Source organism: Gossypium raimondii, chromosome 10 (assembly GCF_025698545.1).
Source record: "Gossypium raimondii isolate GPD5lz chromosome 10, ASM2569854v1, whole genome shotgun sequence".
In the NCBI taxonomy this organism is placed as follows: domain Eukaryota; kingdom Viridiplantae; phylum Streptophyta; class Magnoliopsida; order Malvales; family Malvaceae; genus Gossypium; species Gossypium raimondii.
Window position 1 is genome coordinate 20,159,855 of NC_068574.1, and position 117,981 is coordinate 20,277,835.

The 117,981-nt window shown below is 33.1% G+C and overlaps 15 protein-coding genes and 2 long non-coding RNA genes across 22 annotated transcripts in view; 10 read left to right on the plus strand and 7 right to left on the minus strand.

Moving 5' to 3' along the window:
* Nucleotides 1-4,526, minus strand: part of LOC105776520 (uncharacterized) — a 10,023-nt gene extending 5,497 nt beyond the window's left edge. The window contains exons 1-7 of one of the 2 annotated variants that reach the window (XM_052622865.1): nucleotides 4,280-4,526; nucleotides 3,473-3,542; nucleotides 3,173-3,332; nucleotides 2,694-2,775; nucleotides 1,625-1,841; nucleotides 754-868; nucleotides 407-471 (exon numbers count right to left, since the gene is read on the minus strand). In XM_052622865.1, the coding sequence (XP_052478825.1) occupies nucleotides 450-471; nucleotides 754-868; nucleotides 1,625-1,841; nucleotides 2,694-2,775; nucleotides 3,173-3,332; nucleotides 3,473-3,542; nucleotides 4,280-4,372 (759 nt within the window). In that variant the 5' untranslated portion in view covers nucleotides 4,373-4,526 and the 3' untranslated portion in view covers nucleotides 407-449. The remainder of the gene's footprint in view (nucleotides 1-406; nucleotides 472-753; nucleotides 869-1,624; nucleotides 1,842-2,693; nucleotides 2,776-3,172; nucleotides 3,333-3,472; nucleotides 3,543-4,279) is intronic. The other variant, XM_012599209.2, reaches the window with a different exon arrangement.
* A 1,199-nt stretch (nucleotides 4,527-5,725) lies between these two features.
* On the plus strand, nucleotides 5,726-6,972 carry LOC105776521 (geranylgeranyl pyrophosphate synthase, chloroplastic). Its single transcript, XM_052622396.1, has 2 exons — nucleotides 5,726-5,743; nucleotides 6,073-6,972. The coding sequence occupies exons 1-2, from the start codon at nucleotides 5,726-5,728 to the stop codon at nucleotides 6,742-6,744; spliced, it is 690 nt and encodes a 229-aa protein (XP_052478356.1). The 3' UTR covers nucleotides 6,745-6,972.
* Nucleotides 6,973-10,448: 3,476 nt separating this feature from the next.
* LOC105774975 (uncharacterized) lies at nucleotides 10,449-11,532 on the minus strand. Its single transcript, XM_012597531.2, has 2 exons — nucleotides 11,196-11,532; nucleotides 10,449-10,885 (listed from the first exon to the last, which is right to left on the minus strand). The coding sequence occupies exons 1-2, from the start codon at nucleotides 11,411-11,413 to the stop codon at nucleotides 10,729-10,731; spliced, it is 375 nt and encodes a 124-aa protein (XP_012452985.1). The 5' UTR covers nucleotides 11,414-11,532; the 3' UTR covers nucleotides 10,449-10,728.
* A 6,437-nt stretch (nucleotides 11,533-17,969) lies between these two features.
* Nucleotides 17,970-23,259, plus strand: LOC105777254 (T-complex protein 1 subunit alpha). The gene is made up of 17 exons (XM_012600406.2): nucleotides 17,970-18,214; nucleotides 18,322-18,386; nucleotides 18,582-18,671; nucleotides 18,774-18,860; nucleotides 18,981-19,040; nucleotides 19,142-19,192; nucleotides 19,359-19,454; nucleotides 19,785-19,850; nucleotides 19,978-20,195; nucleotides 20,390-20,486; nucleotides 20,575-20,661; nucleotides 21,547-21,681; nucleotides 21,936-22,040; nucleotides 22,328-22,456; nucleotides 22,576-22,679; nucleotides 22,793-22,883; nucleotides 22,976-23,259. The coding sequence occupies exons 1-17, from the start codon at nucleotides 18,142-18,144 to the stop codon at nucleotides 23,057-23,059; spliced, it is 1,638 nt and encodes a 545-aa protein (XP_012455860.1). The 5' UTR covers nucleotides 17,970-18,141; the 3' UTR covers nucleotides 23,060-23,259.
* Nucleotides 23,260-25,631: 2,372 nt separating this feature from the next.
* On the plus strand, nucleotides 25,632-28,304 carry LOC105777728 (putative disease resistance protein RGA3). Its single transcript, XM_012601121.2, has one exon. It carries the CDS (start codon nucleotides 25,632-25,634, stop codon nucleotides 28,302-28,304), a length of 2,673 nt encoding a protein of 890 aa, XP_012456575.2.
* Nucleotides 28,305-41,043: 12,739 nt separating this feature from the next.
* On the plus strand, nucleotides 41,044-42,745 carry LOC128033902 (putative disease resistance protein RGA1). Its single transcript, XM_052622397.1, has 2 exons — nucleotides 41,044-41,638; nucleotides 42,354-42,745. The coding sequence occupies exons 1-2, from the start codon at nucleotides 41,044-41,046 to the stop codon at nucleotides 42,743-42,745; spliced, it is 987 nt and encodes a 328-aa protein (XP_052478357.1).
* A 3,603-nt stretch (nucleotides 42,746-46,348) lies between these two features.
* LOC128033903 (uncharacterized mitochondrial protein AtMg00810-like) lies at nucleotides 46,349-49,165 on the plus strand. The gene is made up of 4 exons (XM_052622398.1): nucleotides 46,349-46,626; nucleotides 47,993-48,135; nucleotides 48,262-48,383; nucleotides 48,962-49,165. Exons 1-4 carry the CDS (start codon nucleotides 46,349-46,351, stop codon nucleotides 49,163-49,165), a joined length of 747 nt encoding a protein of 248 aa, XP_052478358.1.
* Nucleotides 49,166-54,259: 5,094 nt separating this feature from the next.
* Nucleotides 54,260-55,338, minus strand: LOC128033657 (uncharacterized). Its single transcript, XR_008189645.1, has 2 exons — nucleotides 55,172-55,338; nucleotides 54,260-54,982 (listed from the first exon to the last, which is right to left on the minus strand). It is a non-coding gene; the product is annotated as an uncharacterized LOC128033657 (long non-coding RNA).
* A 2,543-nt stretch (nucleotides 55,339-57,881) lies between these two features.
* On the plus strand, nucleotides 57,882-63,623 carry LOC105777370 (uncharacterized). The gene is made up of 16 exons (XM_012600618.2): nucleotides 57,882-58,131; nucleotides 58,220-58,264; nucleotides 58,349-58,389; nucleotides 58,482-58,563; nucleotides 58,721-58,765; nucleotides 58,906-58,962; nucleotides 59,110-59,169; nucleotides 59,251-59,378; nucleotides 59,668-59,926; nucleotides 60,283-60,349; nucleotides 60,874-60,944; nucleotides 61,019-61,108; nucleotides 61,856-61,964; nucleotides 62,494-62,585; nucleotides 63,062-63,167; nucleotides 63,283-63,623. The coding sequence occupies exons 1-16, from the start codon at nucleotides 58,006-58,008 to the stop codon at nucleotides 63,405-63,407; spliced, it is 1,503 nt and encodes a 500-aa protein (XP_012456072.1). The 5' UTR covers nucleotides 57,882-58,005; the 3' UTR covers nucleotides 63,408-63,623.
* A 203-nt stretch (nucleotides 63,624-63,826) lies between these two features.
* LOC105777371 (uncharacterized) lies at nucleotides 63,827-64,712 on the minus strand. The gene is made up of 2 exons (XM_012600619.2): nucleotides 64,492-64,712; nucleotides 63,827-64,166 (listed from the first exon to the last, which is right to left on the minus strand). Exons 1-2 carry the CDS (start codon nucleotides 64,647-64,649, stop codon nucleotides 63,926-63,928), a joined length of 399 nt encoding a protein of 132 aa, XP_012456073.1. The 5' UTR covers nucleotides 64,650-64,712; the 3' UTR covers nucleotides 63,827-63,925.
* Nucleotides 64,713-66,650: 1,938 nt separating this feature from the next.
* Nucleotides 66,651-69,318, minus strand: LOC105777702 (60S ribosomal protein L5). The gene is made up of 9 exons (XM_012601085.2): nucleotides 69,171-69,318; nucleotides 68,784-68,853; nucleotides 68,580-68,671; nucleotides 68,171-68,297; nucleotides 68,013-68,092; nucleotides 67,797-67,913; nucleotides 67,442-67,576; nucleotides 67,165-67,334; nucleotides 66,651-67,066 (listed from the first exon to the last, which is right to left on the minus strand). Exons 1-9 carry the CDS (start codon nucleotides 69,171-69,173, stop codon nucleotides 66,964-66,966), a joined length of 897 nt encoding a protein of 298 aa, XP_012456539.1. The 5' UTR covers nucleotides 69,174-69,318; the 3' UTR covers nucleotides 66,651-66,963.
* A 9,383-nt stretch (nucleotides 69,319-78,701) lies between these two features.
* Nucleotides 78,702-82,109, plus strand: LOC105777812 (uncharacterized). Its single transcript, XM_012601294.2, has 2 exons — nucleotides 78,702-79,247; nucleotides 81,548-82,109. Exons 1-2 carry the CDS (start codon nucleotides 78,853-78,855, stop codon nucleotides 81,801-81,803), a joined length of 651 nt encoding a protein of 216 aa, XP_012456748.1. The 5' UTR covers nucleotides 78,702-78,852; the 3' UTR covers nucleotides 81,804-82,109.
* A 995-nt stretch (nucleotides 82,110-83,104) lies between these two features.
* On the plus strand, nucleotides 83,105-89,695 carry LOC105776360 (calcium sensing receptor, chloroplastic). Of its 5 annotated transcripts, XM_012598969.2 has the most exons (15): nucleotides 83,149-83,166; nucleotides 83,306-83,502; nucleotides 83,609-83,711; nucleotides 84,188-85,060; nucleotides 85,379-85,479; nucleotides 85,576-85,690; nucleotides 85,911-85,988; nucleotides 86,153-86,245; nucleotides 86,442-86,525; nucleotides 87,111-87,209; nucleotides 87,750-87,812; nucleotides 88,029-88,059; nucleotides 88,290-88,336; nucleotides 88,950-89,008; nucleotides 89,182-89,695. In XM_012598969.2, the coding sequence occupies exons 3-15, from the start codon at nucleotides 83,664-83,666 to the stop codon at nucleotides 89,396-89,398; spliced, it is 1,908 nt and encodes a 635-aa protein (XP_012454423.1). In that variant the 5' UTR covers nucleotides 83,149-83,166; nucleotides 83,306-83,502; nucleotides 83,609-83,663; the 3' UTR covers nucleotides 89,399-89,695. The 5 variants fall into 5 exon arrangements, with proteins under 5 accessions (XP_012454425.1, XP_012454424.1, XP_012454423.1 ...); XM_012598971.2 differs by lacking the exon at nucleotides 83,306-83,502 and having other exon boundaries at nucleotides 83,105-83,166; XM_012598970.2 differs by lacking the exon at nucleotides 83,306-83,502 and having other exon boundaries at nucleotides 83,109-83,166; nucleotides 83,606-83,711.
* A 794-nt stretch (nucleotides 89,696-90,489) lies between these two features.
* Nucleotides 90,490-94,068, minus strand: LOC105776359 (stromal 70 kDa heat shock-related protein, chloroplastic). Its single transcript, XM_012598966.2, has 8 exons — nucleotides 93,291-94,068; nucleotides 92,818-93,070; nucleotides 92,625-92,704; nucleotides 92,388-92,530; nucleotides 92,197-92,295; nucleotides 91,857-92,046; nucleotides 91,296-91,694; nucleotides 90,490-91,143 (listed from the first exon to the last, which is right to left on the minus strand). Exons 1-8 carry the CDS (start codon nucleotides 93,843-93,845, stop codon nucleotides 90,742-90,744), a joined length of 2,121 nt encoding a protein of 706 aa, XP_012454420.1. The 5' UTR covers nucleotides 93,846-94,068; the 3' UTR covers nucleotides 90,490-90,741.
* A 1,547-nt stretch (nucleotides 94,069-95,615) lies between these two features.
* On the minus strand, nucleotides 95,616-96,532 carry LOC105778375 (uncharacterized). The gene is made up of 3 exons (XR_008189668.1): nucleotides 96,131-96,532; nucleotides 95,880-95,975; nucleotides 95,616-95,786 (listed from the first exon to the last, which is right to left on the minus strand). It is a non-coding gene; the product is annotated as an uncharacterized LOC105778375 (long non-coding RNA).
* An 8,336-nt stretch (nucleotides 96,533-104,868) lies between these two features.
* Nucleotides 104,869-107,784, plus strand: LOC105776916 (uncharacterized). The gene is made up of 2 exons (XM_012599872.2): nucleotides 104,869-104,987; nucleotides 106,500-107,784. Exon 2 carries the CDS (start codon nucleotides 106,558-106,560, stop codon nucleotides 107,584-107,586), a length of 1,029 nt encoding a protein of 342 aa, XP_012455326.1. The 5' UTR covers nucleotides 104,869-104,987; nucleotides 106,500-106,557; the 3' UTR covers nucleotides 107,587-107,784.
* Nucleotides 107,785-108,225: 441 nt separating this feature from the next.
* Nucleotides 108,226-108,972, plus strand: LOC105776917 (hypothetical protein). The gene has a single exon (XM_012599873.2). The coding sequence runs from the start codon at nucleotides 108,317-108,319 to the stop codon at nucleotides 108,875-108,877; it is 561 nt and encodes a 186-aa protein (XP_012455327.1). The 5' UTR covers nucleotides 108,226-108,316; the 3' UTR covers nucleotides 108,878-108,972.
* The last annotated feature ends 9,009 nt before the right edge of the window (nucleotides 108,973-117,981 follow it).

Consider the following 117,981-nt stretch of genomic DNA (forward strand, 5'->3'; position numbering starts at 1 on the left):
AAAAAATTAGGATCGAATGAATCCTAAAGCCCCGATGCCATGAAAAAACTCAGAGGAAAAATTCAGTTCAATTTCTACTGCTTTAGTTTACAGATTTATAAAAGAGAAATAATCATTTTAAAGGAAATAAATCCTAATTCCTAAGAATCAGTAATTGATATCCTAATTTCCTAAGAATCATGGCGAGATTAGTTTCTATTTACAAGAGAACTAATAGTAATAAGGTAAGATTTTATCCTTAATTATAGGGATTCCAACATATTAAGATAGAATTAGGAGGACAAAACAACCAGGTAATAGCATCCTATGACAATCACAAAAGAGGTATTATGTCCAAATATTCATGATTGATAGAATAAACTTGCATGCCTGTTTATTAGAGCAAAGAACAAAATGACCATCTCACCTTATCTGGTTTCCCCATCCATTTCACTTCACCACCAAGCTTCTCATATTTGGCTGCCAAGGTACCTAACGCATAAACCAAAATGAAATTAAATAACCCCAACCACAAAAATCCAAGGGCATAGAGGGATTGCAGGAGCAGAGAATCCATATAACTGCTGTTTTTTCATTAAAAATTTGAAGATAGAAAAGGTACTTATCATGACTTCAGAGGAAAAAGTATATTATTTAAAAAAAAAAAAATGTAGCATCAATCATCTAAATAAGTGGCAAGATTCAAAATTTTAACTGACAAGAATCACCATAAATGAAGTTGGTGTAAGGTTTCTTTAAGAAATCAAATCTTACAACTCTTTGGATTTTTTGGCATCCAAGATAAGTTTGACTTCTTTCATGTTCTCCATAGACTGAAGGAATAAGCAAATTGTTGAAAGATCACAGAAAAACCTTTGTCTAGAGGAAACTGCAAAACCTTGACAAAATAAGTCTTAAACAAACCTTAGCGCTGCCTTTGAGAGTAAAATCAATAAAGCTCTCAACTTAAGTTAATTATTTCAAGATGATAAATCAAGTAACATTCCTGGAATATGAGAGTGTGCAAAAATGCACATCCTCATTGTAAGATGAAGTGCATTGCAAGAAAAATAAAACCATATTTCTGTCTCTTTTAATTATAAAATACATTTTTGTTCAGAAAAACTTCATCTAAACGTGAAAGAGGAAAGCCATTTGCAAGCTTACGGGAATAAATGTCAGAATACTGGTAGGAATCACAAAAAATGAATTCAAGAAACCGACCAAACAGATTTAAAACCGTAAATATTCCTAAGTATATGAAATTTAAAAAGAAAAAAGAAGCTTAAGTGAAATTAACACGTATAAAATTGATAAGCATTTAATAGGTGTCAACACTCTGAAGGCAATATAACTAGGGAGATCAGAAGAACAACTGAAATGACATAAACAGAAATAGAATGACCCGCATTGCACAACTAAAAAGGAGATGGCTTTGAAATGCTAATACAAATAAAACGTATTTAACAGTAGAAGATGATGGCAATTGTCTGCTTCTCAGTTATTGATGTATTGTTTCTGGTTCCAGTAGAGTAACTGTAAATGTAAATGTGGTTTAAAATTACTGCTATTGTTTTTTGAGTGAAAAATTATTGTTATTGTTATTCAACCCATTGTTGCTGTTACGTAAATCTTTACCGCTTACCAGGCATAATACTCAAAGCTCTAGCTTCAACAGTCACAAAGTCCGGATTAGCTACCACCATTGGAATCTTTTTAGCTGCACAATGCTCTAATATTTTCTCAAGACCGTCAAGACTCATAGGACGTACCAAACCTGAAGGAAGCCCCAAGGCTTCGGTGCCATGGGCTAAGATAAAATCAGCTTCTTCAGCATTCTCAATAACTTGTAAGCCCAAACCCTACAAGAATAAATTGATATTTTACGACATTTTAAATCAATCAAGCTGGCTAGTCATGAAGTCTGAGTACAACTGGTAAAGCAATGGAGAGGATAAAAGTATTTGTAATTGGCACACCAACGGATGGACGGTGTTTAAATCCTCTTTGAAAGCCAATGGCTGAAGTTGTAGTTTTTCAACAAAAGTCATTCAGTACATGGGGACATGTTTTGATAGTAAACAGGCTCTTAGTAAAGGAATTATTTGAGTTTTGGTGCTAATTAATTTTATTAGGGCCTTTATGCGGACATCATTTAAATTCTTCAACCATAAATCCTAAACTTTGTAACTGGAATCTTCTCTGACCACAATCCTTAAGCAGGTAAACTTTCTAATCTTCTTAAATCAGTTAGTAGCACAAAAAGCATTCATTTCATTCTAAAGTTGAAATGGTTTACACATCTCGTAAAGTCTCTTTCATATTAAACTGTCCATGGCTATTGTCAAGCAAACACAAAATTATGGCTTGATTATATTAGAAGCTAGTCACAGAAAAGGTAGCAATAGAACAAATGTGTACTTCTAGTGGACCACAGCAGCTATATAGTATTTGTATTCAATTTGATGATATGCATATGATGATTACAAACTATCCAGAAGTCAGAAGGTAGACTTTTAGTTTACAAGGCATCTTGGATGTTTATTAGATAGTAATACAGCATAAATTAGGAATATGTGGTTTTAATGCTACAACCTTCGAATGAGAAAGAGGAGAGAGACTACATGAGATTTCTTAAACTGGGGATGCTATTTGAGTAAAGCAATAAATAGGAAGGAAGAATAATTAAGAAACACTCAAAACAGTTTGCATACCTCAAGAGATATAGCACCCCTGTCACTCCAGGTCATATGAATGCAAGACCTTCCGAGAGCAGCAAACCAAGCATTGTCCCTCCTGAATGTGATAAATACTGACAGGTAAACTCTCAAGATGTATGTCACAGGCTTCCAGAATAAGAAGTTAAAAATCAAAGCAGTATATAACACTGCAGCTGCAATTGCATAATATAAGCATAAGAAGGTGCATCTGGAAAATCCATAAGACAAATTATTTTGATTTTAAGGTTAAAAAAGGTTGCCTAGTTTCTTTTCTTTTTCTTTTTTAAATGAAATTCTGTAAAACAGGAAATCTTTATTCATATTAGAACATTGCATGGAACTCAACAGGTAGATGAATTTTGCAGTACCACAAATTTGGTCCAACTAATCTAATGCACAATGATTTTTTTTAAAATGTGTTATAGATGTTGGGGATTTCTCCATACGTAAGAATAAGATAAATAGGGGCAAACCTTTGCAAGTACTGATGTGTTAATTCTCCGCTAGTGATGGCTCCCACAAAGAGAGAAGGATCAAAGCCTAGGTTCTTCAATTTCTCTATTGTTGTTGATGCACGTCTTGAAGAATTACTTATGATCACCATCTTGGCACCAGTTGTTGCCAGCTTTTCCACTGTCAGCCATAAGGATTGTATCTTTTAGGGAAAAAGGATCGATAAAGCACTAACATGCATCTCACCTAACATGTGAAAATTTTAGTATATCAGCAAAGAAAAATCTAACCACAATGCTAAATCTCAAATGAAAACATACATGTTGAAATCGCGCCTGGGTAAGGTTGCTTGCCATCATGAAGGACACCAAATTGATCCAAGAACCAAGCCTATGAATGACCACCAAGTTAACCAAAAGCAACGAATCTTAACAGTATGTATTAGTACTAGCAAATACACTCAAGGTTGGCGTAACTACCTACATTTATGTATTACATAAGTTAATTTTAGAAGCCTGTTGTGTCAACCTAGCTATGTGAAATTTTAGAATCCCATCAGCAGTTCCTGGTCAATAAATCTTATACTATGCGAGCAACTACTCTCAAGGGAGATTAAGTAAGAGTTATTCATGAATCAAATATTTCTATCTGTGAAGCATTTCTATGAAGGTCTGCGCGTATTTACAATACGGATCACGTTCCTTAAAAGAAATCATCCAAATTAAGTGATTGCTTGACATTCAAACCGGATAGTTACGTTTGGTTCAAAGCAAAGCATAAATTTACAATCGAAATTTAAACTTTTAACCTTGCAAATTCTTGCAAAACCAATTTTTGATTTCATCTCCAAAGAGATTTTTTTTTTGCTTTCCATTTCCAAAAGAAAAGGCAAATAGCATTTGAGTTGCATTGAAATTTGAAAGAAAAGCCTAAAGCAAAATGAGGAATTAAATTATTCAGAAGTTACTGTCAATGCTAAAAACCTATATGAAAACACTTCAATTGTCCAAATTACAACTAAAATTAATACTTTGATTAGCTAAACGCGACTTCGATCAACAAGAACTTAAAATACAGATTTGGGAGGGAAAAGAGAAAAACTTGGAAATTAACTACCATTTGAGTACCTTGAAACGACGCGTTTCGGCAAGGTGTTGAAGGCCATTGAAGGTCTGAAACATAGGTTCAACGGAAGGAGCAACAGAGCATTTCGCCATCATCTTCCTCTTGTTTCTTTCTTTTGTTTTCGATTTTTTTTACTCGTTTGCCCTACGGCTTGCACTCGGAGGTGAATAAATTTCGATCTTTTATCAATTCTTTTAGAGGCTGATTTTTCCTCAAACTATATATTTTTTGCATTTTGTTGCTTAACCTTTTTCTTTTACTCGTTTTCTCTACTTAACTAATTTTCTTTTCTGTTTTTTCATTTTGGTACGTACAAATTCCTTCATTGTAAATTTTAGGTTAAAATCTGTTTTTAGTCCCTGTACTAAAAAGAGTTTAAAATTAAGTTCTCCAACTATTTTGATATAAAAATCTTAGTTGAATCATTAAAATTGTAAGTAGTTTCCATCAAAACTTGTTAATCGTCATGTTGATTAAGCTGCCCGCATGTGACATGGCATATGCTTGATAAAAGATAAATATGTTGAGTTGATACATTTTAACAAAAACCACCAATGACAATAATAATTGGATTAGGATTTTTAAATTAAAAAAGTTAGAGGATTGATTTTTTAACTTTTGAAATATAAGGGAAAAATGTTAATCTCTATAGAAGTACAAAGACTAAGGGGCAGTTTGGTTGGGGGGAATAGGAATGCATTCCCCCTATTATGCGGGCCCACCACCAAACGGGCATTCGGTTGATTGTAATGCTATTACGGGCCGAATCAGTTCCGTCCCTATTACGCCCATTGGCTGTAATAGGCTTCCCCATATTCAGCGCCGATTAGGGATTCCTTACCGTTTCTTATTTTCTATTACATATTCTGCCCTCATCGATTTCTGCTTCTTCTTCCATCGATATTGCAAAGGTAATTTTTGCTTCTTCTTCCATCGATTTCTGCTTCTTCTTCTTTTAACAACGAAAAATGCTCGCACTCTTTCCTTATTTTTCTTTTCTTTTATTTTCCGTAAAATCGATTTCGTTTTTATTTTCTCCATTTTCTAACTCTTCAGCTTTGAGTGACAGGTCGTTACCATCATTATTTTAGCAGGTCGCACTCTTTCCCTGTTTATTTTACAGGTTAGTTTTGCTTTTGCTCAAATCTGGAATATTTGTTTTTTGTTCTCCTAATTTTGATTCCTTTCTTATGACTTTCATTCGGCTTTTCTTTGACTGATTCTATTGCATGTTCGATTGAACAGATGAAATTTTTTTCAATGTGGTTCTATTACTTGTTTATTCTATTGCATGTTTGATTGATTTTGTTGATAAGGCACTTTGGTTTCCTTTTATTCTTTTATGAAACTGATACTTTTGTTGTCAATTAAAACTTTTTGACAAAGTTTGTGTTGCTAAGTTAAGGCTATTTATAAGGTAGCTAGGAAAGAGCTAACTCTTACGGCTGATGCCTGTTGGTCTTCAAGTAGAATAAAGATGGTTTTTGTTAGATTCTATGTTGCTCAGATTGTTCATTTTGTTAGAAGCATTTGTATCCGACAAATATCAGGATATGGGTATGGGGATATAATCCTTCAATGACTATTCAAATACATGGAAAAACTTTAGGGGAAATGGGCATACTCCTGTCGAAATATACCCAATCTGACTCTCACACACGAATCCAAGTAACATAGGTTGAATGAGTTAAGAAATTGGTAGAGATTGTAGGTTGAGGCTTCAGGTAATGTAGAATTTCAATTCAGCTATGATTGTTTGTTTTCCAAATAAGGGAAAATGACACTTGAAGCTTAGCTGATTACACTGGTTGGGTCTTTAATCCACGATGATCTTCCTTGCATGGACAACGATGATCTTCGGAGAGGGAAACCAACTAATCACAAAGTTTTTTGTGAGGATATCGCTTTCTTAGCTGGGGATGCTCTTTTAGCTTTTGCTTTTGAACATGTAGCTATTTCTACAGTTGGTGTTAAACCTGGTAGGATTGTAAGGGCAATTGGAGAATTAGCTAAATCTATTAGGGCTGAAGGGTTGGTGGCTGGTCCAGTTGTGGATATAAATAGTGAGGGACTAACAGATGTGGGGTTGGATCATTTAGAATTCATTCATGTTCATAAAACTGCTGCTTTGCTTGAAGCTGTTGTGGTTTTAGGGGCAATTCTTGGAGGTGGATGTGATGAAGATGTGGAAAGGTTGAGGAAATTTGCAATGTATATTGGGCTTTTGTTTCAGGTTGTGGATGACATTCTTGATGTGACAAAATCATCTAAGGAATTAGGGAAGACTGCAGGAAAAGATTTGTTGGCTGATAAAGTCACTTATCCAAAGTTGATTGGAATAGAGAAGTCAAAAGAGTTCGCAGAGAAATTGAGAAGTGATTCGTTGGAGTTGCTCCAAGGATTTGATTCTGAGAAAGCTGCCCCTTTGATTGCTTTGGCTAATTGCATAGCTTACAGGCAAAACTAACTCTTTTGTTTTTGTTGTTGTATAATTCTTATTCTTGTTGGTTGACGAAAAGGCCTTGATTTGATGCTTCTTGTTATGTTTGATACAAAAGGCTTTATGAAAGAAGTAGGAGAAATAGTTCTAATGTTGGATGTATTCTTCTACAAGGATGATAATGATAGAATATCATTTTTCTCTTTGTTGCTGTAATTTATATTATATAAAATTCCCATTAAATTGGGATTTAATTGTTAGTTCTTCCGCAATTGTTGGTCTTATGAGTTCTTACATGTATGGTGATCTCTATAAAGAATAGTTGTTGGAATTGGGTGTTTGAATTTGGAAAATTTTCATTACTGTCCACGGCTTATGTATGGTACTGCAGATTTTAGTTTATCAAGGGACAGATTAGGCATATTTTGTGACAAATTGCCTGCTGTAACACTGCCTCTGCTGATCATTGCCCATTTATTTGTAGGATACTATCAAGTTAACAAATGCATCTTGATTGATGCAGTTCAATGAAATGAAAATTTTCTGGACAAAGGTTGTACTGCTCTAATGTTATATTCAAATTACTTATTGGATATATTTTTGATCATGTTAGTATGTTGACACGAATTAAAAAAATAAGCATGTGTTAAAGCCACAAACTACAATAATATTTTGTATTGGTTCACCTTTCTTCCAATATAAGGTATTGTGTTGAGAAAGTGAAATGCATGCTTTTATATGTATTTCATCTATAACCCTAATAAAATCTTATAAACATATAAATAATATGATTAAAATCAATAATAAATTTATACAAAATTATATATAAATTATGTAAAAATTACCTTAAATTGAGGCTAATATTTTGTATCATGTCGAATATGATTTGGTACTTCCTCATATTGACCTTTAGCAAGTTTGATCATGTCTATTCCCGTTTGAGGAAATATATGCAACATATTAGTAAAAATCTGACTAACAATTTTGCCATACAGTTGAAATCGCGCTCTTGCATTCCAATTTGACTCTCTATTTCCAATTATATACAAGGCTAATGCTAACTTCTCCATTGTAGATACCTTCTCATGCTTTAAGACATAATTTATTGGGTAAACTACAAAAATAGTCACTTTTGTTTGTCTCAGATTATATTTTAATCACTTATGTTTGAAATGTTACGTTTTAGTCACTTACGTTATTATTTTGTTACGAAGTAGTCATTCTACCGTTAAGCTCCGTTACCTCCCTAACGACTGTCCTATGTGGCAGTCCAAATGGGTTTTAAATGCTAATTTGGATGTCGTACGTGACAGTCCAAATTAAATTTATTTAATTAAAAACTTATTTTCATCCCAGCAACTGAACATCCAAGTTGGCATTTAAAACTCATTTGGACTGCCATGTAGTACTGCCATTAGGGAGGTAACGGAGTTTAACAGTAGAGTGACCACTTCGTAACAAAACGATAATGTAAGTGACTAAAACGTAACATTTCAAACATAAGTGACTAAAATGTAATATGGGGCAAACAAAAGTGACTACTTTTGTAGTTTACCCTAATTTATTTGTAAGTAATGTAATATACAGTAAAATGTATTTTTTTGGCTTCTTAAAACTATTCATGCAACGACTATCATGCCTATTTAATACTGCATCCACCCATTTTTTATATGTATAATTTGAATCCATACAAGGTTGCTTAGTGAAACAAGTTTCATGATGTACCAATAAACTAGTCACTTCATTCTCTTCCAATTCATGATAATTATTTTCCTTGGCTTGTGTAATAATTGTGGCTATTCTTTGTTAATCTTTTCGTTTAGTTCTATATCATCATAATCAATATAAAACACTTGTACATATTGTTAAATCATCCATAAACAAATAAAAGAAGTATATTTTATGGCATTTCATACCAATGAAATAAAAATACTTCAATACAACATTATATTATATCATCATACATAAGAACTATCATACGGTAGAATTACGCATTAAGTTTAAAATAAAAATATAGAAACACATTAAGTATCATACAGTAATTTAGTAAATAAAAATCCAAAATACTGTAACAAACTTTTCAAAAACATAATGAGCATAACTATATCACATTAATAACCCTAAGGACCTTGTGATGAAGGTGGTGGTTGAGAATGTTGAAAATCATATGAAGATGTTGCTAGCAATGATGAAAAGTGTGCATTACCAATTTGTTCTTCATACTCACATTGAAGCCACCAAGTTCTAAGGCCTGGATCTAAATTTAAAAGCATCTCTCGTTTCACTAGGACTTGAAATATTTTGGTGACAAAAAAATATAGAATTGTCTTTTTTGGAATTTCATCTTCCAAAACATGCAATGCATCTATTTCATTTAAAATTTAAAACAGTGTATTGAGAATGAATAAAAATAGTTTCATTCACAAACTTCTTTTGAGTAGTTATACTCTCACATAACTTTTCAATTTGAGTAGTTAATATCTTTCCTATTGATCTTCTAATTGAATTTTGATTTTTTTATTATCATTATCTTGTACAATCCCGAGCACTCGTTTGCCTCGATTAGAAGTATCAAGAGAAGGTTTTATAGCTACCTCAAGATTATGAATGTCCTCATTTTCGATATCAATTTATTTGAATCATTAGATCCATTGATGGGTGTAGCATCTCCCATAAAAGCTCCACCTAGAAGAATACCAAACAAAGGTGATCATATATATTCTCCAATAGCCACTATGTTACCAAACATTTGCCATATTAACTCATTTGATCATGATTTAATTCCTTTCTTGTTAAATCCTCTGGAATCAAAGGTTTCATACATAATATGTCACCAGACATTTCCTACCGTGTAAATTATTTATTTCAATGAATCCAACACGTTAAATCTTAATATAGGTAATACTAACCTGTATTTTTTTTTACCTTCCATTTTTTGGTAGCATCAATACTCTTCTTAAATGGACACTATCCTAGACGAGTAAACTGTTGAAGCAACTCATTCCGTGATCTCCATTCTCTTTTTAATGTATCTCACTTATTTTTCAATTGTGGTTTTTCATAATTTTTGTGTGTCCTTAGTTATAATAATAATAAAAAACAATAGCATTTTCCCATCCTTTTGAGTTTAGATAAGTTGTTGATCTATTACAGACATTAAAATCTTTTACGCAAAGTTCACAAAATGTCAAAGTGAGCTCGCCATTCAAAATAGCTTTCGATGTTAAAACACTATGTCACTCCACATAATTTATTATATTCACCATCTATTAAATTAATTTCAAATAACAAAACTAAAATGAAAAATATATAAATAAAATATTCAATTCCTAGAAAATTTTGTCCATAAAAAATATACTCACTGACCACCCATTGGAGGTTTCGGTGTAGTTTGGATGCACAGTGTGTTTACCTCAATTGAGATTAGAAGCAATGGTGGGGTGCGTGCTTAGATTTAAACGCAACTGTAGCAGTGAAGTGAGAAAAGAAAATGACTATTAAGAACAATAGATTAGAAATGATATATAATAGAAGTTTTTTAAATTATTTTACTTTTATAAAATATCAATAAAATATTAAAATGTATCTTTTGATATTTTATTTATTGTCCTATCAATTATAATATTTGTATTTATTTAAATGATAGTTATAATATTAAAACACCTCAATTGTTATTTACTTATTATCCTATAAATTATAATAATTATTAATTTATTATATAATATAAGTAATTATCCAACCTAATCTAAAGATAAATTGATTGGGCTTTTCAACTTTAGACATTAAAATAGAAAGGAAACGTTAAAAAAATAGAAAGGGCCATGGGTAATGTACAGCCCAAATTTTGCCCGGCCCAATACCCAAACTTAATTACAGAGCCCAATTACAAACCCGAATTAGATGGCCCAAATCAGAAAATTTTAACAGCCCACTAATTAAACCCAACAACCCACAAGCCCAATACCTAAAATACCCAAACCCAATTCAACCCAATGACCTAGCCCAATACCCCTAACCCAACCAAATCCAACACAACCCAAATGGCCCAAAGCAAAAAAGGTCTGGAAACCCTAGCCCTAGGTGCACCGCACCTAGGGTCTTCTGACCCTTGCCCTGCCACCGTCGTCTCTGACCAACGCCGCACCTTTGCCCACCTGCTCTGACCGCCCTGCAAAATGAAAATACAACACACAACAAAGCAGACAAACAACAAAAAAGAAACAAGTTGTAAAGCAAAAACAGAAACAGATAGGGCCTTGTATTTTCGGCTATAAAGTCATTTTTGAACAGATTGTAAAAAGGGGGGACAGATAGTCGAATAAAAAAAAAAAATATCAGTCAAAAATCAGAAGGTTTACTCCCATTTTAATTTTTGTTTCATTATTATTCAGTTTTTCTATTCTATTTTTCATATCTTCACACACGAAAATAAAGCAAAAAAAAAAAGAAAAAAAAAAGGAAAGGGGAGAAGGACCTACTGGAGTCGATCCGCGTATTTGTCGTCGGAGGCTTCTTCTCCGGTGCCAAAATCGGACGTTGAGAACGTGGACGGCCTTTTTCCTTTGTTTTTTGGTTGTTTTGAAGCTGGACTTGAATTCAGGGGGTTGAGATCTATAAAAGGGAACTTTTGTACCTTCGCCAGCCACCGTGCGCGGCGACGCCGACGCCGGCTATTGTCGACCGGCACAGCAGCCATCGGTGGGAGCTAGGCCGGAGAAGAGAAAGGGGGTGAGATAGAGAGAAATGGGGTGAGATAGAGAGAGAGGGGGTTCAGCCTTTTTTTTTCAAATGAAGGGAAGAATGATATATTTTAAAAAAAATTCAGCCTTTATAAGCCTTGCGAAACGACGCCGTTTAGGGCTGATCCAATAGCCCTAAAACGGCACCGTTTTAGTCATTTTGCCCTTTTACCCGCGTGTCAACCCGACCCGGAGAGCAAATCCGCGTGTTTATTTGCTAATGAGATATTTGCTTGTGCGGTCCTTCCGCTTTTGTGACGTGTCGCAATTTGGTCCTTTCTTTTTTTCTTTTATTTTAATTTGGCCGCATAATTTTAATTATGTTTCATTTTAGTCCCGCACAGAGTGATGCGTTTTGGGGGGCGGGATATTTACTATTTCAGTACCCCCGTTTCATTCGTGTAGTGTAATTCGGTCTTTTGCCTTATTTTTATTTCGATTTCTCCCTTGGGATTGTGTTTTATTTTCAATTTAGTCCTGTTATTGTTATTGTTATTTTCATTATTATTATTATTATTATTATTATTATTATTATTATTATTATCATTACTAGTATTATTATTAGTTTTATTGCTATTTTTAACATTATTATTAGAATTATTATTAATGTCATTACTATTAATATTATTATTACCATTATTATATACATATATTTTTACTTATTTTTCTTATTTTTTTCATGTTTATTTACTTATGATTATTATATTAGTTATTTTGTATTTTTGTATTTTTTTGTTGTTGTTTATCTATCTAAATATATTTATTTTTAGGAAGTTATTTTACTTATTAAATATTCCTCCAGTCTTTAAATTTTAGATTTTTAATTATTATTATTGTTATCATTATCATTTTAAAAAAATATGATTCTTACATTGTTTTATACCATATTAATTTAAATTTAGATCTTTAGTTTTAAATTGTTAATATGTTATATTTATTATTTGTATTTTAATTTCAACTTGTTTATTTTACTTCATTTTTGTTTCTTCATATCATTGTAATGCTTTAGTATTTCCTTTGTTATGCATACTAGTAACGTAATTTATTTTCGTCTTTTACTTCCATCATGCTTTATTTGCTCGAAAAATTATATTTAATATGGTTTAAGTTTTGAGAATTATTTTCAATATTCGGTATTTGGGATTTTCGAGAGGATTGAGTCCTAATGTATTTGGTTCTAATTTTCTTTGTTGAATCAAAATAATCGAGAATATTCTTTAATCAAAATACATAAATAAAGAACTCATTCTCGGGAATTCGATACGTTATGTCCTAATGCATTGGATATGACATGTTTTCTCGAGATGAGGATTTTTCTAAAAAATAATAAAAGACAACATTCAATGTTTGGAATTTTGAGAAATTGGGCCCTAATGTATTGGACTTCAATTTTTTCATCTGACTTAAACAATTAAATATCCTTCTAAATTTTATTGCACGAGTTTTTTTAAAAGGACAAGCTCATTTTTGAGGATGTGAAATATCATGTCCTAACTCATTGGGTGTGACATTTTCTCTCTCTAAAATGAGAGGGTCTTAGCGGGTAATTTGATTTTCAACATTTCAATAAAGAATTGTATTTTAAATCTCTTTAAAGTTTTCAATCTTCGGCACTAAGACATTAATTAATCAACTAGGTACCAATTTTGGGCGTTACGAGGGTGCTAATCCTTCCTTGTACGTAACCGACTTCCGAACCCGTTTTTTCTGAATTTCGTGGACCAAAATCGTTGTTTTAATAAAATCAAATTGTTTATTAAAAACAATCACTTTTCAAGGTGACCCGATCACACCTTATCAAAAAGGATTGGTGGCGACTCCCATTTTTGTTTTCATTTTCAAAATCCAAGTCAACCCCGTTTTATAAAAAAATGGTGTAACAGGTAATATAAAAAATAAAGGGTTGCGTTGAGTGTACTGAAACAAAAACCATCAATAGAGGTGTAGCACAGTGAGAATCAATCCATTGGGCAACTAGAGGTATTATCCAAATACCTCATCAGTGAGACTAAACTCAAAAAGTGGTTTAAATACATTGAAATGAAGCTAACTGGTCATCCAATGAAGCCTTCATCTCCAGCAAAAAAATATCAATGTGTTCGATCAATCTTATATCACTGGTTGGATCCAAACAACACATTAAATACTATTTGAATAAAAAATTACATAAAAAGTCGTGGAACACATTCGAGTTTGCATCCGAAGGGGACCTTAATCATTATTTTGGAATAAGTTTACCTGAATACCACCCTAGCCTAAACAAGATCAACCTCAAACTGTAAAACAAATAAGAACACATGTGACTATACTAAAAAATATATATTCTTCAAAAAACTCAAACCAATTTATGTTGATTTAGAAACTAAATATGTTTTTAAAAAAAACAAATTAAAAGTTGACCGATCAACAATCAGTTAATGTTGATCATTCAATGATCAACATTGGTTAACGATCAATTAATAGTAAGGCTTCATCAACAATTAATAGCCACATCACCAATGACATTGAAAAGTCAATGTTGATAACAATCTATCAACATTGGTTAATGATCGGTTAATAGTAACACTTCATCAGCAATTGATAACCGGATCATCAATGACATAGAAAAGGCAAACAAGTGGCACACTCTTATTAGTTGGGTATATGCCATATATCTTTTAACACGATTAACTTTCAAAGTAAAATTCAGGTTGTTAGAGCACGTTTGGTTCGCTGTAATGGAATAGAGCTGTAATGGAATAGAGGCGTAATAGTAATTTAATTGTTTGGTTGAATGGAATGGAATGGAGGCGTAATAGTATTATTGTGTTTGGTTGAATGGAATAATGTTGTAATAGCATAAGGAAAAAAACTAAAATGACTAGAATACCCTTAGCAGAATTTTTTTTAGGTAGATGATTATTACTAATTTAGATTAAATTTTAATAAGATTATTAATATAAATAATAAATAATTTAATCATATTTTAACATAATTATTATTAAATATATTTTAATAATAATATATAATTTAATAAAATTCTTAATATTAAATATTCTTATATGAATTTACTAAAATCATAATATATAATACTATAAAATATAATTTAAAATGATTATTATTAAATATAATTTAATAAAAATATATAATTTAATAAAATTCTTAATATTAAATATTCTTATATGAATTTACTAAAATCATAATATATAATACTATAAAATATAATTTAAAATAATTATTATTAAATATAATTTAATAAAATATATAATTTAATAAAATTCTTAATATTAAATATTCTTATATGAATTTACTAAAATCATAATATATAATATTATAAAATATAATTTAAAATAATAATTATTAAATATAATTTAATAAAATGTATAATTTAATAAAATTCTTAATATTAAATATTCTTATATGAATTTACTAAAATCATAATATATAATGCTATAAAATATAATTCAAAATAATTATTATTAAATATAGTTTAATAAAATTCAATATAATTATTCTTATATGAATTTACTAAAATCATAATATATAATACTATAAAAATAATATATAATCTACTTTATTATTTTTAAACTGCAATACATATTTAATGTGCTAAAATATCATTAGTGAAACAAATAATTTAATTATTCTACAATAAAAAAATATTAGCAATAATAAATAACTTGAGAATTAACTCAAACTCATTTTGTCCCTAGAAGCACCTTAGGCCTCGATAATACAATCACACATGGCATGCCTAGTCTATTAACCAAAACCTTATGTAGAAATAGACTATCACTGTGAGGTGAACAAATTTTGAAAATAGTCTACACTAAGAAACAACGCGTTATAGAAAAATTTTTTTCCAAGCACTTAAAGGTAGGACTTGAATTTTCTACAACCCCACCCCAACCAGGTTAAAGATTTTTTTTCATTAACAATACTTAAAACAGAATTTAAATTTTTATAATTTTATACTCTTTTTTATTTTTGTTTTGTAGAAATAGATTTCTTTATGGATTTAAGATATCCACATATGACTTGTTTTCTAGGACCATACAAGGAGAATGATATCGTTTACTTAATTTTCATCAAGTATGAAAAAAATAAATTTTAATCGTGCACATTTTTCATTGCGCTTTATGATTGAATAAACATTTGAAGTGTAGATAAAAAACGACCAATATTAAGAGATATTATAAATTATTCAATCGAGAAGTAAGTTTAAATTGTTAATGTAACAATAGTTTTGCATAACTACATTTAGAAGCATGCGAATCAAGTGATAAATATTTCAAGATTTTGAAAATATGCTTCACATGTCAACTTCTAAAAATTATTTTAATCGAGGTGAACTGAAATTTTCTAATAATGAAGGTGAAATTAACATTGCAATGTTAAGAGAAATCATTGTTGCTAGTCTAATGAATTCGCCTTTTAAAAAAACTTTGTATCTTAATCTAATTCTCAATATTAATGAAACTTTATATATTTTATTAAGTATTGTGACTAGTTTAATTCCCAATATTAATAAACATAGAGGAAAAATATAGTTGGCTAATAAATGCGGCATAAAATTTATTTCCATGTTAAAATTGAATTGTTTTATATTTTTCATTTAGTAAAAATAATATAAAATGAAATTAATTTTTTAAAATATTTATATAGACATATAAATTATAATATCAAAATTTTATTTGGTAAATATTATTGATAAATATAAGATAATGATTAATAGATTTGCATTAATGTAAATAGCTATTTAAATAAAAATAAATATTTTTTGAAATAAAAAAAATATTTTATGTAATTTTTAATAAAAAAATTTTAATTTGACCTATTTTAACAATTTCATAAAAATAAAATAATCCCATCAGCCATTCGAAAGGGTCCTAAAAAATTTGAACTTGTTACAAATTTAAGTATTTTAACATCCCGATACAAACAAGCCAAGGCGAAACCATTGACTTTAGGGTCTACTGGATCTATCTAGCTACACTTTAAGAGTGTATATTCTTGTATCGACACCGATTAAAAAAATTTATCTGGACTCAACTTTACCCGTCTTAATACTTATTTGTCGGGGCATGTTACATCATCATTATTATCATCGAAAGATCATGATCTCCAAACAATTGATGCACTTTTTATATTTAAAAATCAGATTTTACAGCATCTAATTTTATTTTTAAAATTTAAATAGTTGCTAGCTATAATGCGGACTAGATTATTGATAATTATGACAAAATTAGATTCTAACATAATTTTTCATTAGGTAAAATATATGGTGTTTCTAAATAAAATAATTATACAAAATAGAAAATTTTGTTTTTGACGAAAGTGAATCTTCAATTGTCAGAAACCTTGGTCTTTGTGTAGGTCCACTATCGCCATGTAACGCATTTTCCCCTTCTCCAGTGTCATCTCCGTCTGAGCCCATTCCACCTACAACTTCCGATAGGAAGTCTATTGCAGAATTAGCTTTCCTTCCATATCGCATCAAGTTCTTTTGTTTTTCTTCCGGAACCAATATAAGAATTCCAATTATATATCATCCATGTTTTCACCATTGGAAGAAATATGATCACTGCACTATTCCCGTATCATAAAGCTTAGCTTCTCCTTTACTTGCTCTATTACGTTGAACCTCTGTTTTGCTAGTGCTTTTGATACTGTTTTGAGGTTTTAGAAATGTCCCAAATCTCCTAGAAATTTGTTGTTAAAAGTTGCTTTTGTTTTGATAGGTATTCTTCTACGGTTATTATTATTATTATTATCATCAGACAACACTTTCCTAATCCTAACTTAAGCCATAGGGCATAGACAATTCGTTCAAAGTATCTGTCCTTTTTCACTTACAGACTTGTTTGAGTCATGCTTTTAGATTGCTTTCTTAACGAGAATGATGAAAGTAAGAAAAAATATTTATTATTAATGTGAATGTGAATGTGAATGTGAATATCAATATTTATTATTAGTATTATTTTTTCGGAACCTTGTATTCCTATAGTGCATATATATGATTTGATAATCTACTATTTTGAAAAAAATATCTTTTAGCAATTTATAATTTTTATAATTATTTGTTATAAATTTTAGATTTTAATATATATATATATATTATTTCTAGAAATTATTTTAAATTTTGATAATTTTTCGAGATTTTGATATTTACACTCATTTTGATATTTACACTAATTTACTGTCAAGATTTTCAATTTTTCGAGTCGAAAATATTTAACTTAGCTCAAATTCAAAAATTATTACTTATCTTAATTAATTAAAAAATAAAAAAATTAAATAACTTCATTCTATTATCTCAAAATTAAAAAGAAGTTGTTGCAAGAAAGTAAAATTTGAACTTAGGAGGGGGGGCCTTAGGTAAGGAAAAGAATTTCGAGCTACGGGCTTTCTCTAAGGCTAATGCTTTGGACATTGGGCCTTGAAAAAGAGAGCTTAGGTAATTATATAGGGTCGTTAAAACACGACGCCGTTTAACAACATTTAACAATATCAAAACATAGTAGTAGAAAGTGTAGAACCCTAACGATTTGAACATTCTCGACTCACTCTTCCCACTTCTTCGAAGTCTTTCTACTGCTGCAAATCCCTGTCTTCCCCTACTTCACCTTCTCCCCTCAGATCCCGATCTAGGGTTTCGCCGCCAATTCTTTTTTCGCATTTCGATCGCTCTTTTTTCTTACCTTAAATGGCGATTGCAGCCCAAGCTCCAGATATTCTCGGCGAGCGTCAATCTGGTCAGGATGTTCGCACTCAAAACGGTATCTTCTCTCACTCACTCACTCCCTTCTATTTCCCCTTCCGCGCGTCATTTATTTACAAATGTTTATTTTCTTTTCGTTTTCTCATTTGGGGGGCTTTTCAACAGTGATGGCGTGTCAAGCAGTTGCCAACATTGTTAAATCCTCACTCGGCCCGGTTGGACTCGACAAGGTATCTCCGCTAGTTTCTATTTAAATGCCGAATGAAATCTCGCTTGCTTTCGCTTTGGTTTTTTATTCATTTGCTGTTTTTAGAACAATTATTTTTAGAAATGAAGTAGTTATAGTTTTAATTTTAGTTGCGAGGTGGTGCTAGTGATGTTGCATTTTCTTTAATGTTTTATTTTTTTTTGTTTGATTATTTCAGATGCTTGTTGATGACATTGGTGATGTAACGATTACTAATGATGGTGCTACGATCCTGAAGATGTTGGAAGTAGAGCATCCAGCTGCCAAGGTCGACAAATAGCTGGATTTTGCATGTTACTGATAAGACTTTTACTGTTGGCTAGCTACATCACCTGCTGTAATATATTTGAAATCTCCTTTGTGCTGGCAGGTACTTGTAGAGTTGGCTGAGCTTCAAGATCGAGAAGTTGGTGATGGAACAACCTCTGTTGTTATTGTGGCTGCAGAATTTCTTAAGGTAACTGCATCTGTTCCTCTACAGTATTTGATCCATGCATAGAACAGTCATTTTAGACAGAGTTTTCTTCTTAAGAATCTTACTTACTTGATAATATGTGATTTACTTGCAATTTGACAGAGAGCAAACGATCTGGTTAGGAATAAAATTCACCCAACATCTATAATTAGCGGCTTCAGAGTGAGTAACTTTATCTGTCTAGCAGAGTCACGGTTTTTTGGTTTATAATATATCCATGTAGTAGAATCTGAAGATGTTTTTGGATTCTTTTGTTTGTGCAGCTAGCAATGAGGGAAGCATGCAAATATGTTGAAGAAAAGTTGGCAGTGAAAGTAAGCATCTTATTGAGCACCGTTTGAAAAGTGATTGAATATGACCTTATATATTGTAAAGTATGAAGTTTTTAAAAATTGATTGAATTTTATTCAGTAGATATTTATTATTGCAATGTTATATAGCTTTGGTTCCTTTTATTCATCCTATGTTTTTCTTTACTAGGTTGAGAAGCTTGGGAAAGATTCTCTAGTAAACTGTGCTAAGACGAGTATGTCCTCAAAGCTCATAGCTGGTGACAGTGACTTCTTCGCTAATTTGGTATGATTATTGCCCCAGTTAAGTAATTAGATTTTTCAACTCTCCGCAATCTGGCAACTGGTTTAATCAATATATCTACCCTTTCTTTTTCCTTGCCTACTTAATCATTTTCATAAACATTTCAAACATATATCTGTAACTTTCATTCCCCTTCCCACAGCAAGGTTTTCTGGTTTCAGCAGTAATGATTCTATATTTTCAATTTTTGCTATATCTTATTTTCTTGTTGTAGTCATCAAATGTTTTCATTCCTATCTTTTATGAGATGCAAGGGATCAAACCTGTGTAAGGATGTCTGTTTAGCTCGTATATTGATTTTGTTATATATAGGTTGTAGAAGCAGTTTTGGCAGTAAAGATGACCAATGCACGAGGAGAAGTCAGATACCCAATCAAGGTAGGTATTTTAAAACATTTCATATTAAGGTCCTTGTTTGAGCTCATGCTGTGAGAGATTGTACATTGTCTTTAATTGGACCTTCATTTAGTTGTTTTACGTCATTAATTACTTTTTCTTATTTCAGGGAATTAATGTTTTAAAAGCACACGGAAAAAGTGCCAGAGATAGCTACCTGCTGAATGGGTATGCTTTGAACACTGGCCGTGCTGCACAAGGAATGCCCTTAAAAGTTTCCCCTGCCAAGATTGCTTGTCTTGATTTTAATCTGCAGAAGACAAAAATGCAGTTAGGAGTCCAAGTCTTGGTCACCGATCCTAGGGAGCTGGAGAAAATTCGTCAAAGGTGATGAGTCATAAAGCTGTTAACTTGTTTGCAGAGTCATGTTTGCAGCTTCCCTTGGTATTTTATTATTTTTATTTTTCTGGTCTGAAATATGTAGAAGTTCATCAGATTATCTAGAACATGCCTAGGGTAAATATTAAAGCAGACATTCATATACATTAAATGTGGCACTGATGACATCTATATCTCAACAGAGAAGCTGATATGACAAAAGAACGTATTGAGAAACTTCTGAAAGCTGGAGCAAATGTTGTTCTGACTACAAAAGGGATAGATGACATGGCACTCAAGGCAAGTTTCCTTTTTTTTTTGTTTTTATCCAACTGCTTACTTTCTATTCTTTTTCATTTTCTTCCTAAAATCTTTATTGCTTCATCAGTATTTTGTGGAGGCGGGAGCTATTGCTGTGAGACGTGTCCGAAAAGAGGATATGCGCCATGTTGCTAAGGCAACTGGCGCAACCATGGTACATTCCGACTCAGCTTAGAAATGATAATTATGTCATAACCATATAAGTTTGCATGCTTTGTGCTAAGGTATAACTCATATTCATGTTCTTTCCAGTGCTGAATTGATTGATGGTTATGATTAATAATCAATCCCTTTTCTATGAAGCACCACTGTTATAAGGGCACGAGGCATGCTCTACGTGCTACCCTTAGGCGCAAAGCACAAAAAAAAATGCTAGCTGAGTGATATGCAATATGTATATGTGCACTTTTCTATGTTTTTATATGTATAGCATAAGATATATAATAAACTCTAAAGTCTGATCTATATCTACAAAACATGCAAAATTTTTATAGGTCAATATGCATGATTTTCTTATGGTCTCTGTCTGCTGTTGAATGCTCAAATATTGAGAAGTACAAAGTTTAATTCTATCCCTTTCTTATTAGTAAAGGAGAACTAATGAAAAATTCAAAAATAAAATTAATTAAAGAGAACATCAATTAGGTGGGCCTTTTTATGCCTATTGCCTTACAAAGACATGGCTAGACACGCCAGGGATGCGCCTGATAAATGGGCCTTGACCAAACGGGTCTGAGTTGCTTTTGTTGTCTGGTGCTAAGGCGCTAGGCAGAGGTGTGCCTAGGTGCACTCCTTGACAATGCTGTGAAGGACTGTATTCTTCCAAAACTTAGTTGTGTTAATTTGATCTAATTGGAAATTACTTTTCTCAGGGCTGCATCACTTGGGCTGCATCACTTGTAACTTGACTTAGTTGTTTATCTTTTTCAAATTTATTGAGAAAATAACTTTTTGATTATATTTCTCTTTAACTCGTAATAGTTGAAATAGTCTACTAAGAGCTTTTCTTTTATAATGTTCTTCATTGATGGATATGTAGGTTTCGACATTTGCTGATATGGAGGGTGAAGAAACTTTTGATTCATCACTTCTTGGATTTGCTGATGAAGTTGTAGAGGAACGTATTGCTGATGATGACGTGGTTATGATTAAAGGGACCAAGAGCACAAGTGCGGTATGTTATTAGCTATCAAACTTAGGAACCTAATTCCTTTTATTCTGGCTGCAGTTCAATATCATTCTGGTATCTATGTCTTTTCTCCTTTTATATTTTTTGTTATGTTACTGGTATTGTTGCAACCATGTTAAGCAAACATATAAGTTTTGAAGTAATGTGCGAGTTTAGTATTCATAGTCACATGTTGTCTATATGCCTTTTGATTTCCAATAACTGCATGACTTGACACTTCTCTTTTCATCATTTCCAAGGTTTCCATGATCCTCAGGGGAGCAAATGACTATATGCTTGATGAAATGGAAAGAGCTCTACATGATGCTTTATCTATTGTGAAAAGGACTCTTGAATCCAACACGGTAAAACTTATTCCCACTAACAAATGATTATTTATTAGTTGCAAGATCCAACACTTACATTACTGAGAGAATTGTTCACTTGAGCTTAGCCTGTTGTATTTTAAATTGTTAAAATCTGGACATTCCAGCGATAGCATCTTTACTGCAATGTGGGTATTTTTCACTTGCTTTGAATGCTTAGTTAAAAAGAGTCTAGTGGTGTCTGTTTTTTCATTTCAGTATTCCTCTAAGTTCAAATCAATAGGCATAAAGTGGTAGGTGACTATTTATGCTTCCTGCAATATTAGGTAGTAGCAGGTGGAGGTGCAGTTGAAGCTGCTTTATCAGTGTATTTGGAGTATCTTGCCACGACTTTAGGATCACGTGAGCAGTTGGCAATTGCAGAGTTTGCAGAAGCTCTTTTAATTATACCGAAGGTAAATTTAGTATTGGCTAGGGTGCAAGTTATGCGAATTGATATCCTTTTATTGGCTCATCTCACTTACTGCTTTATATGAGAAGTAAATAGTTACGCAATAAAATTGATCATGCACAGGTGCTTGCAGTCAATGCTGCCAAGGATGCCACTGAATTAGTTGCGAAACTTCGGGCTTACCACCACACTGCTCAAACCAAGGCTGATAAAAAACATTTTTCAAAGTAAAACACAGACCATATTATGATAAAAAAAATTAATTTCGATAAAAGAAAGTACTATAGATAATTGAGAGTTGTGGCACTGAATTCTGATGTTCAATCTTGTCAAATTGCAGCATGGGTTTGGACCTTTTGAATGGAACCGTTCGTAACAACTTAGAAGCTGGAGTCATTGAGCCTGCAATGAGCAAAGTGAAGATTATTCAGGTAATTGGAGTAATCTGGCTGTTTTTATTTTTGGTTTACATTATCCAACAGCGAGGTGCTAATATGGTTCCTAAAACGCTCTGTTTTACCAGTTTGCAACTGAAGCAGCCATAACAATTCTTCGAATTGATGATATGATCAAGCTTATGAAAGATGAAAGTCAGAACGAAGAGTAGGGGAGATGGGACTTCCGTTCATGAGGATGATGGTTGTAGGTTAATACAAAGGAAGGACTGGGATGTGGTTTTAAGAACATTGAAGCAGGTTCATGTTTTTTTTTTTTTTGTTGCTATATATCGTTTTGTTGGGCTTAAAACGAATATAATGTTTGTTTTGTTCAGCGATTAATAGACCAGCGTTCCGTTTTTTTGTTGTATGCTTGTGGCACTGCATTGAGTAGTGTTCTTTTTTGGCGAGGGGGATTCAAGTATTTTCCCATCAAGTTTCAATACACAGAGGAACCTTCCATTATTAATGTTATGATAGAGATTAAAATTTTATGCGCACCAACACGTTTATTGTTAAATTTAATAATCATGTAAATGAAACTTCTACTTGGGTTTTTAATTAAGCTTTTATCATTTTAAGGAAACAAAGAAAACATGGTAGAAGACTCGATTTGTTTGGCTCGCCAAGAATTGAGTTGGGTTTTAGACAAACCATTTTGTAATCTGGTTTAAATTAATTTTTATTAATTGTTTAAATTTAATGGTTTAAGGGTAAAAAAAAAGTTTAGTAAAAAATAAATATGCAATTAAGTCTTTTAAGAAAAAAGTTCATTCTATTGATTCTAAAAATATCAATTAGATCATTTTGTCATCGATAGTTGATGGACTTTACAATATTCCAGTAAAAGGATTATAAAATTATACAATATATATAAGTACAAAACTATAAACATTTTAAAAAATTACAAAAAAGAAAAATGTGAAAAAGGGTACCATGAAAGAATTCAAAATTACAAAAGCTTGTAAAAGTCATCATAGAATTCAAAATGAATACAGTGCCATGCAGTCTTCTTAGTAGAGAGAGGTGAGAGAAAGATAAAAAGAAAGAAAAGGAAAGCGAAAATATAAAGTATATATATAAGGAATATAATTCTTAATATTTTTATAAATTATAACTTTTAGTAAATTTTAATAATTTTTATTAAAAAATTGTATAGTATTGCATTCATCTTAAATGGATCTGGTCTAGGTAAATGGTTGTCCAGATTTATTTTAGATGTATATATTTATTTTATTAAATTTAAAAGATTTTTTATAAGTTTTTATTTTTTGTTGATGTGGCATGCGGGTTAGCATACATAATTTTAAGTTTATTTTGCTAATATGACATGCCATGTCAATATTATTTAACATGTCAGAATGCCACATCAACGTCAGGAAAATTAATAGTTAAACCGGTTAATTGACGATTTCTGTTAATGGAGTTCTAGTTGAATTTTTGGGAGTTAATAACAATCCAGTAAGATGAATTTTTTTCCTTTGTAAGGGTTTAATTGCAATTTTATTCTTTTACTAAAGGCCAAAAGTAATGGTAATATCAAATAAATTTTTAAATAGGATGAGTTCTAAAGTCAACTAGAATCCATGATCCGAAGTTTTTACCGATAGCTCTTTCTATAGTCTGCGTTATGAGCTTTCTTTTTATTTCAGCCAGATCCATGGCCATAGCACTAGTCTTTATCCCCATTAAAATATCACAAAAACTTAGGTAAAAATGTGAAATAGTAGAAGCACTAACAAAATAAAATAAAATGGAAGCAGGTAGGCCATAGGCTGATTGACATTATACATGACCTGACCTCAGCCGTATCTGTATTCGTTCAACTGATCTCCAAGCTTTTTCTCCCGTTCTTGATTGCCGATTCACAAATGGCGGAAGCTGTCATCACTGCAGCCGTAGAAGTGGCTCTATCAAAGGCCATCTCCCTCCTTGAAGACCAAATCAACCTTGCATGGGATTTCAAGGACAAGCTGAGGAAGCTTCGTTCTTTACTAGTTCTCACTCGAGCTTTCTTGCAAGATGCAGAGAGGAGGCAAGTTGATGAGGCTGTCAAAGTCTGGTTGGAGCAGCTTAGGGATATCGCTTATGAGGCGGATGATGTATTGGATGAGCTTGCTTGCGAACATGTCCGCCGGAAGGTGGACAACCAAATGAGTAAAAAGGTTAGGGATTTCCTTTCCCCCTCCAAAAATCACCTGGCATTTTCTCTAAAGATGGCTAAAAAGGTTGAGAATATTAGCCTTTCATTGGATGAGATTACTGATCGGGCCTCCAAATTTGGGCTCCAACAAAGACTTCAAAATACGACGGCTCCAGTATTTAGTGGAGTAGGAGGCACCAACTCCTTCCTTGACTCATCACGAGTTGTTGGAAGGGAAGCTGATGTCTTAAAAGTAGTTGATCTCTTGATTAGCTCAGCCACTCACCAAAGATTGTCAATAGTATCCATTGTAGGCATGGCAGGCTTGGGTAAAACTACTTTAGCAAAGTCAGTGTGCAATAATGGGACAATAAAGAACCATTTTAAGAAAATAATATGGGTTTGTGTAGCAGAGAACTTTGATGTCCGGAGGATTTTGTTGGAGATGTTAGAATCTCTAACTAGAAAACCCTGTGAGATTAAGAACGGGGATGTTGTACTTCGAGAAATTCAAAAGGAATTGAAAGAAAAGACTCCTCGATGATGTGTGGGATGAGGATATTAAAAACTGGTTGGACTTAAAGGGCAGTTTGCTGGGCATGAATGGAAGTAAACAAAGTTGCATTCTGGTCACAAGTCGTAGTGAAAATGTTGCATTAGTAAGGGAATCACCTCCTTATCATAGGCATCATCTTAAGATGATGATAGATGAAGAGTGCTGGTCCATAATCAGAGAAAGAGCATTTGGAAACTCTTCAATATCTCCAGAATTGGAAGTTATTGGAAGGGATATTGCTTGTAAATGTGGAGGTGTGCCACTGGTGGCAACTGTTATAGGAGGGACGATGTGCAACAAATGGGATAAAGATGAGTGGGTCTCCTTCAGGGATAGTTCTATTTGGGGTTCTTTGGAAAAGAATGAAGGTATTGTTCGTGTTCTGAAATTAAGTTTTGATCGCTTGCCTTCCTTGTATTTAAAGCAATGTTTTGCCTATTGTTCCATTTTTCCTAAAGATTTTAGGATACAAAGGGAGGAATTGATTCAGCTTTGGATGGCTGAAGGCTTTCTTCAACGATCCAAAGGAAGTTCGCAACTGGCCTTTGAGGATATTGGTAGTGAGTACTTCAATGACCTGTTATCAAATTCCTTATTGCAAGATGTGGAGAAGGATCTGTACGGACGTATCATAAGTTGTAAGATGCATGATTTAGTTCATGATCTTGCCCAGTCCATTTCTGATATCAAACAACAAAATGTGTTTGATGATGTGAAATTGTGGCGCTCTTTGTTCTTGAATTCTAGCTTCACCTTCATTGGAAAAGACTTCAAAGGCTTGCGGGTTCTTAAATTTGGTGGTGCTGATATTGTATCATTGCCAGATGCAATTGGCAAGCTAAAGCATTTGAGATACTTTGATATCTCAAGAACTCGCATACCTAGACTACCTAAGTCCTTTACTCAGCTCTACCTTCTGGAGACGTTAAGATTATTGAGCTGCGAAATGCTCAAAAAACTTCCTGAAGGAATGAAAAATTTAGTTAACTTGAGGCATTTATATATCAGTCATGGACGTCATGTTCCTATTGGGATAGGATGTCTAATTAGTCTTCAGACTTTGCCAGTATTTCATGTGGGTACAGAAAGGGGAACTGGAATTGGAGAATTGGGTTTTTTAGTTGAATTAGGAGGAGAATTGGTGATAGAGGGTCTTGAGAATGTTATAGACAAAGAAGAAGCTAGGGGAGCAAAAATGTGGGAGAAGAAGAAATTACACAAGTTGCAGTACCAGTACCGATGGGACAACCGGAGGGAAGGGTACTGTAATCATGATGAGGAAGTATTGGAAGGGTTGGAACCTCACTCAAACTTAGAAAGCTTAAGTATTGAGAGGTATAAGGGGGAGTACTATCCATCATGGCTGTTAGGGAACTTTTGTGGTGAGCCAAATACTTGTTTTCAACTCGTGAATATGGTTGAGTTGAGACTATTAGATTGTGAGAATGTGAATAATCTTCCAAGTCTCGGACAATATCCCAGTCTTAAATTTCTTGAAATAGGAGGTTTATACCGTGTGAGGTGCATAGGAAATGAATTTTATATGAACGGTTGTGATAAGAATAAGCCAATCATCTTATTTCCAGCATTGCAAAATTTCGTCCTAAGGAATATGCCTGAAGTAGAAGAATGGTTAGAAGTGGAGCCAACGATTCCTGTGTTTCCTTCGCTACTAGTGTTGGAAATTGTAGATTGTTACAATCTGAGCAGTATTCCAAGAATGAGTAGATTTTCTTCTCTCGAGACCATCATTATTCAAAACTGCGAGGAGTTAAGTTGGAGAGACAATGAACTGTTTCCCTCTAGTCTTAAAGAATTAAGAATAACAGACTGTTGGAACTTACGGTTCATTCCAAGTGTAGAGGGTGGTATCTCTGGAGAGGGATTGCTCGCCTCCACATGTCTAACAGATGTGGACATAAGTGAATGTCCTAATTTGAGGTCTGCTCCTTTCAATGGCCAATCTCAATCTCTCTTGAGTCTTCGATTACGCAACTGTGAAGAATTACTGGAGATAGGGGGGGGATTATCTGCAAGCACAAGATTGGAAACGTTAGAGATTGCAAATTGTCCTATTATGATTTCAATTCCCAGCTTAGATGGTTTCTCTTCTCTTTTAGAATTAGAGCTGAATAAATGTGAAGCATTAACAAGTCTACCATCTGGATTGTCAACTTGTACTTCTCTTTGGCGTTTGTTCATCTACAACTGCAATAATCTGGAGTCAATTCCAGAGGATGTAGGACAATTGCGTTGTTTGGAGGAATTGCGTATTTGTGATTGCCAAAGCATGAAAAGGCTCCCAGAAGAAAGCCTTGGGTGCCTCACAAGTTTGAAGAGATTGGAATTGGGTCCCTTCTCAGAAGAGCTAGAGGAATTCCCAGGTCTAGGTTCCATCCACCACCTCCACTCTTCCCTTAAAGAATTGACATTGTGGGGATGGGATAAAGCATGCACTTTGCCAAATCAACTTCAACATCTCACAGCACTTGAGCGATTATTGATTAATGACTTCAATGGACTGAAAGTTTTGCCGGAGTGGTTGGGAAATCTCTCCTCCCTTCGAGAGTTAAGTTTTGACCGTTGTAACAATTTGGAGCATGAGCCATCCAAGGAAGCCTTGCAACGCCTCTCCAATTTGCAATTGTTTCGTATACCCGATTTTCCAAGCAATGTAGGGGTGCTGACCAATTTTGCAGTTTCAGGGGGAAGGTAAAATTGTAATATAACTAGTTTATAAGGAAACACTTCTAAGATATTCCGAGCATGGAGATTGCTAATTGTAATATAATTAGTTTATCACTGTTAACTATGAATACTCTTTCCATCTCATATTTTTTAAGATTAAAGAAGACAATGCTTATTGGTGAATCAATTTAATAGCACGAATCTGGAACATTCTCTGCTAACAATCGTCTCTACTTCATAATAGATGTCTTTTGACTCAAGTTTGTGTAAAGAAATCTGAAGAAAAGTTTGTAAAAGTCTCCTCATCTATTGTTTTGAGCTGATATATATAGTAGTTGTGTAGTATGAACTAAGTAACGAGTTAAATATAATTGTAAGGACACAAACACCTCTGCGTTATTTTGGGTCGCGTTGAACTGGTGTTGTGACACCTTATAGCTTGTGTCATGACATTGAACACCAAATGCTCCCCCTCTCGGTTAGAAATTGGGTGTCGCGACGTTGGTGGCTGTTTTTTCTCCGAATGTTGTGGCAATTCACTGACTCATCGGCCAAGAATATTGTCCTGCATACTCAATCAACTTGTTAGTTTTTTCTTAAACTTAGGTCGACCTAACAGATCATAAAACAATATAGAAATAAACATAAAAAACCTAAAATTACTTAAAGCCACGCGAAGTAAGTAAAAGAGCTTAATTTGTGACACTAAATAAAGTTTAGAGTAACGGTATTGCCTCTTCAATAGAAAAATGTATGGTGGTATAAAATTCCTAAAACTTTTTGAATAGCAACCAGTCTCTTCTTTTCCCATTCTTTTATATTTCAAAATATTCTTTTGGCTGAAGCTATATTTTCTACAACGTTTTCAAAAAGCAGCAATCAATGTAGACTTATCTCTGGAACAGCGGATTTGGTCATACGCAATTAATCAAAGCTGGTGAGTTACTCAAATTGTGTCCTGCTTTTTCTTTATCACAAATACATTAATTATACGTTCCTTCCTTTATTCATGGTTGCATGATATAGTGGGAAGGAACTGAGATGCATCATTCCCTATGATTCGGCAATTGGAATCTTACCTGCATATTGGCAAAAGATTCAGAAGCTAATCTCTTTTGTACCTTAGAGATAATGAAATGAGAAGGATACTATATGCACAAGTGTCCTCAGTTGACTGAAAATATACCTTAAAAAAATCTACTTCATTCACTTCGATATCTATTTTCTTCCATAGACAAAAATGTTTTGCAATCTTTTATGCAGCTGCAGTGTTTAAAACCATTCAAAGTGCAGGCACTATTTTCTACCAGGAAATGCTGCAGAGTGCAGTAGCCAAACTAGGCAGGCTCGTTCTTGATATTTTTCGGCCCTAAGTGAAATAATAAATTTTGAACCCCTTTCTACCCTGGGTTTTGGACGGCCGTACTTCTAGACGACCCCCAGGGTCGGGCCTGCAACTAGGTGATATCACATTGCTCATACGCCACAGATCGTCCAAATTGAATCAGTTACATATGTGATAAAGTGAGTTCTTATGAATCTTTTATACATATGAAACTTCTCATAAATTTTGATTATGGATAATTTTCTTAGAGTTTCAAAACCGTCTTTTCCGGTAACACTAAGGGCACGTTTGGTTCGCTGTATTGGATTAGAGGTGTAATGGAATAGAGGTGTAATAGCAAATCAACTGTTTGGTTGAATGTAATGGAATAGAGGCGTAATAGTAATCTTGTGTTTGGTTGAATGGAATAGAGGTATAATAGCATAATGGAAAAAACTAAAATGACTAGAATACCCTTAGCATAAATTTGTTTTGGTAAATGATTATTGTTATTGTTATTTAAATTTTAATAAGATTATTATTATCAATAATAAATAATTTAATCATATTTAAACATAATTATTATTAAATATATTTTAATTAAAATATATAATTTAAAAATTCTTAATACTTAGCAGAAATTTGTTTTGGTAAATTATTATTGTTATTGTTATTTAAATTTTAATAAGATTATTAATATCAATAATAAATAATTTAATCGTATTTAAACATAATTATTATTAAATATATTATAATTAAAATATATAATTTAATAAAATTCTTAATAATTAATATTCTTATATGAATTTACTCAAATCATAATATATGATCTTGTAAAATATAAATTAACATAATTATTGTTAAATATATTATAATTAAAATATATAATTTAATAAAATTCTTAATAATTAATATTCTTATATGAATTTACTCAAATCATAATATATGATACTGTAAAATATAAATTAACATAATTATTATTAAATATATTATAATTAAAATATATAATTTAATAAAATTCTTAATAATTAATATTCTTATATGAATTTACTCAAATCATAATATATGATACTATAAATGAAAATTTGAAACAATTAATATTAAATATATTTTAATTAAAATATATGATTTAATAAAATTTAAAATAATTGTAACTAATAAATTATATTTTATGAATTTGTATAATTTAAAATAATAATTATTACATATAATTTAATAAATAATATTAAATTTCATAAAATTCTTGATAATAAATTTTCTTATATGAATTTATACAATTTAAAATAATTAATATTAAATATAATTTAATAGTGATATATAATTTCATAAAATTCTTAATAATAAAATGTTCTTATATGAATTTACTAAAATCAATATATAACTTGAGAATTATATTCGCATAAAAATAATTAACTTATATTAAGAAAAGGTTAGATGAAAATGAAATTGTACATCATAATCCATATGTTATATAGTTTTACAACATCAAAAGTTTGAACATTGATATTTAATGGTGAGAAAGAAATCTTGACCCATTCCAATCGGACAATGAAGGCAAACTAAAGAAAACGATCATTTGAGTTGGATGATCGGAATTTTACTCAAAGCATCATACCACCGATCGTCGGTTAAACCTTCAATTGACCATAAGGTGAATATAAATTTGAAGCTTTCTCTTCCATCTTTGATGTTCTTCGACTTCATTTGAACTACCACCCGGAGGCAATACTCCTCATCGATTTGATCGCCAACGGCTGGATTTTTCCCCAACAAAGTGGCGGCCTCATCAAATGAAGAATACACATTATCACGAGCATCGATTTCTTCTTTCTCTTGTTTGAAGATGAGGAACCCCTTGGTCTCTATCTCCTCGCGGATCCGCACGAAACATCCATGTCGTCTAAAGAGACGTCACAGCAGATCATAGAATGTGTTTCTCTTCATTCATATCTGTAGTACGTTCATCCTCAGATGTATTTCTTCAAGAACATCAAGAATTGTTTGAGCGTCTTTCCCAGTCGCCGATCTCTTGCGTATATGGCGAAGAAGTGGTTGTAGTAAGGAAAGAACGATGTCCGAACCGAGAGGCTTCTTTGTGACTCTAAAAAAATGAGGAAATCATATTAGTTATAAGTTTTATAAAAAACAAATAAATACTTGAAATACATTTTACCTTTACATAGGATTCTAAAGCGCATCTTCAAACAACAACGAGTGCCTATGCTCATCCCAACCAAAACCGCTATTGTTTTGGCCATTAAGTATGTCGTAGACGACTGACCATTCCCTTTTTAGGCACCTAATCCGAGATTCAATATTTGGCTTCGCCTTCAACATTGCTCTTGGTAAGGCCTTTTCTAGCATTTTTTCTAGCTCGTTCAAATAACCGGCCTTGAACCCGGTATCAGCATTAAATGTTCCTACATTGTGCAAATCCACCATGTAAGAAACCAAGGCTGCATCTTCTTCTGGAATCCATTTTCTTTTGCTTCCTCGAGAAGCTTGAGAAGAAGCATGTGATTGTGGAACACCTGACATAATTATCTTAAGAAAAAAAACAAATTAACATTATTTATTGTTTTTAATATCATGAATCAAAAGGTGAACAGTTTATAATATTATATCGTTAGTTCAATATCATGAATCAAAAGCTCAATACTAAATTTAATGAAATAACACATGCTGAATGAAAAGATAATTAAATTATAATTCAACAAAGTTTAGTACAATACAAAATTTTATTCAAACACCACCAAAGTTTCATAAACTAGATACATAAAATAACATCAACAAATTAATTGTAACTCAATTTGTCCCTAAACCTAACTAATTTCTAGATGCTTGCCATTCATCGAACATTTGGTTGGCTAGTTCCATCCTCCAAGTAGCCCAAGCATCCGATGGATGAATATTTGTGATATTCGGTTCATCGTCATCCACCACATTAGTAGGTAATCCTTCTCCCACCTCCGCTTCAATGGGATCAATACTCATATGGGTTCGAATAAAATTATGGAGCAAACAACATGCAATAATAATTCTATTGTGCACCCTTACAGGATAAAACGATGGACTCCTAAGTATTCCCCATCTAAGTTTTAATAAGCCAAAGCATCTTTCAATGACATTACGTGCTGAGGCATGTTTCATATTAAAAAACTCTTGCGGAGAACTTGACTGATAACCCTGACGCCACTCGTTCAGATGATATCGCTGTCCTCTAAATGGTGCAAGAAGTGTATCCAGCATCAACTAGATAATAACAACCTATAAAATAAATTTTTTAATAAATGATTAATTCAACACACAAAGTTTGATCTTAATGAATAATTCAAATTCCTCTAACTATACACTTTACCATGAGGAACTTTTAGTCCATGTCTTCTACTAATGGCATCTCAAGCACCCGTCCATCAAGAATCGAACCTTCCCAACCAGAAGAACATAAACAAACTGCATCTCAGGTGTACAAACACCTAGCATATTTGTTGCTATGTCACCTTTTCGGGTTCGATATCTAGGTTTATCAACTGTTGGCACCCTAATCTTGATGTCGGTTCCATCAAGAGCACCTAAGCAATTCTATATCACATGATATAAAACCTTGAGTTAGAATACTAATTTAAATCTAAGTCAACTAAATGTTGTACAAGCTATATATAAAACTCAGTCTAATACCTTAAACCATTTCCACCTTGTGTCAGAAGAATCGACTGTAATTGGCTCCGGCTTTTTAAATAAGACATCTTGTAAGCGTATGACAGCATTTAAAACACTATGAAATGCTCTGCTAACAGTTTCCCCGGACCTTCTAAAGTGCTGCTTGATAACTCGATTTTTCAGGTGATGGGAGATGATATGTAAAAACATTGCTACTTGCTCATCAACAAGCATGAACCTTGACGACTTCAATCCCCCTATCGATTCTAACATCTCACATAGTTTAAAAAAGGCAGTTCTATTCATCCTAACTTGTTCAATACAAGTCTCGTCACTAGCATATACAAGCCTCTTCACATAATTCCGTTTTGCATAAAAATCTAAGGTATAGGACCTAATCCTTGGTCTATAAGTCTGTAGGCTAAGGCTGACACCCATTCTAAATAAGAACCGAATCGCAATTCTACAGATTTCCAAACATATTGTTAATGCAAGACCAATTCTTTTACGCCTCACACTTTGTGCAATTAAAGGCAGACGAGCCATTACTGCAACATATTAAAATTAGAACACACTATCAATGAATTGAAGTTGCAATTACACATTATCAAATAAAAATAAACAATACAAATTTAGAACACACGAAGCAAAAAATTATCTACTAAATGATATCGTTGCAACAAAGTTAGAGATTTTGGTTGGCCAAATTTTTTTTAACAAAAAAAATCCTAAAAGGATTAAATTGTATTACTAAATAATTAGAATGTTTAATACTGCAATAAATCTATTTTATTCAAGGGAAGCTAGATCCTCGCTTGCCCTCCCTTATATTAACTATAGTAATTAAGGTATCAAAACTTGTTTATTTTGTAAAGCAACAAATTTTGTGGTATGATTGAGAAAATATTTTGTTAAGCAACAAGGTTTGGGTTTATTTTAGTACTTTATTTAATAATAATGTTAATTGAAAAATCATACATACGACTCCATTTTATGATTTCACATTATTGACCACTTTGAAAACAAATTTATATATAATTTTCCTTATTTTAATTATTAAAAAGGGTTCAATAAATATGAATTTGGAGACCCAAGTTTAATTAGATTTTCTTCACATGGTAGGTTCAAATGTGAAAATATTTTCTAAGCAACATTATTTATTTTTATAAGAATGGGGATTTGCTTTAATAATCTTCTTTCTCTTGTTTTAAAACTTTTATAACATTTTAAATTTTAATTTCTTTATTAAAATATTAAATTTCTTGATTTTTAATAAAATATTAAAGTCCTTATTTTAAATATTGATTAGTCCTTATTTTAATAAAATATTAAAGTCCTTAATTTAATTATTGATTAGTCTTTATTTTAATAAAATATTAAAGTCCTTATTTTAATTATTGATTAGTCCTTATTTTAATGAAATATTAAAGTCTTTATTTTAATTATTGATGTAATTATTTAAAATCAAATGAATCAACTAAAATTTACTAATAATCGAGTGCTTATTTATATAATTTAGTAAAAATATTATAGAATACAACTTATTTTAAAATATATATTTTATCAAGGAATGTTTAATTTTTTTTCAATTTGATTTTCCGAGTTACAAGATCCCATTAGCTATAAATAATGTATCATTTTATCGATTATATTAGAATTTTAACTTCCACTCTCAAAATAACTTTGATTATTATTATTTATGATTAATAAAATATAAACTTATATATTAAAGATAATGTGACATTAGGAAAACCAAAGAGACAAATTTGTATAATATGGAATCCATTAGAAACATAAAAGGCCCTATCTATTTTGTTGATTTTCATTCACTGGCATTCAATATTCATAGTTGAATTATATCAAACACATCTTATTTATATAGAATTAAATGCGAATTGTGATCCCATTTAATTTCAAATTTATAATATTCTTTCGATTATTTGAAAATCTTAAACAAAATATCCGACATTAACGTACTAATAAATTACAACTTTACTAGTATATGTTAATGGACTTCAAATATTTTATTTTCATATGGAAATATAGGTCTTCTTTTGTACTTTTTAAAAACTGTTCAAAGAAATTTACCAAAACAACCAATTTACTCATATTTCATATTAGAAAGGACCTTTATAATACTTTTAGTAAAACTTCAACATTCTCGAAGATAAATGTAATATACTTGAGTTGAATTCAAATAGTAATAAGTTTAAATCGAAATTAACTCCTCGATGTTCGACACAAGCAGTTTATAATCAGTTTATAAAATTTTAGCACCGAAATTCGACCGATTTTAATTGGTGTAAATGAAAACATATCATCAATCACATGTTTTGATTTAATCTCCATTTTAGCAAATCAGAAAAATCCAATTTTTATTTTAAGATCTAAATTTATTATTATCTTAATTCACTTATATAAATTTACTATCAATTATTATTAATAGTGAATTATCAACCAAACGGTTTAATCACGTGTATCTCATGTATCTAAGAACACAAATAATGAACATGTCCTGCAAGTAACTCGTTTTCGTCACTAGCATATCCATTTTCATATTCTACTGACTAACAAATCAAGAACAAATCAAGTAAATTGTTTTCATATTCTACTGACTAACATAAACAAATTCAATTTCCAACAGACAATCATAACAATTTCCAGCAGACAATCAAAACAATTTCCAGAACAAATCAAGAACAATATCAAAACAAATGCAACAATTTCCAGTTTCATCTTCTAGTCACTAACAAATCAATACAAATCAATAACATTGTCCACCAGACTATCAAAACAATTTCCAGAACAAACCAACAAAATCGAAATCGCCTATAAATTCTTCAAATATGAAGCAAGCAATCTCATATTTCCAGTCAAACAGGCAGACTTTGAATAGAAAACCATGGTCACACACATCTTAAAACAATACAAGGCCTGTTACATTAAAATATATAAATCCAAATCTGCTAAGATATATATATATATATATATATATATATCTAAATGGCAATGGCCAAAACTGCTAAGATTTAGCATTTATTTTATGCAAAATGATACAATATAAATAAAACTTTAAACTGAAGCCAACAAATTTTGACATCTAAGCTAAGGGATCAAAGATTAGATCCATTTTGTCCACTGCTTTTGAGACCATGCATGCAATGCATGTATATCTACCCCTCCCTACACCAAAAACCATATATGCTAAAATGCCATTAAAGTCTAATCGCCTATTTCTTTCCCATTATTTATCACATTTACAAGATTTAGTCAGACATAAGCAAAAATCGATGAAATTAATCCCAATACTGTATCTTTCTGTGCTAAATGATGAAGAACATAATAAACGGAATCAATGATAACAGAGACCGAGATAACAAATCTATATTTCAATCATATACATGCACAACAGATGAAGATAAACATCTCTTTTACTTCAATGATATATGATGACTCAAAGGGAAATAAACAGCAATAGAAAATAAACAGCAATAGAAACATGCAATCGGGGAAACTAACCTGTACTGACTTGATCGGGGCAGAGATATATGAAGAACAACCTGTAATCGAAAAAGGGAAAACCGAATAGGTTAACAGTGCAATAATCGATGAAGAAGTCACTGCACTAACAAGGCAGTGATTCGAATCTGCTAACATGCAGAAAAAAGCTAAAGACACTACAAGGCAGCCATTGAAACTAATTACAGAGAGCAAAAGAGAGTTAGAAAAGAAAAGAAAAGAAAAGAAAAAAGAGAGTTGAAACTCATTACAGTGATTCGAAACCTTTACCTTTCAGTTGCAGTAACCTGGAGACCCACCAACTGAGAGCAATCGAAAGAGTGGCAGAGAGAAAAAGAAAAGAAAAGAAACGGAAGGAGCAAATCGGCAGAAAAGAGGCGTAATGGACTGGGAGCAAATCGGCAGAAAAGAAAAGCAAAGAAACAAGGAAGGAAATCGGATGAAGGAACAGAAGAGAAACAAAGGGGATCGGGGGAGGGTAAATCAGGGAGGTGATGCTGAATCGGTAGCTAATCTGGGCAAAAGAGGGGGAATAGAAATCGGTGGTTTTCACCGATTAGGAAGGTAATGGATCACACGCGTATTACCAATACATCAAACCAAACGACGGAATACAGCCGGATTAGGTAGGGCCCACCGATTAGCCAATACACCAAACCAAACATGCTGTAAAAGTCGGATTGTTACATTTAGTCTTAAAGTAAACAACAATCATTAAATTTATTCACTTGGATTTTTTACAAGTAATATGTGGAGATGACAAGCTAACATGACATCACATATGCGATAATATATTTGATACATCAAAATTTGAAAATAACAAAACTTAACTTAATGAATTGAATAGTTTTCATTTGGTCTGGATTAAAAATTTGAAATTCTAAAAGTATATGGATTGAAAATGACTAAATTAAAGTATAGGTACTAAATCCATAACTTACTCAAAGTATAGGGTCTAAAAGCATAATTTGACTAAAATAAAAGCAAAAAGAGGTTTTCATATAAAGGGGCCGATGCTAGAAGTCAGAATCTAGTGGAATAAGGGGCACCCACTGCTTTGTTGGAAGGGAAGCTGATGTGTTTAGAAGTATATTTCATCTTTTTTTTGGGTGAATTAAATTATTTTAGAACTCCTTTATAAAGGATTATCTAACCTGTAATAAAATTTAATTTAATTAATAAATAAAAAACATATAAATCATTGTTATGGACTCTACAATTAGCATTATAAAAGTGATAAACTCCAACCCATACAAAAATAAGTTCAAAATTGGTAGTCTAAATAGAATATTTTTAATATTCAAGCCTTCTGTAAAATCTTCGAAAATGTATGATAGATGCAGATAAATGCTAGTTTAATCCTATTTTCTTTCAAGATGATGATCCTGCAAAAGAAAGAAAATTGTCTACTAGAAAGTGAAGAAATGAAGATTTAACAAGTTAAATCTCATTTTAGTTATTTCTCAGTGCTTTTGGAACTATAAAAACGCTAAACAAACAACTTTTAAAATAAATTAAAAATACTTTTGGAGTCAAACCGCATTTTAAACCCTTATTTATGTCCAATATATTCTATGTAATATTTATATTGGGTATATAATTATTTTCATCCTAAACTTTATTTCAAATATATAACATTATATATTTAAATTTTAATGGTTATATTTTAATAATATTTAAAATATATATTCAAATTAACATTAATTGCTCACAAATATTTCATATATCAAAATATTAATAATTAGTTATAATAAATTATTTTTATATTCTTATTAAAATATCATAATATTAACAAATTATAATATTATTTAAATGCATATTTTTTTACTTCACATCAGGTCTAAAATGAATGTTTATTTCTCAGAAGCACTTTTTGATAATAACACTAAACATTTAAATTTCAAACCAAACTTTCAAAAAACAATGAGAAACAATGAGAAACTTTCACATCAGGTCTAAAATGAATGCTTTTGAAAATGTCGTTAGCATCGTTGGCATAGTTTGCACCACAAATGTATCACCCGCATGCACCTCATATATATATCCTCAACCTCAACTATATTATCCACCTCAGTTGAATCAATATTAAGGTAGGAATAAGCAAAATTTAATTCGATTCGAAAAAAATTTCAAATTTTAAGTTAATTGAATCGAGTTACGAGTTCCAGTCGAGTTGAATTTCGCAGTTCGAATAGCTCAAATAATTCAAACAACTAATCGATGTAAATACTCTTTTGGTCTCTATCAATTTTGAAAATAAGAAAATTGGTCTCTCTCTCAACAAAAATTACAAAAAAAGAATCAAAATAATTATTAAAATTTAAAATATTTATAAAAATTTCAAAATTCATATTTTTAAGAAAAATTATAAAATTTTTAAAAATTCTAAAAATATATAAAAAGTTAAAATTTTAAAAATTTTCTAAAATAATAATTTGGGACCTAATTAATGATTCAAATTTATCATACTCAAGGATCTTTTGTTTATTAATTTGCTTTGAAAAAATTCAAATTTATGTGCTCTAATATGAAATTAATTATACTATAACAATATTTTTATTTGATGTGTTTAATTTTTTAAATTTAACTCAAACAATTTCATTCGTTTCGACTCGACTCGATTCGAAAAATTTTCAAATTGAGTTAGGATGATAAAATAGGACTTGTGAACTTGATTAACTCGAATTCTTTTCACTCGATTCGATCGAACACTCATACTTAGATTAATGAGAAAATGTTAGGTTCCGTTCATTTTTTTGAAAATATTTTCTATTTTCATTATAGAAACAACTTTTATTTTCTATTTTTTAAAAAGTTAAAACAATAAATGAAATTTTATTTTCAATAATGAAAACATGTTTAGTAACTCTCTTTCTATAAAAACATGAGAAATAAAATAAAAATATTTATATGGATTCAAAGTAGGGTACCAGATTTAATATTTGAAATATAGTTGAAAAAAAGAATATTTATGCGTTTATATAGTTTTGAGCCATGATCAAGTTCATTTAAAGATAAAACTCTTCTTTCCGATAATTTTCACTTTTACAAATTATTTTTAGTGAAAACAATGAAAACAACTTTTATTATTTCTAATTTTCACATAGTTTCATTTTCATCTTTCAAAACCATTTTAAATTTTTAAACAAACAAGTTTTCTTCAATGTTTTCATTTTTCAAGAAAACGAAAACGAAAACAAAAACAAAAACAAAAACAAAAACAAAAACGACTATTTCCTAAAACCAATCAAGAGTTTTTTTATGGTATATTTTTTGAAAAAAAATTACGAAAATCGAGTCAATGCAGCTATTAAAGTGAGGGTGAAAGATTTGATCACGCTCGTTATTCCATTAGGTGGTGAAATTGAATTGTACCACTATTTGCAATGTATGATTTTTTATATTTATGGTATTTTAAATTTTTTCAAAATTATTGCGTATGATGAATGCTTCACATTGAATATAAATTTATTCTTAAAAACTCAAAAATAAACATAACTTTAATTATACAGACCGTACTCATATAAATAATGTTGTTCTAAGATGCAGGAATTAAAAAAAATCATAATCATGATGCTTGCAATGACTGCAATAATATTTGTTATGTACTTAATTGCGATAAAAGTAAGTCTAATCACAATTTAGTCCCTACTAATAATATATAGTTGTTTTAAGTGATTTGCTTAACTTTCTTTTTCATATGGTGTGGACACTGGCTGTGCTGCACAAGGAATGCCCTTAAGAGTTTCAACTGCCAAGATTGCTCGTCTGTGTATGTTAATTGTCCGCAGATGGGAATGAAAGGGAGCTTGAGAAAATTCGTATAATCATAACGCTTTTAACCAGAGTTTGCCTCAGAAATACATCGCTTACAAAGTAATCACTTGAATGTGTTCATTAGATTTAGTAGCGACATTATTATGAATGATTCGTTGAGTTCTTGATTTATCCCTAATAAATTTACAAAATAATGTGAACATCTCTAGGTCTCCCATCCCTACCTCAAATATTTTATCTTGGTTGGTGTTTGATTGCATATTCATGTTGGTTGCAGTCTTAGAAATGCTCACCAATTTGTTTAATAAATAAAAAATTGTAAGTTGTTAACGTTCGAATCCTAATGACGCTTAGCTCCATTCTAAATAGAAAATATGAAAATTACACCCATCCACATATTATCGACATAGCTGAGCTGAGCCTCAACTCCATTCTCTAAAAACTGATCTCCAAGCTTTTGCTCCTTTTCTTGACTTCCCATTCACAAATGGCTGAAGCTGTCATATGTATAGCCTTAGAAGTGGAACTATCAAGGGCTGTCTCCATCATTGAAGACCAAATCAACCTTGCATGGGATTTCAAGGACGAGCTGAACAAGTTTCGTTCCTCACTCACTCTCACTCGAGCTTTCTTGCAAGATGCAGAGAGGAGGCAACTCGATGAGCCTGTCAAAGTCTGGTTGGAGCAGCTTAGAGATATCGCTTACGAGGCAGATGATATGTTGGATGAGCTTGCTTATGAACATGTCCGCTGGAAGGTGGACAACCAAATGAGTAAAAAGGTCTGCAATTTCTTGTCCCTTTCCAAGAATCCCATGGCATTTACTCTAAAGATGTTTAAAAAGGTTAAGAATATTGACCTATCCATTAAGGATATTAACCGTCAGGTCACTGACTTTGGACTTCAACAAAGACTTCAAATTTCGTCTCTAGTGTCTAGTAGAGTAGGAGGAGGCACCCGTTCCTTTGGCCACTCATCACGAGTTGTTGGAAGGGAAGCTAATGTCCTAAAAATAGTTGATCTCTTGATTGGTTCAACCATTCACCAAATTCTGTCAATAACCTCCATAGTAGGCATGGCAGGTTTGGGCAAAACCTGTGTGCAAAAATGACAAAATAAAGAATTATTTTAAGAAATAATGTGGGTTTGTGTGTCCGAAAACTTTGATTCTCGAAGGATATTTCAAGAGATGCTTGAATCTCTTAGTGGGAGAACTCGTGACATGAAAAATAAGAATGCTATACTGGAAATTATTCAAAATGAGTTGGAAGGAAAAACCTACCTCCTCGTACTTGATGATGTTTGGGATAAGGATATTAAAAATTGGGAAAAGTTGCATTCTTGTCACTAGTCGTAATGAAGATGTTGTAGTAGTAAGGGAAACACCTCTTGATCATAGGCATCATCTTAAGGCAGTGGTAGGTGAGGAGTGTTGGTCCTTTATCAAAGAAAGAGCATTTGGAAACTCTTCTAAATCTTTAGAATTGGAAGTTATTTGAAGGGATATTGCTCCAAAATGTGGAGGTGTGCCGCTGGTGGCAATTGTTATAGAAGGGAAGCTGTGCAACAAAAGGGATAGAGATGAGTGGGTCTCCCTCAGGGATAGTTCTGTTTGGGGTTCTCTGGAAATGAACAAAGGGATCGTCGGTGTTCTAAAATTAAGTTTTAATCACCTGTCTTTCCCATTTTTAAAGCAATGTTTTACATATTGTACGATTTTCCCAAAGGATTTTAGGCTTTGAAGGGAGGAATTGATCCAACTTTGAATGGCTGAAAGCTTGCTTCAAAAATCTAAAGGAATTTTACAACTGGCATTTGAGGATATTGGTAATGAGTACTTCAATGACTTGTTATCAAATTCCTTATTGCAAGATGTGGAAAAGGATTCATACGGACGTTTCACAAGTTGCAAGATGCATAATTTAGTTCATGATCTTGGACAGTCTGTTTCTCATATCAAACAACAAAATGAGTTTGATGGTGTGAAACTGTGGCGTTCTTTATTATTAAATTCTGGCTTCACCCTCATTAGAAAGAACTTCAAAGGTTTGCGGGTGCTCAAATTTGGTGGTGCTTATATTGTATCATTGCCAGATTCTATTGGCGAGCTAAAGCATTTGAGATACTTTGATATCTCAAAAACTTGCATTCGCAGATTACCAGAACCCATTGAAAGTTGGAGACTTTAAGATTACTGTAATGTAAATGGCTGAAAAACCTTCTTGAAAGAAAGAAAAATTTAGTTAACTTAAAGCATTTATGTATTAGCAATAAATTTTATGTTTCTGATAAGGTAGGATGTTTAACTAGTCTTCAGACCGTTGAAAGTTGTCAAAAATGCAGCAGCAAGCAAATGTACATTGTGTATTTTGGACATTTAAAAACTTTTTGTAACATGTGTCTTTTGTTAGTTTGATTGTAACTTTTTGTTTTGTTAAGGAGTAGTCAAGTATTTAGCTGATTTAGTAGCTTTTTAGGTTATCATTAAGCTGATTTTACAGCTTGGATACTACCACAAGTTAAGTTTGTTTTCTTCCAATATATTAGAACTACTTATGTACATGTTATATTGCTTATTCAAGTAATGAGAATAGTCAACTCTTTTCTCTCATCCAACATTCGTTTTTGCTTCTACTTTTTATCTTTCAAACACAAGCCTTTGTTGTTTTGATATTTGGATACTGATTTAAACTTAACAAATGGTATCAAGAGCCTGTCATCTTTGAGGTATTTTTGTTGTGTGTTGTTCTTTGAGTGATTCATGCTTGAAAGAAAAGAAACAAAAGTTGTTTTTGTTGGTTTGTTTAGTTACTGTAAAAGAATGAGTTTCTTACCACCACCACCACCACCACTTTTTTTTGCTGGTGAAAACTACAACATTTGGGGCTGTGAAGATGAAAACATATCTGCAGGCTCATGATCTGTGGAGTGTTATTCAAGTTGACACAGAGCCACCACTTTTGAGAGCTAATCCAACCATAGCTCAAATTAGGCAGCACAATGAGGATTGTACCAAAAAGTATAAGGTTATGTCATGCCTTCAAAATAGAGTTTCAGATGTGATCTTCACAAGGATAATGACTTGTAACATTCCAAAGCAGGCCTGGGACAGACTCAAGGAAGAGTTTAAAAGGCCAGACAAAACCAGGCAGCAGCAGTTGATCAACCTAAGGAGAGATTTCGAGAATATGAAGATGGAGTCTGAAACCATCAAGCAGTATTCTGACAGGATTATGGCTACAGTCAACAACATCAGGCTTCTTGGGGATGATTTCAGTGACAAAAGAATATTTTAAAAGGTCATTACAACTCTTCTAGAGAAGTATGAGTAAAAAATTTCTTCCTCGAAGGACTCTAGGGACCTATCAACTATATCCTTGACAGAGCTGATAAATGCTCTCTATACACAAGAGCAGAGAAAGGCAAACATGATGGAAGAACATTCTAAAGGAGCTTTTCAGGCCAGAAGTAAAGAAAGCTCAAGCTCGAGCTCAAGCTACAAGGGCAAGAAGCCTTGGTCAGAAAAGAAAGAAAAAGGAAAGAATGATGCTGCTAAAAGGAAGTTTCCACCATGCATTCACTGTAAAAAGTCTACTCATTTAGAAAAATATTGTTGATATAGGTCTGAAGGCCTGACATTCAATGTAGAAGCTACAAGTAACTTGGCTACATTGAAAAAGTTTACAAGAACAGGGCAAAAACACAACCATAGCAGCAGAATCAAGCTCAAGCTGCTGAGGATGTTAAAGGTTAGGAGGAGCATGTTTTTACTGCTTCTTGTTTTGCAAGTTCGAGCAAAGTCAGGAAGAATTGGTTAATTGACAGTGGCTGCACTCATCACATGGCATCAAATAAAGGCATGTTTAGGGAGTTAGACACCAGCTTTGTGTCCAAAGTCAGAATTGGGAATGGTGAGTTCATTGAGGCCAAAGGCAAAGGCAAGGCTGTGATCTGCACTCAATCAGGTAACAAAACAATTTCAGAAGGTTTTTTGTACCTGATATTGACCAGTATTTACTTAGTGTTGGTCAATTGTTAGAGAAATGGTTACTTCCTTATTTTTGAAGGAAAAACTTACGTGATTAAGGATTTTTTTGTTCAAGAGCTAGTGACAGTAGCTGTGCATGACAAGTCCTTTACTTTAGATGTGAATCAGTTATAAGTAAAAGCAAATGCTACTTTGACTGATGAATCATGTTTGTGGCACAAGAGGTTGGGGCATGTGAACTATAAGTCACTTGGTTTACTGCATAAGATGAGCCTAGTTGAAGACATGTCTAAGATTGAGCTTAAGAATGATGTATGTGAGGTCTGTCAGCTTGGCAAGCAGACCAAACTACCTTTTCCTGTTAACAAAGCTTGAAGAGCTCAAGAGAGGTTCCAACTAATCCATACTGATATTTGTGGACCCATGAAGACCTTTTTGAATGGCAGTAGGTGTTTTGTGTTGTTTATTGATGATTGCACTAGATTCTGTTAGGTGATTTTATTGAAACAAAATTCAGATGTGGCTGACTTCTTCTGCAAGTTTAAGGCATTAGCTGAGAATCAAGCAAGTTTCAAGCTGAAGATATTGAAGTCAGATAATGGGACTGAATATATGTCTCAAAAGTTTCAGAATATTTGTGATGAAAGTGGAATTCAGCTCCAATTAACCACCATCTACACACCACAGCAGAATGGTGTTTACGAGAGAAAGAACATAATTGTTCTCGATATGGCAATGTGGCTGTTGTTTGAAGGCAAAATGCCTAACATTTTTTGGGCTGAAGCAGTAAATACCTCTGTATATTTGCTCAAGAGATTACCAACAAATGCAGTCAAAGGCAAAACACCATTTGAAGCTTGGTTTAGACACAAGCCAACTGTCTCACATTTGAAGGTGTTTGGCTGCTATGTTACACACTTGTGCCAACTGAAAAGAGAACCAAGCTAGAAAAGAGGTCTATGCTTGTAGTCTTTGTTAGCTATAACAACATAAAGAAAGGGTATAAGGTCTTTGATCCATCCACTAAAAGGATTGTTATGGGCAGAGATGTGAAATTCAATAAAGTCAGCTATTGGAAATGGGATGGAATAGATGCACCAGTAAGACTTTGACCTACAGCATGTTGAGAATGAAGCTGAAACCGAGGATGGGTATGATGATGTACCTGTCAGAGGTACAATGACTATTATGGACATCTATAAAAGATGTGATATGACCATTGTTGAGCCTTCCAACTTTAATGAGGCTGCAAATGAGGGCTGCTAGAAATAAGCAATGGAGGCAGAAATGAAAATGATTCACAAAAATGACACATGGGAGCTGGTTGATAGGCCAGCAAACAGAAAATTTATTGGTGTGAAATGGGTGTTCAAGACCAAGCACAATGCAGATGGGTCACTGGACAAGCACAAAGCAAGGCTGGTTGTGAAAGGGTATAGTCAACAGCATGGCATTGATTTCTCTGAAACCTTTGCACCAGTTGCAAGATTGAACACCATAAGGCTGTGATTTGCCTTAGCTGCTCAAAAGCTATGGAACGTGTACCAGCTGGATGCCAAATAAGCTTTCTTAAATGAATTTCTCAAAGAAGAGATCTTTGTTAAGCAGCCAGATGGATTCAAAGTTCTCGGTGAAGAGCACAAGGTTTACAAATTCAATAAGGCTTTGTATGGCCTAAAACAGGCTCCAAGGGACTGGTATGACAGAATTGATGCTTACTTGTCAAAGTTGGGTTTCAAAAAGAGCATTAGTGAGCCTACACTCTATGTGAATGAGTGAATTGATTGAAGAATTCAAGAAGTAGATGCAAGATGTTTTTGAGATGACTGATTTAGGATTGATGACCTACTTTCTTCGAATGGAAGTAAAACAAAATGAACATGGCATCCTCATAAGCCAACATGCTTTTGCTTCAAAAATTTTAAGCAAGCTTTGCATGTCAAACAGCAAACCTGCTAGCACTCCTGTAGCACAAGGAGAAAAACTCTCCACCAATAGTGACCACAAACTAGTGGATGAGAAGAGCTATAGAAGTCTAGTTGGTTGCCTGTTCTATTTGATAGCAATGAGGCCAGATATTGTGTATGCAGTCAGCATGATGTGGTCGTTGAAAGTACCAAAAATATCCTATCCCTAATAAATAATGAAAAAGAATAGTAAAAGGGAAGTAGGGTCAAATCCTCAGGGACTGGACTTGCAAAATATCTTGTTCCATGAAATCTCAGGCAGAATCTTGCCCAAGAAAACTTGCATTCCTGAAAAAAATAAAATAAAAAAATAATAGAATTAAATGCTTGGATCTGAAAACAAAAAATAAAATAAAAATAGATTTAAGAATATTGAATTAAAATTTAGAGAAATTAAAAATAGAGTTGAGAGAAAGGAAATTCTTATGGGAGATTCCAGCCTCCAGTTGTCTCGTTCCGCCTTGAGTTCAATCCTCGGCTTTTAGATGATCCTTCCCAAACTGAATAAGCCAGTTATAGTGGAAGAGGACGCCTACGACCACCAGCTCTAAGGATTTAGGCTTACGATTTGGTGGAACCTGACTCTAGCCAACAATCGTTTCTGTGGGATCGTCTTATACTAGATCAACGCTTCTCAGTGGTGAATCTCACGCTATTTTGTCTCTTGGGCTCGCCAACCTCTAACGCAATAAGCTAACGAACCGACTGTGCAACCTTCCCAAAACATACAAAGCGGTCGCCTTTGCATACGTTGAAAAGCTTACTTCTTAAGGGACATGGACGAAAGCGTCAGCCCCGTAACGCGGAGAAACGATGAATACTCGTTGAGAAGGCTAAGTACGGATTCTAAGCCTTAAGAACCCTTTTGGTGATATATCGACAACCTTCGGCTAGATGGATTTAGTGGCTCATGGTTGTGATGGAAAAGAAAATAAATATAATAAAAATAGAGATTTTATTGAAAGGAAATATGAGAAGAACAAATGCCTAGACTTTTGGGGAGAGTGTGTTTACAGAAAAAGATCCATCTCTTTTGAGTCGCTTTGCCCACTATTTATAGTGTTAGGGGAGATAGTTTAATCCTACTTAAATTCCTAAAAGATAAATACATTTAATTGAAGATAAATAAAGATAAATAAAATAAAATCCTAAAAATAATCCTTAATAATTATCTCAATATTAATTATCCTAATATAATTAAAATAGAGTTTAATAGAATAAAATCTCTTCTTTTTGCATTTCAACCCTTGTGTCCACCATGCTTGCACTTTTGGCACCAACTTTTCCTTGTGTCGCACATTGGCCCATTTTATCTCTAAATTCACTCTTTCAGCCCTTAATTTTACTTTTGCCTCAAATTTAGTCCCTATGAGATAAAAGATCATAAATAGCTCTAATTAGCAGGATCATACTAAGAATAAATACATAATTAATACATAAAAATAAGTTATTCTAGAGTGTTATCACAACCTTTTATTAAGGTTCATGTATTGCTACAATGTTGCTCATTTCAAAGCTGCTAAAAGAGTCTTAAGGTATGTCAACGGGACCTTAAGATATGGAGTGAAGTTTGTGAAGGCTAAGGAGCTGAAACTGGTTGGCTATTCAGATAGTGCCTGGGCAGGTTCAGTTGATGACATAAAGAGCACATCGGGATATTTTTTCACTCTAGGTTCAGGAGTTTTATGTTGGAGTTCTAAGAAACAACAAACAGTAGCTCAATCCACTGCAAAGGCATAGTACATTGCAGCTGCTGCTGTTAATCAAGCCATTTGGCTTAGGAAGCTTTTGAGTGACCTGAATGTTGATCAAGAGGAAGCAACAGAGATCAAAATGGATAACCAATCAACTGTTGCTATTGCCAAGAATCCTGTATTTCATGGCAAGACCAAGCACTTCAAGATCAAATATCATTTTGTAAGGGAGGCAGAGTTGTCAAGGGAAGTCAATTTGACTCACTGAAACTCGGATGTTTAGCCTGCAGACATTCTGACCAAACCATTGGCTAATACAAGATTTGAGTATTTGAGGAAAGAAATTGGAGTCTGCTGCTTTGTAGCCAAGGAGGAGTGTTGAAATTTGTCAACAATGCAGCAACAATCAAATGTCCATCGTGTATTTTAGCCATTTAAAAACTTTTGTAACATGTGACTTTTGTTAGTTTGATTGTAACTTTTTGTTTTGCTAAGGATTAGTCAAGTACTTAGCTGATTTAGTAGCTTTTTAGGTTATCATTAAGCTGATTTTACAGCTTGGATACTAGCATAAGTTAAGTTTGTTTTCTTCCAATGTATTAGAACTACTTATGTACATGTTATATTGCTTATTCAAGTAATGAGAATTGTCAACTCTTTTCTCTCATCCAACATTCGTTTTTGCTTCTTTTTTTATCTTTCAAACACAAGTCTTTGTTGTTTTGATCTTTGGATACTGATTTAAACTTAACACAGGCTTTGCCAATATTTGATGTGGGTAAAGAAAATGGAAGTGGAATCAAGGAACTGGGATGTTTAGTCGAACTTGGAGATGAACTGGTCATATATAATCTTCAGAATGTTAGGAACATAGAAGAAGCTAGGGCAGCAAAACTGTGGGAGAAGAAAAAATTACAAAAAAATTGGAATATAGATGGGAATTTCCAAGGGAAGTATTAGAAGGGTTGGAACCTCACTCAAATTTGAAAAACCTAAGCATTGAAAATTATATGGGAGAGTACTATCCGTCATGGTTGTTGGTAAGCAAGACTGTTGGTGACCCATGTGCTTCATTTCAACCCATGAATTCGGTGGAGTTGAAGCTTTCACGTTGTATGAATCTGAAGCATCTCCTAACTCTTGGGCAATATCCTAATCTCAAATTTCTTGAAATAAGAGTTTTAACTAGTGTGAGGTGCATAGGAAATGAATTTTATGGTAATAACAACAATGGTGATGAAAAGAATCAGCCAATCACCTTATTTCTAGTATTGGAGGTATTCACCCTGAAAAATATGAAAAATGTGACAGAATGGCTAGAAGCACAACCAAAAGTGGTATGTGTGTTTCCTTCATTAAAGGTGTTAGAAATTACATATTGCAACAATCTAAGTAGCATTCCAATAATGAGTAGATTTGCTTCTCTTGAGAAACTCTCTCTCGAGGAGTTAAGTTGTGAGGGAGATGGATTGTTTCCCTCTACTCTCAAAAAATTAACAATCCGGGGTGTCATTACTTAAAGTCCATTCCAAGTGTGGAAGGTGGTGTCTCTTTTCTACAACAGCTTCAAGTGTCGTATTGTGACGAATTACGTAGAATAGGAGAAGGGTTACTAATTTCCTCCACATGTCTAAGAGATGTAGACAGATCATTATGTCCTAAATTGATGTCAACTTCTTTCAATGGCGGATCTCAGTCTCTTGTGAGTCTTCGGTTAAAATGGTGTGATGAATTAAGAGAGATAGAGGGTGGATTATCTGCTGACACGAGCCTAGAAACATTAGAGATAGAACGTTCTAGGATGATTTCAATTCCCAGTTTAGATGGTTTCTCCTCTCTTGTAGAATTAAAGCTGATAAACTGCCAAGGACTAACAAGTCTACCAAATGGATCGTCAACTTGTACTTCACTTGGGTGTTTGTCCATACGCAATTGTACTAGTTTGGAGTCAATTTCAGAAGATGTAGGGCAATTGCATTCTCTCGAGGAATTGTTTATATATCGTTGTCAAAACTTGAAAAAGATCCCGAAGGAGAGCCTTGGGTGCCTCACACGTTTGAAGAGTCTGCTAGTGGAGTTCCCGGGTCTTAGTTCCATCCATCACCTCCATTCTTCCCTTAAAGAGTTGCATTTGCATGGATAGGATAAACTATGCTCGCTGCCAAATCAAATTCAACACCTGACAGCACTTAGGCAATTATGTATTTATGACTTCAATGGACTGAAAGCTTTGCCAGAGTGGTTGGGGAACCTCTCCTCCCTTGAAATTTTACATTTTGAGGGCTGTGAAAATCTGCGGCAACTGCCATACAAGGCAACGCCTCTCCCATTTGCATTCGTTTTATATCCTCAATTGTCCGCGATTATATGAAAACAAATTCGAGCTGTCCAAGATTTCCGGCATTTCAATTTTCGAAATTCCAGCATATTTTTAATTTTCTTAAGCGTCTCAGACTTGTTTTAATTTTTAATTGTCAGATTTAATTTTCAGGTTTCTATTTTTGTTTTTTCAAGAATTATATGATTGTCTCATTCTGTTCTTTGCTCATTATAAGCATTTACTTCTGTTCATCTTTTTCTTGTTGCAACGTTTACAAACATTATAATTGACAAGAACCGATGATTTTCTCTGTACAGTTTGCTTTTGAATCAAGGATCTAGTGCATGAAAGATTCTCAAACCACACTGGGCCTCTTAAAATGGGGAAATTGAAGGAATCCTCTGATAAATTGCTTCAAATAGCAGTTTCATTTAGTAAGAGCTGCATCCTCTCTTCTTATTTGAATTTTTTACATGAGAAAACTTGAATTTCAGTTCTATCATTCTTTGAGTCAGAAGCTATCAAGTAACTCGAAAGCCTCATGGAGAGTTTTCTTTTTTAGTTTATATTAAAAAAAAATTAACATACTTTGTTTGTTTAAGTCTAATCCGATCCAAAATATGACCTAAAGTTTTGTCCAAACCCGTCCATAATTGTAAAAGATTAATCCAAGTTCATTTTAGATCCGTTTGTATTGTTTTTAATTTTTTTTAAAATATTTATATTATTTAATTTAATATTTAATAATTTTATATATTTTTCTATTTATTGAAATTTTTTATATAGTCATCTTAACATTATTTTAATGTTTACATTAGACTATATTATATATCTAGTATAGGTTTATTTTTTAATATGTTATAAATTACATAATATATAAATATAATATAATATATTAATATATTATAAATTTAAAAAAGGATCAGGCCAGGCTCGAGCCTTAAATGTTCAAGCTCGAGTGCGATCCATATTTTAAATAGGCTTAATTTTTTGCCCAAGTCCATTTTTCGGGTCAATATTTTTGCTAAAATCCTCCCAAATTTCAGGTGTACCATCGAGCCTGGGCGAGTAGCTCAGCCCATGAACAGGTCTACACACACCTCGTGACAATTCTCCCCACTTTCGAACCTTAAAGATCAATAATCTCACCACTAAATTCATTCCTATGCACTCAGTAAGTAAAACCGCAATACAAAAGGTTTTACTAACAATCTGTACTCTAATAAAAGTTATTTACTTGAATAAGTTTCTCCCTTACAATAGATTTATGTTCGAGACTTACTGACATAGAAAATCAATAATAATCCCAATAAACAGTAATACAATGACCTATTTATAACGTAATAATAGAGAATAAAACAAATATGGACTCTTGACAGCTAATTAGAAAAAGTTTCATTAATCCAATTCAAATGTCCAGGTTGCAAGGGATTGACTTGGGTGATTTAATATGTGTTTTCCAAGTCATATGACTTTCATTAATGGGCTAGATATCCTCCAAATAATCAACACAATAAATTATCAATACTCAAATATGGAAAGTGTTACTAAACAACTCCAGTGCTAAAAAAGTGGACACTTCCCTGACACTTCAAAAATTAATTTCATATTTATCAACATTTATTTATATGAAAATGGCATTTTATTTTATTATGAAATAATATATTTGTTAACTAATATTAACATATGTTTCAAGCAAAGCAAATATTTAAGTAATTATTTTTATTTTAATTTTTAATCAAGTATAGAGATGATTTTTTATGCATCTCCTTGTATGTCCATTTAAATTATTCATGTTTCTAGGATTATTATCCTATCAATTTCTACTTAAACTTTTCAAAATTAAAATTGAAATAAATTCTTATAAAAATAAAGTTGAATCATGAAGTATTTGTCCACAACTCAATAAAAAATGTTTTTTTAATTTAAAATAATATATTCAAAACAATTGTTTTTATAAATCATCATGAATTTAATTTTAACAATAACAAAATAATCTTATTAATAGTCATATATTTAATCTATACATAATTTATTTATATTTTTAAAAATATTAAAATAGTTATTTTGTACATTTAATATCCAAATTTAACCCATTTGAGAAGTTTTCTTTTTACAATTTTGCTTTAAATCCTGTATTTAAAATGATTTTCCTAATGCCTTAGAAATCATTTTGATAAATTTAATCAATCCTAAAGCATTATCATAAATTTAATTTTCATAATTAAAAAATAAAATATTAATATCAAATGAATTATGGAAAAATAATTATAAATCCCAACGTAAAGGCTAGTTAAAGTTTGAAAAAAACTAAAAATATATTACCTTACAAATATTTCAATCTCGACAGACTTTAAAAAAGAAAATTTAGCATAGCCAGCAAAATCAAGGAAATATAGGTAATAATATTTATATTTATAAGAATTATATTACATTGGTTGTTTTCTAAGTTATAAATATTTCATGGATGTTTTAAAAACAAATTTTGTATCATATCTCATTATAGATTTTTAACCCATAAATAAGAAAGATAATGCGTTTCGGTACACTTAAACCCACGTCCTCCTGTATTGATAACAATATCTATGCTAATCGAGTCAAGACTCAATCAGCAAAAAATATGTGTTATTAAATTTAAATTCGAGATTAGATATATAAGTTTATTATTTTAAAAAAAATCTATTTAAGTGTCAAGAATTATGGTATAAAATTATTTTGCGTAAACTGCATTAATTGTTCCTAACCTTTGATTGAAATTACACTCAATTTTCAAAAGTTACATAATTGTCACTAAAGTTATATAAATGTTACATTTTTGTCACTTATCTGTTAACTTCCGTTACATTTTGGCCACTTATCCGTTAACTTCCGTTAAGATGGTGATGTGGCACGTTAATTTAAAGGGTTAATAACCAATTTAACCCCTGGACTATAACTAAAATATCAATTTGATACTTTTAAAATTTTCTTTAATAATAATTCTAAAAAATTTTAAGGGTAAACTATTCAGATAGTCACTCAAGTTTTAATGTGTTCCTATTTTAGTTTTTGAATTCTTTTTTGTTAATTTAGCCACTTCTGTTAGATTAATTATCATTTTTAGTCACTCCACAATTAAAATGTCTTGACCACGGAACGGAATGCCGATGTGGCAATATTTTAATTAGTATAATAACATATTTAGCCCTTAACACTTTACACATTCTGTCAAGTTGGCCCTAATTCTAAAAAAATCAACAAATTTAACCCTCAATGTTTGTACATTTATCAATTTAGAATTCAAAGAGTTCAAAAAAGTTATAATTTTAAAAACTTAAAAATATATATTTATTTTAGAAATAGATAAAAATATAGAAGAGGCCTGGGATGTTTTTCCGGCACATGCCATAAACAGAAACAATGGCGTGTAGCAGGAAACATTGCAACAACAGTTGCTTTTACGGCGTTGTTTTAATGAGTGAGCATCACTGGTGGAGCCCGTTCCCCCGTTGCTATAAACCAAGTTTGCATCAGTCAAAGAAAAGTATAAATTGTTTCATCTGCAATGAAAGTGCAACAAAGTAATTATATATATATATATATTTTTTTTTTTTATATTGTTTTAAATAATAGTAGGTCAATTTTTTCGTGTTTAACATATTTTTTTATGTCATTTTTAATAAATTCTTCTAAAATTTTTTGAGTATTAATCAATAAATACAATTAACTGAAACTAGAAAGGTCATGTCACTCCCTTGTGTTTCTGAAAATAAAAACCGTAACTGAAACTATAACTTCTCTTTTCTTTGTTTACTTTACAAACAGAGACTAATCCAAATTTTATGTGTCACTGTCTTTTTCCTCGTATTTGATTATCCTGAAGATATCATCCATTGTTGTTCCTTTCGGTGCTGTTTTTGGCCACACCAATAAAAACACTTTGTGCTGGTATTTCAAGGACAAGCTGAACAAGCTTCGTTCCTCATTCGCTCTCACTCGAGCTTTCTAGCAAGATGCAGGGAGGGGGCAAGTTGATGAGCCTGTCAAAGTCTGGTTGGAGCAGCTTAGTGATATCGCTTATGAGGAGGATGATGAGTTGGATGAGCTCTTACGAACATGTCCGCAGGAAGGTGGACAACCAAATGAGTAAAAAGGTCTGCAATTTCTTCTCCCTTTCCAAGAGTCCCATGGCATTTACTCTAAAGATGGCTAAAAAGGTAAAGAATATTAACCTATCCATTAAGGATATTAACCGTCAGGCCACTGACTTTGGACTCCAACAAAGACTTCAAATTTCGTCTCCAGTGTCTAGTAGAGTAGGAGGCACCCACTCCTTTGGCGACTCATCACGAGTTGTTGGAAGGGAAGCTGATGCCCTAAAAGTAGTTGATCTCTTCATTGGTTCGACCACTCGCCAAAGTTTGTCGATAGCATCCATAGTAGGCATGGCCGGTTTGGGCGAAACCACTTTAGCAAAACTTGTGTGCAACAATGGCAAAATAAATAATTATTTTAAGAAAATAATGTAGGTTTGCATGTCTGAAAACTTTGATTCTCAAAGAATATTTCAAGAGATGCTTGAATCTCTTAGTGGGAGAACTTGTGACATGAAAAATAAGAATGCTATACTTGAAAATATTCAGAATGAGTTGGAAGGAAAGGCCTACCTCCTCGTACTTGATGATCTGTGGGATGAGGATATTAAAAATTGGGAGGACTTAAGGGATAGTTTGCTGGGAATGAATGAAAGTAAACAAAGCTGCATTCTGGTCACAAGTCGTAGTGAAAATGTTGCAGTAGTAAGGGAAACACCTCTTGATCATAGGCATCATCTTAAGGCAATGGTAGCTGAAGAGTGCTGGTCCATTATCGGCTTTTTTTCAAAAATGACCCTAAATTATCTATTATTTATGAAAATGACTCAAATTTGAAATTAAGTATGTAAATGACTTTTTTGAATAGTAACCTTTGGTGCCACCGTTACACTTGGCTGCACCAACGTCAAATCGGCAATCAATCATTGGGTGATGGATAAAAAAAAATATTTTTGGTAGGTTTTGCCGGCGACACCAATATGTATATTTTATATACCGGTAAAAGTACATGTATTCTGATTTTTAATATGACAGAAAAAAATTAATTTTTTAATAAGTGTCGCCGTTATCATTGGCGACACCGAATGATGACAAGTAAAATTTGAAATTTTTTTTTGGTGTAACCATTGATGTTGGTTGCATCGCTTTTTTGTGTTAGAAGAAATTTGCTTCTTCTTTTTTGTCATGCCATTGATTTTGGCTGCACCAATATTTTTGTCAGAAACTTTTGAATTGAATTTAAAAAAAATTAAGGGGCAAGAAATGATAAAAAGGAGGATGGAAAAAAATAATAAAAATAAAAGTAGAAATGAGAAAAAAGATAATGGAAGAATGCCAAAAAAAAAAAGTGGGATAAATTGAAAAGAAAGAAACAATGCTTGAAATGAGAAATTAAAAAATAAATGGTTAAATTGGGTCAAGTGGGAGGCTCAATTGAGCCAAGGGTCTTGGGGGCACCAGGCCTGCCACCTGACCCGATTTGACCCTTCAAGTCACGGGCTTGACATATATATATTCATATCTTTTCCGAATCGTTCAAACCTACCCCACAACTCTTACCATATAAATACATACATTACACATGGTCTCCCCACCCTCCCTCCAACCCTCCTTTTTTTTTCCTTTAAAAAAAATTATCAACCTTCCCATTTTTATCTTAATGTTCCGAAAAAAAAAACTAAATAAAATTTGAGAATATCAAATTTGGTATCAATTGAAAATTTCAAGTTTCTTTTCTAACTTCGGATGAATAAAATCCACAATTTCTTTTATCAATTGCAAAGAATTTAGTTTTTTTCGAAACACAAAAATAAAAACGAAAAGGTTGATATTCTTTTTAAAGAAAAAATTGAGGGGCTGTAGGGACCATGTGGTGTAGTATATGTATTTATAGTGGGAACGGTGGGGGAGGTTTGAAGGCCGTGACCCGAAGGGTCAAATCAGATTAGTGGCAGGCTCGATGCCGCCAAGACCCTTGTCTAAATGAGCTTGTCACCAGACTCAAGTTGACCCTTCGGCTCATGGGCCTAACATATATATATTGTTTTTTCTTTCATTTTTTATTTTCTCATTTCAAGCATTGGTAATGGAGACACCTACCAAAAATATTTTTTTAATCCAAGGCCCAATGATTGGTTGTCGATTTAACGTTGATGTAGCCAAAGGTAACGGTGGCGCCAAAGGTTATTATTCATGTAACATCCCGCCCAACATAGTCCTTGTTTGTGATATGTGTGGGCAGAGTGTTGGCTAAGTATAAGTTAGGCAGGCTGATTTACACCCTATCTATCAGTGTTGTGTTAAGTGTTGGTTGTCACGTCATGATTGGTGGACTATATGGCTAATCCAGTAAGTCTGTAATGACTTGGTTGAAGGATTTGTCTTTTGACGAAGTATAGGTTACAGATCCACATGTCTTGGCGTGGCCGTTGTGGGGAACCCGCCAATCAGCGGATTTTTTTGGTAAGTTGTGTTACAGACCCTTCTACTAATATTTGCCAGTGGCGGATTGCTAGGTTGTGGACCCAATAATTTTCTATATGAGCACATGAGTATACTGTATAGTTTTAATTAGTTTCTATCTCACTATTCGAGTTTTTGTTAGAGTTTAAGCAACTCAAATTACTAAGTAAGTTTAATTTAAATATCAATATCTTAACTTGAGGAGACAGAGAACATTTTAGTTCTTAAATTTTAACAAAATGGAATACATAATTGAAAATTTTGAGAATGGTTTCTGGAAAACAAAAATATTTATAAAATTTAAAAAATTAAAAATTAAAATTTTAAATTTAATTAATGAATTCACTTTAATTTAAATTCATTTAAATGCAGTCAGTTCTTATTTTATTTTTCATCTTTCTATTCTAAAAAATAGGGTACCAACCATGTTTTTATAATTGAAAATAAAATTTTATTTTTAATTACCAAAATGTAATTTTCAAGTTAAAAACAATAAAATCTATTTTTTAAAATCAAAAGTAAAAAATAAAAAAACATAATAATATTTTCAAAAATCAAACTCATAGGCTTACTTTTAACAAAACAAATGTAATTGAATGGAAGTCCAACAATTCAATATTTACCTCAAATAGAATTCCACCTGAAACTCAATTCATGTCTCTAATTTCAATTAAAGTTTCTTAAATTTGCCTTTAGTCTTATATAAGCAATATAATGCTGACGTGTCAACTCGTTGGTTTGACTAATCTGGTAACAGTCAACGACAAGCGGGCTTTGATTTTGGGCTTCTCCAGATTGTGTCTAAACTAAAACTATTGAGAGACCTCAGGAAACTCCTCGAAGCCTTTCCTTTCTTACATTTGTCCGCCGTTCTTCTCCTTCTTCGTCTCCACGGCTGGCTGATATAAATTACAAGGTCGAAGAAAAAAAGAAACCAGACAGAAATGGAAAGCAATAAAGAGAAAATAGTAGACGACGTCGGTTCAGTAGTTGAAGCTATATCTGCTGATGACGATAACGCCGCTCCTCTTTATCAAGTCGAAAGCCTCTGCATGCGCTGCACCCAGAATGTCTCTCTCCTTTTAATTTTTATTATTAATTTAGTTCTTTTTTTATTTCATCATTGTCGTTTGTATTTATTTGACTTTTTTTATACAGGGAATAACAAGGTTTTTATTGACCTCAATTCCTCATTTTAGGAAGGTAATTATCAAAGCGTTGAACTCTTTTTCCCTTTTTTTTTTTTGGTTGAATTTTTTTTAGTGATTTATGTTTTTTGGCTTTCAGGTCCTGCTCTCTGCTTTTGAATGCCCGCATTGTGGTGAAAGGTAATCTCGTTTGTTACTTACTATATGCTTAAAACTGATGTTCCTTTTGAAAAGGTTTTTTTTTTTTTAACGCTTCTATTTGTGTATATTAGGAACAATGAAGTTCAATTTGCTGGTGAAATTCAACCAAAGGGATGCCATTACCATTTGGAGGTCCAACCAGGAGATCCCAAGGTTGTCGTCAGTGCTTGATTCTAATATTAAGTTCAATGCTTTCTTCATGTTTTATATTTTTTTTATGTGTTTTTCCGTATGCTTTGTCAACGATTTGAAGAAGCACTAGCTGTAATAAGTGGTAACTACGCCATACTAATTAGTCTCTTTAATGTAGTTGTTTAGCCGACAAGTGGTGAAATCCGAGTCTGCTACCATAAAGGTACATTTTCTTGCAATGATCATGAACTCAATTTTATATTTCTGTTTATGTTTCATCGAAGATTGGCTCCAATAGATATGTCTCAACTAAAATATTTTGAATTGTTCCTTTTTTCTTACATGGTTTAATTCTTCTTGTAGATCCCTGAACTGGATTTTGAGATCCCTCCTGAGGCTCAACGGGGAAGTCTATCAACGGTATTTACTTGATTCTGTTGCCTATTATGTTTATGCTGTATTTATCTGTTAGGTGCTTCACAGAGGCCACCCATTTATCCCATATATATTTTGGATTTTCTTCCTCTTATTTTTGCAATCAACTCAGATATTGTCTAATGCTTCTAGGTGGAAGGAATACTAGTACGAGCTATAGATGGACTGCAGGCCCTTCAAGAAGAACGCAAGGTTTATTTTGTGATTGACATTCAATGTTGATTGATGTTGTGTAGTTTTCGGTACTTGACATGATTTGCTTTTACTGGACAGAAAGTGGATCCTCAAACTGGAGAGGCAATTGACCAGTTTTTGTTGAAGCTGAGAGCTTGCGCAACAGGGGAGTCACCTTTCACCTTCATCTTGGATGACCCTGCTGGAAACAGCTTTATTGAGAACCCGTAAGAGGAAAAATTTTATTTTTAATGACCTTTTATGTTTTATTTATGTGCTTATGCTTTAGGCATGATGGCTTGTTCAAATGAAAAGCAGTTGTTTCCATGTAAATGATCAGTGTGTTTGTCACAGGACAAGAACTGAAAATTTTAAATTCCTTTTGCTTATATTTTAGCTTGAACTAGAAAACTTATTTGACTAGCACTTTTGATTGGATAGCTTTAGAGTTTTAGAATTTTTAAAATCTTAAATTGCCTTAATCTAGCTTACATTAGAATGTTGTAATGTCATCAGGTTTGCTCCATCTCCTGATCCATCATTGAGCATCAAATTCTATGATCGAACTCCTGAACAACAAGCATCGTTGGGATATCTTGTTGACCCATCACAGTTGAATGCTGATGCAGCTATGGAGGAAACAAGCAATGATGTTGATCAAATAAGAAGACAACCACATGGATCAGTAGGAGCGGCAGCTGGTCAAAAGGCTATTGCTCAGAGTAATAGTGCTGAAATTGCGGAGGCTTTATTCCGGTATTCTGCCCCAGAAGAGGTAAGCCAATTTCAACTGTTATATTAGATAGATTCATGGGAAGAAGTAAAAGAACCAAATTGATGAGAGGTGAAGACAAGTGATTTTAATTGTAGTGCATTAACCACTTATTGTTTGAATTCCAAAAACAAAGAAAGATAGGAGAGGGAGAGAGGGATTGTGATTGGCACTGGCAATTTAGTCTCTTCCTTTTCACTTCTCTCCTTAAAGTTGCCATCTTCATTTAAATGAAAAAGAAAACACACACACCTCTCTATCTAAATATGCTTAATTTTATAGTATACTAGGATTTAGCATTTTGTCTTAAATTCCCCTTATACCTATTTTTTCTGGTACGTTTTCTTGCCTTCAAATAGGTGATGACTTTCCCATCAACATGTGGAGCCTGTGCTGCCAGAAGTGAGACTCGGATGTTTGTAACCAGTATCCTCTGTAATTGTCATGTTTTGCATTTCGAACAAAGCAATATTTCTGCTACATGATCTGATCCAGTTTTAGTGCTATACATGATGAGTGTATCTGGATTTGATTAAAAATGACTAGTTATTTGTTCATTGTGCTTTCCATTTTTGGCTTGCTCATATGGAGTATGGAAATTGTAGATGTTTCAAATGTTGATATGTTGCTTTATCGTAGCAATTGTAGAGGAGGTGAAGCAGATTCTAATGGTTCTTCATGAGTTAAGTTTATTGTTAACATGTGTCAAGTGGAAAGATGCTTGCATCTCAGATGTCTGATCTGGAGTAATGATTTAATGGTACATTTATCTTATTGTATGGTCACGACAAGCACATATCCCCCTCCCTGCCCAGACCTCTTGGCCTGTTGGCATCTCGGCTACAGACTTAGAATATTGTTGCAAAGCCTTTTTATCTGAATCAGGTGTCGTCACATATGGTCTATTACAAAGTTTTATCTATAATTTTGTTGAGCTTAACCACATACAGGGATTCCATATTTTCAAGAAGTTATTGTCATGGCATCCACATGCGATGCTTGTGGCTACAGAAATTCTGAGGTTGGTGATGATTTTGCTTGTACTAGTCTTTTAGCCCAATTACTTTGTCGATATTAACCATGCTTAACTTGCAGTTGAAACCTGGTGGGGCAATTCCTGACAAGGGAAAGAGAATAACCCTGTCTGTGAAAAACATCAATGATTTAAGCCGTGATGTTATAAAGGTTTGTTCTGAGGACACAATATCATTTTTCTTAGTGCATTGTGTTAATGACTAGTTTCTTAACAAAATGCTGCATTTCCTACTTGTTTGTTTGCGCAAATTAAATTCTTTATCCCTACGTAGACTGGTATTCCCTTTTTTTCCTCTCTTTTTTGCAACAATGCACAAGTTAACAAGACAAATATAGTGCATTTGTTTGCAAAAGCCACTAGTTCTTAATTGAATGTTTAAGAGTTTTTAGATCTTTGCGGATGTAATTTGTGGAGGTAAATCTACAAAGTTATGTTTTGGCCAAAGCAGCCTTCCTTTGAGAAGGGTGTCTAGTGGCAATTCGCATTTGATGTAGACAATTTTCTTATCTGAATATGAGAGTGAAATGTAAATAAACACCCCGAGCTTCAATTAGAGGGAAATCAAGGGAAAAAGGAAATATAAGGTTACAATAGGGATTGTTAGCAATCACACTTAAAGGCTGATTGCATCCACAGTATTATCATATCTTGGCCATATAAAATATATTTTCATGGCTGTAACAGGTACTAATATAGTCATTAATTTAGTTTGCACATTTAGCAATTTAAGTTAACATTGCATCCTCTCAAGTTTTTGATACTATTATTACATTGTGCGTCACCTTTGCCTCAAACATGTAATGAACATTTCATGGGATTGAAATCGCATGTTCTGCCTGTTCTTTTTTCCATGCTTATGGTAAGTTATCTAACAAGTGGTTTTGTAAGTTTATCAGTCAGATACTGCAAGTGTAAAAGTCCCAGAACTTGATTTGGAGCTAGCTAGTGGCACACTTGGTGGGGTTGTTACAACGGTTGAAGGTTTGATTACCAAAATTAGTGAAAGTGAGTACTTTATTACTCATTTAGTTTTTCCATGTGAAACTCTGTTTGATTGTTGATTCTGTTATTTATAGTTCTTTTTCCTTCATTGTTTGCTAAGTTTGAGCACTTCACCCTCAAATGGTTCTCTTCACAACCTCGTTTAGGTGTTCCAGAAGAGAGTGAGACTAAATTTCTTTTGCTTGCTGATTCTGTTGTTTATAGTCCACATCCACCTTTATTTACTAAGTTTGAGCCTTTCACCCTGTAATGGCTCTATCTTACAAGCGATGCTTTATATTTCTAGAGCAGAGTGAGGCTAGTTTGCTACTATGTACAGCGTAGACCTCCACATCTTCATTTGGCTAAAACTTTTGCTTCATTCCTAGGTTATTCAACCAAGTTCCCTCTATTTACTTCCACATTTTTTTTTATTTGATGTTCTTGGGCAACTATCACTACCTTGTTTCCTCATTGCATGAATTTGACGTGAAGTGCTTTAATTATATATATTATGCATATTAATTGTACTATTCCCAATCTCTGTGTTCAGGCCTTGAGAGAGTGCATGGATTTACTTTTGGAGATAGTCTTGACGAATGTAAGAAAAACAAGTGGCTAGACTTTAAAGCAAGGTTGAACAAGGTACCATCTCAACACTGCCTCTGGTAAAATTTTATGTAACCTGGTTACAGAGAATACTGGTTCGTTTCAGCTCTGCCAGTCAGTATGCCTTTGTGCCATTTCAATTTCTTGATAAATACGAGTGCCTAGAATGCATGTTCTTTATCAATTAATAACTTAAATTTAAATATGATGGATACTCGGTGTATTTAAAATCGAGGATAGATTGAGATGTATAGCAATAAACATGCAAAATTAACAATGAAGATTACTGCCTCATCTTCCTCAAGACTTAAACCATACATATGACCCATATATTTGTTCTTGTGTTTTTGTTTCATGTATATGGGGAAGATATGGAGATATTTTGCATCCGTTAGTCCTTGACACTTTTATTTCTTGCAGAATGAGATAAACATCAAATGATCTGTACAAGTAAAGAATAAAAACCTTAACCTTTTTTCTTCTCACGGAGGAGTCTGGTTGCTATTTTGCAGATTTTGAGCATGACAGAACCTTGGACTTTAATTCTGGATGATGCATTAGCTAACTCTTTTATTGCACCAGCAACTGATGATATTAAAGATGACCATCAACTAATTTGTAAGTTCTCTAATCTTGACAAAGAGCTGCTACCCCGTTTACCATTCTTTTCCAATAATTCTTATGTTGGCTCTTTTCCTTTGTACAATTCAACAAATTTGGATTGTTTCTGCAGTTGAGAAATATGAGAGATCATGGGAACAAAATGAAGAACTGGGCCTGAATGACATCGACACCTCTTCAGCTGATGCTGCTTACAACTCAACAGGGGTGACATCCAATGAGAACCCCCAAGAATAAATGAACTGCAAATGATGTGTGATCGAGAGCAAGCATTGGATCAAACTGTGTTGTGCAAAACTATTCATACTGGCTGCTGGACTGAAACAATGTATTCCTAAAAGATTTAGAGCCGGACTGCAATTTTGAGGCTTCATATATACTTATTACTGTAAAATTATACTGTAAGGATTTTTTGTCTACTATGACTAAATTTTAGAATTATTTTTGCTTTGATGTTTCTGCTTTGTCATTCATATATTTTTAAAGAGCTGACAATTTCGAATTGGATACAGTTACAAGACAAAAAAAAACCCTGTTAAGGTCTTAATGTTCTTGCCTGAGCACATACACAAAGCAATGTTGTGGAATGTTTAATCAGTAGCCTTCTACTTCTTTTTTCCCATCATATTTTGCCCTAGAATGTGAAGATCCTTAAGTTTTGAGAAATACCCAAAATGAATAAAAATTGTATTAAAGTTGCTTATTAAGAATAGTACAAAGTTTCCTTTCCAAAAAGGCATGTACATTTTCGAACTCTATTCAGATGGTGGTGATGTGCCATCAACAGGTTTCCCTTTCTCCCTCATCTTGGCCATAGCTTGTTTCATTGCTTCCTTTCTCTTCTTGCTAGCTAACACTTTAGCCTGCACCCCACTCACACTCGGGTCCTTTTTCTCCTCTGGTGGTGGAGGTGGCGGCCTTCTAGCTGCATTTGCTTGTCTCTGGTCACCAACATTCAAGCTCAGCATTGCCCCTGCCAAGCTCAATGTCACAGTCCTGCACCAAATAACCCAACCCCACAAACATAACATAATGTTGCATTATTTGCATCCTCCATAACATAATACGGACAATGTTGGAAAGTTATAATTTGTCTGTTTGAACTTCAAACCCAGAAGTTTAGCAAGTATCAGACAGGGTAATTCTCTAGCTTAGAGAGTAAAGCATAAGATTTCCCCTCACAAGTCACAGTTAAACACCAAAAATTAAGGACTAAACCCAAACATTTAGACCCTTTCTATGATACTGCAAAAATTTCAAACATGGGCATATTAGTATATGCGTAAAATGATGCAATATAAAAGGGCTTCAATATGCAAACCTGCGATGAACAAGTTTATCATCCAAGACATGATGGGGTGTCTGGTAAGAAGCTGACACCGTCTGCAATCTTAAAGTAGGAATGTGAGATGCAAGCTTGGTTGATTTGGCAATGGGGGTTATTGAAGTGGCTGGAACAGGAGTTAGTGAATGTGCCATTGACACTCTCTCTGCCTCAAGTCTCAACCTTGGGGGACTTGTTTAAACTCCAATAAATAAAAGGGCCAACATTTTTTTAAAAGGACTTAGTTATAGTCGAATTGTGACGTGGAATGAGAGTGTTAAGTGGATAGTGTTTGTAGGTTTGGAAATAAACAGATAGGAAAACTCATTGGTTGCGACTCGATAAGGTTGTTTTGTTGTAGGACCCTTTTATGACCTTAAGATATCTGTGTTCGGTCCTGCTGCTTATTTACAACACGTAACTTCAAACCTCATAAAAGCATAAGAGTAATTATTTTATAGTCGAAGTTTTTTAGATTTTGGAAGCTGTAACATTTATTTATATATTTTTTACTCTACTTTGTAATATATTTGTCAAACTCTCAATTTATTTATGGAATATAAAATTAGAACACAATGTATTAAATAGTTTTATATATAAAATGGATTACTATTTTGTACACAGTTAGTATATTTTTTATTCCACAAACAGGTTTAAAAATTTGTTATATGTCTCTATTTTTAAAATATTTATTTTTAATATTTAATTATATTTTATAGGACACTTGTTAACCTTGACTCAATTTGTGGAGTTCAAAACTCTACTAATAGTGTACCAAATATTATTCCATATTTAATATGAAATTTATCTTATGGAGTTTTTAAATTTCATAAGCATACTAAGGGTAGTAAAGATGATGTACAGGGTACATTAAAATTTTAAATATATAAATCAACGGAACACTTGTCACACTCTTAACCATAGTAGTTTATATCGTACCAGTCGATATGCATCATTTTGGTCCTAAATTTGTATTAAATCTTGTATGTTTTTGTTTAATCAACATTTTGGTGTATTTTAACCTGTTTCAGTCAATATCGGTGCATACCGATGGGTACAATAATTTTAAATTATTGATATTTTAAACCAACTTTTATTTTTTTCTTAACTAATTTAACTTTTCTAAAATTAACAGCTATTAAATCAAATTATTGAATTTAATTAATAATTTTAAAACTTATATTTATATATAAATATATTTAAATGAATGTAATGGAAATATATATGCATGTATATAAAATACATAAGGGTTAGTGTTTAGTACATTGGCAGTGTATTTTTATTTCACAAGCAATCTTAAAATTACCATGTGTATCTTTTTTTTTAATATTTATTTTTTTTAGGATTTTACTATACCCCTATAGGACACTTGTCAACTCTTTACTACACTTGCCAACTCTTTACTCTGCTTCTGGAGTTTAGAAACTCCACTGACAGTATACCAAATATTGTCCTAATATATAATTTACTTTTCACCAAAATAATATATAATTTATTAAAAACTAAAATTTCGACAATAAATATATATACGAAAAATATTTAAATATATATAATTTATCAAGAAATTAAAAATTAGATTATAAATATATATATGACAAAAGTTTAAAACATTGATAAACTTGATACAATACACTAAAACATACCAATACCAGTACATATCAATATCAAGATAAAAATAGTACACTTATCGGTATAGTATTCACTACCTTGCTCTTAACCTACTCGTGAAGTCTAAAAACTCCACATGTATAACATGATTACTCCTTTATAGATGGGTTTAAGGTATAACACATGTAGAGATAGTAAAGAATTAATATATAAAAGTAAATAAGACATTTGTCATTTGTGGAGAAACTTCATAAGTTCATAGTAAAAGAGAGTTAAAAGAGAACTTCATTAATATTTAAAAATAAAGAAAAATATATAAATAACATAGCATATAATAATACTTCAATAAAATACAAAAATTAAACACAAATATTATAAAACATTCACTTCAAACCAATCATCTTGATATAAGTTTTGGCTGAATTTATATAAATTTTCTTAACAATCTTCAATATTTGCTCTACATACCATATTATTTCAGTATAACCCTCACTTTAGATGGCATTTGTAGTCAAAACATTTACTTTGAAATTAGGAAACAAGTAACCTTAAATGGAACTAAATTTTTACTGAGACCTTCATAAACCTTTTTAAGTGTTAGTGATGAAGTTTTGCAAAGCTAGCCTGTGACTGGCTAAAATTGCATTTCACAAGCAACTAAATAACCAAAAACCTAATAATTCAATTACACTCCAATTGCAAAAAATAACAAAAACTCTAAACAAAATTGAAACAAAATGTGAAATAAGTTCAACCCCTTACAAAATGCAACTCAGTTCTGGACAAAACTGCAGTCAACAGCAATGTATAATAAGAAAAGCATGTAATAATTTTAGTGCTTTGAAATGAGAATTCCTACATTCAATCCTCTTCCTCTGAATCACCAGCAGCGGCATTAAGGGTGTGTAACCGTTCAATCAACTTAGCTTTCCTTTCCTCGTATGTTAGCTTCTTCAAGTTGAACCTGCAACAGAGAAGACAAAAATGGTAAGAGATTCATAAAGAAACTTAAATACAAGTTTTAATGGCATTCACACAAGTTGCACTGCACTGAACACTGACCTTTTGTGCTGCTTAGGAGGCTCCTTTTCAGTCTTCTTTGCAGTTGGATCAGCTCGGATAGCAGCATGAACTTTCTTGTACAAGGACTCAATGTTATCAGCCTCAATTCCCCTCTTAATATACTCGCTGAAGTGAGATTGATACTTCTCGGGTTCATCTTCCATCAAAGTCTACAAAGCGATAATGTGCCATTACGGATGGAAAAGGGATAAAAAATGAATCGTTATATCACCGAATTCAATGAAAGAGAGATACTATTATAGATAACATCTTTTACCCTCATATATGCAGCAACATGGCCACCATATATGTACTTGCTGTGAACCTCAGCATCGAGCTGCTTGTTGTCCTTGGAGAACCCAGCAAACCTCTTGTCGCTATGAGGAATATCCAAACCAGCATCCAAGGCTCCCTGTTAAGATCAAAGCAAATTCTATTAACTCGAAATGTCAGACTTCAGTGAATGAAAGGATCTGATCCTCTACAATTAATTGGATTCTAGGGCACAAATCAAAATTGAATGTTTCAAAAATATGCACTCGAATAGTTGGTCCATTGAAGGGGAAAGGTACATACTAGAAAATGGTATTATTTAAAACAGAGTAGAACCAAAAATAAATCTTTTATGATACCTTTAGAGCACCAAAAACACGATTGCCAGTGGTTGTCCTGATCAGCCCTACATCAAGGAGAGCACGGAAAGGCCTCCTTGTGTCAGTTGGCTCAACTGAGAAGTCCTCTCCAGTAGCCTAGTAATATATAATCCATCAATAAAGAAACATCATGTAGGAAACAATATCTATTATTTTTTTTACCAGAAAATGGTGGAAAGGCTGTATATATAATACCTCTACATTGCCCTGATACTCTTCATCCATTTCAAGCATCTTAAGCACACGGCGCCCCAACAGCAAACCAGTGCAATAAGCTGTCGGAATTTACCAAAAGCATGTTAAAAAATTAAAATTTTATTTTACAGATAATCCAAAGTCTATAAATAGAATACCTGCGGCATAGTTTGTAAGACCCACTTCAAGCCCATATCGTGGAAGCTCATGTGAGTAAGCAGAAGCAAGAACCATATCACCAGCAATATTAGCAGAAACTATTTGTGCGGTGACATCTTTGTTGCTCTAATCAAAACGTCAAGGTTTACAAACTAGAAATGTCTCCAGCAAACGAATGAGAATGTCTTCAATGAGAATATCAGAATAAAAATAAAGCACTAAAAGTAGAGTTATTAATCAAATTCACAGTACTTCAATTGGATTACTTCATTTTCATGTCACAACATTTGCTAGGCTAATATTTCTGCAATTAAACAAAATTAGGTAGGAAATTTCGGATTTTTCAACTATTTGGTTGCTGAGCTAAAAGTATAATGACAACGTGAGACTATACAACTTTAAGGATACAAATCGGACAACGAATCGGTACTTCGGAGTGTTGTACTTATTCTTGTCTTGATTGATTAGGCGAATCCTAGCCCGGTAGTCAGTCTTTCCCTCTACACATAATAAATTCAATAAATCATATCAGAGAGTCGCTCAAAAGCCAGAAGATCAAATAGTATTTCTAAAATTATAAACACAAAGTAACCATTATACAGAAACAAATACCTCTCCTTCTTTTGTATGGAACCTGAAACCGCTTAAAGTAAGCTTTGGTTTTCTGAGCCTTGACAAATGCCTACAATGACCAAGGAGAACCTTCATTATTCTAGCACCTTATAGTAGAAACAGTGATTAAACCCCTTCATTTTACTATAAAATGACTACCAACAAATCGCAAATCAAAATAAAACCAACCTACTAAAAAGAATATTAAAGAGTGATTACTGGGTGAATGAAAAAGACCTAGAGTGGAAAAATGATCAATACTCAAAAAGCCATCAGATTTCATTAATATCCAAGCAGTTTGATAAAGTTTTCTTAAAGCCCTTCATACGAAGAGAAACATCTTCAAGTTGAAAAAGATGGGAGAGCGTAGACGTTAGAAAGACTTACCATTTTGAAGCTTTGATCTGAGAGGGAGGGAGGGAAAGACGGCTAAAGGGGAAGGAGGAGGAGATAGATTATATAAAAGGTAGTATAGAACTTAAAAACCCTAATATCGAGACACCATGATAGACTTTAGATCAACGGCTAAGATCTTCTTCTTCTTCTTTTTGCTTAAATTGCTTTCTCTAGGGTTTTGTTTTGGGCGTAATGGTATTTTTGGCCATTTACTCAATTTAATTGGGTATTAACTAATTTCAGGTCAGCAATATAATAATAATAATTTGAGGTGAAATTTTGATATTAATCCTTCTACTAGTTGTAACTCAATTTGGTCAATTTTCTTGTTGAAAGAAAATTGGTAAATTTACTTCATGTATTTCTCATGGTAAATTTTAGTTTTATGGTTTTTAATTTTGAAATTTTAACCTTAATTCAAATAGTAATAGTTAATCCATTAGGTCAAATTCAGCAAGTTGTGAATTTAGTTCATATTCTTCAATTTTCTACACTTTTCAAATTTTAAAGTTTTAATACTAACTCAAAACAGTAGCAATTGAATCATTAATTAAGATGATGTTATTTTTGTGAGTATTATATAAAATAATAAATTAACGTAGTATTATGCATTTGATAAATCGTAAATTTTAACTTAATTAATTTAATGATTATCGTTTGATCGAGATTAAAATTTAAAATTTAAGAAATACAAGAATTAAAAACAATTAAATTAAAGTATAGGGACTAAAATTGTAACTTATGCGTAATAAAAGAGCAGATGGTGAGGGTGTACATGGAGGCCACTATCAAGATACATTGGTAAGTGAATGAGTCAATTAAGATAAAAGGAGAGCTTAGAACGCTAGCATTGGACCATGATAATTCACAAGCTTTTTTAATTATTCTTTAAGGATCAATTCTACTAATGAGAACATAATTGAACTATTAGAGTATGAAAATAGATATAATGATCTTAAAATTAATGGAGTGGGTATTGATGAGATGACCTGATGTAACACTTTATATTAGGGTGAGTATTCGATCGAATCAAGTGAAAAAATTTTGAGTTAACGAGTCCTGTTTTATCATCCCAACTTGATTTGAAATTTTCTTGAATCGAGTCAAATAGAGTGAAATGTTAAAGTTAAATTAAAAAAATTAAATATGTCAAATTAAAATCTTGTTACAATATAACTAATTTCATGTTAAAGTATATAAAATTGAAACCATATATATATATATATATATATTTGAAAACTTTTCAAAGTAAAATAATAATAATAAAACTTTAGTATAATAAACTTGAATAATTAGATAACTTATTTAAGTCCCAAAATTATTATTCTATAAATTTTTTATTTTCTTTATATATTTTTAAAAATTAAAATTTTATAATTTTAAAAAATATAAATTTTAGAATTTTATAAATATTTTGATTTTAAAATATATTTTGAAAATTTAAAATATATTTTGAATTTTTTTTATAATTTTTGTTGAGAGAGACCAATTTTCTCATTTTCAAACTTGACAGGCACCAAAACAAACCAAATCACTTCTTAACTTTTCTCTCTTACAAAACAAACCAAAAAAGAAGATGAATACAGACGAGAAAATAAGCATAGGAGAATGACGCCTCTTCTTTATGTAACATTTCCGCACTCGTTCAACAAAACTCATTTCATCAACATCAAATCTAATGTTTCCCACTAAAGAAAACCATTCTAATGTAACGAGACTAACAGTTGAAATCAAACTATTTACCAAGCAGTCCATCAGATTCACTAATTTACACTAGAACCTGCTTAAACAGAAAATTTTTCTAATTTAATATTCATAATTGTTGTGGCACTTAATCTTTTTAACATTTCCGGGTGTGACACCCAAAGTATAATTAAAAACAAGATAAGTGACAATCATTAAGATATTGAGGATGCACTTTGGTCAAGAGTGACTCTCTAAAACTTGAAAAAAATGAAATTAAAGGTGGTTCTTTCTTTTCACGAGATTTGCTTGATAAGGAATGAGAAAAAATACAAAAAGTTTGGATTAATGAAGATTTTGAGTTCATTTTTTTCCACCATAGATGGTCTCATCATCCGAGGTAATGAGCTACCTAGTTTAAAAAGAGGTTTCAAAAATGTGATGAGATTTGAATTTTATTGAAGGCCAATTAAAAAAATGGTAATGATGGTTGTACAATTTAAACCTCACTTTTAATCAATTTATTTATGGAGAAGACTTTGTGAATTAATTGTTGTCCATTTTAATTATGAAAATTAATGTGACGACTTCTTAAGGTGATGATTTTAATAGCCAGTGTGGAAAGATGAAACATATTGTTCCATGGCTTATTAATGGTAGAATTTTGTGTTGTTTCCCAGTTGTGATTTGTATCAATTTTCATGTCATTGTTAAACAATGTTTTGTTGTCTTATGTCCAAATTAAATCCTTTTGTATATTGTTTGTCTTGTTCAAAAAGTGTTACTCTTTTGTTGTTGTTAATTTTTTTTATAAGACATACAAATTTCTTGGAAAAAAAAGTTGAGTTAAAAGTAAAGTTTTTAGTCATGGTATTTTAGTAATTTAATACTAATCAAAAAAATTTGAGAGATCAATAAAAAACTCATGTTAGATCGTTACTAAATTAATGACAAGATATTTAATTTTAAAAAGTTGAGCAACTAAATCTAAAAACTAATAGTTGAATGATCAAAATAGAACAAACTTAATAGTTGGGTGACTATTCTTGTACTTTACCCTATTTATTATGAAATTATATATATATATATTTAAAATTAAATATTTTTACACATTATTTATAATAATTATTTTATGTATCACAAACATCAATTAAATTAGGGTAAACTATACCATTAGTCTTTAAACTATGAGTAAGTTTTCGTTTTGATCACTTAACTAAAAATATTTACAGTATAGTTGCTGAACTATTCAAAAGTTTTCATTCAAGTTATTGAACTATTCAAAAGTTTTTATTTATGTCACTAGGTTGTTAAGTTTTTTTCTAAAAAAAAAGTTCCACTAGCGAGCTCCAAGCGACAATTCGGCGACCTGTACGGTGGATCAATACCATCGATGACTAGAAAAACATACCTTATTAGATCCAAGTCAATCTTACGATTAGTGTCAGAGATAAAAAAAAAAAAGCTATTTGAATTTTGGTTCGTAAATTCTTGACGTCCAAAGTTGTTTCATGAAAGAAAAACTAAACTATAAAAATATAAGGGAAAATAGAGTTTTTGGTTGGTGCAGGTAGTGTGAACAGAGAAAATCATATAGGATCGATTTTAACAGTGAAAACTTTTAAATAGTTCAGTGATTAAATGGTAACTTTTTTTCGTTAAGTGACTAAAACAAAAACTTACCCATAATTTAGTGACTAAGTGTAGTCTACCCATTAAATTATTATATTTACACGTGTTATACCTACACCCCTCAGAGACATTCCTCAAACCTCCACACTTCAGAAACACTCCTCAAACAACCCCTCAGATATAATCTCTCGAACACACCCCTCGCAACTGCTCCTAGACTATTCACCCATGTGAATAACAATGCGCCTAATCAACCCTCTACTTAGACCTACGGTAACAGACACTTGGCCAACTTGCCTCAGACTCATCTATGGGAGATGACATGTGACACTTCAAGATCATGACTAAGGGTATGAACCCTTAGCCCCAACTGAGAAGGGGAAAATCGAAGTACATAACAGCTACTGGTTTCACTTCAGGCAATCTATATTCCGTGATGGTCACCATGTTGTATCCTACTCCATATCCTGTAAAATGAATATATGAGCAAAAATAATGCTAAATGAAAAATAATCGTACTCGATATTCTGAGAAATGATTGTAAAGAGTGAATTGACATTAAATGAAAATAACAGGAACTGGATTTAGATGGTACCAAAATAATGCTAAATGAATATATGAGCAAAAATAAGCAACAGCAACATGGCTCATGCATGTGTTTACGAGTAATCATCATTAACCAGAATTTGCAGTACCGGAACCGACGTTTGTAAGCACAATTGAATAGATAAAAGTAATATTTCACTTACAATATGAACCTACGATGTTTAGAGGAGACTAGGGGCTAAACTGTAGAGTTGGCAAAGTTTTTAGTACGAATATATAGCATATTGTCAATAGTTATTTATGGTGGTTGAAATAGAATGGTAGTTTATTCTATTTCTTTTCCTAGAGGAATGAGCTTTTTAGTGAAATGGGACAAAGGAAAGATCCCTTGGTGACTGAAGGAAGTCATAACTATTTCTGAAGGAAGACAGACATATCCCCAATTGGCTATCAAAACCCAAAAGCTGTTGGGTTTTTATGGCCTTTGGAGAAATGTCACACTTGGTTAATGGAGGCAAAGTTCAAATACTTAACTACACATGATTATCTTTAGGTATAAAATCAAACATTTGGGTACAGTTCAGCTGGTGTCAAATGCATTCTTAAAATACTATGAATTCAAACATGCACAAAGTACAAATAGGTTCATGTTTTAATAAGGAAATAGATCATCACCAGACGATGAAAGATACAGTCAATGTGTTTCATAGTCTGGAAAGGTGATGGTAGCTAACAAGCATGAAGCAGCTGGAGATGATATATCCTTCTTGATTGAAATTGAACTAATAAAGATGCTTAGCAGCAGACGCTTTTCACGCCAATGCTTAGCAAACCTGGTTATTTTAAGAGAACCATTCAACTTATCCAGACATTGCATCAATGAAAGAACAATGTAATGGAAACTCGGCAAGTGATTCCTCCCCAGCAAGTAATTGTTTCAAAACTTCAATAGCAAACAGCGGATTCCTATCAGAAAGGCCATCCAGGAGTGAGGACCCTGTAACCTCATCCAAAGCTTTATAGGCTGCAGTATCAGCATGGACTCTTCTTCGTGAGCTGATCAACACCCTAACATAGTCCAAGACCAATGCATCAAGAACTATGGTCGGATAAGTTCCTAAAGACAACAAAGTTCTATCTCTTTCAGCAGCAGAAATATTAAGCTGGAGACGTTCAACTTCCAATTTCACTGCTTCAAGGAAGTTTAGCTTTCTTTCCAGCAAAATTGGATAAATCGCATGGCTAAGTTGTATATGTTTTATCTAATTGACAATTAGCCACTAAATGCCTGTATATTAAAATTTTAATAAATTAAACCTTTCATTGTTAAAATCAACAGTCAACCATTACATAGTATTGATAGCTGTTTTTTACGTTGTTTTGCCACGTGGTACGTCAAGATTGCTGCGTGTGGCAAAAATTGATATTTTATATTTAAAATTAATAAAAATGTTAAAAATTATAGAAAATTATAAAAATATTTAAAGATTATAAAATATATATATATAAGTGCAACAAAATAGAAATTAAAACTTATAAAATTATTATAAATGCCTAAAAATATATAAATTATAAAAACTATTTGTTTAATTTATATAAACTATAAAAATATTATATAATTATGAAAAATTGTAAAATTTGTGAAAATATATTAAAATATAGAAAATTATTAAAAATATTTAAAAATTAAGTTAATTTAAAATTATTAAAATATTATTAAAAATAAAAATCATAAAACCAATTATTAATGAAAGATATTTAAAATATAGAAAAATATTAAAATTATTAAAATTGATTTAATTTGTAATGATATTTTTATAATTTTATATATATTTATAATTTCTGCACTTTAAAATAAATTTTATAATATTTTAATAAATTTCTATATTTTAAAATATTTTTAAGAATTTTTAAAAAAATAATTAATATTTTGTATTTTTAATATTTTTATAATTTTAGTCATTTATAATAATTTTATAAGGTTCACAATTTTATATTTCTTACACTTTTATATATTTTTGTAGTTTTTATTTTTATTTTTAATGACTTTAAATATAAAAGACTCAAAATCACGATAAACAATTTGGTAAGCATCATTCTATTTGTTACAGAATAGGAACTAATTATTACTGAATAGATTGTAATCAACAAAATCATCGGGATTTGTGTGTAGCAGAATTATAGGGATTAGATTTGTAAATAAGCAGATATTTAGTATTTAATAGTTGATTCTTTCCTATTTTAGGAGGTTACACTGTATATAAATATGTGATCAGTTGAATGAAACTATATGTCGCTTTCTTCTCCCATTCTGATGTACACGGTATCCAAGATTACTTTTGTCATGCCCAAACAGCCCCAAGTACTTCCACCAACAAGCTCTACAAAGCTTGATCACCAGATTCCTAGGAACTGGCTTCCATAAGTCTCTGCTCTCTTGTATGTTTGTTCCTTATTATTGGTGGCATAGCGACTATGTTTCTTTCTTTCTTTTTTGTTGCTATTGCTGGGTATCATTTTGTTATTTGGATTTGCCTTTTGTGTCTGGTCTGGGATTATTTGCTGGAATTTTCAGGCATTGTCAATTGTGATTAAGGTTTTATTGTTGACGTTAGCAGTCTTGGTTGGGTGGTGTTGGGGGTTTTATAAAATGGTTTAGACCAAGTCTTTGATGGGTGTTGTTCCTGTAATTACAAGAATTACTGAGCATGAGCTGGTCCTAGTTATTTGGATTGGAGTAAAAGGATGGAGCTTTATTTAAGAAGTACTGATAAGAATGATCATCTTATTAATGACCCTTCTAAGGGTAATACAAGGCAGATATGGATTAGAGAGAATACAAGATAAATCTCTCACAACTTATGGTTATTATGAGCTTTTTTGCTTCAAATCTCTGGGTCTGAGATTTTCACTTTACGTGACGCCTTTAGAATAGTAGTTTGTTTAAGAAATTCACACTCATCATAGCTGAATAATAGTTCTCTTGCCGATCAAGGTAGATGGAAGAGATGCCCGATAGAGGAGGGGATTGAGCAACCATTGAAAATCACATGCAAGAATCAAGAGGAATTGCGTGCTACTACTGTCACGAGCTATTGCAAGAAACTTCAGTAAACAACACACTCAATGAATGTTTTGTAGCCAATTCATCTTTTGAGAAGCCCATTCTAGTTTTTGTTGACGAGTTTGTCTGATTCTCTCAATACCAATCATTGAAAAGCCACCAATTCATCTCCTTTTACCTCTACTAACACTACTAAGTACTAACATCGAGTGGGTGTGTGTTATTTTTTTTCTCATCCTAATAAAGATGTCATAGATTTTGTTGCTACAAACCATACAATAGGCAATCCAAGCCTCTTTTCTTCATCTGAACCAACTGAAAAATATACATTTGTACTTGGATCTAGATCTTACAATTTTACCTCAATTTCTTTGTCCTCGGTATTGAGTTAACCTATATTAGCTTTTAATTTAATATTTTTGTTACAAGACAAATTATTGGGAGAATTTAAGAATTTGAGGGTTTTCGATGACTTGTGGGTGTTGAGATTCATTGTATATACTATTTGAAGTATGTTAATTAGGACACCTTTTTCTATTGACCTTGAAAAATTATATATGAGTTTCAAAATTTCAAATAGAATGATTAAGGTACCTATCCTATTTTGTCCAACTCGGGTTTGAAGTATGTTAACAATGAAAATTTATCTTTTCTATCTTTTCAATTTGATTTAAAAGTGATTTTCATCACACCAAGACATATTGTAAACGATTCTCATGTCAAATAATTAATAATAGCTTACATTAAATCTTTTTGATTAAATTGTATTTTAATCCTCTAATTTTTCAACACTTACGATCTAACCATTCTCCACATTTTAATTTCATAATCTTTCAACTAATCAATTTATTTCCTAAATTTATCAAAATTCTATTGTATTTGGTCTTGGAACCGTGCCACTTATTATTCCAAAAATTCGGAGCGTTACAATGTTACTTCATTACAATATTTATTATCTATATCTATAATATCAATAGTTTTTATTAAGTCTTGTTTCACCGAGTTGATGTCACCTTCAATCGGATCAATTTGGTTAGAGAAATTATAAAATGTCCTTTCGTAATTACAATAAATTATCTTGTTTGAGGGTATTTTAATCTTCTCATTTTAACAAAAACTAATAAAATATGCGTATTGTGAAATTTGAACCTTCGTCATTTGGATTAGTAACATTTTAAATTTACCACTTAACCAAAGATTAATTTTAATGTTTCATATGTTTTTTAATATGCACAATTTATCATCTTTATTTTGATTACAATACCATGATAAATAATTATAGTGTATTTAGTGTTGTTAATCTCTGTATTTATATGTTTAAATTTCGTTTTACTCATAATTTAATCTAATTTTTATTTTAGTATCAAATATATTTCACGTGTTATTATAATTAATTAGTTTTTAACCATATGTTTCATTGTTTATTTTATGCTAATTATATACACACATATGTGTTCTAAATCTGTGGTTTCCATGTGTACTTTTCGATAGGATTTTAGTATTATTTAAGTACTTGGTGAGTTGGTGTAATCATTCACTTGATTGCCAACTCGTTATGAAATTACGAAAATATCATTTCTTTCAAAGTATAATTAATATTATAACAATGCTTTTGTTTTTTTCTAACTTTTTATCATCTTTAAATAAAATGATTATAAATCATAAATCCAAAGATCGAACAAGTGATTAATATCGTTAAAATACCAATCCATCAACTCCACCAATATTCATTATTGAATAAATTTTAAAAGGAAATATTTTTATCAACATAGTGAATGTGACAACATCTAGTATATATTGTAAAGCTTTCGAAAATATATGTTGTAATATATTATGTAACAAGAATTACAATATATATGATTTAATTACATAATTTCTTATGATCTGCATAATATATTTTGTAATAGAACAATTCTAGTAAAAGATTGTGTTGTGTCAAAACATTACCCCATTACAATATTTATTTACAAAAGCTAAATATATATATATGTATATAAATTCAAAAAATATAAAATATAAAAATATATTAAAATTATTTAAAACTTTCCAAAAAAAAGAAACTCAATAAAATGTACATAAATTCAAAAATTTTAAAATATTCAATAATTGATAAGACTTTGAATATTAGTAATTTTATAAAATTTCTAATATTTTCTAAAATTTCTTGAGTTCTGATTTTTTTAATTTGAAATTTCTAAAACTGTAAATATTTATGAAATTTTAATGTGTTTGATAATGTAGCATGTTTAATAATTTGATTAATCCACGTCATCCTCTTTTGATATTAAAAAGTATATTCGGGAGGACTCGAAGACTAGCTGGGTAGCGATGGTGCAAGAGTCTTCAGGTATGTGTTGGATGAGTTGTCTTTCAGATGGACTTTGATTGCATATCTTCCCGCCTTCTATTTCTGATGTAATCAATGGGGAAGAGAAGAGGATTTTAGGAAGGGCTGGGCCTGGGCCCTGGGGGTAGTGTTTTACTCTCCCACCCACGTGGTTTTGCGTTGAATAAAAATCTTTGTTTAGCTATTAATTTTTGTTTGACCGGTTTAACCGGTTTCTTTTGGCTTTGTTAAGGTGAGCTGGGGGAAGAAGCTTGTTATAGAATATTTCTCTTTTTTGCGCTCTCGGAACAAAACTAAAACAGAAGCCCTCCAAAAATTTCAAAACCCCCCAATTTAGTTAAAAAAAAAAAAAGTGCGCCAACTCGATTTCCCCATCCTGCACCACCGTATCACCTCCAGTTATGGCCGATTCCATTACAATCGATGGCACCGACGAGGACTTGGCCCTCTCCAAGTCCGACTACCTGAGCCGACAAGAGGTGCTTCGTCGGCGGTCACGGCGGGTGAAGCAGCTGGCGAGGCTCTACAAAGCTCACTACTGGAGTCTAATGGAGGAGCTCAAGAGAAAGCACAAGGAATACTATTGGCTGTATGGAAAAAGCCCCTTCAAAGAAGACGAGAAGAAGAATGGCGAACAGAACGATGAAAATAATAAGTTAGGGTTAGGGTTTCAGCTCAAGTGTCAGATTTCAGATTGCAAAGATAAAGCGATGGCGTTGACTCGGTTTTGTCATAAGCATATTTTGAAGGATACAAATCAGATGCTATATCGAGGCTGTAATTTTCCTATCAAGAGGTTAGTTCTTTTTATATAATTCACGATTTTATTTTTATGTGATTTCTGCTTTTTTTTTTCTTAAACGCGATTCCTTCTATAAGTTCAATTAGGGTTTAATTGTAATTGATTTATTAGGGAAAATCATGAATTTTTTTCCTTTTTTTTTTGTGATCTTGGTAACATTTATGCACTTGTATTTACTGAATTTGGGAAATTGAATTTATTAATGACTCTTCCTCTTGTTTAGAACATAAAATTTTGATCCTGTACGGTGATATGAGGAATCTTGAGCGAGCGATCTTAAGAATATCAACATTAAGTTGAGAGTCTTTTTTAAGTAGATGCTATTTTCTTTTCCAACCACAGTTTTGTTGTGAATGGGATAAGGTATTCGGCTATTTAAAGATGCTTTGTGTGTTGAAACAATGAAGTGGTTTTGGCAGTCTCTAGAGAAAGAACATATGTTGGAATTTAAATGCCATTGCAACTATGGTGTGTTCTTGTGAATATGGTTTATTTCCTTTTTATTTTCTCTCATGTCATAGAGAATCCTTGATTATATATTTTACTAGGAGAAGAAGTTTCTATGATTGATGTGAGTGACCGAGTGTTATTAGAGAGAATGTCATATATGTTCTAATTAACCATGAGGTTGCATTTACCGTGCAATATTTGTTGTAAGATAGGTTAAGATAATATATATGTGTAGATGGTCTTTGGTTTGTAATCTTATGCCCCAAACCTACAGGAATGAAATAATTTATAGAAAGAAGAGGATGAAGTTGTTGTGTGTGGCATGTGGTCATGCTTAAGAAAGGTTGAAGAGAGTTTTGGCTTTGGTTGCCTCAATATCTTGAAAGCATTCCAAAAATTTGGATTGATATCAACTCTTCTGTGGATATGAGCTATTTTGCTTCAACTCATCATTTTTATTGAAGTATCCATGTCTGACCCTTGTGTCTGAGACATAGATATGGGGGTATGACCTTCAAGGATCCTCCAAATATATGGAAAAAAATAGAAAAATCTAACAAAATACCCTTGTGGGACACACACCTGTAACCGACACTCAAACATGAGTCCAAGATACATAGGATATGAAAACTAATCCTACCTGTTATGTCATAGTCTCAGCTTTCGTCTCCACTGATTAAATTGTCTTTTGATGTTTACTTCAGTCATTTGGGATAATATTCAATTAGATTATGTTGTAAAATTTGGGGCTTAGATGCATGGGATGTTAATGCTCATATGCTTAGTATGTGATTTTACTACAGTAATTTTGTTTTGTTCGCGAAAATTAATTTAAATAATGTATATGGGATTATTGGACTGGACCACTGCCACATGTTAGCTAACCACCTTATACTATATTAAGTTCTGTGAGTTCTGCACCTGCAATTGAGACTTGGATATCGATATTTTATTTACTACCTATATAAATGACACTGGGCCTTTTGGCATGGGTGGGGCTTCACTAAAGAAGTGCCATTGGAGACAGAGTCACTAACATGGTTAACCTGATTCACTTGATGTGCAACTACCATGAGTGTTCTGCAAATTTAATGCAGAAGTGCTGTATGGTGTTGAAAAATATTTTTATTTATTTTCTTCTTAGTAAATAAAAATAAAATATTCAATGTTATTAAACTAGATGATAGGTTTTGAGAAAGTAATTTTTTTGTTAATTAGACATAAAACATAAATGAAATCAAGGGGAAGTAAAAGAAATGATGAATGTGGAAAAGTTATAATTTTCCAATAGTTTAAAGGGTAAAGTGAGACTGCAAAAGGATCTTATTGAGTGTGACTATAGATGAGCTCTTTCTTGAAGATGCTTTGGTTTATTGTTTTGTCTGAAAACCACAAGGGGTTCCTGCATAGGCTAGAAAAATTTTAGAACTTCAAGAGCAAAAGACATTACTTCTACCTTTGTTGCAGAAAAATTCATTCATGAGCTGGGCCAAATACACATTAAAACTAGACACTGAATCTTTTGCTCTGTCCATTTTGGACATTTGGGATCTGCATGCTAGGGACACATAGGTACACAATTTTTAGATGTTGCCTTAGTGGTGCCAATTACTATCATACATTTGCTCGAGTAGGATAACAACTGCATCATTTATGGTTGGCTTTATTTCTTATGTAGGTCACTGTATTGGATAACCATGTCTATCCATGCCTGAGTTTGTGTTTCTTGTAATACTTGCTTACTACATTTTTCTTGCATGTTTTTTTGGCCAAAGTGATCAAAAGTTGAGCCTTATAATATATTAGTTTTAGTAAATTTAAGAAACGGTATCTTTTATATATAGTGGGCAGCTTTGCAAGAAACCAATCCTAAGATCTATTAATCCTCCTCATTGCCCCGTCCATGCTCAAGCGGCTGAAAAACATCTTCAACGAGCATTGAAAAGGGCAGGCCTTAATGTCTCTTCTCCAAGTAAGCTCGCTCCGAAGTTGCATGTTGTTGTTGCCGAGTATGTTCGCCAGATTCAATCTAAAAGAAGAGAAGCACAACGAAAATCGGCATCTAAAATCAAGATTGAAGAGAAAACTAGTGAAAGTTGAATATTATTCCGCAAAACATGTTAAGCCGACAGAAATAGGTAGCTTTATTGCTGCTGGCGGCGCTTCCATATTTCAGTGTCTAGGCCTAGTAGGAGCGAAAATGCTGTGAGACACTGGATATGTGCATTGAAGGTTATTATTTTTGCATGTTATGTGAAGGTAGCTTTTTGTTGTTGCCCATTATTTTTTAACCTTTTGTTATTGTTCGGTTTTGACGTTAAGTTTTATATATTCCTTCCTTTACGTGTATTTACTTCATTTTTCATTGAAATGTAATAATAAAAAAATGAGCTTCGACTTTCTGGATTTTCACTTTTCATAAAGTGTGAGAATTCAACTTTTGGTGAATGAACAGTTAATAAAACCAACGAATGAAATTTAACATATCGGTTCGATTTGTATAACCTATTGAATTGAAACAAAGTTAAATATTGATCCTTTCATTTCAATGTTCAATGATGAAAGGGAAGTCTTGGAATAAACCATGTGTCGTAGCATTGATCCATTTTTTTTTTTTAAATATTTTTAAGATGAATGTTCTTTTTCTCTATTTTAGGAGTAAAAATCAAGGGGCTGCTAACTTCCCTGAAACACTTGGAAGTTTCTGTCAACCAATAATTTGATTCACATTATGGTATGCTGAATATAATCCTACACAAATGTACTTGTATTCCAAGTTCCAACACATCACATTCTCGAGTCCAAATAACAAAAATTTTATGCTTCTCTGCGCAGACCTGCAGTCGGTCACTAATTTCCACAATTTTGTTGCAAACATGGACAATTTCAATATTTCTTGCTTTACACTACCTACACTATGATAAACACAGCAAAGCAGCTGTTGGAGTCATCAAGATACAACTAATTTTACCTTTTCAGGGTACCATCTCTGGACTGCAACATATAAGACAGCCTCCCACCTCCCATTAGCGTTTTAAATAAATCATATTACATTTCAAGTCCACAATACTTCCCATACTCAGACTTGTCCCTTTTCCTTCAACAATTTGACCTTCCTTTGATATTTTATTTTTATTTTTACCGACATTTTACGTGAATCAAGTAAGCAAGTCGAATTAGATACTTTTTTTTTTAGATTTTATTTTATTTTTGTATTTTCTTTTCCTAGTTTGATTGGTGATGCGATGATGAAACCGACAACGAAATTTTCGTCCCCACAAAACCAAAACGAGAGGCAAAGAGGAGCCAACTCAGCCCATCTATAGATTAAGAAGCTAATGGGCATTGCAATGGCTTCGACAAGCCACACGATTTTCCATAGTCACCCGTTTCTTTTTTTGTTTTATTTATATTTTCTTCATTTTCATCTTTCTCCCTCCTACTCACTAATATCCATTAACCAGTTAGTTCCCTTCAATTCTTCCCTTTCTCAACTTGTTTTTAATTTTTTTTTCCTTCATTTTTTTTTGTGCAATAGAGAGTGGATTACTTGGTACCAAGTTTGAAGATTTTATGTTATCTTTATTTCTTTTTCATTACAGTTTCAAGAACCCCATGTTGAAGAATCTATTTTTTTAGTGGTGGTGTTTCTGGCATTTGTGTATTGTTAAATGCAATGTGTCTAGAGATTTGAAGGAACTCAATGAAGGAATCAGTTTAACAAATGGCTTAAGCTCTATCCTACTGATACTTTTGATTCACTTTGACCTTGAATCATCCTAAAAGTTTTCCCTTTTCGGTTTGTTTGAAGATTTCATTTTATGATCTTGGAATTTTTCTTCAAAAGGGTGTGTTTATATTGGAGATTGATGAGCTTCTTTTTTTTTTTTTTTTGCTTCCAGCAGAAATGAGAGTTTGGTGAACTTTCAAAGGTTGGTAGCTATTTAGAACATTTGCGCTATGTTGCCTGTTTGCTCAGCCACCCCTGGTTGTTCTTCACATTCTCAGGTGGAGTTTTCACTTTCTTAAACCATAAATTTCTTCTTCCATGCACTATTTGACTTGCTTGTACCGCTTTAGTTTTATCCTTGAGTTGAGTTTTATATCATTTTTTAAATTTAGATCGTTTCAAGCTCAAGTAACTAAAATTTAATAGAATTAATCAAGTTTAATTGCTTATGGAACATCAAGTCTGTTTGAATGTTTAGGTGTTTTTACAAGTTGGTTGGTCAATCACAGCTGCATTGATGGAATGCTTGTGTCTGTGTCTCAGTAGACAATATCTTTTATTTTAAGTCATTAATATGTTCTAGTTATTTTGGGAATTTATTTAATAGAATAAATTAGTAGACGGTCATGTTTGCTTGTTTTGTCTTGCTTCCATTGCCAAGGCATTCATTTTCTCATGTAACTAATGTTTTTTGATTTTCCTGAATCCTGACATTCCTTAAAACGGTATTTATTCGAAACAATGCCTCTAGCAGCTTTCTTTCCATGGTGGTTTGCGACCTTTCACTCCATTCCAAAAGGATTTTCAGTTCAGATGTAATGCACAAGACAAGTCTGTTCTGGGAATGTCAGGAGGAAATCTCCATAGAATGTCCTTTAAACCACAAGCAATGGAACCTTTCTACACCAGTTTTGCTGAAACCACTGAACAACCAGTACCTATGGACCTCATTAATAATTATTCTTGCCCAGAAAAGTTCAATGATGCTAAATGCAACATTTCTAATGTCTGGAGTTCTTCAGTCAAAGCAGTAAATGACTCAAACCCATTAGAGGAGACACTTGTGGATTTGACAAACCAATCAGTAGAAAATGCCAATAATTCCATGGGGATGGTGGGATCTGAAACCATCTCAACTGTTGACACAATGGTTGAGAATCCAATTGCAGCGTCTAGCACCCTGAACTTTGACAACGATTCACTATCCGGTGGAATAAACAGTCTTGATAAATTTCTGACTGGGGTTAATGAGTCCTTCAACTCTTCAGTGAACAGGGGAGAGAATGCTATGAGAAACTTATTGGATAAAATTACTTCTTCTATAACTTCTGTTACAACAAGTGCCTCTGAAGCTGTAGACAATGCTCAAGCATTAGCTGATAATAAGGTCTCTAACTTGTCAAATGATTTGAATGAAGCCTCAAATAAAGCTAATGCTTTTGCTGTTGACTTGTTGAGACGTACAATAGTTGTAGTGGAGGATTCTTTATTTAATGGCGCTTCCTCTTTTGGATATTATTATGGGTCTGCCAAGGAACGTCTTCCACCAGAGATCAAAGATGCATTAACTCTTTACGAAGAGAGAACCGGAAAAGCCTTAAAGCCTGTTGGTGCAGCCCTGCAACAGGTACCCTTTTATTTGTCATAGATATCAGTTTTGACCATCCACAAACAAATTTCTACTTGTAGATATTAGCAAGTAGTTGGTATTAATAGGAATCAATTGAACTGGAACAATGAGTTGGAGCATGCATATAACTTTCCTTTGTATTTACTTTTCTATGTCAATGATAAATCGTTTTTCATTAAATTCATTAATCCTCAGTTTGTTACTTAGGCCCTGCAAAATTGAAGATCTAAAGTTGAGATTCCTATCAGCTATTTCACCATTGTAGCTTAGTTGGGAGCATTTTTTTTTCACTGAATTTCAATTTACTTTAACCAGGTTTACACCGGCATTGAGGGGGTGGAAAGGAGTCTAGGGTTTGACCCGAGTGATCCCATTGTCCCATTTTTCCTTCTTTTTGGCACCTCAGCCACTTTATGGTATGAATGTTCTTATGTGCTCATTTTAATTAGACATTGTCAAGCATATTTTCTTGTCTCGAATGGCGAGTTTTATTTTGTATCAGATCTGTGCAGGGTGTTTTACTGGGTATGGGCACATGGTGGTTACTCTGGGGACTTATCTCCTAAGCTAACTTTGGAGCTCTTGTCTGGAAAGGAGAATGCTTTCCTTATTGATGTCCGGCCTGAGGTAAGAGACTGTAAACTTGTCTGGGCAATGATACAATAGCATGCCTGTGAGAGGCTGACACTGTTGGCATAACAGTGTTACCGGACTCTTTTTGTAAATAGTTATAAGTTTCCCTCGTAGATGGTTAATCTATTATTCTCCTCAGGTCAAAATTACTTTTCCTATTCTATTGAATTTGAACTTTTGAAGTGGCTTATTTTTGGGCATTAACTTTGTCAAGGTCCTTAGAGAGAGAGATGGCATTCCCGATCTTCGGCGAGTAGCTCGGTTTCGTTATGCATGTGTATCTTTACCTGAGGTTTGGATAAACATCACTATCTTACCTGAAATCAATACTTTTGCTCTGCCGCTTAGTGCTAAATATGGCTCTAAGCTCTTTGCAAACTAAGCAATATGAAATGGTGTTTGCTTTTATTCTTTTTCTCTGAAGCGCTATATTTTATGGTGTTCATTGGTATTCAGGTTAATGGCTTTATGGGTAAAGTATTAAAGAGTGGAAGGGACCTTGATGACTCCTTGATTGCTGTAGTTATTCGGAACTTGAAAACCATTGAGGTTTGTATCTTGGTTTTTGTCACTACCTCTGAAGTTATGGGGACAAACTGAAGTTATTTCTATAAATTTATTATGAGTTATTTCTTATCTAAACAGTGATCATGCACATCCAGTATTACTGGATCTACCTTAAGCTTAACTACTAGTTACACACTTTGTTACTAACCTCTGACTTTGTTCTTTCTACCACTTCTAGGACAGGTCCAAGGTCATAATTATGGATGCTGATGGTAGTCGCTCCAAAGGAATTGCAAGATCATTGAGAAATCTTGGGGTTAAGGTATGTGTTTCTGAATTTTCAGAGTACTATAAGAAAATATCCTTGAGATACACAAAAATATGATGAAATAGGGGAGTCGCCTTATCAGGAATTCACAAGAGTGTATCATTTTTCCGTAAATTAACATTCATGTCATAGGCTCATAGTGTTGTGTTGGAAACCAGAATCAATGTGGGAGTTCTCCTATTCTGAAAGATTACAGCTAGATATTTAATGACTGTCTTTGGTCTAAGGAGTGAGCATATTCTGCTCAAATTGAAATAACCAACATAGATGAAATCTAGTTAGATTTGGAATTTATTATTAATTTGTTCACTTATGGTTTAGAAAAATTTACCAAACCCAATTTGCAAATATGCAAGCTCCAAATAGTTAGATCCCTAAATCCTAATCTCTCATTTCAGAATTTCAACGCCGCATTGTTGCCTGCTCTCTCAGTACAATCTAAATCCTTTTGTTAGATATCTTATCTACTAACCTCTTGCACTTCTGCCCTAGTTATTGCATTTAATGAGTTTTGTAGGTTGCTCGATATTGCAAATTAGCTTACATAAACTAATTGTTAATTTGTGCTTTACATCACAGAGACCATACTTGGTCCAGGGTGGCTTCCAATCTTGGGTGAATCAGGGTCTCCGAGTTAAGGAACTAAAGCCAGAGACAACGCTTTCTATACTTAATGAGGTATTTCTTATGCTCTATTCCCTTTTCCTGAAAACTTTTTAAGTACTGTCCAGTGCTGAACTTTTACCAGCACCACGCTTTGTTTTTTTTTTTTCTTTTTTTGTAATTAGAAGACCTTAGCTAACACTGAATTCATATTTGATAGACGGAACTGGTTGACCAAGATCAAATGAGGGATGGAAAATAACACTTTTTTTTTTTTTGAGTTAATGTGATTGATTTTAGGAGTTGTATGTAGGTTACAATCTTAGATGTTATTGCTACCAAATATGATAGCTGCTTATAGCATATGATCAAAGAAATCTATTGAAAATATGCTTCTAATAACACACATGTTAAACATCCGACAACATAATCAGTTGCACATTGCTAGAAAGTCTTGCCTTAATTTAAGGACACTTCTAAGCCAAAACTGATCTAGGGTTTCAAAATATTTCATCCTTGAATTATTTGAAATAAAAATATGCTTTCTCTAACTCTTCTTTTTTTATTACTTTTTAAAATTGCTAATGTAATAAATCTTAACTGTGTTCACCACAGGAAGCTGAGGCAATTTTAGAAGATATCAATCCATCTCCAGTACAAGTTCTTGGGTATGGTGTGGTAAGACTAAGGTTCCTTGAGTGACATATGTGCTTCAGTTTATGTACTAGTAAGAATGAACCCCAAGAAAATGGTATTTTAATTACGCTAGACCAAATTGATATTAAAATGATATTTGGTATTTAGAAACATGCACTGTCATCATTGTCCTCATATGTAACACATGAATTATATCAATTGAAACCCATTAAATTCTAATAAGTATCTTTGTTGCAGGGTTCCATAGCAGCAATTTATGCACTGCTAGGTGTGTATCTTGTACTTTAAATATATATAAATTTTTTTAATTGAAACTCAGAAGAAATGATAGATTGTTACTCATCAAACATGCAGTTTTCACTTTCTTCAAACTTTCATATTGTTATTTAATATTTTGTTCTCTTTAACCTAATTTTCCTGGGATTCTGTCATGCTTGTGCACATCAGAAATGTTTTCTTTTAAATGTTTTTATTGATTTACCAGTTCTCTTTTTTCAGAGTGGGAGAAATCATTACAGCTTATTGGCATTCTTGGCCTTGTCCTGGTATGTTATTTCACCTGATTTAAACTGTTCTGGCAAAAGTCTGTCTTTGACATTGATTTCCTCGTTTGTCAAATTTGAAACTAACTTTGGCATTTTGGATCTTTTGAGTGCCGTGTTTTAAAAGACAATACTGAGGTTTTAGTCAAATTTGAACTCACTGCAGCCATTAAGACCCGGGTCTTAGTGTGAAATATTATCTGGTTTACCATAATAAAACTGATTCATTATAAAATAGCCATCGGTGATTCACTCCAAATAGCCACAGTTAAACCAGAAATAAGGAACTATGTTTCCTGAGTCCCATGTAGATGTATATGATTTTCACGGTAAAAAATGGTTTGATATCTGATTGCCATGTACTTAAATGCCCCCTTTTACATTGAGTGGGTTCCTTTGATGCCTAAAGTGATATCGATCCACTTTAGAGGATAAGTTGGCTTTTGCTCCTTGCATGTACTAATGCGACATTGAACTGTTGCTTTTAGTTGAGGCTTAGTGCTGAACCTCCTTGGTTATATGTTGAAGAGAATATTTTAGCAGTTAAGTTGAATTTGGCCCTCCAGTAATGGTGATTTTCTAATGCTTCTTCATTGCTGGCTTATGACTCCACCAGACCGTTTACCGGCGGGTCTCTTCATACAAGAACGCTGAAGATCTGAAGAAAGATCTGACGTAAGTCCTCTATAACACTACTACATGTGACATTAATTTATTGTCCATTGTGGAATAGAGAATTCTTAGTCAAATTACAAAGTGTGACCAATAATTTGATCTGTAAACTGATTTTACCTAATTTCAGCGACAGGCAATGATATTTTTGTTCCATCTTTGTAACCTCTCATCAGGTTGTTGTTGGGTCCTGCTAAAGTTGGAGCTGTGGCATATTCATGGATTGCTGGGAAGTTAGAGACCAATGGCATTGGACTTTCGACCTCACCTTCATCCTTAGATGTTCAAAACCGAGTGTTGCAGGCTGCTGCGAAGCTTGAATCTCAACCATCCAGTGCAGAAGATCCATCGATTGCTCCAATAAATGAGAAAGTAGATCTCTCGGAAGCATAGGGATCGTGGATTTCGTCATCATCATATTGGTGAAATGCAAGTTGACCTGCCTCACTGATATAATATTTTCAATACCCTAAGAATGAGTCTTGTACATTAGTGTTACATCAACAGAGTTGTATACTAATAATAATCATTGGACAAATAATACCAGCCAAACCAATAAACAAGTTTGAAAATTGCTTTCAAACTTGTGGCTCAACTTAGCTTAGTTTGGTGGTTTTGGTTAGAAATTGGCGCAACCGTATGCAGGATATATGTCACTGGTTTTAATATATGTTTAATTATCATTCACAAGTTCACATTCATATTTAATAAGCGGGTTTTACACATTTGAATGGAGATGATCAATGTATTGAATATTAATGGATGAAAACCTAAAAGACCAGATTTTAACTCATATCCAACACATTCTATATCAAACAGGACACAGTCAAATTCAAATCCAAACTGTTCTAAATGAGCTGGAGAATTGGTCTGTCCATAATTATTGTGACTTGAATCTCACAATGAAAAGTACGACATTCTGTAGGGATGGAGTTTATGTGAGCCTAAGTTCTTTGATTCTGCCCTCTATCTTTTGCAAGGTGGTTATTAGATTGTAAATATCAGTTGGTATTAAAGACAGCTATCGTATCTCACAGTTACAATCGCGTGACCAATAATGACATTGTATTATACTGTACTTGTTCGAGGTTAAAGAAACTAATGTAGGTGTCGCATGTCCGAAACATGAAAGATTATTATATGTTTGATCGAAAAAGTAGTGCAGGTGTCAGTGGGTGCGTAACATATGATGAACTAATATTTTCATTTTGATGATTGGATACTCCAAATAATATCAAGAAGTTATAAAAATTTATTTCATTACTTGAGTCTTTGGAAGTTTAGGAGGGGAGTGTTACGAGTTTAATAAACGCGAATTGTTACTCTTAAATAATAGATCCTTTGGCTTATAATTTGTGCGCCTATAATGCCAGTAGACAGCTTGTTTGTTTGAATGCAAAAAATGGTCAGTCATTTCTTTGGGGAGAATATATATCGTGTGGCAATTGTCAGGGATCCATGGAGCAGACCAGAATTCCACAAGGTAGACCCTAAAGACTCTTAACTTTCATTCCTTCAATATAGGAGCCAAATCAAGAAACCCATTAACAATTGAAACAATGTTCCTAGGCTTTAAACACCCATATGCATTCTATATTTCGTGCTTCATCCTCTCTACTCCTAAAACCAATTGTTTTCTTTCACTACCAGGGAACAAAAATGATAGGAAATTCAATCCCCCAAATCAACGGTCCACAAAAAGCCCAATTCTCGTACCTGGTTTAAACCCTGCCTTTTTATTTGCTGTCTGTGAAATCTGCTTCAATTACGTCCCCATCAGGCCCCTTGTTTGATGAATCTGAAGGTCCAGTTTCACCACCAGGTGCAGGTCCACCAGGACCTCCTGCTGCACCGGGTTGGTTGTAGAGTGACTGGCCAAGCTGCATCACTTCTTGGTTGAGGGCAGCCATGGCATCCTTCATACCTTGTGTTGAGCCCCCTGAAATTGCATCCCTGAGCTCCTGCAATTTTGCCTCTACTTTCTCTTTCACTGGACCTGGAACCTTGTCTCCGAGCTCTTTCAGCTGCTTCTCAGTCTGGTAGACAACAGAATCAGCCTGGTTCTTTGTGTCTATAGCATCTCTTCTCTCCTTATCCTCCTTCGAGAACTTCTCAGCTTCCTTCACCATTCGATCAACCTGCATATTTTAACAACAGAATGGGCAATGGTTAATGATCAATTCTTGCATCCAATCCCAATGAACATGCACAAATTCATGCATGAAATATGTGCAAAGAACTTTTAGATGGCTTCCGAGCAATTCCTCTGAGCAACAAAAGTAATGCATACCTCATCGTTTGGCAAGGTACTTGCACCAGTGATAGTGATGTCCTGCTTCTTCCCAGTTCCCTTATCAACAGCAGTGACAGAGAGGATACCATTGGCATCAATGTCAAATTTGACTTCAATCTGTGGAACCCCACGTGGTGCTGGTGGGATACCATCGAGACGGAAGCTGCCAAGAGATTTATTATCCCTAACAAACTCTCTTTCACCTTGGAGTACATTAATCTCGACACTTGTCTGACCATCAGCAGCAGTTGAAAACACTTCTGATTTGGAGGTTGGCAGCGTAGTGTTTCTTGGGATAATTTTGGTCATAACACCACCAAGAGTTTCTAGACCAAGTGACAAAGGACTCACATCCAAAAGCACAATATCACTGACATCTCCAGATAAAACACCAGCCTACAACCAATTGAGAGACATAAGGAAAAACATTAAAAATAGAACTTAAAAACAATAATAAGACATATTGCAATGAAATCTATAACCAACCCTGCCGCATTCAACTGAAAAGGAACGATAACTATAGAGCTATCAATATAACTTGAACAAGAATAAACCCACCTGAACTGCAGCCCCCAAGGCAACAACTTCATCTGGGTTGACTGTCACATTCGGTTCCTTGCCAGTCATCTTCCTCACAAGTTCCTGAACAGCAGGAATACGTGTTGATCCACCAACAAGGATAACCTCATCTATGTCTTTGAAGGAAAGTTTAGCATCCCTCAAGGAATTCTCTACGGGTGTCTTTAGCCTTCAGATTACATTAAATACACAAGAGAAACTTAAAACCCTAGTGATTAAGCACAAAAATTAGGAACATCAACATATTCTCCTTTTCCTACTTGGTCCATTTTTTAAAATTAAACATGATAAAAAAAAATATTAAAATGATAATAACTACCTGTCAAGTAGGTCTGAGCACAATTCCTCGAACTTAACCCTGGTTATGGTGGTCTCAATGTGTTTAGGTCCATCTGCTGTGGCAGTAATGAAAGGTAAACTGGAACCCAAAAAGAAAAGTCTTTGTCATTAAGCACCGAGTAGAAAGTGCAAAAATGAAAGACATACACACAAAGAAGGGAAGAGAGATACCTTATGTTTGCCTGAGTCAAAGAAGATAACTCCATTTTAGCTTTCTCAGCTGTCTCAGTTAACCGCTGAAGAGCTTGTTTGTCTTTCAAAAGATCTATGCCTTCATCCCTCTTAAAGTTTTCAGCAAGCCAGTCTACAATTCTCTGCACATAAAATATGACATATATGACATGCTTCAGCACTGAAAGATACAACTAGCCCAAAGAAGAATGTTCAAAATTCATCATGTACACCTACCTTATCAAAGTCATCACCACCTAAATGTGTGTCTCCAGATGTAGAGAGCACCTCAAACACTCCATCACCAACCTCAAGCACTATAACATATTAAACAAATAGGCAATCAAACATTTTCTAATATCTTCACCAATAAAGGATAAATGAAATCACTATGTATGTAGATAAATAGTTTCTCAACTATCTAACATACCTGAGACATCAAAGGTACCACCTCCGAGATCGAACACAAGGATGGTTTCATTGTTCTTCTTCTCAAACCCATATGCCAGAGAGGCAGCAGTAGGTTCATTGATAATCCTAAGAACTTCTAACCCAGCAATTCGACCAGCATCCTTTGTGGCAGTCCTTTGGGAATCATTGAAGTAAGCAGGGACAGTAACAACAGCTTTGGTCACTTTATCGTTCAAAAACTTCGAAGCATCATCGACAAGCTTTCTCAAAACCTATATCCAAAAATAGAAACAACCCATTAGCCATAGAAAGATTCCATTACCCTTAAAAAGCTTCATCCGTAATGCATTCATTGCCAAAGTTCCATAAATTTGGTTTGCAAAACATTTTCAATTTCTCAAACTTCCAAGTCAAATAAACTCAATAAACATAGCAAAGACAATTCATGACACAACATAGCAGTGAAAGTAAGAAGCCGTTAATATAACATACCTGAGCTGAGATTTCCTCGGCGGCGAATTGTTTACCAATGGCAGGACAATCAAGCTTAACATTCCCATTATCATCTCTAATAACCTTATAAGAAACTTGTTTCGATTCCTCATCCACTTCCGACATCTTCCTTCCGATAAACCTTTTCACAGAGAAAAACGTGTTCTCAGGGTTCACAACGGCTTGTCGTTTCGCTATCTGCCCTACTAACCTATCCCCAGTCTTCGTATACGCCACCACGGACGGCGTCGTCCTCTGCCCTTCAGCATTCGTTACAATAGTGGGCTTCCCTCCTTCCATGGCCGCCACCGCCGAGTTAGTAGTCCCGAGATCGATTCCGACCACTTTCTCGTTCACAACTCTCACTGGCCCAACGCTGTACCGTTTACCGTTGTTGTTGGTCTTAGCGAGTCGTAGGAAGGCGGCATTCAACGGCGACGTTTTGTTCAGTCTTTGGCCCAAGAAAACCGTTCTGGGTGAATGGTGGTTGGGTTTTCTTGAAGAAGCGAAACCGATACCACCAAGGACATGAATTTGGGCAGTTGAGGAAGCCATTTCTTTTTCTTTTTTTTTTCAGATGAAACTAATTAAAATAGCAATCAAAAGAAGAAGGAATTGAAAGTGGATAAACTGAGAAGAACCCAAAATTCCCAAAGAGAAACAGAGTTTGAAATGGGGAGAAAGCACAGGCAACAAAAGCTGAGTTGGGTTTGGGATTGGGAAGAACTAAGAAGATAAGAGAGGCGGAGAAGGCTAGAGAAGAGATTCCAGAAGGATCTCAAGAGTTGGGTTTTGAGGACCATTCGATTTGATAATTTGTCACTGTTTGGATGCCAAGAAAGATCCAGTCAGGTGGTTAGGAACTTTGGGCTGAACAAAGCCCCAAAAGCCCAAGAAAAAGTTTCCATTTTTTTATTAGGTAAAAATACCTATCTAATCCCTCTCAATTTTAATATTGTGCAGATTGGCCCCTCTAAAAAAATTGATTAACCCTTGTCAATTTTGAAAGTGAGAAAATAAGGACAATTAATCACAGTGTTAACATCTTATCTCAATTTTACATAATTTTGATTTGTATAATAACAAATTTAGCTTCAAATAGTTACACAAATATTCTTTGGCTAAATTTGTTAAATTAAACCAATTGATGTAATCTATAAACTTTGAGTGCTAAATTTGTTATTATATCAATTAAAATTACATACAATTGGTGAAAACATTAATAACGTAATTAATTGTCTTTAATTACTTACTTTTGAAATAAACAGGTTAAATTATTTTAATTTTTTTAGAGAGAACAATTTACTCAATATCAATATTGAGAAGGATTGAAAAAGTCGTTTTACCTTTTTATTTTTAATGAAAAATACTTAATTTAATTTTTTGAATAAAACTGTATCTATCTATCTATGTGATTTGATTGCTGCTGCAATTTTGTTGTATCTCAATTTGCAGCAGCATGAGAGAGGGACGGTGGTGGGCTGGAGAGGGAGACTGACGGGGTTTAGAAATTTTTATTTTATTTAATATTAATATAATTATCTTTATTTACTATTAATTTATGATTATACTCTCTGAAAGTATTTATTTATTTTTGAATTAATTTTTATTTTTATATATTTTTAATTTTTTTAGAATTAGGATTAAATTGAGATCATATGTAGATTCGAGAGTTAATTTTTAAAATATGACAAAGTTGATATAATATGTAAAAATTGAAGGTTAAATTTATTATTATAACTACCACGTTAGCTTCTCACTCCCCAATTTAATAACATGAGTGCTTAAATTGTAAATCTTTTATTTTAGTGCCTAAAATAAATTTTTATAATTAGCTGACTATCTGTGTAATTTACCCATATTATTAATAGATTATAAATTTTCTCCATTAATTTATTTGTATATCAGTTTTAGTTTAAAATTACAGATTACAATTTCTTTTAAAAATCAAATTTAGTTGTGTCATTAATAAATAGCAAATTTTAGTTTCATTTTAAATAATCAGTTTGAGATTTTTTTAATTTTTTAAAATAATTTAATTAAATTTAAAAGCTATGATAAAGATATACATCATTTATCTTAACATTGTATTATTTAATTTAAATTTAAAATAATTGGATATATAAATTTGTTAAAATAAAAATCACAACTATATCTCAATTTGTTTTTTAGCATTTTTTGCTTTTAATTGTTTTTCAGCATTTTTAAGTAAATTATATTGAAATTCACCTAATTAAAATAACGGTTTTTTTGCCACTGTAATTTTTTTATCAATTTAATCATTAAAATAATTTTTAAAATAATCACGCAGCCACGTCAGCAATTTTATATTTTGTTGCAAAATTTACAAAATGAAATATTTCTTTTTAGTCCCTTTAAGAATTACAAACTTTTTAATCTAACACCCTCCATCAGCAAACAACCGACCGTCATCATCATCAGTGGCCGGCGTCCAGGTCATCCTCCAATTGGCCAACTTAGCAAAACGGAAACCAACTGCAATTAATTTGCATGAATTTTGCCAACAAATTACTACAGTTGATGCAATTGTGGAAGATAAAAATTCGATAAAGAAACATCAGAACTGACCATTGATTGAGAACTTGAGGCTGATCTGGTCAGAAATGTTTGAATTTGGATCATCAATTTCCATCCCCGCTGCTTCGTTAACCTTTTCCATAACACCTTCAAAAAAGAAAAAGTCAATAAGATTGCAGGTGACAACGAAAATGACAGAAGTTTTTGACAGAAAAAATTCAACCAAAAAATATGAAGGCATTTTACCAGTGAGCAAACAGAGTATAGAGATCTAAACATTTTGACAGTACCGAAGGCGTTACCTTTGGATTAATCTAGTGGTAATGGAGACAGCCATGTAGGCTTTGAAGCACCACCAATCTCGATTTCATAGGTCTAGGCTGTTTTTTGCTGGGCCTTTAATTTGTTGCCGGAAGTTTCCGCCAACGGAGGATTTGAATCTCGTCGATGTTTTGGTTTGTGGAGATGGTGGTGATATGGGGGAGGTGACAAAGTCGTTGACATGAAACGGAGGCGGGGAAGACCGTCGAAGAATCCAGCGAGAATCATGTCTTCGTTAGCGCCGGTGCCGGTACCTCGGAGGAAGAAGGATGAAGAAGATGTTGCTTTATATGCTTGGATGGCGGGAATCTTGTGCTTTGTGATCGCCAGTGAGTTTTGAATTTTTTTTATTGGTTGATCGAAAAATGTAATAAAATGAAAGGAAATTTTTAGTTAATTGTCCAATAATAAGCTGAAAGATAGAGTTAGGGCCAGTTCTTCATTGCTTTTGGGAAGTGCTTTTCAAAAGTGCTTTTGAGAAGTACTTTTGAGAAATTTGAGTGTTTGGCATTGCTGTCAAAAAGTGCTTTTGAAGAATAAAATGTCCATTTTAGACATGAGATTATAAAGTAATAAATATGTATTTAAATAATGTTCAAATTAGTTAATATTATAATATTTTAGCAAAAATATAAAAAATTATTTATTATAACTTATTGTTAATATTTTAATATATAATATTAATTTTAAATATTTCTAAGTAATTAATATTAATTATTTATAAAATTTAATTAGAATATATAAACTATATTTAAATATTTAAATATAAAAATTAAATATTTGTAATTAGATATTTGATGGGCTACTTTAACACTAAAATTAAACAAACATAATACTATCTAACTAAAATCTAAAATCTAATTACTAAAACCCAATATTAAACTTAGTAATTCACTTAAAAGGAGCCTAAAACTAAGTGTGAATTTAACTCTAAAACATATATGAATTAAACACCTATCAATTTCATTCCAACTGTCATTGTAATGTAATGTTACAATGCTTTTGTTCTAATATATGACAATGCACATTGTTTGTCATATTTTGTTCGATTTAATGCACACTACCATTTTAGTGTAATGTTTGCCAATAATTGTTTCAAAATGGTATGAACTTTGGACCAAAAGAAAAAAAAGTTATATAAACAACAAATCAATAGAAAGCCAACAAAATTAATTGAAGTTGGTTCGATTGATTAATTATTTTAATGAAAAAGCTCAATTCAACTAACGGTTTAGTTAATTATAGTTCAATTAACAATGGATCGAACTAACTATTTCATCACCCTTTAGATTAAATGTTTGAGAATATAAAACAAAATACTTAGAATTATAAAAGCAAACATAGTTTCAATTGAACAATTTAGCGTGCAATGGATACTAAGATTCTAATTTGAGGGTAAAATATGGAATTCCATATTGTACGAACTTTGATGCAAGCACTCGCTTCCTCCGACTACGTGAAATATTCCCTCCATTGCGAAAACAACATCATGGTTGGTGGAACAAAGATACTGAAATAAGATTAGAATCACACTTGGTAAGTAACTGTTACCACCCGGTGCATGAACTCCCCTGCATAGCATAACAAACAAGATAGATTCACAATGAGTGCGGTTCCTTCTCTTTAACTCCTTGAGTTTCCACTTAATAACAATGATATTTGTCCTATCTACATGTATTAATACACACCAAGAGCTTGGGTGAGTTTAATGCGTTAAATAACAATGACACCACTATAATAAGTTGTATCGGCTATTTATGTACTCTAGATTGTCTTTCAGGAGGAATGCACACCAATCATTACAAAGACAAGTATAACCATAGGAAAAAGCACTGGTGAACATGGAAAACCACACAGACGGGATAAGAACATTAGCCAAACAAACCTAGCAAGGCAAAGATTACAGAGAGCATGAAATGAAAAATGTTAAGATGTTCCTCTAACTTATATGTACTTATACTAAAAGTGAAAAATTCAAGGCATCGAACCATAAAAATATCAAATGGTTGCACAACACCTTGAAAGAAATTAACAATCTAATAAACTACATCTGTGGTTTTCCTTTTCTACATGGTCAATCAAGAAGAACACAATTTTCAACGGAATATGACATCGGGATAGAGAAGGGTTAAGTGCACCAACTTGAAAAATAGACTAAAAGGATAGACCTCTTATAATATTCATTCATTAAAAATTAGCCAAGAGAGCAAAGCAAATATAAGGGCTAACACATACCTTAGCAACTGGTGCCATCTCAAAGAAGAATATGAATGACATGCAACCTGGACTAAAGATCAACAAAATGGAAAAGTTTAAAAGGGAAAAAGGCGTTAATGTAGTAAAACCGATCGGTACAAAGGTACAAAGAATGTGTTCATGAAACAACGATGCGTGACAAGTTTACTCTAAAATATTAAGTTGAAGCTAGGTAAAGAGAACCTCTATAACTTACATAAGCAGATTAAACTTGTCATTGTTGTCATTCAAGTGAACAAATATGTGATTCCTCAAGACCGATTCAAAGAACCCACGATATAATAATATAGAAAATAATAGGGCATTAAATGTCTCGAATTCACTCTAAAAAGATATCAAGGAATCAACTTGCTTTTATTTTACACCATAAAAGGGACATTTTACGGACAACAAATACAAATGGAGCTTTGAAAGAAAATTCAATGAAAGAACAGAGTATTTTATAACAATGAAGCATGGCAATCAAATTCCAATGAAAGAAAATATTAAGCAGAAGAGGAACTAATTAAATGAAGAAGAAATATAAAAGAAATTCTAACTTTCTGCGGAAGAGGAACAAATAATGAAAATAGAGCTTTGAAAGCCGAAAATGAGGAAAAGAAATTGGGTATAAAGCTCGGCTCACCAAGCAGAGGGAAAGAACATTTTGAGAACCAAAGAGGGAAAAACGTTTAGGGGAGAATATAGGTTAATTTGGTCAAGTTTCATCCAAAAGCAGTTCAGCCGAAGGAAAAGGAGATTTTTTTAGCTTCTTCGTCTAGAGAGAAGCACTTTTCTGATGGAGAAATTTTAAGAGAAAAGGAGGTTGTTCTTTGCTCATTTTAAGAGAAAAGGCCGTTTGGGTGAAAAAGTGATTTTGAAACGGGAAAAAGAACGGGCCCTTAATTGTTTGAGTGGAGATGAGAGTTTTGCCAAGTTAAAGCTGAATTTTAGTGACGTTTGTCTCTCTTGAGCTTGTCTGATTCCAAAATAATTGCATAATTGCGGTTGATTGCGGGATACTTTAGCGTTATTTTTAAGGTAAATTTATTAATTTATTATAATTTTTTTAAAAAAATAGTGAATACTTTTTGTAGATAGTGAATAACAAGTTCTATCAACACAACAAAGGTTTTAACCTCAGCATCAATAGAATATTATGACACATTAACAATTAACTTTGTCACAACTCAAGCACGGCCTATTTGGAGTGATTGCAAGCACTTAATACAATAAGGAAATCGGTCTCGAATGGTCCAAAGCGGCAAGCAAAAATCGAAAAAAGAATCGAGCATTCACCAAACTAAAAATGACAACAACAAAATTATCACTAAAATCACTCGTAAAATTAAGATTACATGCATAAGCAAGACTAAAAAATATGCTACAAGAGCAGACAAAAACTTCTAACACTGAAAGTTAAATAATAGAAAAACAAACAAAAAGTACATAAAACTGAAGACAACACGGGTCCAAATCAATGCATGAAATCATTTATTATTCTAAAATACTCTCAAAATAGAAACAAATTAAAAAGTTGACGAAGAGTCACCCACTTTCCAAAAAAAAAAAACTACTGGTAGCCAGTGGAGTTTTAGCGAACGATAAGCACCGCCATCTATCTATCACAACTTGTGAAGACAACAAAAATACCCACAAAATAGATCTGCAAACTGAAAAGAGAGAAGACATGTAATAGCCCTTTTTTGAGTGGTGTCAAAAACGGTGGTTTTGGGGCCACAAATCTGACGAGCGAGTCTGTAAATATTATTATTTAATATTTACATGTCAAGTATAGAATTACGTTGAAATTTAATTTAATGATTTTTGTTAATTTAACTAATAATTAGGTTCAAGTGGTATGTCCCTAAAGTCAAGTGATTTTAGAAAATGAGGTATCAGACCTCTTTTCTATAAACCGAGCCCGTCAATATTTTATTAAATATTTATAGAGTGCTATTAAGGTATAGTTAATTAATTACAAAACTAAATTGTAAAAATGTCAAATCTAATCACTATTAAATTATAATAATTAGATGGTTTAATTATTAAATGAGGGAGGACTTATATGATAATTATACCATGTTACAATAATGGACGGTTATATGTTTAATTGAATGTTTTACTAAAGGGTAAAATTGTAATTTAATAATTAATTTAAGTAAAATAAAAATAAAACAACATCTTCCTAAAGAGACTTGGCTGCGGAATTTAAGATGAATAACACCATTTTTTTTAAAGCTTAAGGTTCACCGATCATTAGTTTCTTGCATGTAAGTTCGATTTAAACTCGTTTCTTGTTATTTTTATGTTTTTGAGATCGTTGCAACTAGGTCCAACTAATTCGTATCTTTGTTTTCGAAACTGTTAGAGATTTTGGATTTTTCCATTAATGAATCTTAGTTATTCTTGATGTTAAATGATGAATTTGTAATCTTGGCTGTTGTTTAGGACTATTTTGTAAAGTGATTTTAGTTAGTTTTTAGTTTAAGGACTAATTTGATTAAATATTAAAATTTACATGGAATTCTTGTGAATTTTGAATAATTGTGGAATGTATAAGTATAGAAAGAAATTTGGCTAGCATGGGAAATTGTGAAATTTTGATAAATCTAGAATTTCGGGTTTGGGGACTAAATTGTGAGAAATATAAAGTTTAGGAAAAATATGTAAATAATAAAAAATTAAGGGTCATATGCATAAAAATGAGTTGGAATATGTGTTTGTGAATTTGATAAATTGAATTTAATCATTATAGATCAAGAAACGAACCAATCGAATTTAAATCGAGGAAAAGCTAAAGTTTTGCACTAGTCGTCGACTTTGTTTTTGCAACTGTTTAATCTAGGTAAGTTCGTATAATAATTTAATATATCACTATTTGATTTACGTATTTGTTAACAAATAATTATGTTATGTATAATGTATATGTTTATCGTGTTATATACTGAATTGGATGAAATTGTCTTAGTGAGTTAATAGATGGAATTGATGAAAAATGTGAGTTACGTGAATACAAGTATGAAACGATATAAACGAAAAGGAAAAGGCCATAGTTGAAAGATACTATGGCATTATAATCGAAAAGGAAAAGACCATAGTTGAAAGATACTATGGCATTATAATCGAAAAGGAAAAGACCATAGTTGAAAGAAACTATGACATTGTAATCAAAAAGGAAAAGATCATAGTTGAAAGATAATATGGCATTAAATAAAAAATGAAAAAAACAATAGTTGAAAGATACTATGACATCGTTTGGGGATTGTGTAAGATCGAGGTTGGAACATAGCACGGCATCCTTTGAACAATGAGTTATTTGGAAAGGTACACAAACTAAACGAGTACTATATAAATGGTTTGAAGTTTATTATGCAAATAGAAGGTTGAAATGAGTTTTAAATATGTTTACTTGTAATGTCTTATGTCATAATAAAGTCATTTGTTTCATTTGGTTAAACGGGTAATAAAGACTTAAAAGAGTAAGCTTAATTATATGAATTGTTATGTGATCATGAAAGTTGAAATGAAAGATGTTGATATTATGCTTTGATTTGGATGCGTCATGCAAATTGGTATAATAAGGAATGAAAGGGATATTTGATATGCTACTATTAGGTGTTTATGACATGATGAGATTATATATTTTTGTTGATGAGCTCACTAACTTGTGGGAGTTATGATGTGTATAGAATTTCATAAATTCATGAGAATGATGGTGAGATTATGCATCAAATTCATATAAATTGAGTTTAAAAGATAAGTTTACGTTTAAGTTATACGAGTTTACTAAGTACTAGTTGCTTATGTTGTTTTTTTTGTCTTGCAGATCATCAGAAAGCTTGATCGGTTGGAATTTTGTCGGAGTACAATTACACTATCCATCTACCATTTTAGTAGACTTTGGTTATTATGTTTATGGTTATAAATGGCATGTAATAGGTGTTTATGCTATTTGGCCAATGTTTTGAGAGTACTTGTTCATATGTTTGATTTTAGCTAGTCAATGTATATGTAAATATGTGATTTGGTCACTTGTGAATGTCTTTTGAAGTAGGTGACTTATGGTAGATTTGGGAAGTGAAAGAAATGGTCAAATAGTATGTGAGATGTATGTTTAAGGTTAGTCTTTTAGCATTGAGTTTGAATTGTTTTGGATGTTTATTTGTGGTACCAATGAAGGTACATTGGATAGGCATTTAGATTGAATGATATGTGTGTGGTTTGAAAAGTTCTGGGCTTATCCGGGTGTGTTTTGAATAGGATTAAATGCTAGTAAATGGTATACTTGTGGTTCAAGTAAGCACAATTTAATAAACTTGTTTTTGAAGGTACATTATGGGACACACGGCCTAAGACACGGGATATCACACGGTCGTGTGTCGCATAAGGTCTCCTCACATGGCTGTGTGCCTTTTGATTTTTAAATGCAAGTTGTTCCACACGGTCTCAAAGAGTTACACGACTGTGTGACCTTACTTTTAATACGCATACAGCCTGGCCACACAGTCGTGTGACCCATGTTTTCAAAATTTTTAAATTTTTCTAAAATTTTCCCTTTTGTTTTAAATCAGTCCCTGAATGTTCCCAAACTATTTTTAAGGTCCAGTAGGCTCAGTTTAAGGCTCGTAAGTGCAACTATTCTATAAATGAAATGTGTATTTGGATGTTAGTATTTAATTTGAATCTTTATTTCTATTTAAAGTTAAATGTTTCGAATTGTACTATTGTAATACTCTGAAACCCTAATCTGGCGACGAAGACGAGTTATGAGTGTTACAAGACATGTGCAGTGAATGAGAAGAAGAAAGAAAGAAATGGTTGATGGGAGAGGAAAAATGTGGGCGATAGCTAGCCCAAAGGCTGACATCATTGCTGTGCAAAACAAAAGATAATAAGCAAATGATTTGGAGAAAAAAAAAAGAAAATTTTTAGGTTGTTAAAGAATCAGTTTAACATTGTTTCTAAGAAGCACTTTTGCGATAAAACAAATACTTTTTAGATAAAAGTATTGCTAAATAAGAAGCTTTTGAGCTTTTCAAAAGTGCTCTTTGGATAAAAAAGCAATTTTTTAGCCAAAAACAGAAGAAACTTTTTTTAGCTTTTATCGCAAAAGCATTTTTGAGAAGTACTTTTGAACACTTTTGAGAAGTAAACACCATAGCAAAACATGTTTTTAGCGATATTTTTTTGGCCCTATAGTGACACTTATAAGAAACGTGTTACTTACATAATTAAATGAATACATTTGAGAAGTACTCGTCTATCAATTATTTATGTGTTTATTTTATTTATTTATAATCTGTTTATTATTATTTATGTTTGTTTATTTATATCTTAAAAAATAAGAAACATATTACTTATATAATTAAATGAACACATTTAACCTAAAATAGTAATATCACAAGGAGATATGTAAGATATTATGCCTTAATTCAAATCACTAACATGGATTTATCTAAAAAAATGTTGTATTAAATTAAAACATGTAAGTAATAAGAGATACTTACAAATGCAATTAAGGAGAGCTTAAAATGGAGTTGTTTGATTAGGCAATTCAAATGAGCCTATTGAATACTTCTTTTGTAGGAATCCCTTATAACAAGAATAATTAAAAAAATGTCATATAACTGCTAAAACAAGAATAGTTAAAAAATTAGGTAACAAAAATCCAGAGTTTCCCATTGTAGCAGAAAGCAAAATTTCTGCACACAACTGTAACATGCATAAGACATAAGTTTTCAAGTAATACTTTTTGAGTATGTTTGTGGCTAGACTTGATCATGGGTTGGACCACCTGACCCGACACGAAGGCCCACCAAAAAATAGGAGGATTTGGGTAAAAAATATAGGCTTGAAAAATGAGTTTGGACAAAAAAATGAGACCCGTTTAGAAAACAAGATAGACCTCAGGTAAGACTTTTTGGCCCAGGCTCGGCCCGACTTATATACTAAATATTTTATTTTATTTTTAATCATTTTTAATTTTTAACTTTACTTTTTTAGTTTCAGTTTCACTTTCGTATCCTCTTCTCCCTTATTCTCAATTCCAGAATCAAAATTCCTTATTCACCACCTCCACCTATCCAGCAGTGCTGTCCGTCGGCACTGCTCACCAGTCACCACCTTCATTTCCACCTCCCACCTGTTTCCTCTGTCACCGGCGCCCACCTGATTTCCTCAACCGGCTCAGGTAAGAAATCTCAGTGAAAATTAAAACAGCAGAAATTGCAGGGATGAAAGGTTTTACCAGGTTAACGAAACGAAATGAAGAAGCCAAATGTTGTTTTGATGAAAAAGACAAGACATGCAATAATTTTGGCGATCACCCAATGTAAAAAAGAAGCTATCGGCTGCTAGCCTACTAGGCTCAGATATTTATTCTTTTACATTTTGCCCACTAATCCAAAAAGAAACGGGCCAATAAACATAAATTTCTATTAGACCCAGTGTCTCAGCCCATGTTATTAGGCCTATTGGTTTTTAATATTCTCGATTGGTAGGTTTCGAAGGGGTTTTAAATTCTCTTCCAATTCCAAACCCTGAATTACCCCTCTTCCAAATTCAACACTTCATTCACTCGGCGACGTCAAACACTCAAAGGTTAGTCTTCCTTAGTTTTCCCTCCTGCTCTTTCTTCATTCATATATCCCTACTCAAGGAGTTGCTCACTCGTTAGCGGCTGCAGCGGCTGCTATACCCCCTTTCTTCGAATTTCTCGTATACTATCTGTATGAATTGAATGGATTGTTTAGTTGGGTTATGATTTAATCTTTTGTTTTTAGCTTGTTATGAAACTTTCGGATCCGCACAGTGACAGAAGTTTGTTTTGTAAATTACTGGCGTAATCGCCGTTTAGGGTTTAGTTGCATCTAAATGTTCTTTTTTTCTTCTTTTGTTTTTTAAACCTTGTGGTTTTAGCTTAACTCTTTGAGTAATGGGTACATGTTCTTACTATTGAATCGAATGCCGAGTTGAACTTCCCTAGATTTGTTAACTCCTTGCCTAGCTTATTTTTGTTTTTTGCATCTCAATTCTATATATATCTGTGTTTCATTTTTTATGGTTTAGTAGTAAAATTTGGGTAAAAGTACTATTGCCGCCCTTGTAATAGGAGTTGGATTTCAGTTTGCCCCTCTAGTAAAAAAAAGGGCAAATTAGTGGGCAAATCAGTCTCAGTTGGTTTCATCAAAGAGTAAATTAGTCATTTTGCTAAAAATTCCCTCCATTTCTACTGTTAAGTGATGTCTGGTTGGTTGAATTAGCCCCTTAAGGTCTCTGTTTGTTAACAATTTCATCCATTTTGCTTGAATTAGTCTCTTCATATTAGCAAGAGGTACATGTGGCACACCATTGTCACTGTTTGGTTGCTCCGCCAGTCATTTCATCACTCAACAATAGAAATAGATGAAATTTTTAACAAAAGGATTAGATTGCTCTTTGATCTAACGTACAAGGACTAATTAGTCTATTTTTGAGTCGAGGGGGCAAAATGCAATTTGACTCCTAGCATAGGAGCCTCCATGATACTTTTACTGCAAAATTTGTTACTTTAGCTCATTGGTTTTACGCTAAGATTTTGATAGAGTAAATTGCTTATATTTCATGTCGTGGTGTAAAAGCACTTGCCCAGTGTTGTGAGAACTAAGGTGAACTGTATCAGTAACATTTTCCTTAAGGCTTGATTTTATTTAAGAACCTAACAAACTCAGCATAGGATTTCACCCAAGGCTTACCTTCAGTTTATTTGCTTGTTTTTGGTATAAATTATTTATTGCCCCTTTCGGTATAAGTTGCATTTATTTTGGTTTTTGATGTAATTGACACGTTACTACAGCATATCTAGTCTAGTCAGCCCAGATTCTTCCAATTAGTCAAATTGCTTAGATGGTGTGTAAAAAAGGATTTTTTTTCTTTTCTGTTTACGCTCTTCTCTGCTTCCAAGAAGTATATTTGTGATATAATTGTTGGCATGCCTGGGAAAAGGGATAGGATTGAAGCTGCATTAAAGTTGCGATATAAGTTGTGAAGTCTAGGATAGGATGAACTAATGTTATCTAAATACAATCATCTTATTTCATGTAAATTTTTATTTCCTATAATGTTAATTTTCAGGTTGTAGCTTAGAGAAGTGTACTTTTCTACGTGCTAAATACCAACCTGAGGTTTGAAGATGGAAATTGTTCCAAGGGAGGGTGAAAGTGCTTTGTCAGGTCCAAGGCCAATGGAATGGTCCACTGTTCCGTATGCTCCTCAAGGACCAGACAGAAATGGAAACAAACGTACATCAAGTCTCGAATCACCAATCATGTTGCTTACCGGACATCAGAGTTCTATATATACCGTGAAGTTCAATCCAGCTGGGACTGTTGTTGCATCTGGATCGCATGACAGGGAAATTTTTCTGTGGAATGTCCATGGAGACTGCAAAAACTTCATGGTTCTCAAAGGGCACAAGAATGCAATTTTGGATCTTCATTGGACCACTGATGGATCCCAGATAATATCAGCTAGCCCCGACAAAACTTTGAGAGCATGGGATGTTGAAACAGGGAAACAAATCAAAAAGATGGCAGAACATTCTTCTTTTGTGAATTCATGTTGTCCATCACGGAGAGGGCCACCTCTTGTTGTTAGTGGATCTGATGACGGAACTGCCAAACTTTGGGATATGCGTCAGAGAGGTGCCATCCAAACATTTCCTGATAAATACCAAATTACAGCTGTCAGTTTCTCCGATGCATCAGATAAGATCTTCACCGGTGGCATTGACAATGATATTAAGGTTTGGGACTTACGTAAAGGTGAAGTAACAATGACACTTCAAGGTCATCAAGACATGATAACAGGTATGAGTTTGAGTCCTGATGGTTCCTATCTTCTCACCAATGGTATGGATTGCAAACTCTGCATATGGGATATGCGCCCTTATGCACCACAGAATCGTTGTGTAAAGATTTTCGAAGGTCACCAACACAATTTTGAAAAGAACTTGTTGAAATGTGGCTGGTCACCAGATGGAAGCAAGGTCACAGCCGGTAGTTCGGATAGAATGGTCTACATATGGGATACAACATCTCGACGCATCTTGTACAAGCTTCCTGGCCACACAGGATCTGTGAATGAGTCCGTATTCCATCCTAATGAACCGATCATTGGTTCTTGTAGTAGCGACAAACAGATATATCTGGGGGAGATATGAACTGTGCTCGTTTCTGCTTTCTTAGTGATTGCAAGACTAATCTTAGAGAGCTTATTGCCCTAAGTAGACCTTTGAGAAAGTTGTATTTTGTCTCTGTAGTTTTAAAGCTGAGAACATGACATCTTTATTGATAATGTAATGAATTTTGTTCAAAATTATTACATTTAGAAATACTGTTGGGATACAGGTCATACACAATCGCATTCTTCCTGCCCCTCTGAGGATTGACTTGGGAGTACCTGAGGCATCTTCCTGAATCATTGATATGCCCCAACTTGTAGAAAATGGCTTGCTTTATACATTGAATTGCTTCATTTCATTGAGTTGCATGCAACCAGTATATTACATTGGAATTTGTTTTTTTAATATGATTTTATTATAACTTGGGGGGAATGAGACGATTTATTGATTAAATAAAATGGTATTATCATTAGTCTAAAAAAAAAAAAAACACCAATGGTCATGATCTACATTAAATGATGTCAATATAAAATACAACACCCAATAAGAAGTATGGGTGATTAGCCAAAGAGCAAAAACTAGCCGTTAGGAGCTTTACTTTCATAGTTGGCACAACGGTCAGATGTCCAGCTTTTCCACATGATACCCCCAAACCTCCTCTCTTTATATACTCTCCTCTCCTTTCTTTCCTCCAACAAACCTTCAATTCTCTTTCAGAAACACAGTTTCAAACCTGAAATTTCCATTTGTCGATTCCAAGCTCTCATCAATGGGTCTCTCAGTTGAGAATTCGGTAACACAATCTCATACCCGAACCCACAAAACCTTCCTCATCACCAACTACATCCTCTTGGGAGCTGCTTCCGCCTGTATCTTCCTCATCCTCTCCCTACGCTTGTTCCCGTCCTTGTGTGGATTCTTCCTTATCCTCCTCCACGTCGTCACCATAGCCGCCGCCGTCTCGGGTTGCTCCGTCGCCACTTCCGGGTCCAACAAGTTCTACGCAGCTCACATGGTAGTGATGGTGTTGACATCGATATTCCAGGGCTCGGTTTCGGTGCTTATATTGACCCGAACTTCTGACTTCTTGGGGTACTTGAAGTCCTACGTGAGGGAAGATGATGGGGCGGTGATATTGAAGTTGGCTGGTGGGCTATGTGTGGCTGTTTTCTGCTTGGAATGGATGGTGTTGGGGCTTGCTTTTGTGTTGAGATACTATGCCTTTGTGGAAGGTCATGGGGTTGGCAATGGCAGCCAAGCAGCATATCAGAGAAATGGGAAGGTTCAAGATGAAGATTTGAAGAAGTGGCCATGGCCAATCCAAGTTTAAAAATGATAATATTCATATATGCTTGTCAGATTGGTTATTCGTTGATTTGTTTGTAATGTTTGGTCGATTGAAATTTTATTTTCGAAATCAGCATATATCTTCCTCCTCCCCCAATCTTTAGTGACTGCGCTTAACACCATTAAAACCCAGACAAATCCAGACCCTTATTCATTTTCTGTTGAATGTAAAGCTTTAGCATTGCTTTTCATTTCATCTTTGTTTCTTGATTTTGATTGGAATCATAAACTTCTACTGAATATATGTCATTCAAATCATTTAACCCTGTAATTAGTTTCTAACCTTTTTCATATTAATTTGTCAACTTAAAATTTTAATTAAAATTATTGACAGAAAATAAAATGATAAAAAAACATTTTAACTGTTAGAGAATTAACTAGTAAAGGAATTCTAAATATCAAGAATGAAACTTTGAAGCGGAAATGTTAATGGTAAGAGTTGAGCTAAATTCAGATTTACGTATGATATTTGTATATTAATATTATTTGTTTAAATTCGGTTAAACTTCAAAAATAAATTTGTTTTTTAAACTTATTTTACACCTTCTATATTATTTTAAAAATATATATATTTTTCATTTAATATTTTATATGATTTTTCAACCTAACATATTTTAATATTTATATACTATTGTATTATATATATTTAATTTTATGTTATACAATATATAATATATAAAAATAAAATATATTATAAAGTATAAAATAAACCAAGTCGGGCTGCCTAAAACCTTGAATATAAAAATTTAAGGCCTAGTTTTTTTTGTTCATGTTCCTTATCTTGGTCTCACATTTTTATTCAAACCCCTTCGTTATTTCGAATAGACCTTCGAATTTGGATAAATAATTCAACTCATGAACAATATCAATCGCTTCAATTAATTAATTTAATGTCTTCATTGAAGGTTTAGGGAACGATCATCTTGGATTCTAGACAATCTCATTTGGTTGGGTTGATATTCGTGTATTGCATTATTTAATGCGTTAGTATTATGTAACTTACAAATAACCATGTGCTTGTGTCACGGGGCTAGACCTTTCGTCTCGCAAACCTTGCGGCCTTAGGCGATCCGTTTGCTCCAAACTCGCCTAAGTCAGCCTTTACGCCCAAAAGTGAAGATTCCTTAGAACTCCTCCAAGGCACCAATTTGTATAGCGGAAGCGATTGTGCCAAAAGAAGCTACAAGAGAACAACAGAAAGAGCGCTCGCAAAGTGTTTGAGTAAATGCTCTCAATTCTTATTCACAAAGAATAATGAAACAATTCAGGAGTGAGTACAAATGAGGGGGAAGCTCTCTATTTATAGTTGAGCTCCTCCAAAACCGACGGTCAAGATATAATTACATCGACGGATGAGATTAACCATATCCCTTTATTTTAGGGATTTACAAGATATGCCATATCAAATCTAATCTAATCTAATCTTTACAAGATATGATTCCCTCTATCTTCTAAGATTAGTTACCATATTAGCCTAAGTTGCCATATCTTCGCTATCGGGCCAACCAGGCTTCAATCTGACAGGCTTCTCAAATATCTCTTTGAATCGGGCCAGTTCTCGTGGGCCAAATGATCCCCATCTAAGCAATAGACCCCCATTGGATGCATTTGGTGCGATGGTCACGGGCTTTGAACTGCGGCCCGTGACATTCTCCCCCACCCATTCTCGCAACGCCCTCTTTGCGACTTCTGAATGGCACTGACTTGATCACCTCGGTCTCGTCTCGACGCCTTAGCCTTTCCCTTCCTTCGGGACTTTTGCCTCGGCTTACGTCGCTTCTTAACTCGAGCCGTCCTACTCGCTGCATTTACTCTGGTCAACTGTCCCACATGCATCACTTCCTTTTTCTTGAAGTCTGATGCACCACCCACCTCTCCCATAGGTGGAAGCCTTGTCGATGACTTGGCCAACTCTGACGCTTCACTCAACTTGAGCCTCATTGGTCTCATCTTCACTGTTTTCATCGCAACTTCTCCCTCTAAGTCTGATGACAAACTCACCTCTTCCTTTGTGGAAGCCCCTCCGATGACTCAACAAGCTCAGACATTGCCTTTCTTTTGACTCCGGCTTGCTTTGGACAGTTCCGCAACTTATGCAGACCACGGCACAAGAAGCACTTAACTCGCTTATTTTTGCTCCTCTTTGCCCTCTTGGCTTCGACTTTTTTCCCTTGCTCGAACCAAGCTTCTTGGGCTCCTTGTCTACTCCATCATTCCCCTCGATGACAGACTTCCTCGGACACTTCTGCAACCTATGTGGACCATGACACAAGAAGCACTCCACTGGCTTCTTCTCGCTTTCGGCCTCCTTGGCTTCGACACCCCTTGCGCTCGAACCAAGTACCAAGGCCTTACCCACCGGCTTCTCCTTAAGCGCGGATTTCTTCAGACATTTCTTCAACATGTGTGGATCGTCGCAAAGAAAGCATTTCAACTTGTCTCTTTTCCTATTGGGTTTCATCTTCCCAACTCGTGGTTTCCCATTACCACTATTGTCGCCGTTGCCATTGCCGTCAACACTATCTTCCTTGTGATCCATTTCACATACGCCCCTTCCATCGGACTTGGAAGACCCAAGCTTGTCTTTCCCTAGACCAAGCTTCACCACGGACTCAACTACCGTCATGGCTTCCGACAGTTTTTGGACACCTCTTTGTTCTACCTCCTGTCTGACCCACGGCTTCAATCCCTTTTGAAAAGCAAGCAATGCTTCTTCATCGGTCACATCTGAAACTTGGAGCATGAATTCCTTGAACTCTCGAACATACTGCCCCACTGTGCCCCGTTGCGTTATCCCTTGCAACTTTGCCCGAGCTTCTTCCTCGGCAAACTATGGGTAAAATTGTCCCTTCAGTTCATATTGGAACTCTTGCCATGTTCCAATCTCACCTTGCCTTTTATCTGTGGTCCTGCCTCGCCACCATAAAAGCGCAATGTCAGTAGGAAACATTGAAGCAGTATTTACCTTAACCGCATCGTCCCTGATGCCTTTGGCACGGAAGTAGTTTTCCATCCTCCACAAGAAATTGTCCACATCGCATGCAGACCTTGTCCCCATAAACTCTTTCGGCTTCGGGACATCCTCGTTACTGAGTGCTGCATTTGCCACTCCTTTCCCCACGGCTGCTCGACACAAGGCCAGCTCTCCCTCGAGCTCCTCTATTCTTGTGTTCAAAGCCCTCGTCGTGGCAATTGTTTCCTCCTTCAAAGCCATCATCATGGCTTCGAGAGCATCATTCCTTTCCGGCAGCTTATCCCTGTGTGAATTAAACAACTCGTTTACCTTACCCATGGTAGAATCAAGAGACATCTTTACATAGTCTCTAGACTGCTCCTTCCAGTTTGCTATGCGATCCTCGACCCCATCGAGTGCCTCCTTTACATCTTTCATGGATCCCTCAAGTTTACCCACACGTTCCTCTACTGCCGCTAATGTCTCCCTCAAAGACTTCCTCGCCCACCTTTGTTCAAACTCTTCTCTTGACGTCCCAACGGTGCCTTTGAACCAACAACTCAGATATTACTTGGTTCAAACCTTGGCTCGGATACCACTTGTCAAGGGGCTAGACCTTTCGTCTCGCAAACCGTGTGGCCTTAGGCGATCCGTTTACTCCAAACTCGCCTAAGTCAGCCTTTACGCCCAAAAGTGAAGATTCCTTAGAACTCCTCCAAGGTACCAATTTGTATAGCGGAAGCGATTGTGCCAAAAGAAGCTACAAGAGAACAACAGAAAGAGAGCTCGCAAAGTGTTTGAGTAAATGCTCTCAATTCTTATTCACAAAGAATAATGAAACAATTTAGGAGTGAGTACAAATGAGGGGGAAACTCTCTATTTATAGTTGAGCTCCCCAAAACCGACGGTCAAGATATAATTACATCGACAGATGAGATTAACCATATCCCTTTATTTTAGGGATTTACAAGATATGCCATATCAAATCTAATCTAATCTAATCTTTACAAGATATGATTCCATCTATCTTCTAAGATTAGTTACCATATTAGCCTAAGTTGCCATATCTTCGCTATCGGGCCAACCAGGCTTCAATCTGACAGGCTTCTCAAATATCTCTTTGAATCGGGCCAGTTCTCGTGGGCCAAATGATCCCCATCTAAGCAATAGACCCTCATTGGATGCATTTGGTGCGATGGTCACGGGCTTTGAACTGCGGCCCGTGACACTTGGTAGAGGTATAAATTAATACATCAAAATTTTTGATGCGCAAGTTAGGTGATATTTATCACTAATGTAGATGTAGGTTTTATGAGTTACTTCTAAAATTTTTCCAATTATACCCTCATCTAATGAAATAAGTTACATCTCTTATCCTTGCTCCAAAATCTCTCAGATTAAACATTATTTTTAACGTATGAAATTTTGGTGTGAGCTTTGAATAAATAATGGAAATCTCACCTACTTATTTCTTTACTTTATTTATATTCATGATATAGATTTATTTTTGAAAAACTCGTTTGTATTTTTTTATTTTAACTCAATGCTTCACGTTAGTTTTTTTGAGATAATCTGTATATTCACAATAGTTTTTTTTTGATCCATTTGTTTATTTTCATGCGATAAACATCAGTTACCTCTCTCATTTTGTTTCTTGTTAGTGAGCCGAGCTTGTTCAGATTAACCTAAAACTAAATTTATTTCAATTTTTTTTTAAAAATTGTTGTGACAGATTCGGTACTTTTCAACACTTAATGAGCTTGTTTTTCGAAGCATTTTAATATGTTTTATTGCGATTTCACATTTCTTGATTTAGGATTAAAATATTACAAAATAAAAGTTTTTATGCATTATTGCGAGTTAGTTGACCTAATCGAGTCAATACCGGCCTTAAGGTGATTTTAACGATTTACTTGAGTGTGCAAGACATTTAATTTTAGGCCTAAGAGCATAAGGAATGAAAGTCGAGTCGTAACACAAGCTTTCGGAGTTGCAACACAACCGAGTTGTTAAGAAAAATTATATTCGAAGTTGTGTGTCGCGACACAGGCGTGCGACGTGAGGCCAAAAATAAGCATGGGTGTTTTCGTTTGCACAATACATCTTTTTGTATAATTAAGGCTGGTGTTTGCTTAATTAGGGCCGCTAAACTCTCCTATAAATAGTTAAGTTGTGGAAACCTTTTGAGAGTTTTTTGCTACATTAGTTTAGGGTTATTTTAGTAGATTTAGGTTAACTTAGGTTTTAATTTATTTTTCTAAACATTTTTATTTCTTGTTCTTCTGACTTGGGTTCGACTTGAATTCAAGTCTTTGCAATTTCAACACTTTAGTACTTTTTTTTATTATTTGTTTGCAAACGCTAGGATCTCGAGCATTGTCAAAGGGTTTCGCTATTTTGAGCACTCCATGATATCAAACGTACAATTTCTATCTTTTCTCTTTTATATTATTTTGTGGTTTTGCATGATTAATCTAATAGTAGAAAAGAAGATTTTTGAGATTATGAGTGGTTAAATATTTTGGGAGATTAACGAGCGAAAGTGAGAGTGATTAACGAAAGAATTAGAGTTTTTCCAATAGGATTAATTGGTGTAAATACATGTGTTCTTAGACCCTAGGCTTGATGACCCTAGGAAGTAATATAGGTAAACGGTTCGAGAGACAAGGATACCAAGTAAATCGTGTATTTGTCCCAGTCAGGAAAGTGAGACCGAGAGATAAACTTGTATTGGTTGATTAGTTAGACATTAGAGGTTGAGTGATTTTTGTGTGTTAACGTTATTTGTATAGTTTCGATTTTGAATTTTATTTTATTTATCTTAATCTCTAATATTGATTTTCGTGATATGATTTTTAATAAGTACTGTTTAGACCTGTTGCTGTAGATAATAATATTTTTAGATTTAATTCAACCTTCCTTGGGTATGATCCTCAGAATGCTTCCGGTGACGTTGTAACACTAATCTATATTATAATTTGACATATTCGCTTACAAATACTGCACTTAAATATTTATATATATATTTATATGATTTTAACTCTAGACATTCGCACATTTGGAGGTGGTCACACTATAAAAAATATAGTGTACAAAAATGGTTAAAGTATGTGGGAGGTCTTTGTGTTATAGGGACCGGATCAATTTAGTCCCTATACTATTAAAAGAATCAAATAAGTTCAAATTGTAATAGAGTTAACATTTACCATATAAAAAATGACTTGAAAATTATTCTTTTCAATTGCAATTCAATTCCAAACAAAATACTTGATTTATAAAATAATAAAACTTTAAAAATATTAACTCGTTAAACAAAAATGAAAATTTTTAACAAGAAACCATTTTGACTCGATTTGATCCATTTAATGATAAGAGATTAATTTGATCAAATGATTATAGTAGAAGGACCTCTCAAGTATATTATTCACATTTGATAATTTTATTAGTCTTCTCATTATAAACCAAGCAACTTCTCCCATCTACAAAAATATTTTATTCAGTGATTTGAAAATATTTAAGATTAAACAATTACTTAAATTATGGGTCAAAATTTAACTGTTTTTATAAAATTATATATTTTAATTATATTAATTAATACATGCACCTATAAGTTTTAGCTTTGTTCTCATGGCTACCTGATGATCTATGTCTGTCAAAGGGACTCAACCCATTATACTCCCACTCTTCTCTTTCACATTAACCCTCTAGAAAGACTTTTAAACTATTGTTCCCACTTTTAATACACTCTTTTCTTGGCATTAACCAAAAAAGATACAACATAGAAGGATAAATTCTGGGTAAGTTTTAGATTTAGTTAATTTAATCCTAATCCAAATGAAGTTAGACCAGAATTACGACCCCTTGGATGTTGGTGTAGCGAAGCTCACCAAGCCTAAACAAGAAAGCTATGATCGATGGGGTAAAAGTATCAAGGAAGCCTCTATATTTAGGGGCGGATCACATTTCAGTTCTTCTACTGAAGCTGCGCAAATTAGCTCTTATATATTTTGGAATATGTAAATTAGTCTTTCCATTAAATTTGTTCTATTAAAAGATGACGTGGAACATTAAATCAATGTTGGAAGTTTTTTTATGGGTAAACCATGAAAATAGTCACCCAACTATTAATTTGTTTTATTTAGTCACAAAACTTTTCGAAATTAAATATTTTAGTTACTTTGAGTGGATGTGGGCTTTTTTATTGGTCTAGTAACACAATTAGGCCTCTAATGTTTACACATTCTATTTTGATCGTACATATAAAAATTCAACAAATTTAGCTCTCTATGTTTTTAAAATTTGTCATCTTAGTTCTAATTATATAAAAAACTCAATAAATTTGGCCTCAACATTTACAAAATTTGTCAATAAATTATTTTTTAGAATGAAAATTTATTGAAATTTTTAGCATTAGAACTAAAATGAAAAATTTTGTAAACATTGAGGGCTAAATTTGTTGAATTTTTCTATATTTAGGATCAAATTGGTAGAATGTGTAAACATTAGAGGGCTAGTTTTGTTACTAGACCAATAAAAAAACTCACCTAAGCTTAGAGCGACTAAAATATTTAATTTCGAAAAGTTTAGTGACTAAATCGAAAAAATGAATAGTTAGGTGACAAAAAAAGAATAAAAAGCATAATTAGGTGACCATTTTATAATTTACTCTTAAAAAATAATTTTCACCATGGATTTAACATTCCACGGTCATCATTTAACAGAGGGGCTAACTTACACGTTTTGAAATGTACAATAACTAATTTACCTATTTTTTCAGTAGAGATGCCAAAATACAATCAGTCCCTAAGTACATAAACTTCCTTGATACTCTTGCCAAAGCTAGGTGATAGTGGCGCTAATGATGAGAAATAAAAATTCGACATGATAGCAGATTTACCCGAGTACGTTGCGAGTGATATGGAGGGAATTATGGTTTTCCTGCAACGATGAATTAGGTATCGAAGGGTATCACCAGTCGTGTCTATGAAGTGAACTAGTTGGGTGTTGTGAAAAAAGCATGCTGCTAAACTCAAAGATGGTGCAACTTCGTTTAAGATTGGTGAAAAGCCCGTCAATTTGAGCCTGTGACTCAGCCGAAGACCTATGGAGGTGATTAGTATCGCTAGTGAGGAGCACAACATATTACACTTTAAACCCCAAAGATGGTTTCCTCACTTTCAGGTGGATGAAAACAATGATCCAAACATGAAGCAGGAGCTAAGAGGTGGGGACAAATACTTTGGTATTTGTTATGAATGCTTGATAAACGAACTCCCCTAGATTAAATTCAGACTTTCCTGTTATTAGATGCTGATCCGCTAGAAGGCATGTCAGTAACACTACATCTTTCAGTATTATTGTCAATTCGTCACATAGAAAATGAAACGTATATGTTTCAGAGCTCCATCATTCAACAGAGTGGAGATGAATAATATAAAGAAAGTAAATTCTCAATTTGACTGGCGTGATAGAAACCAATGTTATCATTCTCAACAAGGGATAACTATTATGAAGAAAATCGAGATTTAACCTAAGAAATGTTGAGGTATTTAGGAATAATGTTTTGGGTTTTTCTATGAAAATGTAACAATAATTTTAAACACAATAATGGAGCGAAAGAAAAAGCGTAATATTCCATCATCATTAAAAAAGACTTAGATTCCATCACATGATTCCAAGTCATGCTTAGAAGTTTCACATTGAGGTCCCCCTCCTAAACGTAGGTGTTCTATATAGAATATATCTGTATTCACTTACATCCTTTTACATTATATATAATTTTATATTAATCACGTTAAATCTAATATAAATTTAAAATTTCATAAACTTTTGAATAAATATTCACAATACTTTAGATTAGTATATAGATGTCGAAATGTTTCAAAATTTATATACATGACAAATAAAATTATATCGATAAATTTTAAAAATAGGCTTTAACTACAATTAATAATATTTTTATATAAAATTATATAGTGATAACTATGAAAAAAGATTATTTATTTTTAAATATAAAATTTATATTAAAAGAAGATGAAGCAAATGAGAAGTGAGGTTTGTGATAATAAAGGAACGGTGAATAAAAAAATAGAAGCTGCTGTGTAAAGTCCAGTTTGAACTCATATTTTAAGTAA

What these genes read in the sequence shown, in the direction of transcription:
- LOC105777702 (XM_012601085.2), bottom strand. An exon ending in ACCGATTCGTTGTCCGATTT is followed by an intron (nt 68,298 to 68,579) that starts GTATCCTTAAAG and finishes CGTTTTGATTAG; the next exon opens with AGCAACAAAGATGTCACCGC. An exon ending in AGTATCAGGGCAATGTAGAG is followed by an intron (nt 67,914 to 68,012) that starts GTATTATATATA and finishes ATATATTACTAG; the next exon opens with GCTACTGGAGAGGACTTCTC.
- LOC105777371 (XM_012600619.2), bottom strand. Translation starts at nt 64,649, where the DNA reads ATGGCACATTCACTAACTCCTGTTCCAGCCACTTCAATAACCCCCATT. An exon ending in GATAAACTTGTTCATCGCAG is followed by an intron (nt 64,167 to 64,491) that starts GTTTGCATATTG and finishes TATTTGGTGCAG; the next exon opens with GACTGTGACATTGAGCTTGG.
- LOC105777812 (XM_012601294.2), top strand. Translation starts at nt 78,853, where the DNA reads ATGGCCGATTCCATTACAATCGATGGCACCGACGAGGACTTGGCCCTC. An exon ending in TGTAATTTTCCTATCAAGAG is followed by an intron (nt 79,248 to 81,547) that starts GTTAGTTCTTTT and finishes TTTTATATATAG; the next exon opens with TGGGCAGCTTTGCAAGAAAC.
- LOC105776360 (XM_012598971.2), top strand. Translation starts at nt 83,664, where the DNA reads ATGTTGCCTGTTTGCTCAGCCACCCCTGGTTGTTCTTCACATTCTCAG. An exon ending in GTTGTTCTTCACATTCTCAG is followed by an intron (nt 83,712 to 84,187) that starts GTGGAGTTTTCA and finishes TGCCTCTAGCAG; the next exon opens with CTTTCTTTCCATGGTGGTTT. An exon ending in TGAGAAATCTTGGGGTTAAG is followed by an intron (nt 86,526 to 87,110) that starts GTATGTGTTTCT and finishes TTTACATCACAG; the next exon opens with AGACCATACTTGGTCCAGGG.
- LOC105777254 (XM_012600406.2), top strand. Translation starts at nt 18,142, where the DNA reads ATGGCGATTGCAGCCCAAGCTCCAGATATTCTCGGCGAGCGTCAATCT. An exon ending in TAGAGCATCCAGCTGCCAAG is followed by an intron (nt 18,672 to 18,773) that starts GTCGACAAATAG and finishes TTGTGCTGGCAG; the next exon opens with GTACTTGTAGAGTTGGCTGA. An exon ending in CTCTTTTAATTATACCGAAG is followed by an intron (nt 22,457 to 22,575) that starts GTAAATTTAGTA and finishes GATCATGCACAG; the next exon opens with GTGCTTGCAGTCAATGCTGC.
- LOC128033903 (XM_052622398.1), top strand. Translation starts at nt 46,349, where the DNA reads ATGCAAGATGTTTTTGAGATGACTGATTTAGGATTGATGACCTACTTT. An exon ending in GCAATGAGGCCAGATATTGT is followed by an intron (nt 46,627 to 47,992) that starts GTATGCAGTCAG and finishes CCTTTTATTAAG; the next exon opens with GTTCATGTATTGCTACAATG. An exon ending in TTGCTATTGCCAAGAATCCT is followed by an intron (nt 48,384 to 48,961) that starts GTATTTCATGGC and finishes AACTTAACACAG; the next exon opens with GCTTTGCCAATATTTGATGT.
- LOC105777728 (XM_012601121.2), top strand. Translation starts at nt 25,632, where the DNA reads ATGAATGGAAGTAAACAAAGTTGCATTCTGGTCACAAGTCGTAGTGAA.
- LOC105776916 (XM_012599872.2), top strand. Translation starts at nt 106,558, where the DNA reads ATGGAAATTGTTCCAAGGGAGGGTGAAAGTGCTTTGTCAGGTCCAAGG.
- LOC128033902 (XM_052622397.1), top strand. Translation starts at nt 41,044, where the DNA reads ATGGCTGAAGCTGTCATATGTATAGCCTTAGAAGTGGAACTATCAAGG. An exon ending in CTCCATAGTAGGCATGGCAG is followed by an intron (nt 41,639 to 42,353) that starts GTTTGGGCAAAA and finishes AAAAATCTAAAG; the next exon opens with GAATTTTACAACTGGCATTT.
- LOC105774975 (XM_012597531.2), bottom strand. Translation starts at nt 11,413, where the DNA reads ATGGCTGCTGTGCCGGTCGACAATAGCCGGCGTCGGCGTCGCCGCGCA. An exon ending in AAATACGCGGATCGACTCCA is followed by an intron (nt 10,886 to 11,195) that starts GTAGGTCCTTCT and finishes TTCATTTTGCAG; the next exon opens with GGCGGTCAGAGCAGGTGGGC.
- LOC105776359 (XM_012598966.2), bottom strand. Translation starts at nt 93,845, where the DNA reads ATGGCTTCCTCAACTGCCCAAATTCATGTCCTTGGTGGTATCGGTTTC. An exon ending in TTGACTCAGGCAAACATAAG is followed by an intron (nt 92,296 to 92,387) that starts GTATCTCTCTTC and finishes TTTGGGTTCCAG; the next exon opens with TTTACCTTTCATTACTGCCA. An exon ending in GTACCTTGCCAAACGATGAG is followed by an intron (nt 91,144 to 91,295) that starts GTATGCATTACT and finishes TAAAATATGCAG; the next exon opens with GTTGATCGAATGGTGAAGGA.
- LOC105776917 (XM_012599873.2), top strand. Translation starts at nt 108,317, where the DNA reads ATGGGTCTCTCAGTTGAGAATTCGGTAACACAATCTCATACCCGAACC.
- LOC105777370 (XM_012600618.2), top strand. Translation starts at nt 58,006, where the DNA reads ATGGAAAGCAATAAAGAGAAAATAGTAGACGACGTCGGTTCAGTAGTT. An exon ending in GACTCGGATGTTTGTAACCA is followed by an intron (nt 60,350 to 60,873) that starts GTATCCTCTGTA and finishes AACCACATACAG; the next exon opens with GGATTCCATATTTTCAAGAA. An exon ending in GATTACCAAAATTAGTGAAA is followed by an intron (nt 61,965 to 62,493) that starts GTGAGTACTTTA and finishes CTCTGTGTTCAG; the next exon opens with GCCTTGAGAGAGTGCATGGA.